General features: G+C 38.2%; 1 protein-coding gene across 5 annotated transcripts; it reads right to left on the bottom strand.

Annotated features, from left to right (window-relative positions):
- Positions 1–41,378: 41,378 nt before the first annotated feature.
- On the bottom strand, positions 41,379–134,113 carry LOC127675307 (putative P2Y purinoceptor 10). Of its 5 annotated transcripts, none has more exons than XM_052171381.1 (4): positions 133,997–134,102; positions 102,881–103,128; positions 60,108–60,202; positions 41,379–43,911 (listed from the first exon to the last, which is right to left on the bottom strand). In XM_052171381.1, the coding sequence occupies exons 2-4, from the start codon at positions 102,980–102,982 to the stop codon at positions 42,879–42,881; spliced, it is 1,230 nt and encodes a 409-aa protein (XP_052027341.1). In that variant the 5' UTR covers positions 102,983–103,128; positions 133,997–134,102; the 3' UTR covers positions 41,379–42,878. The 5 variants fall into 5 exon arrangements, with proteins under 5 accessions (XP_052027341.1, XP_052027344.1, XP_052027343.1 ...); XM_052171384.1 differs by lacking the exon at positions 102,881–103,128 and adding an exon at positions 83,805–83,912 and having other exon boundaries at positions 133,997–134,097; XM_052171383.1 differs by lacking the exon at positions 102,881–103,128 and having other exon boundaries at positions 133,997–134,105.
- Positions 134,114–144,179: the final 10,066 nt, after the last annotated feature.

Below are 144,179 nucleotides of genomic sequence, written 5' to 3'. Positions count from 1 at the left end.
TTTTCAATAGCAACAAAAACAACAGAAAGCCAACATACACATGGAGGCTGAATAATACTCTACTCAATGACACCTTGGCCAAAGAAGAAATAAAGAAAGAAATCAGAGACTTTTTAGAATTTAATGAAAATGAAGGCACAACATTCCCAATTCTTTGGGACACAATGAAAGCAGTGCTAAGAGGAAAACTCATAGCCCTGAGTGCCTCCAAAAAGAAAATAGGGAGAGCATACACTAGCAGCTTAACGACACACGAAACGAAAGTCCTGGAACAAAAAGAAGCCAATTCCCCCAGGAGGAGTAGAAGACAGGAAATCATCAAACTCAGGGCAGAAATCAATCAATTGGAAAGAAGGAGAACCTTACAAAGAATCAACGAATCCAGGAGGTGGTTCTTTGAGAAAATCAACAAGATAGATAAAGCCTTAGCCAGGCTGACCAAAGGGCACAGAGACAGTATCCAAATTAACAAACTTAGAAATGAAAAGGGGAATATAACAACAGAAACTGGGGAAATCCAAAAAAATCATCAGATCCTACGACAAGAGCCTATACTCAACACAACTGGAGAATCTGGAGGAAAGGGACAATTTCCTTGACAGATAGCAAATTCCAAAATTAAATCAGGACCAAATAGATCATCTAAACAGTCCCATAACCACTAAAGAAATAGAAGGGATCATAGAAAGTCTCCCAACCAAAAAAAGCACGTGACCAGATGGCTTCAGTGCAGAATTCTATCAGACCTTCATAGAAGACCTAACACCAATACTCTTCAAACAATTCCACAAAATAGAAACAGAAGGAACTCTACCCAACTCGTTCTGTGAAGCCACAATTACGCTGATACCAAAACCACACAAAGATCCAACAAAGAAAGAGAACTTCAGGCCAATTTCTCTTATGAATATTGATGCAAAAATACTTAATAAAATTCTTGCCAACCAAATCCAAGAACACATGAAAATGATCATCCACCATGATCAAGTAGGCTTTATCCCAGGGATGCAGGGTTGGTTCAATATACGGAAATCCATCAATGTAATCCACTACATAAGCAAACTCAAAGAAAAAAGCCACATAGTCATTTCATTGGATGCTGAAAAAGCATTTGACAAAATGCAGCATCCTTTCATGCTTAAAGTCTTGGAAAGAACAGGAATTCAAGCCCATACCTAAACATAGTAAAAGCAATATACAGCAAACCGGTAGCCAGCATCAAACTAAATGGAGAGAAACTTGAAGCAATCCCACTAAAATCAGGGACTAGACAGGGATGCCCCCTTTCTCCTTATTTTTTCAATATTGTACTTGACGTACTAGCTCGGGCAATTCGACAAAATAAGGAGGTCAAAGGGATACAAATTGGAAAGGAAGAAGTTAAATTATCATTATTTACAGATGACATGATAGTCTACCTAAGTGACCCAAAAAACTCCACTAGAGAACTCCTACAGCTGATAAACAACTTCAGCAAAGTGGCAGATTATAAAATCAACTCAAGCAAATCAGTGGCCTTCCTATACTCAAAGTATAAGCAGGCTGAGAAAGAAATTAGGGAAATGACCCCCTTCACAATAGCCACAAACACTATAAAGTACCTTGGGGTGACTCTTACCAAACATGTGAAAGATCTGTATGACAAGAACTTCAAGACTCTGAAGAAGGAAATGGAAGAAGACCTTAAAAAATGGGAAAACCTTCCATGCTCATGGATCTGCAGGATCAATATAGTTAAAATGGCCATTTTGCCAAAAGCAATATACAGATTCAATGCAATACCCATCAAAATCCCAACTCAATTCTTCATAGAGTTAGAAAGAGCAATTCTCAAATTCATCTGGAATAACAAAATCCAGGATAGCTAAAACTATTCTCAGCAACAAAAGATATTCTGGGGGAATCAGTATCCCTGACCTCAAGCAATTCTACAGACCAATAGTGTTAAAAACTGCATGGTATGCTTAAAGTCTTGGAGAGAACAGGAATTCAAGGCCCATACCTAAACATAGTAAAAGCAATATACAGCAAACCGGTAGCCAGCATCAAACTAAATGGAGAGAAACTTGAAGCAATCCCACTGAAATCAAGGACCAGACAAGGCTGCCCCCTTTCTCCTTATCTTTTCAATATTGTACTTGAGGTACTAGCTGGGGCAATTCGACAACATAAGAAGGTCAAAGGGATACAAATTGGAAAGGAAGAAGTCAAACTATCATTATTTGCAGACGACATGATCCTCTACCTAAGTGACCCAAAGAACTCCACTAGAGAGCTCCTACAGCTGATAAACAACTTCAGCAAAGTGGCAGGTTATAAAATCAACTCAAGCAAATCAGTGGCCTTCCTATACTCAAAGGATAAGCAGGCTGAGAAAGAAATTAGGGAAATGACCCCTTTCACAATAGCCACAAACAGTATAAAGTATCTTGGGATGACTCTTACCAAACATGTGAAAGATCTGTATGACAAGAACTTCAAGACTCTGAAGAAGGAAATGGAAGAAGACCTCAAAAAATGGGAAAACCTCCCATGCTCATGGATCGGTAGAATCAATATAGTTAAAATGGCCATTTTGCCTAAAGCAATATACAGATTCAATGCAATACCCATCAAAATCCCAACTCAATTCTTCACAGAGTTAGAAAGAGCAATTATCAAATTCATCTGGAACAACAAAAAACCCAGGATAGCTAAAACTATTCTCAGCAACAAAAGAATATCTGGGGGAATCAGTATCCCTGACCTCAAGCAATACTACAGAGCAATAGTGTTAAAAACTGCATGGTATTGGTACAGTGACAGGCAGGAGGATCAATGGAACAGGATTGAAGATCCAGAAATGAACCCACACACCTATGGCCACTTGATCCTCGACAAAGAGGCTGAAAACATCCAATGGAAAAAAGATAGCCTTTTCAACAAATGGTGCTGGTTCAGCTGGAGGTCAGCATGCAGAAGAATGCGAATTGATCCATCCTTGTCTCCTTGTACTAAGCTCAAATCCAAATGGATCAAGGACCTCCACATAAAGCCAGACACTCTGAAGCTAATAGAAAAGAAACTGGGGAAGACCCTTGAGGACATCGGTACAGGGAGAAAGTTTCTGAACAGAACACCAATAGCGTATGCTCTAAGAGCAAGAATTGACAAATGGGACCTCATAAAATTACAAAGTTTCTGTAAGGCAAAGGACACCATCAAGAGGACAAATCGGCAACCAACAAATTGGGAAAAGATCTTCACCAATCCTACATCAGATAGAGGGCTAAAATCCAATATATATAAAGAACTCAAGAAGTTAGACTCCAGAAAACCAAACAGCCCTATTAAAAAATGGGGTACAGAGTTAAACAAAGAATTCTCACCTGAAGAACTTCGGATGGCGGAGAAGCATCTTAAAAAATGTTCAACTTCATTAGTCATTAGGGAAATGCAAATCAAAACAACCCTAAGATTTCATCTTACACCAGTCAGAATGGCTAAGATTAAAAATTCAGGAGACAGCAGGTGTTGGAGAGGGTGTGGAGAAAGAGGAACACTCCTCCACTGCTGGTGGGGTTGCAAATTGGTACAACCACTCTGGAAATCAGTCTGGCGGTTCCTCAGAAAACTGGGCACCTCACTACCAGAAGATCCTGCTATACCACTCCTGGGCATATACCCAGAAGACTCCCCACCATGTAATAAGGATACATGTTCTACTATGTTCATAGCAGCCCTATTTATAATTGCCAGATGCTGGAAAGAACCCAGGTATCCCTCAACAGAAGAGTGGATGCAAAAAATGTGGTATTTCTACACAATGGAGTACTATTCAGCCATTAGAAACAATGAATTCATGAAATTCTTAGGCAAATGGATGGAGCTAGAGAACATCATACTAAGTGAGGTAACCCAGACTCAAAAGGTGAATCATGGTATGCACTCACTAATAAGTGGTTATTAACCTAGAAAACTGGAATACACAAAACATAATCCACACATCAAATGAGGTACAAGAAGAAAAGAGGAGTGGCCCCTGGTTCTGGATAGACTCAGTGAAACAGTATTTGGCAAAACCAGAACGGGGAATTGGGAAGGGGTGGGTGGGAGGACAGGGGAAGAGAAGGGGGCTTACGGGACTTTTGGGGAGTGGGGGGGGGCTAGAAAAGGGAAATCATTTGAAATGTAAATAAATTATATCAAATAATAAAAAAAAACTGCATGGTATTGGTACATTGACAGGCAGGAGGATCAATGGAACAGGATTGAAGTTCCAGAAATGAGCCCACACACCTATGGACACTTGTTCCTCGACAAAGAGGCTGAAAACATCCAATGGAAAAAAGATAGCCTTTTCAACAAATGGTGCTGGTTCAACTGGAGGTCAGCATGCAGAAGAATGCGAATTGATCCATCCTTGTCTCCTTGTACTAAGCTCAAATCCAAATGGATCAAGGACCTCCACATAAAGCCAGACACTCTGAAGCTAATAGAAAAGAAACTGGGGAAGACCCTTGAGGACATCGGTACAGGGAGAAAGTTTCTGCACATAACACCAATAGCATATGCTCTAAGATCAAGAATTGACAAATGAGACCTCATAAAATTACAACGTTTCTGTAAGGCAAAGGACACGATCAAAAGGCCAAATCAGCAACCAAAAAATTGGGAAAAGATCTTCACCAATCCTACATCAGATAGAGGGCTAATATCCAATATATATAAAGAACTCAAGAAGTTAGACTCCAGAAAACCAAACAACCCTATTAAAAAATGGGGTACAGAGTTAAACAAAGAATTCTCACCTGAAGAACTTCGGATGGCGGAGAAGCATCTTAAAAAAGCTCAACTTCATTAGTCATTAGGGAAATGCATATCAAAACAACCCTGAGATTTCACCTTACACCAGTCAGAATGGCTAAGATTAAAAATTCAGGAGACAGCAGGTGTTGGGGAGGATGTGGAGAAACAGGAACACTCCTCTACTGCTGGTGGGGTTGCAAATTGGTACAACCACTCTGGAAATCAGTTTGGCGGTTCCTCTGAAAACTGGGCACCTCACTTCCAGAAGATCCTGGTATACCACTCCTGGGCATGTACCCAGAGGATTCCCCACCATGTAATAAGGATACATGCTCTACTATATTCATAGCAGCCCTATTTATAATAGCCAGAAGCTGGAAAGAACCCAGGTATCCCTCAACAGAAGAGTGGATGCAAAAAATGTGGTATATATACACAATGGAGTACTATTCAGCCATTAGAAACATTGAATTCATGAAATTCTTAGGCAAATGGATGGAGCTGGAGAACATCATACTAAGTGAGGTAACCCAGACTCAAAAGATGAATCATGGTATGCACTCACTAATAAGTGGATATTAACCTAGAAAACTGGAATACCCAAAACATAATCCACACATCAAATGAGGTACAAGAACGGAGGAGTGGCCCCTTGTTCTGGAAAGAGTCAGTGAAGCAGTATAGAGCAAAACCAGAATGGGGAAGTGGGAAGGGGTGGGTGGGAAGACAGGGGGAGAGAAGGGGGCTTATGGGACTTTCGGGGAGTGAGGAGCTAGAAAACGGGAATTCTTTTGAAATGTAAATAAAAAATATATCGAAGAAAAAAAAAGAAAAAAAAAAAGAAGCCAGAACCATAAAACGGAAAAATGAAAGCATCTTTAACAAATGGTGCTGGTCTACCTTCTGTCTACCTGTAGAAGAATGAAAATAGATCCATACATATAACCCTGCACAAAACACAAGTCCAAGTGGATCAAAGACCTCAATGCAAATCATGCACTGTAGCAAATAGAAGACATAATGGGAAATACATTTGAACACAGGAGACAATTTCATTAACAGAATACCAATGGTCCAGGCTTTAAAATCAACAGGTGATAAATGAGGCCTCAAAAAACTGAAAAGCCTCCAGAGGCAAAGAAATCTGTCAATGGAACAAAACAGCAGCCTACAGATTGGGAAAAGATCTTCACTATCCCTACATCAGAGGGGCAATATCCAAATATCCAAAATATATAAAGAACTCAAGAAGATAGACTCCAAAAAAACCCAAACAACCCAATATAAAAATTGGGTACAGAACTAAACAGAATTCTCAACAGAGAAATCTCAAATGGCTGAGAAACACTTAAAGAAATGTTCAACATCCTTAGTCATCAGAGAAATGCAAATCAAAACAACTCGGAGGTTCTCATCTTACACCCATCAGAATGGCTGAGATCAAGAAGTCAAAGATGTTGGAAAGGATGTGGAGCAAGGGGAACATTTTTTCACTGCTGGTGGGAGTACAAACTTGTATAACCACTTTGGAAGTCAATTTGGTGGTTTCTCAGAAAACTGGAAATAGTCCTACCTCAAGATGAAACTATACCACTTTGGCATAAAGATATTCCAACATCCTCAAATATACATGTTCAAGTATGTTGATAGCAGCTTTATTTTTAATATCCAGAAAATGGGAAAAAACCTAGATGACTCTCATCTGAAGAATGGATAAAAAAAATGGCAGAGTTCAGGACCAAAAGAAAACATGGCTAGATAGCCATGAAAATCTACAACTGACAGAGGTGAAGGGGGCATCTTCAAGATTAGACAGAGACCTGGGATAAAGTAGATACACAAGAATCAATAGAAGTGTCCTTAGCTGTGACTCACTACAGTGGGGATATGAAACCTGAAGAAGTCACCTCCTGTTGCCAGGCAGGAACCCCAGTGGAGCGATAGAGACACCATCCCACCCACAAAATTTTTGATCCAAAATGTATCCAGTCTACAAGAAATGCAGGCAAGAGGAATGGAGGAGAGAATGAGGAAATGGTCAACCAATAACCTGCCCAACTTGAGGCTCATCCCATGAGCAACACCAGTCCCTGACACTATTAATTATATTCTGTCAAGCTTGCATACAGGAGCATGCTGTCCTCTGAGAGGCTCCACCTAGCAGCTGACTCAGATGCAAATACCCACAGCCCAACAGTGGATGGAGCTTAAGGACTCTTGTGGAAAAATAGGAGGAAGGATTAAAGGCCCCAATGATTATAGGGACTCCATAAGAACAACAGAGTCAACTAACATGGACTCTAAGGGCTCTCAGAGTCTGAACCACCAACCAAATAGCCAATATGGGCTGGACCTAGGCTTCCCTGTCTATATGTAGCAGATGTGAAGCTTGGTCTACATGTGGGTCCCAAACAACTGGAACGGGGCTATTCCAAAAGCTGTTGCCTGTCTGAGGGATATGTTCTTTTAGCTGGGCATTCTTATAGGGACTCAGAAGGAGAGGAAGTGCCTTCACAGAGACCTGAAGTACCAGGGAGGCAGGATACCAAGTGGGGAAGACCACCTACTCAGCAGAGAAGGGCAGGGGCAGGGGGGAAATTGTGGAAGGGGGTGATGAGGATGGGGCAGTGAGCAGGATGTACAGTGAATAATTAAAAAATTAAAATTAAATTAAATTTGTGTCTTTAGTTCATTTGAATTAATTGTATGTGTGACCAAAGAGAAGAATATAGTGGGGTCCTTTTATATGTTATCCTTCTTTTTTCAATCTTTGTGAGAGGCTATGTTTTCTTCATTTTATATTCTTGGAACCTTTCTTGTTATAGATGCAGACACTCCCAGAGAACTTGCTGAAATTTTTCCAGGTTCTTATGTCTAAAGACAAAAATTTGGATGACAGAAACATATTTAGTATTAGTAAGAGCCAACTTATAAAAAGGAGAGCTCTCCTGAGAATATGAATGTGGCTTTTGTGCAGGAAGATAGATGTGTGTATAATCTCATTCTATTTTTTTCAATGACTTGAGAAGTACTGGTTGTAATTCTTCTTTGAAAGCCCATTAGAATTCTACTGTCTATCTACACTTGGGCTGCTTTTAGTTGGAAAGATTTTTCTGACTATTTCATCCTTCTCATTTGTCCTGGGTCTGTTTGAGTTGTTGAACTCTTAGTTTACTTTTGGTGGTTTATGTGCATCAAGAAACTCATCTATTTCTTTTAATACAATATGGAATTTTTCAGTATTCCATTAATTTTTTCAGCTTTTCTTGGATGTCTGTTTGCAATGTTTCTTTGTTCACCCCTAATTTTATTAATTAATGTATCCCCTTTCACATGGTTAACTCAGGTAAATCACTGTTGTTTTGTGTATTTTTCTTTTCAGAGAACCTGCTCTCAGACTCTTGATAATCTAGGGCATTTATTTGGGTTTTCATTTGTTTTCCTATGACATTAATTTATGCCCTGGTTCTTATTTCTTTCTGTGGTTGGATTTAGATTTGGTGTGTTTGTGTTTTTACAAACCCTTGAGGTGCTTTTTCTGACTTCTGAATGGAGGCACCTAGAACTGTTAGTAGTTCACAACAGTACTTCCCACAGACTTTCCTTCGGACTCCTTTTGGGAGTATGTGTATTTCTTCTTTCTGTTTTCTTTGACCTATTCATAGTTCTGTAGTGTGTTGTTTACTTTCCATGAGTTGATGGAACTTTTAAAGATTCACTTATTCTTGATTTCGACCTTTCTTGCACTGGGGTCAGATAGGACACACGGAGTCATTTCAGTTTATCTGTTTATTGAGATTTGTTTTATGTCCCAATATGTGGACTATCTTAGAGAAACATCCATTATTTGTTGAGTAAAATGTATATATTCTTTAGTGTTTAGTATAATATTACACCTAACATCTGTAAATATCATTTGATAGATAAGATCTGTTAAACCAATATTTCATTTTATTTTTTATTCAAATGACCTGTCCATTATAGAAAGAATGGTGTTAACATCACCTACCATTACTGAATTGGAGTTAATCTGTTTCATAATGTCCAATATAATGCTTGCTTGGTCTACAGAAGTTTAAGATTATTTCTTTTCTTTTTTTAGATATTGTAATTTTTTATTTATTTTATTTACATTTCAAGTGTTAACCCTTACCCAGTTTCCCCCTCTCCCAGAAATAACCTCTACTATCTCCCTCCCCTTGCTTCTATGAGAGTGTTCCCCTACCTACCCATCCATTCCCACTTCCTCACCCTCAATTCCGCTACACTGCAACATCTATAAAACCTTCATAGGACCATGGACCTCTCTTCTCATTGATGTCTGACAAGGCTGTCCTCTGCTACATATACATCTGGAGCCATGTGTACTCCTTGGTTGGTAGCTATGTCCCTGGGAGCTCTGGGGGTTCTGGTTGGTTGATATTGTAGTTCTTCCTAAAGGGTTGCAAACCCGTTCAGGTTCTTCAGTCCTTTCTCTGGCTACCCCGCACTCAGGGCAATGATTGGCTGCTAGCATCTGACTCTGTATTTGTAAGGCTATGGCAGGGCCTCCCAGGAGACAGCCATATCAGGCTTCTGTCCACAAGCACTTGTTGGTCTTGCTGTCTCTGTCTGTGGCTTGTCCCTCCTGCAAGCCACTGTCTCAGTACTCCTGGGAGACCAGTTCACTCCGGGCAGAATTTGGGTATGAAGAGTATGGTACAGGGTCATCTCTGGGGTGCAGACAGAAACCTGAAGGATCCTGTCCCTATCTGTTTCTTGGTTTCTGTGACCTGATAGCTCTGGGGTGGGGGTGGGGCCCTATTGGGCCAGTAATTTGAACGGAAATGGTGGTCTTACCTGTGCTCACAGCTGTGTCAGCTCTCGTAGGACACCAGCTCTATCCCTGGGCTATTTGGGTATGGAGCCCTGTGGCAAAGCATCAGCTCCTGGCAGCAGGTTACTGCCTTAGCCACTCAGCAGTGATTACTGATAGGAGAGGATGGACTAGATAGAACTCTGTGGTAACTGGTGGGACAGAGAATAGTGTAATACTACTTGGACAAAATCCAAGAATGTCCCTTAGACAAGTAATACAGGACAAGGGACCAGGAAAACTCTGAAAGAGGATGACAATGCAGCTACTGGTTGGGTCTGGGCCTGAGCCTAAAGGGAAGCACAGGTCCAGTGACTAGGGTCAGAATGAGCAAATGAATGCACAGATGCTGATCCTGACTGAGAACGTGAAAAAAAATGGCTCCTACCTGAGCCTAGAAGAGCAGCATGGAGGATCGTGCCAAGTGAGAGCCCTCCATCAGACATAGAGGTGGATCGCACCTGGTCCTGCACCAAGAGAAGTGGTGTAGAGCAAGAGTGATGGTGCAAAGTGAGGGTCGACGGTCAGATTCAACAAGAAGGCACATAGATGAGGTTCCTGCCCATGATTCAGCTTGGAAGGAAGGCGCCAGGAGAGGGAAATGAAGGGGCAGCATAGACTGAAGGTAGACTTAACAAGCAAACACTTAGCGAGTGAGCTTTCTGTGGTTCCCACCTGTCATGAGCCTGTCTCTGGGCCTGAAGTGTAAGCATGATGTACACAGGATAAGGGTCCTGGGTGAAAGTGACTCTTTCTTGAAATAAGACATCCTTCTTCCTCTCTCAGCAGATCTTCTGCCTCTTGAACTTTGAGTACCAGGGCTCCTCCTGTGGCCAATTCTCTGCCAAATCTCAAACCTCAGAAATTTTGAATTATATCATTGTTGTTTCTGCTTTATAGATTGCTGATAGCATCCTTTCAAATTTCTTTACTTCCATAATTTTATGATCTAATACTTAGAAGTCTCCTATTTTAAATTTCCTTTCTTTCTTCCTACCTTCTCCTTCCTTCCTTCCTGTCTTAAAAAAAATAAAAACAAAAAACATGCTTTATCCCAGGCCGCCATGTCCTCAGGAGTGTGTTAGGTGAGCTGGGTGGTCCCTGCAGACACTGGAAGCCCAAGCCCAAGCCTCACCAAGCCATGCTGCTATTTTTCAGATCTCGGAGTTTAAGACAAGCCTAGGACAAAGCAGATTCTAGGTGAAGAAAAGCTTAAATCCAGATTAAATCTTTAATCCCAGCATTGCAGGAGACAGAGCCATGCATATCTCTGAGTTCAAGGCAAATATACAGAGCAATTCCCAGAAAGCAAAGCCCAGGTAGATAGGGAGTTAGAAAACAGAAGCTGGTAATAGAATAAGGGAGGGAGCATGTTCCAACCCCAGCAAGCAGCAGAACATGGCAGCTTCAGCCATGGGGATGAACATGGCTTTAGAGTGGAAAATAGAAGGAGCTACTGTGACAATTGATGCTGTTTAGATGGAGCTAAGAAATTAGCAGTGATTGAGACCAGCCCCATACATTTGTCTGTAGATTTCATGAAGTCATTGTTTTTAATGTCTGATTAGTACTTCATTGTGTAAATGTACCACATTTTCTGTATCCGGAGAAGAAGAAGAAGAAGAAGAAGAAGAAGAAGAAGAAGAAGAAGAAGAAGAAGAAGAAGAAGAAGAAGAAGAAGAAGAAGAAGAAGAAGAAGAAGAAGAAGAAGAAGAAGAAGAAGAAGAAGAAGAAGAAGAAGAAGAAGAAGAAGAAGAAGAAGAAGGAAAAGAAGGAAAAGAAGGAGAAGAAGGAGAAGAAGGAAAAGAAGGAGAAGGATGAGAAGGGGAAGGGGCAGGGGGAGAGGGAGAGGGAGAAGGAGAAGGAGAAGAAAAAGAAGGAGAAGGAGGAAAAGGGGAAAGTAAGGGAGGGAAGGAGAATGGAGGAGGGAGGGGAGAATAAAGGATAGAGGAAGTGGAGGGTAGAAGGAGGGGAGGGGAGGAGAAGCAGAAGGAGAAGAAGAAGAAGAAGAAGAAGAAGAAGAAGAAGAAGAAGAAGAAGAAGAAGAAGAAGAAGAAGAAGAAGAAGAGGAGGAGGAGGAGGAGGAGGAGGAGGAGGAGGAGGAGGAGGAGGAGGAGGAGGAGGAGGAGGAGGAGGAGGAGGAGGAGGAGGAGGAGGAGGAGGAGGAGGAGGAGAAGAGAAGGAGAAGGAGAAGGAGAAGAGAAGGAGAAGGAGAAGGAGAAGGAGAAGGAGAAGGAGAAGGAGAAGGAGAAGGAGAAGGAGAAGGAGAAGGAGAAGGAGAAGGAGAAGGAGAAGGAGAAGGAGAAGGAGAAGGAGAAGGAGAAGGAGAAGGAGAAGGAGAAGGAGAAGGAGAAGGAGAAGGAGAAGGAGAAGGAGAAGGAGAAGGAGAAGGAGAAGGAGAAGGAGAAGGAGAAGGAGAAGGAGAAGGAGAAGGAGAAGGAGAAGGAGAAGGAGAAGGAGAAGGAGAAGGAGAAGGAGAAGGAGAAGGAGAAGGAGAAGGAGAAGGAGAAGGAGAAGAAGAAGAAGAAGAAGAAGAAGAAGAAGAAGAAGAAGAAGAAGAAGAAGAAGAAGAAGAAGAAGAAGAAGAAGAAGAAGAAGAAGAAGAAGAAGAAGAAATATATTCTGGGAAGTGTTTTAAGTGTTTTCTGAAAGCACAAAATGTTGTGTTCTAGAGACTGCTGCTAATGTTGTACCTCATGCTAAAACTGTACTTGGTACTGTGTAAGAGTCACCCAGGTGGTACTGATTTTGAAGGCATGAAAGGGTAATGAAGAGCAGCTGAGGCTTGGCACTGTGAGAGGCCATGGAAGGCCATTGGTGGGAGTACAGCCTCAGTTGCAGTGGACTTAAGGGGTCATGCAAAGGAGTTGAGGCTTGGCACCGTGAAGAAAGCCTATGAGAGGCTATTGATGAAGCCTAGTTGCAGTGGAAGACACCAATGTATTGGAGATGCAAGTACCATGGAATGAATGATCACCAAGAACAGCAGCAGCAGTTGGGTGGATCAACCTGAGCTGAGTACTACAGAGGGCAGAGATAGAGATGTGATATCAGCCCTTTGGAGGAGCCCAGTAGATCATGTGTGTGTTCCAGACATTGAAACAAGAAGGTGTAACATTGAAGTTGCCTTGGAGATCGCAAGATATTTGAGATGCCAGAGCTGTGGTCTATGTGCTGAGGAAAGCTGCTTACAGAGAGTGGAAACAGTCATGGAGAAAGAAGTTTGTTGCACTTCAGACAACAAAAGACAAAAAAGGAGTTGGAAATCTGAAGACAGCTTTGACATCAGATATGGAGACACTTTGGGGATCATGGTTAAGTGATTGTAAGAATGTTAGAAGAGACTTTGAACTTTGGATTTTTAACATTGTTGAGATTGCTATAGACTGTGGGGGGTTGGAAGTTGGACTAAATGCATTTTTTTATTATGCTATGGTTAAATATGGCCCCCATAGACTCATTTGTTTGAACAATCCTATGGGGGTCAGGGAGTGGAATGTGATGGTTTGTATATGCTTGGCCCAGGGAATGGCACTATTAGGAGGTGTGGCCTTGTTGGAGTAGGTGTGTAACAGTGGACATAGACTTAAGACCATCACCCTAGCTGCCTGAAGGTCAGTATTCTCCTAGCAGCCTTCAGATGAAAATGTAGAACTCTCAGCTCCTCCTGCACCATACCTGCCTGGATGTTGCCATGTTCCCACCTTGATGATGCTGTACTGATTCTCTGAACCTGTAAGTCAGCCACAATTAAATGTTGTCCTTATAAGAGTTGTCTTGGTCATATTGTCTTGTTCACAGCACTAAAACCCTAACTAAGATAGAATAGGAACCTGTTCAGATATTTCTAGGCGTTACAACATGCCTACATTTGTCTACTGATTTGAAGGCAGAGAGAGAGAAGGGAGAAGAAAGTGAGTCCAAGCCCAAATGGATGTATTTAGAAGATATCTCTGATAATATCCATTATTTAGCATATAGTTTTATTTACCAGTATCATGTGAATAGAATACAAGTCCTTACATGAGACATCTAGTCTTTCTAGATACTTGAGAGTGCTTGATACTTATAAACATACAAGTAGTAGAATAATGTTTTATGTAAATAGTTTTTAAATAACTGTGGAAATACTATGTACAGAAATAGAATTGTTGGGCTGGAGAGATGGCTCAGCGGTTAAGAGCACCGACTGCTCTTCTGAAGGTCCTGAGTTCAAATCCCAGCAACCACATGGTGGCTCACAACCATCTGTAATGATATCTGACACCCTCTTCTGGAGTGTCTGAAGACAGCTACAGTGTACTTACATATATATAATAAGTAAATAAATTAAAAAATAAAATAAAAAACATGACTTATTTTAAAAAAATTAGAATTGTTAACCCACCTCTTTTAAGAGTTACCAGCTGTACTTGCTCACTGGATTAAGGAGGTGGGAAGATTCCATTAGTGTGCTAGACATGACTTGCTAACCCATCACTCTGTAAGTTATGTGCATCTCATTTAATTTTCATATACTGTATATACTGGACAAATGAGTCCTATGATATTTAGTGTCTAGGAATTAAAGATGTTGCCAATTCATGACACAATAGAATTAGTAAATTCACACATTCTGCACACTACATGTTAGATCAAAACACAGTTGTCTCCTGAAGAGTTATGAAAGTGTGTCAGCCAAGTGAGAAGTACAGGATACAGGAAAGGAGATGAAGGGTAAAAAAGGTTTGAGACCAAAATGTTCTCGCCAGAATACACTTGGAGATATAACTATTGTTACATGTGTGTGGTTTCAGCACTACTGTGTATATAGGGGGTAAATTTATATACTCATCTAAAGCATCTAGTCCTTCGAGATGTTTAGAAGTATATTAAAAGTCGACATAGTAAATAATACATGTTGATCTCCTGTTTAAAGTCATGAAATGCTGCCTTTTGGAACTAGAAAGAGAAAACTGCTTCTAAGCAACACAGGCTTGCTTGCTCAGATTTGGGAGGAAGGAAGAAAGAAAATGAATAAAGAGCCTAATACTAATGTAAGTTTAGTGATAGAAATTCAGCCATTGTTCCTTATATCTATGCATCTTATTTTGAAATGTATAAAAGACATGTATCCAAATTTGCAGCACCTAATCTAGTACAATTTATTTAACCACCCTTCCTCCGTCATTGGTCATTCATCTTTCTTGCAGTTATTTTCTACCAAAGTGAACTCTCATTCTTACCTTTTATTTATATGTTATGTATGATTGTATATGTACACCACCACGGTGCATGAATGCAGATCAGAGGACAACTTTCAGGAGCCAGTTATCTCTATCATGTGGATGATAGGATTTGAATTCAAATGATCAGGCTTAATGGCAAATGTATTGACACACTGAGCCATTTCAATAGCTTCAAAATGAACTTTTGTCAGAAGCACTTTTTCAACTTTAATTCACCAAGGAGTCCTCAAAGTATCATTGCCAATTCAAAATGTATGAATATTTTCAAGTCTTGATAACATTTTGCCAAATTTCGTTTAATAAAACAAGTCATATTTTTATATTTCAATAAAGTATTAGCAAGACTGCTCTCCCACACATTGTCAGTACACAAAACCACTTCCACATGTGATCTACAGAAAGCTGAACTTCAGGAGGGTGGGGCACTTCAAATTCCTTCTATTAGTCATCCCCCAGTTTGCCATACAATCTTCTAGAGTTCTGTTGTAAATGTTCATATGATCTTATGGGTAATCCATAGTGCTCCCATGAGGCAAAAACACATCATCATACATTAGTTTATTAATTTTAAAAACTTGAAAGAGAACTCTGGGGTAATATGACATAAATCAGTTTAGATTGTGAAATAATGCGTGTATTTGAAAAGATGTAAAGTAGATGTGCCCAGATTGTAGTGAAATCCTTCAAAGAAAGAGATTGTATTTCTCTGAACGCACTGAAAATTTGGAACAGTATCTTCCACTATAAAACGAGCATTAGTGGAAACGATTACTATAGAAGTCTATGGAGCCTGTTAATTGACATTATCTAATCTTCACAATACTAATTAGCATACAATTGTTGGTAGTCTACTTTTATATGTTAGAAAACTTAGGCTTGAAATTTTGTTTTTTTTTAAAGATTTATTTATTTATTAAATGTGAGTATAGTGTAGCTATCTTCAGACACAAAAGGGCATCAGATCTCATTACAGATGGTTGTAAGCCACCATGTGGTTGCTGGGATTTGAACTCAGGATCTTCGGAAGAGCTTTCAGTGTTCTGACCTGCTGAGCCATGACTTACCTGTGGCCAGCCAACCAGTCAGTAGAACCAGCAGGACATAAAAACCAATTTATTTTACCCCCAAGCCACATTTCTCTAATTCACTCTTGATTATTTGAAAGAGCAGATGGAAGAATGAGAGGACACAGAACATTGCCAAAGGAGAAATCAGTATGGCAGTTTCTGTGCAACCAAATTAGGAAATTGAAACAAAGTGTAAAGATATAGAAGGTCAGAGGAAACAAACAGCATAGTAAAAGCTAAAGCTGGAAAAAAGAAAGCTAAAGCTGACTTCTTCCAGTACTTTGCAGTTGCATCTTCTCCATAGCATCACTTTTTAAACTATCGGTATTCTCTTGTGCTTCTGCTATGGTTTGTGTATGTGTTATTCATCACAAAGAGTACATTGGCATCCTGCTTCAGTCTGTGGTTGGAAGGAATCTGTGTCTATGGCATCTTTCGATATATATCAAAAATCCAAGTTTAGCCACACTGTGTATCAGAAACTGGTGATTCACTGCTGTGGCTTTCAGACTACATAGAATGAAGCTCAGTAATTCTTTGTTAAAGTCAGTTTGATTTTCCAAAGAAAACCAGACAAAATTCCTTTCCTTCAAGCAATTCATGTTTCTTGAATAGTTAGAAAACAACATTTTTTTATAATGCAGTGAAATGAAATTGTCTTTCTTGATGACCTAGTAATTGTATTATGAAAAATCTTCATAGTTATTACCTCCAAAAAATTAGTTCTACATTTAAAAAGTTTCCTATGTGCCTAAAATGAAATTTGACCCATTTGAATATGCCCTATCTGACCTTTGCACAATTTCTTGCCCATGAGCTTGAACAGAAACTGTAAAGATGAATATTTCTTCTTTTACTATTTCTTCTTCCTCAAGCATAAGTAAGACTGACCTTACACTTTCTAAACTGTGCTCTACTGTTCATGACTCAAGCATTTATGTGTTGCAAGTGCCTGGAAATATTCTATACTTCAGTTACTCGGAAACTTAAATAGTCAACTTAATAATTGATTTTCTGTTTTGAACAAACATTACTAACCCAATGACTTTTGACCTACTTAACTATTTAATGGACATCAATTGAGACACCTTTACTGGTCCATTACTCAAAGAATGAAAACATAGAAACTCAATTTCATTTTCTTTTTTTTTTCTTTATTGATATATTTTTTATTTACATTTCAAATGATTTCCCCTTTTAGGGTCCCCACTCCCCGCAAGTCCCATAAGCCCTCTTCCCTCCCCCTGTTCCTCCCTCTCCCCCATCCCACTTCCCTGTTCTGGTATTCCCCTATACTGTTGCATTGAGTCTTTCCAGAATCAGGGGCCACTCCTCCATTCTTTTTGGACATCATTTAATATGTGGATTATGTCTTGGGTATTAAAAGTTTCTAGGCTAATATCCACTTATCAGTGAGTGCATACCATGATTGATCTTTTGAGACTGTATTACCTCACTTAGTATGATGTTCTCCAGCTCCATCAATTTGTCTAAGAATTTCATGAATTCATTGTTTCTAATGGTTGAATAGTACTCCATCGTGTAAATATACCACATTTTTTTTTATCTATTCCTCCGTTGAAGGACACCTGGGTTCTTTCCAGCTTCTGGCTACTACAAATAGGGCTGCTATGAACATAGTGGAGCATATATCCTTATTGCATGCTCCAGAGATATTGAATCCTCTGGGTATATGCCCAGGAGTGGTATAGCAGAGTCCTCAGGAAGTGTCATGCCCAGTTTTCTGAGGAACTGCCAGACTGATTTCCAAAGAGGTTGTACCATCTTGCAATCCCACCAGCAGTGGAGGAGTGTTCCTCTTTCTCCACATCCTTGCCAACACCTGCTGTCTCCTGAGTTTTTGACCTTAGCCATTCTGACTGGTGTGAGGTGAAATCTCAGGGTTGTTTTGATTTGCATTTCCCTAATGATTAATGATGTTGAACATTTCTTAAGGTGTTTCTCAGCCCTCTGAAGTTCTTCATGTGAAAATTCTTTGTTTAGCTCCATACCCCACAATTTAATGGGGTTATTTGGTTCTCTGGGTTCTACCTTTTTGAGTTCTTTGTATATATTAGATATTAGCCCTCTGTCGGATTTAGGGTTGGTGAAGATCCTTTCCCAATCTGTTGGTTGACATTTTGTCCTTTTAACAGTGTCCTTTGCCTTACAGAAACTTTGCAGTTTTATGAGGTCCCATTCGTCAATTCTTGATCTTAGAGCATAAGCTATTGGTGTTCTATTCAGAAACTTTCTCCCTGTACCGATGTCCTCAAGGGTCTTCCCCAGTTCCTTTTCTATTAGTTTCAGTGTCAGGTTTTATGTGGAGGACCTTGATCCATTTGGAGTTGAGCTTGGTAAAGGGATAAGAATGGATCGATTCACATCCTTCTGCATGCTGACCTCCAATTGAATCAGCACCATTTGTTGAAACGACTATCTTTTTTCCACTGGATGCTTTCAGCTCCTTTGTTGAAGATCAAGTGACCATACGTGTGTTGGTTCATTTCTGGGTCTTCAATCCTATTCCATTGATCAGCTTGCCTGAGACTGTACCAATACAATGCAGTTTTTATCACTATTGCTCTGTAGTAAAGTTTGAGGTCTGGGATACTGAATCCCCCTGAAGTTCTTATAGTGTTGATAATAGTTTTAGCTATCCTGTTTTAATTTTTTTGTTATTCCAAATGAATTTGAGAATTGCTCTTTCTAGCTCTATGAAGAACTGGGTTGGGATTATTATGGGGATAGCATTGAATCTGTAGATTGCCTTTGGCAAGATGGCCATTTTAACTATATTAATCCTGCCAATCCACGAGCATGGAAGATTTTTCCATTTTCTGAGAACTTCTTTGATTTCTTTCTTCAAAAATCTGAAGTTCTTGTCATATAGAACTTTTACTTTTTAGTTAGAGTCACCCCAAGATACTTTATGCTGTTTGTGGCTATTGTGAAGGGTGTCATTTCCCTAATTTCTTTCTCAGTCTGCTTATCCTTTGAGTATATAAAGGCTACTGATTTGCTTACATTGATTTTGTAGCCAGCCACTTTGCGGAAGTTGTTTATCAGCTGTAGGAGTTCTCTAGTAGGGTTTTTGGGGTCACTTAAGTATACTATCATATCATCTGCAAATAGTGATAGTTTGACTTCTTCCTTTCCAATTTGTATCCCTTTGACCTCCTTATGTTGTCTAATTGTTCTAGCTAGGACTTCAAGTACTATATTGAAAAGATATGGAGAGAGGGGGCAGCCTTGTCTAGTCCCTGATTTTAGTGGGATTGCTTCAAGTTTCTCTCCATTTAGTTTGATGTTGGATACCGGTTTGCTGTATATTGCTTTTACTATGTTTAGATATGGGCCTTGAATTCCTGTCCTTTCCAAGACTTTTAGCATGAAAGGATGCTGAATTTTGTCAAATGCTTTTTCAGCATCTAATGAAATGATCATGTGGTTTTTTTCTTTGAGTTTGTTTATGTAGTGGATATCATTTATGGATTTCCTTATATTGAACCATCCCTGCATCCCTGGGGTGAAGCGTACTTGATCATGGTGAATGATCGTTTTGATGTGTTCTTGGATTCGGTGGACAAGAATTTTATTGATTATTTTTACATCGATATTCATAAGGGAAATTGGCCTGAAATTCTCTTTCTTAGTTGGATCTTTGTGCGGTTTTGCTATCAGTGTAATAGTGGCTTCATAGAAGGAGTTGGGTAGTGTTCCTTCAGTTTCTATTTGGTGGAATAGTTTGAAGAGTATTGGTGTTAAGTCTTCTTTGAAGGGCTGATAGAATTCTGCACTGAAACCATCTGGTCCTGTGCTTTTCTTTGTTGGAAGCCTATCTATGACCCCTTCTATTTCTTTAGGGATTATGGGTCTGTTTAGATGGTCTATTTGATCCTGATTTAATTTTGGTAATTGGTATCAGTCTAAGAAGATGTCCATTTCCTCCAGATTCTCTAGTTGTGTTGAGTACAGGCTTTTGTAGTAGGATCTGATGTTTTTTTGAATTTCCTTGGTTTCTGTTGTAATATCTCCCTTTTCATTTCTAATTTTGTTAATTTGGATACTTTCTCTGTGCCCTTTGGTTAGTCTGGCTAATGGTTTATCTATCTTGCTGATTTTTTTCAAAGAACCAGCTTTTGGTTTTGTTGATTCTTTGTATGGTTCTCTTGGTTTCTACTTGATTGATTTCAGCCCTGAGTTTGATGATTTCCTGTCTTCTCCTCCTGGGTGAATTAGCTTCTTTTTTTTTCCAGGGCTTTCAGTTGTTCCATTAATCTTCTAGTGTATGCTCTCTCGAATTTCTTTTTGGAGGCACTCAAAGCTATGAGTTTTCCTCTTAGCACTGCTTTCATTATGTCCCATAGATTTGTGTATGTTGTGCCTTCAGTTTCGTTAAATTCTAAGAAATCTTTGATTTCTTTATTTATTTCTTCCTTGACCAAGGTATCATTGAATATTGTTCAGTTTCCATGTGTATGTGGGCTTTCTGTTGTTTTTATTGTTATTAAAGACCAATTTTACTCCATAGTGATCTGATAGGAGGCATGGGATTATTTCAATCTTCTTATATTTGTTGAGGTCTGTCTTGTGACCTACTGTATGATCGATTTTGGAGAAGGTACCATGAGGTGTTGAGAAAAAGGTATATTTTTTTGCTTTGGGATGAAAAGTTCTATATATATTTGTTAAATCCAATTGGTCCAAAGCTTCAATTAGTTTCACTGTGTCACTGCTTAGTTTCAGTTTTCCTGATTGGTCCATTGGTGAGAGTGGAGTATTGAAGTCACCCACAATTATTGTGTTATATACAATGTGTGCTTTCAGCTTTAGTAAAGTTTCTTTTATTAATGAGGGTGCCCTTGTATTTGGAGCATAGATGTTCAGGATTGAGAGTCCTTCTTGTTGGATTTTTCCTTTGACCATCAAGAAGTGACCTTCCATGTCTCTTTTGATGACATTAGGTTGAAAGTCAATTTTATCTGATATTAGAATGGCAACTCCGGCTTGTTTTCTGGGATCATTTGCTTGTAGAATTGTCTTCCAGCCTTTTACTCTAAGGTAGTTTTTGTCTTTGACACTGAGGTGTGTTTCTTGTATACAGCAAAATGTAGGGTCCTGTTTACCTAACCAGTCTGTTAGTCTATGTCTTTTTATTGGGGAATTGACTCCATTGATATTAAGAGATATTAAGGAGTAGTGGTGTTGCTTCCTATCATTTTTGATTTTAATTTTATACATGTGTGGTTATCTTCTTTTGGGTTTGATGAAAGAAGCTTAATATCCTGCTTTTTCCAGGGTATAATTTCCCTCATTGTAATGGTGTTTTTCCCCTATTATCCTTTGTAGGGCTGGGTTTGTGGAAAGATATTGTGTGAATTTGGTTTTGTCATGGAATATCTTGGTTTCTCCATCTATAGTAATTGAGAGTTTCGCTGGGCATAGTAGTCTTGACTGCCATTTGTGTTCTCTTAGAGTCTGCATGAGCTCTGCCCAGGATCTTCTAGCTTTCATGGTCTCTGGTGAGAAGTCTGGTGTAATTCTGATAGGTCTTCCTTTATATGTTACTTGCCCTTTTTCTCTTACTGCCCTAAGTATTCTTTCTTTGTTTAGTACATTTGGTGTTTTGATTATTATGTGACGGGAAGTATTTCTGTTCTGGTCCAGTCTGTTTGGAGTTCTGTAGGCTTCTTGTATATTCATGGGCATCTCTCTCTTTAGGTTGGGGAAGTTTTCTTCCATAATTTTGTTGAAGATATTTGCTGGCCCTTTAAGTTATAAATCTTCACTTTCATCATTGCCTATAATCCTTAGATTTGTCTTTCTCATTGTGTCCTGGATTTCCTGGATGTTTTGGGTTACAAGCTTTTTGCATTTTGCATTTTCTTTAACTGTTGAGTCCATGGTTTCTATGGTATCTTCGCCATCTGAGATTCTTTCTTCTATCTCTTGTATTCTGTTGTTGATACTTGCGTCTATAGTCCCTGATTTCTTCCCAAGGTTTTCTATCTCCAAAGCTGTCTCTTTGTGCTTTCTTAGTTGTTTCTACTTCTATTTTTAGATCTAGATTATTTACTACATTTTTGGGAGGATTCAGATTTGTTTTTAATGCATGTCAAAGTAACGATACAACTTCATTACAGAATGATTTAATACAACTCTGTTTCTGCATTTTAGGAACAATGCAAAACTTAACAGTAAAATTAATAGGAGTTCAGGGAATACAATAGACATGGGGGAGAACTGAATTTAGGAGTCAGAGGGGTCAGGGACACTAGGACAACATGGTCCACAGAAGCAACTATGAAAGCTCAAAGTGTTCAGAGACTGAAGCAGCAAACACAGAGACTATAAGTTATACTTGTGTGGCTTGGTATTCTTGTGGTGTTTCTACCAGTAGGAGTGGGGGTGTCTCTGACTCTTTTGCCTGTTTTTGGAATACTTTCCTTCTACTAAGTTGCCTTATCCAGCCTTGATATGAGCGTTTTCACCTAATCTTATCATAACATTTTATGCTGTGTTTGGTCGATATTCTTGGGATGCCTGCTCTTTTCTGAAACACAGTGGAGGAGGAGTGTATCTGGGGTTGGGGGAGGCATTGGGAGGAGTGAAGGGAGAGGAGGCTGGATTGTATGGATGTATTGTATGAGAGAAGAATAAATAAAAAGCAAATGCAAAGTTCAAGTGCAGCAAAACATGAGAAAAAGCTTTCTAATATATTTAGCTTTGTAAATTATAAACAAACTAACAGTAATGTGCTCATTGGATATTTTTAAAATATACATGAAATATACCTAGTTGTCCTTAATGGAAATGCACTAAGTATTTATATTTTTATGTGACTGACTTTTAAATTTATATTCTTGATCCATTTTGGTAATTCTTGAATATAACCATCTATACTAAAAGATTTTCAGCAGTAAATGAATACAAGGAAATAATGTTTTTTAGATAGGGCAGGCCAGTTGCACATATGAAATGACAGCTATTGTGACAGAATACACAAGACCTCTGAAAGCTCAAGGCTGAAAAAATTTCAGTATAAAGACTGGAATATGTTATAAAATTCCAGCTCTAGCCATGGAGCTATTAACAATTCTCAGCCTATAGGAGAGGGAATCTTTCTTATTTGGGGTATCATTGTTGTGCAAAGACACCATGACCAAGGCAACTCCTATAAAGGCAAACATTTAACTGGGGGTGACTTACAGTTTCAGAGGTTCCATCTGTTGTCATCCTGGCAGGAAGCATGGCAGCTTGTGGGCAGATATGAAACTGGAATAGCCAAGAGTTATAAAATTGACTTGATCTGAAGGCAGCCGAAATGAGACTGTCTTCTGCAGATAGTCAGGAGATGGCTCTGATTCCACACTAGGTGGAGCTTGGTCATAGGATGTTGTGAATGGGCCTGATGCTGTTCTTGTGAACCAATCCCCTAATGAATAAAGGATCCAATCAGTGAATGAGTAGACAGGACAGAAGAAAAGAGGAAGCTGGAGAGAGTTAGTCCTCTTTGGAACTGGGACATCAGAGGGGTAAAATTTAGCTGCTAATGTTTCCTAGTATCATGGCAGATCCACAAGGATCCACCACCAGAGCAATCAAATTTTAATAAGTCTTACAAGATTACATTTTAGTTGTTGTGTCCATAGATTGAGTTACCATTGTTTCTGAACTAAGTTTGTATTATGTTTTCCTTCATTTGGTACTGTGGCCAAGTGTGGTTTTGCCTGAGGTGTTACACAAAGGCTGTAGGGGATTTGAAGGATGGATTGTTGTGGTAACTGCTCACCAGTGGGAACCTAGCAAGTTGGGTGAAGAGATTGTTGAGTTCAGAGTCAGAATCTCCATGAGATACAAACAAGTCAGCCATTACTTGCCAGTGCATGGCCCACCAGGCCACTGGGGCAGAGGCACAAGTGCCGGAAACAGGGTTCACTTTTTTTATATGTCCAGCAACAGGAGACCTCTAAACCTGCCTACACAGTGATGTACTTCCTCCAGAAAGACCGCATCTACTCCAATAAGGTCATGTCTCCTAATAGTGCTGTTCCCTATTGCTGAATATTGAAACATGGTAATCTGTGGGGGCCAAACCTATTCAAACCACCACCGAGTCAGTTTTCTTTAAGGGTGTAGTCCACACTGCAGTGAAAGTCACAAACCCAAGATGATATTATCAACACAAACTGTATTTGATGGATTAAAATTAATAGAAGACACAAAGTTGAGTGGATAAGGGATAGAAGATGCATTCATCTGGAAGACGTGAAGGGAATATGATCAAAATACATTGTACAAAATTCTCAAAAAACTAATAAAATTGCTTTAAGAAGATTTTTCGTATTTATTTGCATTAGATATATTATCATGAGTCTTGTTTCTTTTGTTTTTCAGAAGTAGGGATTAAATTGTGCCCAGGGTCATGTACATATTCCAATCCACTAAGCTATTATACAGCATTGTTTTCTACTTTTATTTTTGAGGTAGGGACTCAATTTTTCTTACCTAGAATTGTGTCAGAATCAATGTGTAGGCCATACTGGCCTTGAATTTGTGATTTCTTACCTAAACTTCCTGAATAGTCAGGATTCCAGAAGTATGCTGCCACAAATGGCTTACCATAGTATTGGTTTTTATGTTAACTTATGCTCATTATTCTATATCATTTTAGGCTTTGTTTATATTCTTAATAATTCTAATTTTAGTCATACAATATCACATATATATATATATATATATATATATATATATATATATATATATATATAAAATTACTGCATTTTTGGTATAATATTTTCTTTATAATCTAGTGCAGAGTGAATTATTAGTAACAGTCCACAGATGCTTCAAAACTCACAATTGCATATTATATAGTTTAATGCCCACTAATTCTACTTTGAATTTATTGCTCTTCAGCCCACTCCAAAACATTGTGATTTTTCCTTATATAATCTCCAATAATAATTATCATTTTTGACAAGCATGACACAACCACATGAGTGCAACAGTGACACATATGCCTTGATCATAATTACTGGGTCTCTAATTGAACTTAAGACCCATTCAACAAGAAAGAAACCATGCCTGGTACTAGAAACCTAGTCGACTACACAGACTTAGTGGTTATGTCAGAGGAAATTGTACAACCACACTTTTACTCTACCAGAACAATTCCTAACTACATTCTAAATATTATATTTATATCCACAGACAAGTGTAGTTTAACCCCTCATTCAGAAAACTTTTTGCAGTCACTAGAGAAAATCACAACTATTCAAAATGCAGAAGTATAAGCCTGGGCAGAATGTATACATCTATAATATTTCTCCAACAGCACTGGGATCATTGAAAAAGAATGAGCAGAAAGATTTTAAGGGCCAGAAGAACAGGGAGTTTTCTGTGAGATTAAGGTTCCTAGGAATTTGAGAAACTACATCGATATAGTCTCACCAAACTGATTTCCACTTGTAAGCTGAACAAGAACAATAACAGACATACTAATATGGTCATGGGAAGGCAATCAACTAAAGTTTGCTAAGAGATGAAGAAATATTCTTTCTAAAAGAAGAAAAACCCAAGTGGTTATCCAATACCAAATTATCACCACTTAAAACACATATAAATAGGACAGCGACGGCGGCGGCGGGGGCGGCAGCGGCAGCAGTGGCTGCTCCAGCTGAAGGGCCATCAGCAGTGGAACCAAGGCGTCACAGGGACCAGTTAGGCCCTGCGCCCACGACCACTGACCTTCGCTGACCAGCCGGGCAGCAAGCAGCTGCAGTTGTGCGGCGCCTTTCCTGCACGGAGGCCACTTCAGAACTCGGCCTCCCACCAGTCAGGAGAGGTGCATCCATCTTGGTCCCGTACTCCCAGGGATCGGACAGACTGAGGTACACAAACATAATCCGAGGCCAACACCGCGGTGGTCTGAGCCCGACGGGCGTTGGCCTGCACCCAGGCCCTGGGCGGGTCGGGGGGCCATCGGGGTGCCAACCCAGCCGGGAGGTTTTTTGCCCAGGCCTGCAAGCGCGCCGCCGCCATTTTGCCTGCAGGACAACAGAGAGCTCAGGCGGGCAGACCTGTAACAGGCATAGCCTAAGGCTAACAAAGCGGGGGTCCAGGCCCCAAAAGGCACAGGACTGACCCCAAGAACTGGGCGGTTTGGTGGGCCATCTGTGAGTCAACCCGCCCAGGGGATTGTTAGCAAAGCAGACTCTCCCGGCGCTTTCAGGGAGCAGGGGCGCGCACGCCCACCATCCTAGTCACCTGGCAGACCCAATTAACAGTCATAGCCCTAGGGGAACTTTGCTCGGACCTTGGCCTCCCAGGCTTTTGCCTGGACTCAGGAACTGGGCGGCCAGGCTAACCTTGTGTGCGACAGCCCGGTTGGCGGATCAGCTGCCCAGCGGAGTGAGCGGAACACAGGGGAGGTCACAGTAGCATACACCTTCGGCACTCCCTGGGAGTGCACACTGGCTCCATCTGCTCCACAGACACAATCTGGGGCAAGGCCTCAGGCAGAAGCCCTTAGCTCTACTCTTTCCTCTTCCTGATCCAGATCAGTCTGGGCGGCAGCATTACATCTCCAAGTCCTGCAAGTGGCTAGCTGGGCTTCCGGGCGGCCAGCTGGGAGAAGTCAGTGTGCTCCAGTGAATCCAGCGGGCCCCAGCGGGAGCCTTCGGGTGCCTGCTTTGGGATCAGAACAGCCTGGGCAGCAGCACACTGTCTACAAGCAGTGCAGGAGGTAAGCTGTGCACCAGAGGCCAACTGGGAAGGGGCAGCTTGCACTGGTGAGTCCAGCACTGACAAGATAAACTAACACCAGTGAGAACTAGATGGCAAAAGGCAAACGCAGGAACGTCACTAACAGAAATCAAGGCAATATGGCAACATCTGAACCCAATTCTCCTCTACCAACATGTCCTGGATACCCCATCACACCAGTAAAACAAGATTTGGATTTAAAATCACTGGTCATGATGCTGGTACAGGAACACATGAAGGTCATACATAAAGAAATTCAGGAGAATTGGATCAAAAGTTAGAAGCCCTTGCAAGGGAAACACAAAAATCATTGAAAGAAATCCAGGAGAATACAAAAGCCGACAAGGAGGAAATGCAAAAAACACTTAAAGAAATACAGGAGAACTTTGGTCAACAGGCTGAGGTCATGAAAGACGAAACACAAAAATCTCTTAAAGAAATACAGGAGAACTTTGGTCAACAGGCTGAGGTCATGAAAGACAAAACACAAAAATCTCTTAAAGAATTACAGGAAAACACAAACATGCAAGTGAAGGAACTAAGCAAAACCATCCAGGATCTAAAATCAGAAGTAGAAACAACTAAGAAAACTCAAAGGGAGACAACTTTGGAGATAGAAAGCCTTGGGAAGAAATCAGGGGACAGAGATGCAAATATCAACAACAGAATACAAGAGATAGAAGAAAGAATCTCAGATGCTGAAGACTCCATAGAAACCATGGACTCAACAGTTAAAGAAAATGCAAAATGCAAAAAGCTTGTAACCCAAAATATCCAGGAAATCCAGGACACAATGAGAAGACCAAACCTAAGGATTATAGGCATAGATGAGAGTGAAGATTTACAACTTAAAGGGCCAGCAAACATCTTCAATAAAATTATGGAAGAAAACTTCCCTAACCTAAAGAGAGAGATGCCCATGAATATACAAGAAGCCTACAGAACTCCAAACAGACTGGACCAGAACAGAAATACTTCCCGTCACATAATAATCAAAACACCAAATGTTCTAAACAAAGAAAGAATACTAAAGGCAGTAAGAGAAAAAGGCCAAGTAACATATAAAGGAAGACCTATCAGAATCACAGCAGACTTTTCACCTGAGACTATGAAGGCTAGAAGGTCCTGGGCAGATCTCATGCAGACTCTAAGAGAACACAAATGCCAACCAAAACTACTATATCCAGCAAAACTCTCAATCACCATAGATGGAGAAACTAAGATATTTCATGACAAAACCAAGTTTACCCAATATCTATCCACAAACCCGGCCCTAAAAAGGATAATAGGAGGACAACACCAATACAAGGAGGGAAACTTCACCCTGGAAAAAGCAAGATAGTAACCTTTCATCAAACCCAAAAGAAGTTAAGCATTCAAATTTAAAAAATAACGTCAAAAATGATAGGAAGTAACAATCACTATTCCTTAATATCTCTTAACATCAATGGACTTAATGCCCCAATAAAAAGACACAGACTAACTGAATGGATACGTAAACAGCACCCTACATTTTGCTGCTTACAGGAAACACACCTCAGGGTCAAAGACAAACACTACCTTAGAGTAAAAGGCTGGAAGACAATTTTACAAGCAAATGGTCTCAGGAAACAAGCTGGAGTAGCCATTTTAATATCAGATAAAATTGACTTTCAACCCAAAGTCATCAAAAGAGACCCTGAGGGACACTTCATGCTGGTCAAAGGAAAAATACAAAAAGAAGAACTGTCAATCCTGAACATCTATGCACCAAATGCAAGGGCACCCTCTTTCATAAAAGAAACTTTATTAAAACTAAAAGCACACATTGCACCTAACACAATAATTGTGGGTGACTTCAACACTGCACTTTCCTCAATGGACCGATCAGGAAAACAGAAACTAAACAGGGACACAATGAAACTAATTGAAGCTTTGGACCAATTAGATTTAACAGATATATATAGAACATTCTATCCTAAAACAAAAGAATATACCTTTTTCTCAGCACCTCATGGTACCTTCTCCAAAATCGACCATATAATTGGTCACAAGACAGACCTCAACAAATATAAGAAGATCGAACTAATCCCATGCCTCCTATCTGATCACTATGGAGTAAAAGTGGTCTTCAATAGCAACAGAAACAACAGAAAGCCCACATACACGTGGAAACTGAACAATACTCTACTCAATGATACCTTGGTCAAGGAAGAAATAAAGAAAGAAATTAAAGACTTTTTAGAACAAAATGAAAATGAAGACACAACATACCCAAATCTATGGGACACAATGAAAGCAGTGCTAAGAGGAAAACTCATAGCCCTGAGTGCCTCCAAAAAGAAAATGGAGAGAGCATACATTACCAGCTTAATGACACACCTGAAAGCCTTAGAACAAAAAGAAGCTATTTCGCCCAGGAGGAGTAGAAGGCAGGAAATCATCAAACTCAGGGCCGAAATCAATCAAGTAGAAATAAAGAGAACCATACAAAAAATCAACAATACCAGGAGCTGGTTCTTTGAGAAAATCAACAAGATAGATAAACTCTTAGCCAGACTGACCAAAGGGCACAGAGAAAGTATCCAAATTAACAAACTTAGAAATGAAAAGGGAGATATAACAACGGAAACTGAGGAAATCCAAAAAATCATCAGATCCTACTACAAGAGCCTATACTCAACACAACTGGAGAATCTGGAGGAAATGGACAATTTCCTTGACAGATACCAAATACCAAAATTAAATCAGGACCAACTAGACCATCTAAACAGTCCCATAATGCCTAAAGAAATAGAAGGAGTCATAGAAAATCTTCCAACCAAAAAAAGCACAGGACCAGATGGCTTCAGTGCAGAATTCTACCAGACCTTCAAAGAAGAGTTAACACCAATACTCTTCAAACTATTCCACAAAATAGAAACAGAAGGAACACTACCCAATTCCTTCTACGAAGCCACAATTACGCTGATACCAAAGCCACACAAAGATCCAACAAAGAAAGAGAACTTCAGAACAATTTCCCTTATGAACATCGATGCAAAAATACTCAATAAAATTCTTGCCAACAGAATCCAAGAACACATCAAAACGATCATCCACCATGATCAAGTAGGCTTTATCCCGGGAATGCAGGCTTGGTTCAATATACGGAAATCCATCAATACAATCCACTACATAAACAAACTCAAAGAACAAAACCACATGGTCATTTCATTGGATGCTGAAAAAGCATTTGACAAAATTCAGCATCCCTTCATGCTTAAAGTCTTGGAGAGAACAGGAATTCAAGGCCCATACCTAAACATAGTAAAAGCAATATACAGCAAACCGGTAGCCAGCATCAAACTAAATGGAGAGAAACTTGAAGCAATCCCACTGAAATCAGGGACCAGACAAGGCTGCCCCCTTTCTCCTTATCTTTTCAATATTGTACTTGAGGTACTAGCTCGGGCAATTAGACAACATAAGGAGGTCAAAGGGATACAAATTGGAAAGGAAGAAGTCAAACTATCATTATTTGCAGACGACATGATCGTCTACCTAAGTGACCCAAAGAACTCCACTAGAGAGCTCCTACAGCTGATAAACAACTTCAGCAAAGTGGCAGGTTATAAAATCAACTCAAGCAAATCAGTGGCCTTCCTATACTCAAAGGATAAGCAGGCTGAGAAAGAAATTATGGAAATGACCCCCTTCACAATAGCCACAAACAGTATAAAGTATCTTGGGGTGACTCTTACCAAACATGTGAAAGATCTGTATGACAAGAACTTCAAGACTCTGAAGAAGGAAATGGAAGAAGACCTCAAAAAATGGGAAAACCTCCCATGCACATGGATCGGTAGAATCAATATAGTTAAAATGGCCATCTTGCCTACAGCACTATACAGATTCAATGCAATACCCATCAAAATCCCAACTCAATTCTTCACAGAGTTAGAAAGAGCAATTATCAAATTCATCTGGAACAACAAAAAACCCAGGATAGCTAAAACTATTCTCAGCAACAAAAGAAAATCTGGGGGAATCAGTATCCCTGACCTCAAGCAATACTACAGAGCAATAGTGTTAAAAACTGCATGGTATTGGTACAGTGACAGGCAGGAGGATCAATGGAACAGGATTGAAGATCCAGAAATGAACCCACACACCTATGGCCACTTGATCCTCGACAAAGAGGCTGAAAACATCCAATGGAAAAAAGATAGCCTTTTCAACAAATGGTGCTGGTTCAACTGGAGGTCAGCATGCAGAAGAATGGGAATTGATCCATCCTTGTCTCCTTGTACTAAGCTCAAATCCAAATGGATCAAGGACCTCCACATAAAGCCAGACACTCTGAAGCTAATAGAAAAGAAACTGGGGAAGACCCTTGAGGACATCGGTACAGGGAGAAAGTTTCTGAACAGAACACCAATAGCGTATGCTCTAAGAGCAAGAATTGACAAATGGGACCTCATAAAATTACAAAGTTTCTGTAAGGCAAAGGACACCATCAAGAGGACAGATCGGCAACCAACAAATTGGGAAAAGATCTTCACCAATCCTACATCAGATAGAGGGCTAATATCCAATATATATAAAGAACTCAAGAAGTTAGACTCCAGAAAACCGAACAACCCTATTAAAAAATCGGGTACAGAGTTAAACAAAGAATTCTCACCTGAAGAACTTCGGATGGCGGAGAAGCATCTTAAAAAATGCTCAACTTCATTAGTCATTAGGGAAATGCAAATCAAAACAACCCTAAGATTTCATCTTACACCAGTCAGAATGGCTAAGATTAAAAATTCAGGAGACAGCAGGTGTTGGAGAGGGTGCGGAGAAAGAGGAACACTCCTCCACTGCTGGTGGGGTTGCAAATTGGTACAACCACTCTGGAAAGCAGTCTGGCGGTTCCTCCGAAAACTGGGCACCTCACTTCCAGAAGATCCTGCTATACCACTCCTGGGCATATACCCAGAAGACTCCCCACCATGTAATAAGGATACATGTTCTGCTATGTTCATAGCAGCCCTATTTGTATTTGCCAGATGCTGGAAAGAACCCAGGTATCCCTCAACAGAAGAGTGGATGCAAAAAATGTGGTATATCTACACAATGGAGTACTATTCAGCCATTAGAAACAATGAATTCATGAAATTCTTAGGCAAATGGATGGAGCTAGAGAATATCATACTAAGTGAGGTAACCCAGACTCAAAAGGTGAATCATGGTATGCACTCACTAATAAGTGGATATTAACCTAGAAAACTGGAATACCCAAAACATAATCCACACATCAAATGAGGTACAAGAAGAAAGGAGGAGTGGCCCCTGGTTCTGGAAAGACTCAGTGAAACAGTATTCAGCAAAACCAGAATGGGGAAGTGGGAAGGGGTGGGTGGGAGGACAGGGGAAGAGAAGGGGGTTTGCGGGACTTTCGGGGAGTGGGGGGGCTAGAAAAGGGGAAATCATTTGAAATGTAAATAAATTATATCGAATAAAAAAAATTAAAAAAAAACACATATAAATAACATTATACAGACTGAACAGGTCAAATTTGTATACTAAAAAAATAATAGTTAAGTATTTTGAGAGATAGCTAAGGGATACGTACATACATGCATACACATATACATACATACATACATACATACAAAGATCATAGATAGATAGATAGATAGATAGATAGATAGATAGATAGATAGATAGGTAGGTAGATAGATAGGTAGATAGCAATTAATAACTACAGAGACCATGCATTTGGAATAGAACAGGGAGGAGTTTAGGGAAAGGTTTATAGAAAAGAAAGGTAAGGGGGAATAGTTTAATTATAATCTCAAAAATAAAATAAATAATTAAAATACACATGGGTAATGATAACAGGCATCTAAAAATAAAGAGAAAATTAACATATGAAACTCAGAAAAAAAATTAAAAGATAAATTCAAGGCAATTGAAGGGTTATACAATTGAAGTCTTATGCAGTAGAAATTTCCTAGAATTTATAAACGTCTTCTAAATGAAATTGCCAAATAACAGGGGAGACAGAGCCCCATTTGACCATGTCTTCTCACCGGACAAAGCTTCTAGTACCAGGATTGGGTGACATCTAACTGAATTGTAAGCCAAAGGGTTCACATGGGAAACCCCAAACAACCCAAGCTGTTGCTCTTCACAATGTGATGGAGCCCAGTTGATGAAGACAACATGCATACAACTCTTGAGCATGGTGAATTCGAGCTACTGCCTACATAGAGCCTTCACCCCTATATGGAAATGTATTTGATACAGAAAGATACTCTGCATGCTACCAGTGAGAAATATAAACTTCAAAACAGACACAAAAAATTTAGTATACAAAGGTGTCCTACCTGCAAGATATGCCAGTACAATGGTGGCATAAATCTTATGGGTGTGACCAACCAATATCTGATTTTTTTTTATTCGATATAATTTATTTACATTTCAAATGATTTCCCCTTTTCTAGCCCCCCGCCCACTCCCTGAAAGTCCCGTAAGCCCCCTTCTCTTCCCCTGTCCTCCCTCCCACCCCTTCCCAGTTCCCCGTTCTGGTTTTGCCAAATACTGTTTCACTGAGTCTTTCCAGAACCAGGGACCACTCCTGCTTTCTTCTTGTATCTCATTTGATGTGTGGATTATGTTTTGGGTATTCCAGTTTTCTAGGTTAATAACCACTTATTAGTGAGTGCATACCATGATTCACCTTTTGAGTCTGGGTTACCTCACTTAGTATGATGTTCTCTAGCTCCATCCATTTGCCTAAGAATTTCATGAATTCATTGTTTCTAATGGCTGAATAGTACTCCATTGTGTAGATATACCACATTTTTTGTATCCACTCTTCTGTTGAGGGATACCTGGGTTCGTTCCAGCATCTGGCAATTATAAATAGGGCTGCTATGAACATAGTAGAGCATGTATCCTTATTACATGGTGGGGAATCCTCTGGGTATATGCCCAGGAGTGGTATAGCAGGATCTTCTGGAAGTGAGGTGCCCAGTTTTCGGAGGAACCGCCAGACTGCTTTCCAGAGTGGTTGTACCAATTTGCAACCCCACCAGCAGAGGAGGAGTGTTCCTCTTTCTCCGCACCCTCTCCAACACCTGCTGTCTCCTGAATTTTTAATCTTAGCCATTCTGACTGGTGTAAGATGAAATCTTAGGGTTGTTTTGATTTGCATTTCCCTAATGACTAATGAAGTTGAGCATTTTTTAAGATGCTTCTCCGCCATCCGAAGTTCTTCAGGTGAGAATTCTTTGTTTAACTCTGTACCCGATTTTTTAATAGGGTTGTTCGGTTTTCTGGAGTCTAACTTCTTGAGTTCTTTATATATATTGGATATTAGCCCTCTATCTGATGTAGGATTGGTGAAGATCTTTTCCCAATTTGTTGGTTGCCGATCTGTCCTCTTGATGGTGTCCTTTGCCTTACAGAAACTTTGTAATTTTATGAGGTCCCATTTGTCAATTCTTGCTCTTAGAGCATACGCTATTGGTGTTCTGTTCAGAAACTTTCTCCCTGTACCGATGTCCTCAAGGGTCTTCCCCAGTTTCTTTTCTATTAGCTTCAGAGTGTCTGGCTTTATGTGGAGGTCCTTGATCCATTTGGATTTGAGCTTAGTACAAGGAGACAAGGATGGATCAATTCCCATTCTTCTGCATGCTGACCTCCAGTTGAACCAGCACCATTTGTTGAAAAGGCTATCTTTTTTCCATTGGATGTTTTCAGCCTCTTTGTCGAGGATCAAGTGGCCATAGGTGTGTGGGTTCATTTCTGGATCTTCAATCCTGTTCCATTGATCCTCCTGCCTGTCACTGTACCAATACCATGCAGTTTTTAACACTATTGCTCTGTAGTATTGCTTGAGGTCAGGGATACTGATTCCCCCAGATTTTCTTTTGTTGCTGAGAATAGTTTTAGCTATCCTGGGTTTTTTGTTGTTCCAGATGAATTTGATAATTGCTCTTTCTAACTCTGTGAAGAATTGAGTTGGGATTTTGATGGGTATTGCATTGAATCTGTATAGTGCTTTAGGCAAGATGGCCATTTTAACTATATTGATTCTACCGATCCATGAGCATGGGAGGTTTTCCCATTTTTTGAGGTCTTCTTCCATTTCCTTCTTCAGAGTCTTGAAGTTCTTGTCATACAGATCTTTCGCATGTTTGGTAAGAGTCACCCCAAGATGCTTTATACTGTTTGTGGCTATTGTGAAGGGGGTCATTTCCCTAATTTCTTTCTCAGCCTGCTTATCCTTTGAGTATAGGAAGGCCACTGATTTGCTTGAGTTGATTTTGTAACCTGCCACTTTGCTGAAGTTGTTTATCAGCTGTAGGAGCTCTCTAGTGGAGTTCTTTGAAGTTGTTTATCAGCTGTAGGAGCTCTCTAGTGGAGTTCTTTGGGTCACTTAGGTAGACGATCATGTCGTCTGCAAATAATGATAGTTTGACTTCCTCCTTTCCAATTTGTATCCCTTTGACCTCCTTATGTTGTCGAATTGCCCGAGCTAGTACCTCAAGTACAATATTGAAAAGATAAGGAGAAAGGGGGCAGCCTTGTCTGGTCCCTGATTTCAGTGGGATTGCTTCAAGTTTCTCTCCGTTTCGTTTGATGCTGGCTACCGGTTTGCTGTATATTGCTTTTACTATGTTTAGGTATGGGCCTTGAATTCCTGTTCTCTCCAAGACTTTAAGCATGAAAGGATGCTGAATTTTGTCAAATGCTTTTTCAGCATCCAATGAAATGACCATGTGGTTTTGTTCTTTGAGTTTGTTTATGTAGTGGATTGTATTGATGGATTTCCGTATATTGAACCAAGCCTGCATTCCCGGGATAAAGCCTACTTGATCATGGTGGATGATCGTTTTGATGTGTTCTTGGATTCGGTTGGCAAGAATTTTCCAATATCTGATTTGACTGATTTGACCATAGATCAAAATCACACTGCTTGGGTGCTAGATAGCCTGTGGATAGACCTAAAATAAAACCAAAAAATATGGTTCTAAAAGTAACAATAGTTACATCACAATGAACTAACTCCCAATGACATTTTCTTATAGATCAGTGCCTTTCTCAGCCATCATCAGAGAAGCTTCCTCCTATAACAAAGGGAACAAATACAGAGACCCACAGCTAGAAAGAGGAAAACCTTGTAGGACTCAGCACTAAATGGAATGTCTCCACCAAATCCCCACCACTCAGATATCAAGGGACCCTATGGAGGATGAGGCATAAAGAGTATAAAACCCAGAAGCAAGGGAGAAAACAAAAATTAAAAAAGGCCCTCTAAATAAACATGAATTGTAAACATATAAAATCACAGAGACCAAGGTACCATGCATCAGGCCTACATGGATCATCACCGGAAGGGAGAAGTAGACACATGACCCCAAGCCTAACCCCAAAGCAATCTCCAATCGATAACTACTGTCAAATGAAAATTTAATAACCTACAAGGTTAGGCTGAAAGGCCAATTTTAAATGGGCAACAGAAAATGAACTCAGCAGCATCTTTGGAAGTTCATGTCGCATGTCAAGTCAAAGTTTTGTTTTGTCCTATTAAAAAAAACAGTGTATATTATTATTGGCCACAAAACCTTCAACTTACAATTTGTTTTGCTTACAAGAGGGGCAGAAGTAAAAATGGAGCAGAAATTGAGGGAAAGGCTAACTAATGACTGGCCCATCTTGAATACTATGCCATGAGGGAGGGTTCATACCTAAAACTATTAATGATATTTTCATATACTTGTAGACGGGAACCTAGCATATCTGTCATCTGAGAGGCTTCATCCAGCAACTGAAGAAAACTGATATAGAAACCCACAGACAAGCATTAGGCACAGCCTAGGAAATCCTATGGAAGAGGGGGAAGGAGGATTGAAGGATCCAAAGAGGCCAAGGACACCATGGAAAACCTACAAATTCAACTAACCTTGGCCCATAGGGGCACACAGAGACTGAACTGCCAACCAGAGAGCATACATGGGATGGACCTAGGCCCTGTGCGCCTATCTAACAGCTGTGCAGCTTGGACATCATTTGGGACTACTAACAGCAGAAGCAGGGGCTCTGGTGCCTGCCTTTGGATCCCTTTGCCTTAATTGGGCTGCTTTGCCTAGCCACAATAGGAGAAGATGTACCTAGTCTTACTGCAACTCTATATACCAAGGGAAGATTGTTATGCATGGGAGGCCTCCCCTTTCCTGAGGAAAAGGGGAGGGGACAAGAGGATGGGGGTAGGAAAGGGGAGAAGAAGGTACTGGGAGGAGAGGAGGGAGGGGAAGCTGCAATCCAAATGTAATGTAAATAAATTAATTACTTTTTTAAAGTTTAAACTATTTTTCATTTTTACATTTCTTTAATCTTATTTATAGATTTAACTCTTTTGACCCTGCAGGTCCTTTTCATGTAGGCTTTAAGTTCATGAGATTCCCTAGTGTGCTAACTAATGGGTCTCTGTGTCTATACCTGTTTCTTGGGCTATTTCTTGGGCTTTTTCTCTTCTATTCATTTGTTTTATCCTATTCCAATATGTCAGTCTTTGTTTTACTTTATTTTATTATTGCTTAGAAGCCCATGTTTCCTAATGAAAAACAGAAAGGAAGTGAATCCAGATGAGAAGGGAGGGCAGAAGGAACTAGAGTAGAGGGAGTGGAGGCTGTAATAAGAATATATAATGTAAAAAAAAGAGCAATTTTCAATAAAAATGCAAATATCAATCTATCCCTATGCAACCAGTGTGAAAAAATCTATTCAAATAAATTGGGTATTAAAATATGAATAAAAAATATTTTTCGTATATAGATGTATGCTTCTTAAAACTGAGACCACAAATGCTACCATAGGCCTAGAACTTGTTGCTATATAAAGTTCAGTGCAATGACATTTATATCTTTTAACTTAATAATTTTTAAATTTTAAAGTGACAAATTATTTTATATATTCCATTTTTAAACTTTTTACAGATTGCTTGTGAGTTTACATCATTACCCCAGTAGTGCTCATCTCCCATATGCCCTCATATCTACCCTTCAACTTTGCTACTTCCCCTCCCCAAATATAAAACGCACACACAAACAAAAAAACAAAGCATAGAAAAGTTCTCATCATGGCATGTCACACTGTGCCCCACAGTTTACCCCTCTGTCCACCCATCTTCACATGCAAATGTTCATTGCAATGAGTCACTGGTTTAGTTTGAGTTCTCTGACTTCTGTAACATCATCAATGCTGGATCCTCACCAGGACTAGTCCCAGCTATCCTGTTGTTGTCCTGTGTTGTGGAGATTCCAAAGCTTTGGTTCAGAAGAACTGGCTCTTTTGCATGTCCCTGCATTAGACGATTATATAGATTTTGGGGTGGGGCAGCTCAGAGCCCTGGATCTGGGCCTGAGTGGGAGCCCATTTGATCAGTATCTGCTCTTCCTTAACTGCACCACCAGGGTGAGTTCTACAGCACTCCTCTTGCTAGATGACCCAGTACTGCCATTATAATGGGGCAGGGTCACCTCTCCTGCTCTCATGCCCTTGAGGCAGCTCACATGCACCCAGGCCTTCAGAGCCACCTTCACTGCGCTGCCCACTCTCCCAAGTACTGCAACTTATGAGAGACTGGGATAGCTCTCCAGCTCTCATACCCACTGGCTCACCCAGGCCATCATCATTAGGGAAGGCTCCACTGTGCTGTCCAGATGATGCTCAAGGCCAGATTTCCAGAGTCCTACAGCAAGTGACAAGTCAGGGACAGATCTCCTGCTTTCATGACTTTAGGGCCAGGTCTCCCAATTACCACATGTGGGAAAGGAGGAAGGGCATCACCCCCACAACTATGCCACTTCTTGGCAGATGAGTAATGGAGCTAGTTCTCCAGTGTTCTTGCTCTCAGGGCTGGCTTACTCCAATGAGTGTACTCTGAACCAGGACCAGCCCTACTATGCTACCCAGGCAAGGTGCAGGACCCACACTCCTGAGTTCTACAGCCAGCAATGTACATGGCCAACTCACCCACTCTCATGACCCCGGGACCAGCTCTCCTAGCTTCTGAAGGTGGCAAGGGGTGAGGGAGGGAGAACATAACTCCTGCACTCATTCTACCTAATGGCAGAGTCAGCTTTCCTACTTTCTCACACTCCTGGTCAGCTCACTTGCATGCCCACCACCAGGGCAAGCTCTGCTGTGCTGCCCAGATGAGGTATAGTGATTGCTCTCCAGAGTGCTGCAGCTGGTGGAGGACAGAGCTGTGTGGCATGGCAGCAAGCTGGTATCTACAGCCCACTTGGGCAGTGGACTAGAAGGCTGGACTGTTGGTGACTCGCTGATGTGCAGGTCTCTGTCTTCTTTCTCTTTGTGGCTCTCTCTGTATGTCTATGGCTCACCATTGCCATGGGGTAGAGAGCAAGTCTCTGAGAGTCTTTCCCTGCCTGCACTGCGTGGTATAGTGGAAAGCAGGTTTCACTCTCTCTTTTCTTCCTCCTGAGCTCAGCTGCCCAGATTTGGGTTGGTTTGATTTGTATGTGTCCTAGACATAAAACAGCAATGGGCCACCTAATCAGGCTTCAAGCTAGGAATGAACAAAGGACTACCAACTGCTCTGTCCTTGACAGACATAAGAATACCGCCAAGGAAAACAAGGTGTCTTTTTTGCCCAACATTTATCCCAGTGGTCATAATGCAGAAGCAGGTGGATCTCTGTGAGTTAAAGGTCAACCTAATGTATACAGTGAAAGCCTGCAAATTCCAGAGCAGCTGGAGCTATAAAGTGAAATTCTGCCTTCAAAAGCAAATGAACATTTCCTATAAAATTTATTCAGTTATAATAAGGTGTGTCCTAGAAGTACATTGCTTAAGGAAGTCACCTCTAAACTCAAATTCAATAACTAAAAATCATAGCCCTATCGTTTATTAAGTATATATTCTTCCTGTGAGATGCCATTGATTTTTTTCCAGGTAGAGCACAAAAAGATGGGTTTCATTGTGACTAGCAGCATATACTATAACTTAAGTATAAGGTGGTCTTTTGGGCTTCTTCCAGTCTAGAAAATGGGAGTAACTATGGTACATACATAATGGCATTATCAAAAGTAATAATATTAAGTGTTTTATATGGTTAATAATATGTTTTATTCTGGGTAAATTATCATTATTTCTTTTGTATCTCTCTGATTATTCAAATATGCATTGCCTTCAGAAACTATGCCTCAGAATGAATGAGTAAACAATGATATATATTTACCCCACAGTTTGTCTTCCAATTGTTGTTTATACTTCCTTGATTTTCATTCTCAGCCTTGTGTCAGTCTACCAACTAATACTGCATATGCAATGCCTGGCATTCAAGGCCCTCTCATTCTAAACCCTTTAACTTTATCACCTTATTAATTACTCCTTTCCAAATTCCTAAAGAACTGTAATGTTGATTGCTATTTACTTTTTCCATCATTGGGACAGGAGGACATTGACAAAAATGTTGCACTCAAATAGTGGACTGAAAAATACATTGGATGTATTTCTAACATTTACTACTTTATAAAAAAGTAGTAAAAACACTTCAAACAAATAAAATACCTTTCTCCTAAAGAAAATTAAACAGCATATTTAATCATGAAGATTCTGCATTTAAATATATATGTAATTTGTTGTGAGTTATAACTCATAACTCTTTGGTATTTATTTGAGATATATGATATATATTTGATATATAACTCATATACTCTTTGCATTTTTTAAGATTTATTTATTTATTATATGTATATGAGTACACTGTAGCTGTCTTCAGACACACCAGAAGAGGGCCTCAGGTCTCATTACGGATGGTTGTGAGCCACCATGTGGTTGCTGGGAATTGAACTCAGGACCTTCAGAAGAGCAGTCAGTGCTCTTAACCACTGAGCCAGTTTTTGCAGTTTTTTAAACTACCAGAAGTAGTCAGTGTTATAGTGTTCTATGTTATTTGTAAGTAGATTTTAACAGTTGTTTTACAGAGAATTTGGGGTATTGTAGGACAGTTACATTTAGAATTGATTTACAAGACTGTATGGTTAGATGTCCCCTTCTTCTGACCTCATATCTCTGTGATAAACATAATCATAGCTGTCATAGTACTATCCACTGTAATGCCTTAAAATATGTTTGCTAGTTGCTCTTTACTTAAACATGGAAAGTTAAACAGAAGAATTACTAACTGTAACCATTTCTTTTGCATTTCAAGATCCTCACATAAAATAATCTCATCATTTCCATAATCAAATTCCTCCCTGGACTATATAAGGTTTCCCAGACTTTGAAATCTAAAACCAATCATTGCTTGCTTAAACATTGTCATTTTTTTTCTGTGACCACATTAGAAATCCACAACTAAGAAAAGTCCAAATATTCTTTTTAAATGAGGGCCAAAATGGTAGCTATGTACTTTAATTTACATGGTATTCAACAAACTGCAGAAAGCAATACTTTTCTTCTAAACACTTGCAAGAAGACATATAAAGGGCCAACTGTGAGAGCTGATTTTTCTTTTCTCCACAAAAAATATAGTAGAATCTATATGATTTCTTTTAAAAAGGCCTTCTCTTTAGAATGATTTGCTCTGTACAATAATTGTGATAATATTACCATTAATTCCAAACACATTGAGAACTCTCTTAAAGCAGTACTTACAGGTTCAAGTTAATAAATCACGCATAGTTCCAATTTTTAAAAAACACTTTATTACTTTATAATTACAGAATTCTCTCATGCCCCCAAAACCAAGAAATATTCTTTAATTCCTCCTTTTGGTGGTCCCTTCCTCTTCCTTAGTCTACACAAATGCATGTTCTAAGGGCTTCCTACCACTTCCTTTTCTTGCCTGTACACCAAATGTCAATGTTCTGTTAATTTCAGACCTAAAATATCAGTGAATTGTCAACCTGAGAAGCTGAGAGTTGTATTTGTATCATCTGTATGAATACTTAAGAGTATCCATAACTTTCAGAAAAATAAGTTCACATATTTCTCTCATTTATTTACAACATGATAATAATTCTCTGTTTCTAGTGCACTTCTGTGAGTTATGATATCTGAAAACCCTTGAGATTTTGTTTAGTGACATATAGAAATGTGTAAGAAATTTTTAAAAGGAGAATTTCTAACCTGTGGCTCAGTTTCATAGCTTTCTATTCATGAGATTTGCTTATATTAAGGCATAAAATTGACTTTGAAATAATGAACTATTGGGCTTCTCATCAAGACTGTACAGGTGATTACACTAATAGGACAATATATTTATCACAGAAGACTCTACCCAGAATCATGCTAATCCCCAACTGATGAATTTTTCAATGAGAACAAGAAAATTGTGTTAAAATGATTTATATTTCCTATGCTTATCTTCAGATTGTATCTTCAGCATTCACCTCAAACTTAGTATTGACCTAATACATATAAAAATATAAGCAGAAGGAATAGTATAAGCATGTACCATGTACACTTAACTGTTAATCCTGAGGCATGTTGCTTAACCGCTCAGCTCTAACATTCATTCATTTGTATTTGTAATTTCCACATTTATTGTTGCTTGTATCGGAAAAGTAAGATGAGATGTTCTTGTTAAAAATACATATCAAACTGCCAGTCTAGAAAATGATAGACATCTATAAACATCCAAGAGGTGGATTTTCATGGCTTCCATTCAGTAGCAAGAGTACAGTGCTAAAATTCTTTCACACGTTGTTGTAACTTTTGATGCATTTTGTCTGTATTTTATGTTTTAGAAAGACTTGAAATCTTTACTCCATTCAGAAATAAAATTACTTCATGAAACACATTTACTTTTCTGTAAATATTAATATATATCTTGCATCTCAGTACTAATCTATCACAGAAGACAAATTTAAATAAATGCATTCAATTTATCTTTGGATGGAAACATCTGTTAAAAACTTGAACTTGATCTGGGACTTGTTACTAATAGAAGGCCATAAATTTTAAATTGGAAGCACATGGATTCCATTTTTCTTTCTACTCCCACATTTTTTCACATCATGCCTCCATCATCTGTGGAGACAATAACTATCATACAATAAAACTTATTTCTGCTATTTCCAAGGTTCAATTAAAAGAAATTGTTTGCCTGGCAATTCCTACCTTTGGACCAAGCCACAGAACTTTAGGTAAAGAGAATCCTACCTGAAGAACTATCTCATTTTAGCTAACCATTGATGAACCACTCTCCCTGCTCATGAGACGGGAACGGGTAACAGAGCTTCCATGGCGAGATAGTTGGTCACGAAACTCTGAAGCCATGAAATAATACAGAATCGGGTCCAAAAGACAACAAAGACTTGCAAGGCACAGGGAAAAGGGATGGAAATACTGGGTACTTTCCACAATGGGACAACTGGTAATGATGTTTTCCTTTACCATGGTATAAAAAATGAAGTTAATGTGATAAGGAGTGAAGCAGATAACAAAGACTGCAGCGCACATGAAAACCATCCTCAATGCTTTTTTCCTTTCGCTAATCCCTTGAAAAGCCATCGGTGGGTGTTTCAAGGATATAGTTGTTTTCCAGGTACAGCATGCGATGGTGATCACTGGAATCACAAATCCAGAAAGCTCAGCAATTGTAACCATGGTGACCAAAACCACTGGATCCATTGGTTTGTACCCGAGATCAGCAAAGCACGATTCACTGTTACTAGCTAAGCCAAAACTTCTCAGGATGGGAAATGGCAAACAGGCAGTCCCCACAACAATCCAGACAGCAGCACTGATGGCCACGTCATACCTACGCTTCCAGTTTCTGGCTCTGAATGGCTTGAGGAGAAAGAGGCACCTTTGAAGGCTAATGCACGTCAAGAAAAAAATGCTGGCATACATGTTGAGATATTTCAGATAGAAGCACAGCAGGCAAAGGGCCTTTTGGAACGGCCAGTGACTATTGATATAATAGTAAATCCGAAGAGGTAAGGACAGGACATGAGCAAGGTCCGCCACTGAGAGGTTGATCATGAAGATGATGGCCTTGTTCTTCTTGCTGATGAAGCGGCACAGGACCCACAGGGCTGCACTGTTAGCCAGGAGACCCGGGATGAATATGAAGATATAGGTGGTTGCATACAGAGAGTTCTGAAATGTCAAAGTGACACTGCAATTACTCTCAGCAGTGCTGGTACTGTTGCTGCCCATCTTGAATATCTCAGAATGTTCATCAAGGAAAACTATGGAATTGTGGCTCCTGCCACAAAAAAAAAAAAAATAGGTTAAAAGGCACAATGGTTAACTAATACTTTAGTGAATATCTAGGGCTCTCTTTTTCACTGAGATATAGAATATTCCAATTCTAGATAATACACAGATCAATAAGTAGAAGCTCTAAGAAGATACATTTCTGACTCAACATCACCCAGCAAATCAGTTTAGAAATTATGGAAATGTGCCCTGGCATATCATACCAAAAACATTGTGGCATTTAAATATCTTCCTCAAACTTGCTTCTCCACCATTAAAAAATGTCTTGATTTTGCATCTGGCTGACTTGGGGAGTGTGGGAAGATGACCTTTTAATTACTTTATCATAACTCACTACTTGTGTCCTCTTGAAGTTGTTGCATCTCCCTGGGCTTGTGTCCCATTCTCAACTTACATGAAACACTTCAATAATGTATAATTTCATACCCTGAACTATGAATACTTCCTTGTAATTTTGGAAGTATAGTGCTCAGGTCTCCCTCTCTGAAGAAGCCTACACCATTATACATGTTATTCTGTATACCTATAAATATAAATTTTAAATGAAATGTCCTTATCTAGGCTGACAATTCTCCCCCAAGGAGACATACACTATCTAGCAAAACACCAATGCCAAGTATGAGAAGTCTCTTTTGAGTTTTTGCTTAGGGACATTCAAGAGATTTCCAGAACATTATAGGCTATTGCTATTTCCCTTACCTAACAGAGGTGGAAGGTAAATCCATATTGCTGAACATACCATGCACTTTGGACATAGGACACAGAGAACATGAGCTGTATCTGAAAGACTCCTCATTCAAAACTAACCTTCATGGTACCAGAAAGCACCATACAAGCTTCCAAATGAAGAAAGCAACTGACAGATATGATACCTATGAATCACATAAACAACCAGCATAACACAAGAATCACAAGAGTACAATCAACACTAGCATGCACACCTTGGTATTAATTTAGACACAAGACCCGCCCAATCAATAAAAGGGAAATTTTGCCTGGTACTGGAAACCAGTCAACTACCCCAGAATAGTGAAGCCATGAATTTTGGAGGAGAAACTACAGCTGACATTTCACTAAACCACTATCATCCCTAATAATATTTTAAATACTTGTCCTACCTACAGATAAGTGTATCCCTCACCCCTCATCAAGGAAAACTCTCTTTGCAATAAAGAGACCATTAGAGAAAACCACAACCAGCAAAATTGCAGAGTTGGGAACCCCAACTTCAGTTCAACTCCTTCATCAAATGTTCAGGGATCATTGAGAAAGTGGGAGCAGGAAGACTATAAGAGCCATAGAACAGCAAGTTTGCTGTGAAACTCTTCTTAGAAACAATAAAGAAAGCCGGGCAGTGGTGGCGCACACCTTTAATCCCAGCACTTGGGAGGCACAGGCAGGCAAATTTCTGAGTTCGAGGCCAGTCTGGTCTACAGACTGAGTTCCAGGACAGTCAGGGCTACACAGAGAAACCCTGTCTCCAGGAAAAAGGAAAAAAAAACAGAAAAAAAAGAAACAATAAAGATTTTATAGGTGGCTTGCTCCTGCAGCCCAGAGCTTGGGTCCCAGTTCTGAGGCATCTGGCAGGAGCCCTCAGCTCAACTCTCTCCACGTCCGGATCCAGATCAGCCTGGGCAGCAAAACCACATCTCCAGGTCCTGCAAGAGGCAAGAGGGGCTTCTGGGCGGCCAGCGGGGAGAAGTCAGTGTGCTCCGATGAATCCAGCAGGCCCCAGCGGGAGCCTTCGGGTGCCTGCTTTGAGATCTGAACGACCAGGGCCACAGTGTTCCTTCTCCAGGAAGTGCAGGAGACCCGGTGTGCACACAGAGGCAGTCTGGGAGCTCGCAGCACAGCTTGCTCCTGCAGCCCAGGGCTTGGGTCCCAGTCCTGAGGCCTCTGGCTGGATCCCTCAGCTCAACTCTCTCTGCTTCTGGATCCAGATCAGCCTGGCGGCAACACCCAGGTCCTCTCCAGGTCCTGCAAGAGGCAGGAGGGGCTTCTGGGCAGCCAGCTGGGAGAAGTCGGTGTGCTCCAGTGAATCCAGCGGGCACCAGCGGGAGCCTTCAGGTGTCTACTTTGGGATCTGAACAGCCTGGGCAACAGCACCCTGTCTCCAGGCAGTGCAGGAGGTAAGCTATGCACCAGAGGCCACCTGGGAAGGGGCAGGTTGCACTGGTGAGTCCAGCACTGACAAGACCAACTAACACCAGTGAGAACTAGATGGCAAAAGGCAAACGCAGGAACATCACTAACAGATATCAAGGCAATATGACAACATCTAAACCCAATTCTCCTCTACCAGCATGTCCTGGATACCCCATCACACCAGTAAAATAAGATTTGGATTTACAATCACTGGTCATGATGTTGGTACAGGAACACATGAAGGACATACTTAAATAAATTCAGGAGAAAATGGATCAAAAGTTAGAAGCCCTTGCATGGGAAACACAAAAATCATTGAAAGAAATCCAGGAGAATACAAAAGCCAATAATGAGGAAATGAAAAAAACACTTAAAGAAATACAGGAGAACTTTGGTCAACAGGCTGAGGTCATGAAAGAAGAAACACAAAACTCTCTTAAAGAATTACAGGAAAGCAAAAACAAGCAAGTGAAAGAGCTAAGCAAAACCATCCAGGGTCTAAAATCAGAAGTAGAAACAACTAAGAAAACTCAAAGGGAGACAACTTTGGAGATAGAAAGCCTTGGGAAGAAATCAGGAGACATAGATGCAAATATCAACAACAGAATACAAGAGATAGAAGAAAGAATCTCAGATCCTGAAGATTCCATAGATGGACTCAAAAGTTAAAGAAAATGCAAAATGCAAAAAGCGTGTAACCCAAAATATCCAGGAATTCCAGGACACAATGAGAAGACCAAACCTAAGGATTATAGGCATAGATGAGAGTGAAGATTTACAACTTAAAGGGCCAGCAAACATCTTCAATAAAATTATGGAAGAAAACTTCCCTAACCTAAAGAGAGAGATGCCCATGAATATACAAGAAGCCTACAGAACTCCAAACAGACTGGACCAGAACAGAAATACTTCCAGTCACATAATAATCAAAACACCAAATGTTCTAAACAAAGAAAGAATATTAAAGGCAGTAAGAGAAAAAGGGCAAGTAACATATAAAGGAAGACCTATCAGAATCACAGCAGACTTTTCACCTGAGACTATGAAGGCTAGAAGGTCCTGGGCAGATCTCATGCAGACTCTAAGAGAACACAAATGCCAGCCAAAACTACTATATCCAGCAAAACTCTCAATCACCGTAGATGGAGAAACGAAGATATTTCATGACAAAACCAAGTTTACCCAATATCTATCCACAAACCCAGCCCTACAAAGGATAACAGGAGGAAAACACCAATACAAGGAGGGAAACTTCACCCTGGAAAAAGCAAGATAGTAACCTTTGATCAAACCCAAAAGAAGTTAAGCAATCAAATTTTAAAAAATAACGTCAAAAATGATAGGTAGTAACAATCACTATTCCTTAATATCTCTTAACATCAATGGACTTAATGTCCCAATAAAAATACACAGACTAACTGACTGGATACGTAAACAGGACCCTACATTTTGCTGCTTACAGGAAACACACTTCAGGGTCAAAGACAAACACTACCTTAGAGTAAAAGGCTGGAAGACTATTTTACAAGCAAATGGTCTCAGGAAACAAGCTGGAGTAGCCATTTTAATATCAGATAAAATTGACTTTCAACCCAAAGTCATCAAAAGAGACTCTGAGGGACACTTCTTGCTGGTCAAAGGAAAAATACAACAAGAAGAACTCTCAATCCTGAACATCTATGCTCCAAATGCTAGGGCACCCTCTTTCGTAAAAGAAACTTTATTGAAACTCAAAGCACACATTGCACCTAACACAATAATCATGGGTGACTTCAACACTGCACTTTCCTCAATGGACCAATCAGGAAAACAGAATCTAAACAGGGAAACAATGAAACTAATTGACGCTTTGGACCAATTAGATTTAACAGATATATATAGAACATTCTATCCTAAAGCAAAAGAATATACCTTTTTCTCAGCACCTCATGGTACCTTCTCCAAAATCGACCATATAATTGGTCACAAGACAGACCTCAACAAATATAAGAAGATAGAACTAATCCCATGCCTCCTATCAGATCAATATGAAGTAAAAGTGGTCTTCAATAGCAACAAAACCAACAGAAAACCCACATACACATGGAAACTGAACAATACTCTACTCAATGATACCTTGGTCAAGGAAGAAATAAGGAAAGAAATTAAAGACTTTTTAGAACACAATGAAAATGAAGACACAACATACCCAAATCTATGGGACACAATGAAAGCAGTGCTAAGAGGAAAACTCATAGCCCTGAGTGCCTCCAAAAAGAAAATGGAGAGAGCATACATTACCAGCTTAATGACACACCTGAAAGCCCTGGAACAAAAAGAAGCTATTTCACCCAGGAGGAGTAGAAGGCAGGAAATCATCAAACTCAGGGCCGAAATCAATCAAGTAGAAACAAGGAGAACCATATAAAGAATCAACAAAACCAGGAGCTGGTTCTTTGAGAAAATCAACAAGATAGATAAACCCTTAGCCAGACTGACCAAAGGGCACAGAGAAAGTATCCAAATTAACAAACTTAGAAATGAAAAGGGAGATATAACAACGGAAACTGAGGAAATCCAAAAAATCATCAGATCCTACTACAAGAGCCTGTACTCAACACAACTGGAGAATCTGGAGGAAATGGACAATTTCCTTGACAGATACCAAATACCAAAATTAAATCAGGACCAACTAGACCATCTAAACAGTCCCATAATGCCTAAAGAAATAGAAGGAGTCATAGAAAGTCTTCCAACCAAAAAAAGCACAGGACAGTGCAGAATTCTATCAGACCTTCAAAGAAGAGTTAACACCAATACTCTATTAAAAACAAAAGAAAATCTGGGGGAATCAGTATCCCTGACCTCAAGCAATACTACAGAGCAATAGTGTTAAAAACTGCATGATATTGGTACAGTGACAGGCAGGAGGAACAGGATTGAAGATCCAGAAATGAACCCACACACCTATGGCCACTTGATCCTCGACAAAGAGGCTGAAAACATCCAATGGAAAAAAGATAGCCTTTTCAACAAATGGTGCTGGTTCAACTGGAGGTCAGCATGCAGAAGAATGCTAATTGATCCATCCTTGTCTCCTTGTACTAAGCTCAAATCCAAATGGATCAAGGACCTCCACATAAAGCCAGACACTCTGAAGCTAATAGAAAAGAAACTGGGGAAGACCCTTGAGGACATCGGTACAGGGAGAAAGTTTCTGAACAGAACACCAATAGCGTATGCTCTAAGATCAAGAATTGACAAATGGGACCTCATAAATTTACAAAGTTTCTGTAAGGCAAAGGACAACATCAAGAGGACAAATCGGAAACCAACAAATTGGGAAAAGATCTTCACCAATCCTACATCAAATAGAGGGCTAATATCCAATATATATAAAGAACTCAAGAAGTTAGACTCCAGAAAACCAATCAACCCTATTAAAAAATGGGGTACAGAGTTAAATAAAGAATTCTCACCTGAAGAACTTCAGATGGCAGAGAAGCATATTAAAAAATGCTCAACTTCATTAGTCATTAGGGAAATGCAAATCAAAACAACCCTGAGATTTCACCTTACACCAGTCAGAATGGCTAAGATTAAAAATTCAGGAGATAGCAGGTGTTGGAGACGGTGTGGAGAAAGAGGAACACTCGTCCACTGCTGGTGGGGTTGCAAATTGGTACAACCACTCTGGAAATCAGTCTGGCGGTTCCTCAGAAAACTGGGCACCTCACTTCCAGAAGATCCTGCTATACCACTCCTGGGCATATACCCAGAAGATTCCCCACCATGTAATAAGGATACATGCTCTACTATGTTCATAGCAGCCCTATTTATAATTGCCAGATGCTGGAAAGAACCCAGGTATCCCTCAACAGAAGAGTGGATGCAAAAAAAATGTGGTATATCTACACAATGGAGTACTATTCAGCCATTAGAAATAATGAATTCATGAAATTCTTAGGCAAATGGATGGAGCTAGAGAACATCATACTAAGTGAGGTAACCCAGACTCAAAAGGTGAATCATGGTATGCACTCACTAATAAGTGGTTATTAACCTAGAAAACTAGAATACCCAAAACATAATCCACACATCAAATGAGGTACAAGAAGAAAGGAGGAGTGGTCCCTGGTTCTGGAAAGACTCAGTGAAACAGTATTCAGCAAAACCAGAATGGGGAAGTGGGAAGGGGTGGGTGGGAGGACAGGGGAAGAGAAAGGGGCTTATGGGACTTTCGGGGAGTGGGGGGCTAGAGAAGGGGAAATCATTTGAAATGTAAATAAAAAATTATATCGAATAAAAAAAAGATTTTATACCCATGATATCTTATCAACATGACTGCCTAAACATGAGCTGAACAGGGATGATAGCTATAGACATGCTAATGTAAAAGGGGAAAATTCAAGAGGTCATATCCCTACATAACCCTAGATGCCCCGCTCCCCCCCCCCCCAAAAAAACCCTGCAGGCAGTAATGAGTGGAGAAACAAGTTTTTTCTAGAGAAGAACAGACTAATTGGTTATCCAATACCAAATGGTTAGTCTTGAAAACATATAAATACAATTGCCATTATATGGACTGAGCAGGTTATATTTCTGTATTTAGAATCACACAACAACAACATCAAGAAGACCGTGAATTTTTAGAGAAAATAAAGTGGATACATTGAAGGGATTGGAGGAAGGAAAGGTGAAGGGGAAAATTATATTATATTATTATATTATTATATTATTATATTATTATATTATATTATATTATATTATATTATATTATATTATATTATCAAAAATATTTAACATTTCTAAAAAAAGTCCTATACTGTTGCAGTGTCTACAGAGGACACATTATCTAACAGTAACAGTGAATATTGCCCTAATACCAGTAAAACAGGCCATCCAAACTACTTTTTGAGAACAACTTAAAATTTAATTTTGAGTAAATATTAAAGTAATCATTACAGAGAAGTGGGAGGGGGTTGATCAGGGAATGGGTGGAGGGAAGAGGGCTTATGGGATTTATGGGGAGGGGGAAATCATTTGGAATGTAAATAAACAATGTAGAAAATAAAAAATTAGAAGATTAAAAAATAATCATTATAAGAACAAAACTTTTAGGCATTTTATATCATATATTCATTGCTGTTTTAGTTATGTATTATGTTGAGGTATCGAAAATGTAAACTAATCTGTTCTCAAGTTCTGCAAAGTTGTAGAGGTTATCTGCAGAAGAAGGTGGGAAGTAACAGCAGATTTATCATCTTATTTTGACTACCTTATAAAATCTCAGATTAGAAAGCCCCTTTGAAAAATCACCTATTGAGCCTATACATAATACAGGAAGAAGCTAGGACTAAAGACAGATTGATAAATTAAGGATTTAAGAATTCAAGTGGGAGATGTTTTAATCTCTATAGATATTCTTCTCAATCTTCATTTTCTTCCCTAAAGCAATTTACACAAGCAACCCTTTTATGAGATTACAAGAATAATTATTTTATTCAAAGCTTAGAGGAGAAGAAAAAATAAGGAAGGAAAAAGGAAAGAAAGAAAGTATAGCCTGAAGTTGTTTCTGATATGAAGCAGCTTATTTGTTTGTTTGTTTGTTTGTTTGTTTGTTTGTTTTTCAAGACAGGGTTTCTCTGTATAGCCCTGGTTGACCTGGAACTCACTCTGTAGACCAGGCTGGACTTGAACTGAGAAATCTGCCTACTTCTGCCTCACAAGTGCTGGGATTAAAACTATGCACCACCACTGCCCGGCTTGAAGTGGTTTATTACATTTTACTGTTATTATTGTTGCTTGTTGAGTATATTTACTACAATGGAGTATTGTAGTTTTAAGTTCTCTTTCTCTGTGGATGAATGGCATCTGATACCATTTCCAGTCCCTTTGCAATAAACAGAGATGGACTAGTATAACAGAACCCCAAGTAACATTTTCACAGAAAGAAAAGAACCCAAGTACTTTCATTTTGCCTACTCTTATATTTCATATGTAAATCTACTTTAGCTATCATTGGTGATATGTAATAAAGAGTAATGAATGTAGTCATCCTGTGTGTTTTTGGAGAGCTTCTAATAGAGAGGTATTCAAAAGTAAAAGGGAGGAAATCATATTTTAACCAAGAAGATTGTAGACCAGGATCAGCAAAAGAAGGATCCACATGTTTTATATAATTTACTAGTATAAATACTTATTATTATTACTAATTATTATAATTGATATATATTATTATCATCATATAACATAGATGTAAAGACTAATGTTTAGAGAGATTTAATGAATTTGGAGGTTGTTGTCAGTGTTCTACTGTGAAGAGACACTATTACCAAGGCCACACTTGCTAAAAATTTATTTAATAGGAAGTTTGATTACAACTTTTGAGGATTGGTACATATTAATCATAGTGGAAAATAAACAAACATGGAGCAGAAGCAGTAGCTGGGAGCCTTATATCCTGATCTATAGTCAGAAGAGAGCAAGACAGACAGAGACAGAGAAAGATAATAGGCGTGGCATGCACTTTTGAAATCCCAGTCACATACCACCTCCAATAAGATCACACCTACTTCAACAAGGCCATACCCGCATAATGTTTTGTAGGGATGTTCCAAGTCTTAAAGTATTTTGTTACTTGCCTCCCTGCAACTAGATGTGACTTTAAAATGTAGCTAGCTAGCTTATTCACCATTTTCACAGATTCAAAAGGAGATGCCCCTGGTTGGCTCATATATCAAATTCTATGTCCTCAGCTTGTGGTTCTCTGGAAATGTTAGGGGGTAAAGCCTAACTTAATGATGTGGGTCACTGGTGATGAACTCTTTCTCTGTTTTCCATCTACCATAGAGAAAGCTCTATGCCATGGTGAACTAAATAAAAATGAATCCTTCCAACAACCGTGCTGATTTTAATGCTGGCATTACTTGTGTTGTCATTTCTTATTACCAATGCAGAGTCTGCCAAGGAGCAAAGGGAGCTACCAGCTTACTACAGCTTCAAGAACTAAGAACACCTCGAGCCCAATCGAATCCCACTTCCACTTTTTCACTTAACAAGCATGGGTATTTGTTGTTGTTGTTGTTGTTGTTGTTGTTGTTGTTGTTTGCTTGCTTTACCAGTGCAGTTTCACTTGCTAACAGAGCCTCACCACCACCACCACCACCCCTCACCCCGAGTTAAATATCAGAGCCCAGTTTGGCTAAAACCGAAAGCAGTTTGCACCTTTTTTTTTTTTTATTATGGGTGTGTGTGTCTCTGAATCTGTCACAAATACAACTCAAAAATCCACAATTAGTCACAAATTTACATTCTCATGACCTGGTTACCAAAACTCTTCTCTTCTCCAAACACAAGAGGAAATAGTAAGAGGTTTCCTTCATCTCCTCCGTAAAAATTAAGGGTAAAATCCCCATGCTGGTGAGAGATGGGGAACTTATTTTTGGTTCAACAGAAATATAACACTTTGGAACACGTATACCTCACTTGCTCTGAAGAACTTGTGTCATTCTGAAATTTAAGAAATAAAAACAATCTAAAAATCTACTAAGACAAAAAATATCCAGCTTGTCCCCTCATTTTCTGGTTTTGGTAATGTTCTCTATCACTGTTCTTTCTCTAGCTTTGTCTGTGCTGCTCTAGCCTCCTGTCCTTTTCCCTAGCTCTCTCAATTTCTGGGTAGCTTCCTTTATTTGCATTAACAACATTGCTCTCCTTTAACCTAGACACATTTTTGGTTCCTGTCTCATGAAGAGATGTGAAATTCATGATTCATTCCTGAGTGTGTACTTCCCTTTTCTGTGTCTGTTGATCCCTCTATTCAGAATGGCCTCAGTCCCTGTCTTTATACATCGAGCTACTCTTAGTCTTGGTTTGAAGGTCAGAGAAGCTTTATCATTTGAGCTTTCAAGTGATTTCTACTTATCATTGCATGTGCTTTTTTCTTAATCTTTGTAGCATCAGCATTTGAAATGTCCAGGCCCACTTAATCCTTTGTTCACCACACTGTTCATCCTTTTATTGACTTAATCAGTGCCATAAAAGAATGTTTTATCCATCACCATGTGGCTATTACACATTCAAAGAAATTTTGTATGTAAGTGGTTCAAAAATCTAAACTCAACATTTTGAAAAAATAAAAATCTTGAGGTTATGACGCCATCAACTAGTACACTTTAGTTAGTTATCTGCTGCTTCCTTTGGATTATAAGACTCCCCAGAATGTACCTACCCTTTATTGCTTAGGAAAGTCAGGTCTGTAGAGGCTTAAAAATACAGTCCTTGAAATAAGATTATCATGGCTTTTTATTATTTAAAAAAATGCTCATTGCACATTATAAAACTATTACAGATATGTATACTTACTTCACTTTATTAGCAAATGTTTTCTTATATGCTTTTGAGACTCAGAATTGCAATTTAAAGACTGAATCTGCCTCACTGATTGAAACACCAACTAAAGAACATACATGGGCTGGAACTAGGCCTCCCTATGCATATGTAGCAGATGTGCAGCTTGGTCTTCATGTGGGTCCTGAACAACTAGAACACGGGTTAACCCAAAGGCTGTTGCCTGTAAACAAGATATGTTTTTCTAGCTGAGCTTCCTTGTCTGGTATCAGTGCGAGAGGAAGCATTTGGCTTGATCTGCCAGGGTAGGAGGATACCCCTGACAGGTACTGACCACTCAGAGGAGAAAGGGAGCAGGAAATGAATGAAGGACTGGGGGGGGGGTAACTAGAAGGGAGGCAGTGAGCAGAATGTAAAATGAATGTTAAGTAGATAGATAGATAGATAGATAGATAGATAGATAGATAGATAGATAGATAGATAGATAGACAGATAGATAAAATAAACTGAATCTGTATATCTCAAAGCTCTTTACACTTAGAAAGCAAGTTTTAAAGTGAAATGACTCTTTGTATTTACACCACCACCCCTGTGAACTTTTGAGGCAGAATCCAGTTCTATGGGTCCTGGGGTGGATTTTGTGGAAAACATGAAATCTTCACAAATATTATCCCTCTGAAGATCTCAAGAGGAATCTTTTAGAGAAATCACTGAAAAAAATCTCTAAAATATCTATAAAAATCAATATATCAAAAGAATTGAGGAACAGGAATCTTTATACAAGTGAGGTAAGTAGAACAGATACCATAGGTTTTGTTAAGATGATTTATTCACAAAATATTTAGAGCCTTGTTCAAGGCCACAGAATTGTTTTATGTTAGTATTCAAATCAATAGTTTGGTAATAGTCCTCTTACTGGCCTTTGTGCCTCTGTGCCTTTGGCCTTTGTTCTCTTGTTTCTATGAAATTCTAGGATATACAGTATCTCAACTGAGTAAAGATGGCAGTTGGACTGAGATGTTTCTACTCTCAATTTGGTCTCTATAGGGACAGGATTGGGGAGAAAAATTAAGGTTGTGTCTGGGGAAAAAATAAAGTCAAGCCTAGCTTGCCTGAATTGTTGACTATTCTATTTGTACTGTAGAAATCTTTCAAAACTGAAGTCACACCTTTTCAATAAAGGCTTCCATGGCATGCTAGTATGAACTGTTACTAATTTTTATTAATGACATTCATCTGGGACTTAATTTGTAATTTAATCTAGCAAGCAGATTTTTTATGTGTATATGATACATGCTAATGACTGAGGATAGGTGAGCTGAATAACAAATTCTGGAAAAGAATTTACTTGGCTGATATTCTCAAGAAGTTTACATCAGTAGACTAAAGAGATGGACGAACAGTTAAGAGCACTCGTTCTTGCAGACATCCTGAGTTTGATTCTCAGAACCCACATGTAGGCTAATAATCATACATTACTTCACTTCCAGGAGATCTAATGCCTTCTTTTGACCTACACATGCACATGTGCATTGGTGTACAGATAAACAGGCACAAAAAATTAAAATAACAATCAGTCTTTTAAAAAGAATTTTGTAATCATATGTGAGAGAGCGTAAGAGTAATTCATGATAATACAATTTAAAAACATGCCATGAAAGATGTACTAAAGATATTTCTGTAGAAATAAAAGTCTTGCATAGAAAAGGTTAGAAATTAAAACTTGAAGGATAAGGGAAATTCAACAATCAGTTTTGAGGATAAGCAGAATATAACAGAAGAAACATTGAAAATTCCCACGGTATTAGAATGGGATAGTGATTCTGTGAAGGCTGGTGAATAGGAGTCTCTCAGAAGTCAATAATTTCCTCCAGTCTCAAGGGCCCAGTTCAGCTCTTATTTTTCTCCAGCATTGGGGAACTGTACTTTGGCTTCCCTCTTCTTCCAAGTCTTACTGTATTTGCAGATTTCACTAAGAAAATGTACTCTTTATAGTAAGATTGTATATCTTAGAACGGTATATATAATTTATCCATATTGAACAAAAATCTAAAGATCTAGATAGGACGTAGAAACTTTTACAAGCAAGAGTATATAGTATAGTCCTATGCTAGCAAACAAGAAAATCTGTCGTCACATGAGCTACTTTACCAGTCAAAAGCCATAATCTTTACACACCTTCTCTTGAGATAAATCAGGTTAAACTCCAAGACATCAGAACATGTAAGAAATTAAAAGTGAATAATTCCAGTTTTTTATTTCCAGCAGGAATCTTATATACTTATGTAGAATTTCATCATTTAGCAGTATATTTTTGTAGAAATAAGTTTTACTTCAAAAATATGTTTATATCAGGCTTTTGAGTCTTATTCACTAATGTTGAGTCCAAGGTTTTAATAGGTACCAAAAAGCAGCTCCCCTCCCTAAATAATTATATTAATTTTCACAAAGAGACAATTCAAGCATAGCTATATAATTATGGTATGAGATTTGTCCTTAACTCATACCAAAATACTAATCCAAGTCCTTGTGCATATAAGTTAACCAATGCTGTTCTTATGTATATCAATAATTTTTGTAGGAATTAGGAGCTTTATTATTATATCTTTAATAGATCAGGAAATTAGCTCTCAGCAGGATTAATTTCATTTCCCCGAGTCTAAGAAGTATTGTAATTTGATTTGTAATAAGATTTCTTCATAAAACTAGGAAAAGGTTAAATTCTCCATTTCTAAACAAGTTTTTGCATGGAAGAAAAATATTTTAAGATGTGATTTATATGGAATATTCTCTTCTTAAGGACACTGCACTTCTTGGATATAGTTCTAGCTCTTTTGTCTATATTTTCTGTGCATATATGACAAATGATTGCCCACCAGATCTGATAGTAGCCCCACCAGGTGTCAGGGTAGTGCCATATCAAAATCAGGGATTTTATGAAGTTTAGCCTATGGGCTCAAATTGCAGTAGATTGCAGACAGAATATTTTGTACATTTTAATTTTAGCTTTGATAGAAGTAGTTTTGACCCAGGACTCCCAGGGACTAAACCATCAACCAAGGGGTACACATGGTTCCCATCAAAAATGTGGCAGAGGAATGCCTTGTAGGGCATCAGTGGGAGGAGTGGTCCATGGCCAGGTGAAGGCTCAATAGATGCCCCAACAAAGGGAAATAGAGGGGTGGGGTGGGAGTGGGTTGGGTGGAGGGGCATATACGTGGAGGCTGGGGGTAGGAGGAGAGGTTGGGGGTGTTTGAGGAGGGGGGAAAATTGGGAAAGGCTTTACCATTGGAAATGTAAATGAAGATTATATTCAATAAATAAAATTTTAAAAAAGTATTGTTGACTTGACCGAGACTTGTAGGATAGAGAAGACTGAAAACAGGAGAATATTTTTTAAATATTACACTTGGATCAAAGAGACTTTGATTCTACTAGTCAAATACCAATTCTCTACATTGCTGTAATAAGTTCATTTTTTCATTTCTTTATTATTAAAATAAGAAAATTGAACTCAATAGTCTTTAACTATGTTCTAGCTCCTACTTATCTTGTCTGTTATGGGCAATACCCCTATCACTACTGCCACTGCCAGATCCTCATGCAGCCACTATCCTGATGAGCAAATATATAGATCTGTGTATGTAATTATCAAAAATCATTGTTGAATGATAATTACAAATGATAGTGAATCATTTAATTGAAACTGGAGGATATTAGCACTCAAATAAGTAATCTCATTTGCCCAAAACTATTATGCAATTGACTCAGTGTGGAAAGACAGTTCTGGGATTAAGCTCTATTCATCCCCTTAGTATGAGCTCTATTGCTCTTTGCCCTCTCAGCTCTCCTTCTCTTTTTAACCTCGTCATTAAGAAACCAGCACAACTTAGCAAACATATATATCAAAATTACTTCTATTTTCCTTGATAGTAGGGGTAGCCTGTGGGCTTGTTGTCTTAGAAAAATTGAAAGAGAGAAAAATAATGGAGACCTGTGAAATAAAGCAAAACCACTGTACTAAGGAAACAGCTGAAAGTACACATGTCCACATTCTTCTTGGTGGCAACATACAGTATAGTTACAAAGTACCAATGCAATGAGTAGATTGTTCTGAGTCTAGGACTGGTTCCTTACAACAGAAACATTACATTATTTTTTGTTTGTTTGTGTCTTGAGGGAACTAATGGCTTTAAAATCCTGATCTGAACCTCAAGTAAACTTTTGGGATAATTTAATTAAAATACACTGTAGAACTCCCCACCCAAACATTGTCCTGGTTGTGGAAAGTTGTCCATAAAGTAGTTTTACAGCAAACATCTCTCTGTTCTTTTTAGAACCATGGCACATGCTTTATACGATGCCAAATCACTTATCTCAAACACAGCCACCAAGTACCATCCTCAAACTGCCCCCAAAATTTTGCTTATTCACATGGATATCTTTGCTCCTCCATTAATTGAATTTAGTAGTCCATACAGTTAGAACTGGACAACTTTCTCAATTAGGCCCTACAAAGAACTGTGTTTGACCAAAGAAGGGAATGGACTCAGCAAGAAACATTATAAAAAGCAACTGTCCTAAATTTATGGCCTGATAATCAGTATAGTTAAGACAATTAGAAACTCTCAGTATATCTGCATATCACCTACCCATTTACTGTGTATTTTAGTTTTGCATAAATCCTCTAATTAGTAAATATAACAATGACTCTCTGCATCTATTTAAATAAGCAAAACAAAAATATCCCCACTTGAAGAATTCTAAGACTCCCTTCTCCTGAAAGGCCAGGCAAAATCAGCATCATTGTATGTAGCTTGTCTGCCATGAAGAATTCCTCAGGGAAGCTGGCTCTAGCTCCACTCTAAAGCACATTCACTGAAAAGATAAGTGTCTCACATTTGGACTCTTCTATCTAGAAGTATTGAAGTTAGAACAACCATGAACGTTAAAGAATCAAGGAATACCTTTGAACAAACTCTAATAATCAAAAGGGTCATAGGTAGTTTTATACTACTTCTAAAAGACACAGTCTTCTGTAAGGAAAAACAAACATGTGTTTTAAGACTCAGTTTCTAGCTGTTATTCTGCCACCAATTACCTGAATTTTCTTAAGTGATTTTATCTCACTGTCTCAAATAATTTCACTACATCATGAGGTATTTTATCTGTATATAGCCCTTTCAGCTCCAAAATAAATCATCAGACATTCTTACTTCATGCCAGAGGAAAATACTATTTGTCTCTGCATCTCTGTATGCTAAGCTTACCACTAAGTGTTCAAACCTAATTTTTTGTATGTAACTAGAGAAATTATACACAGCAGAAATTCAAATCCTCTTTTATTTGGCTAAGTATCTCAAATTGTTCTAAAGGAGACTTAAATACAACTCTGTACTTACCTTTTGTGGCATCCACTATTCCTTGTCTACTCTACAGAAAGTCCCTTTAGCAAACAGTGAGTTATATCACATCCTCCATACTGCTATTAAAACAGTAGAGGCCGATCACATTGTACTTCACTCTGAACTCCGGCTAGACTCAAAGGCAATCACATTTGTTCCTCTGTAAGAATCCTGAGACAAAAAACCAGAGACCATTTGGTTCAAAACACTGCCTTCACATCTGCCCCTGTCCTGCTCTTCCTGTCTCCACCAATCCTCCCAAACAGAACCACAAAGTTACAGGTGATGGGCTAGAACTTACCCTGATGCTGAGCTGGGATAGAGTCTTGTATATTTGCAAAGAGATGGGAGTAAAAAAGTACAACTCTGGGCAGCAAGCACATATCCTGCTGATAACTGAAAAAAAAATAGTGTTGAAAGAGGAAGTAGAGCACATTAATGTCTCACCACAGAAACCTTGCTTGCACAGAACGAAGGTAAGTCCCTTGAGCAGATGACGTTAGTCAAGTGTGATTTCTTCTTTATTTCATTTGTGCTGTACAAACAGCTAATACATCCTTGCCTTCTTAACTGTTACCCACCTTATTTCCTTCCACCACAACCCAAATGTTTTTCTTACTAAATCCAGGAGGTTTGGGGTCAAGATAAGACTTCTAAGTCAAATATAAAGAAAATTTACCTAAGAACTGGAAAACTGCTGCTCTTTGAATTCTGGGAGGCAACGACTGAGGAAACTTCAAAATATACATCAAAACTAGCAACAGGACTATCTTGGTTTAAACATTCCACTCAATCTAGATCATCCTCATCTCCATCAGTCCATTTCTAGATTCATATTTTAATGTGTACTTAACTTGTTTTGTGTATTTATTGTGCCTTTGCTATACTGAAAACTGTGTCATACTGGGAACAAAGGCTATACCTAGATTACTTCTCTATTGCAAACAAAGAATTTTCACAAATGTTTAAATAAAAAGTGTGGAAGTGGGTGAATAAATAAATTCTCAAAGAATGTGCATGTAAATAAATGAAAAGCATGATTGATCACAGATCTGCTTCCAGTGTAATAGGAGTCTTTACAATGATTCTTCACAATGTCTATGGGATGATCAGAAATATGCAAGTAAATACCACACACATATAAACAACATTTTCAGCAAAGTTTCAGAAAAATTCTGAGAAACAAGGCTTATAAAGTAGTACAAACCTCTACAGGCATGTGAAAGAACCACACTTAGAATTTGCAGCCTGCAGCTGCAACGAACTTTCTGGGTAATAACCATAGTAAAGAAGAAAAACATAAATACTTGTGGGTTAGGTCAAAGAGTAGCATTTTGATTCACAGATAAGACTGATGAAAGAAGGAAATTGAAGACCAAGTTTTTGTAGGAGGGCAACTTGGAACTGCAACAGCTCATTTTGCAACGAATGCATCTTAGAAAACCAGAACCGTTAGAGACCAAGGTGGAGCTAGGCCCAGCACTCAGGGATGTCCAATAAAAAATCACAAGGGCATTGAGGGATGGAAAAGAAATGGTTTTAGCATTAGAAACTAAGAGCCTGGGCTGATTGATGATAGGTCCATGACATGTGAGGACTGGCAACGAAATAGGGTATTCTTTCTGGCTGAACTATGGAACGAAACAAGCTTGACCTTGCAGTCCTCCTCTTAATTCTGATTGCATAGATTTATCCAGCGCCAATCTGTTGTTAATTTAGTTTTTTGATTTGGCATCCTTACTAAAAAGAGACTAAGCTGACAGGCCAACACACATCTCAGTCCATTTGGCAGTTCTTTTCTGTACTATAAATTATTAAATTGGCATCCTGATGTAAATCTGTCCCTTGCGAGTATGAGTACTGTGAGCCAGTTTTCTAGGGTATTATCCTTCTCTGAAAAATACATATATACTTCTAGACCTGTTAAACTTTGAGGCCAAAGCCTGGGATAGAAGGAGAAAAAAATCCTTTCCTGACAAGGAACCAGTGTCACCCCATACCACATTCATTTCACAGATGTCTTAATGTTGCTAGAAGAAAGCTTGACTACTTACCTCACCTCTCTCTTGTATTCAAGTATCCTTACCTACCATCATCTCTAACAAGGGGAGTAACAGATAAGAAGTTAGTGAGCCAATTCAGGCAAAAAACATTTTAATTCTGGTAAATATGTAGGTCATCTAGAAGGAACAAATCCGTAGATAAACAAAAAGAGCTAATTTAATAAGCATCCCTAACTAACTAGTTGCTGAGTCCAGTTGGTGGTCTGTGTGTCAATATCCTAGCCATAATAATCTAAATTTAGGGCAGTCGTGCCATCTTACCCATTAATCTGGATGCTTCTTTCTTTTCTTCTTGCTTACTATATTATATATATATATATATTATATATATAATATATATATATTTCCCACATTGGTAAAGGTTTACAATTATACTTGAAATGTTTTTAAGTACTCTAAAAGTAACATTCAATAAGCAATAATACCTATTATTGAGAATATTATTCACTGATATCTATTTTATTTTTAAGGGAATCTATCTGAAATTAGGATCAGGAAAATCTCATTTTTCATAAGCAACCAGTATAATTTAATTATTATGGCTATAGATGTTCCTATTTTTCAGAGTCTACTAAAAACAGAGCCAGTTTGAACTCTACTGATAGCAAAAGGGATTTTTTTATAGTATGTCATCTTAGATTAATGATTTTGTGATTCAATTGTAATGTCTTTGCCTAACTTTCTATGTTTTACATTTATTTGTAGTGTCTTAATCAGGGTTTCTATTCCTGCACAAACATCATGACCAAGAAGTAAGTTGGGGAGGAAAGGGTTTATTCAGCATATACTTCCACACTGCTGTTCATCACTAAAAGGAAGTCAGGACTGGAACTCAAGCAGGTCAGGAAGCAGGAGCTGATACAGAGGCCATGGAGAGATGTTTCTTACTGTCTTGCTTCCCCTAGCTTGCTCAGCCTGCTCTCATATAGAACCCAAGACTACCAGCCCAGGGATGGTACCACCTACAAGGGGCCCTCCCCCACTTGATCACTAATTGAGAAAATGCCCCACAGTTGGATCTTATGGAGGCACTTCCCCAACTGAAGCTCCTTTCTCTGTGATAACTCCAGCCTGTGTCAAGTTAGCACACAAAACCAGCCAGTACATGTAGTTTGGAGTAATATGTTATAGTATGGACCCTTTTGAACTAACATCAATATTTCCTCGACTACTGAGTAAAAACTACAACACAAAAGTTAATTTTGACCTCAAATATTTTTGGATTACAACCAGTCAACACAAACTCTTCTTAAACACTCTGATTTCTGTCTGTATATCCATAGACTATCACTGTGAACTATCTTATTATTAGTTATCCAACAAATACTTAATGAACTAAAATAATAATCTGCTCTTTTTTAAAAGGGGGGATTTAGAACTATAACTTCTGATCTCATTAAGTAGAAGACATAGCATAGTATATAATCAGCAGTTAAACTGTATGAACATGGTATGAATCTGTTTGGGAAAGTAAGTAAGTCCATGAGGCCCAGTAGACATTAAGGGCTATTTTTCATGTTAAGTGTTGTTTCTGTTGTTATTGTTGTTGTTGTTGTTTACATTAAGTTGTGCTTCCAAAAGAGTAGAACACATCATTCTGGAAGACTGTCAGATTTTTGTAATTTCAGGAGGGCAAGGAACATTTCTTTCAGTTTTTAAAGTTATCAATTTGAAGACTTTAAATGTGACAAAATAAATCTGTGATTGTATAAGTAATATTTCTTTAGATGAGGCTATGGTAAGCTATGTTGTTTTATGTTTAACTTGAAATTTTATTATTATTTTTAAAACTGAAATGTAAACATAACATTTTCTTCTTTCCTTTTCTCCTTCTAGTCCCTTTCATTTGAAAATCCCTGCTCTCTCAAATTCATGACTTCCTAACTCCTATTTCTTCAATTGCTCTCATATATAAATATGTGTAATTATAATATCAAAAGTAAACTTTAAAAACTGTGATTAAAGAAACATACTGAAATACAAAAACAAGTGTATAGAATTTAACCAAATATAGCAAAACAACTGCAAAACTTCTGCACTGCTGAAGGATAGCAAATTTAATGAAAAGGAAGGAAGCAAGTAGTTCTAGGGAAGAAAAATTGTTATCAATACAAAGTGGAAAAATAGCCATGCCTGTATTTTCAAGATTTTGAGCAAAACACTTTTCCAAAGCACAGGGTATTTTGGGGAAAAAGGTAATGAGATTTTTTTTGGAGATACATACAAACAAATTCTTAGAGCATGGAAATAATCAGATCCAAGAAGTTGTGAGAACCAAGGCAGGGAATGAAAAATATTACAAATATTTTTGGTACACTGTCAACAATATAGCCCATTTATACATATCATCTCATTGAATCCTTCCTATGAAGGAGGAATTGATAATATGGCCTGTCTTGTCTGCTACTTAATTGAAACAAGAAGAATAATTAACTTCTTAAAGATGGGAAAGTAATTAAATAGGGTCAGGATTCTGATCCAACACTCTGCCTCTACAGTTCCCTAAAAGAACACTTAGAAGGCAGAACTGATGATGAGAGTTTTTTGGAGGATATGTTAGTAATAAGTATAAGGTAACAAGAATGTAGATCAGGGCAAGAAGTGTACAAATGAGGGTGGAGAGTAATTTCAAAAGAATTATTTCTCTCTAAAGGGTTCTTAAATCTGTAATCAGTAAAATGAAAGAGGAAATGAACCTTCATGAATAGGAATAAATCAGTCTTTGAAGGGAGCCAATTTTTGCATATTTTCCATTAAAAGTTTTTGAATTGTACCTTGAAGTGTCTTCTTCAGGAAGAAAAACAAAATTTATAGCTGGAAGAGAGGTTCATTTCCCTGAATCCCAGAGAGGCTTGTTGCACAGACATTTATTAGCACAGGGACACTTCTTGAGGCCACCTAAGAGGAACCTTCTGTCATAAGAAGTGAGGTAGTTTCAGTGGAAAAGAAATCTAAAGAAATCTATTTTAGAGGATTTTCAAGAGAAAAAAATTGCATTAAGACAAACTGACCAGTTTGTTGTATATGCTATAAATCACCCAAAATGATAAAATTTTACTTGATTCTAGGTGATCTCTCTTTTTTAATAACTTTTATTTTTTCTTAAAATCTAGTCTTTCCCCTCTACTTGTCCACCCTCCCACAGTTCCTCATTCCATTCTTCCTCCTCCTCCTCCCTATTTCCAAGAGTATGCCCCCCACCTCCCGATCCCCACCTGGGGCATCAAGTCTCTGGAGAGTTGGGCAAGTCTTCTCCTAGACGCAAATACTTACACCCAACCATTAGACTGATGTTGGGGACCCCGTGGTTGAATTAGGGAAAGGCTGTAAGAAGCTGAGGAGGAGGGCATCCCCATAGGAAGACCAGCAATCTGAACTAACCCAGACCCGTGAGATGTCTCCAAACACTAAACCACCAACTAGGCAGCATACATGAGCTGGTCTGAGATACCCAACATATACAACAGGTATATACTTATATATACTTCCTGATCTAGGCTCATATGCTTCCTGCTGTAGGCTGACAGAGTAGTCTCTTTAGTTTCCAATGATCCAAAGACATGAACAATGAAAAAATGACAATGGATGAAGAAAATAAAATTGTCCCACTTTCTTATCTTAAAGAAAAACAACTGTTAATGAAATTGAAAGTTTGAAAAATTACACAATGTGATGAATACTATATTTTTACACCACCTACCATTATGAACCATTTGGTTTAGCTTCCTTTTGAAGAATATAATGTTTTTCTTCCGTGTTCCTGTTGATTTTTTCATGAAAATAAAAGAAAAGGCAGCATATTTTACCTTATTTGTGACATCTAGATTTTTTTAAATGTTTGGCTATTGTCCAAGAATAAAGGACGTGAATAAAAATATGAAATCTATTATTTTGAACAATAGCTATTTGGTAATAAAATAATAAAAATAAGTAAATGGCCTGAGTGGATATTTCACGTTAAAAGGATTTTTAGAGAGCACACAGCTTGCTCTGGCAGCACGGAGCTTAGGTTCCAGTTCTGAGGCCTCTGGCGGGAGCCTTCAGATCTCCGCTTCGGGATCCAGAACAGCCTGGGCTGCAATGCCACATCTCCAGGTCCTACAAGAGGCAAGAGGGGCATCTGGGAGGCCGGCTGGGAGGAGTCAGTGTGCTCTGATGAGACCAGCAGGCCCCTGAAGGAGCCTTCGGGTGTCTGCTTCTGGATCTGAACAACCTGGGCCACAGCACTCGGTCTCCAGGAAGTGCAAGAGACCTGGTGTGCACCTGGAAGCAGACTGGGAGCGCAGAGCTTGCTCCAGCATGGAGCTTAAGTTCCAGTCCTGAGGCCTCTGGCAGGAAGGAGCCTTCAGATCTCCGCTTCGGGATCCAGAACAGCCTGGGCTGCAACGCCACATCTCCAGGTCCTGCAAGAGGCAAGAGGGGCATCCGGAAGTAGGCTGGGAGGAGTCAGTGTGCTCAGGTTAGTTCAGCAGGCCCCTACAGGAGCCTTCAGGTGTCTGCTTCGGGATCTGAACATCCTGGGCCACAGCACCCTGTCTCCAGGCAGTGAAGGAGGTCAGCTGTACACCAGAGGCCAACTGAGAATAGGCAGCTTGCACTGGTGAGTCCAGCTTTGACAAGACTAACTAACACCAGTGAGAACTAGATGGCAAAAGGCAAACACAGGAACATCACTAACAGAAATCAAGGCAATATGGCAGCATCTGAACCCAATTCTCTTTTAACAGCATGTCCTGGATAACCCATCACACCAGTAAAACAAGATTTGGATTTAAAATCACCGGTCGTGATGCTGGTAGAGGAACACATGAAGGATCCATCAGGGGAAAATGGATCAAAAATTAGAAGCCCTTACAAGGGAAACACAAAAATCATTGAAAGAAATTCAGGAGAATACAAAAGCCAATAAGGAGGAAACGCAAAAATCACTTAAAGAAATACAGGAGAACCTTGGTCAACAGGCTGAGGTCATGAAAGAGGAAACACAAAAATCTCTTAAAGAATTACAGGAAAGCACAAACAAGCAAGTGAAGGAGCTAAGCAAAACCATCTAGGATCTAAAATCAGAAGTAGAAAAAACTAAGAAAACTCAAAGGGAGACAATTTTGGAGATAGAAAACCTTGGGAAGAAATCAGGGGACACAGATGCAAATATCAACAACAGACTACAAGAGATAGAAGAAGGAATCTCAGACGCTGAAGATACCATAGAAACCATGGACTCAACAGTTAAAGAAAATGCAAAATGCAAAAAGCTTGTAACCCAAAATATCCAGGATCCAGGACACAATGAGAAGACCAAATCTAAGGATTATAGGCATAGATGAGAATGAATATTTAAAACTTAAAGGGCCAGCAAATATCTTCAATAAAATTATGGAAGAAAACTTCTCTAAACTAAAGAGAGAGATGCCCATGAATATACAAGAAGCCTACAGAACTCCAAACAGACTGGACCAGAACAGAAATACCTTCATCACATAATAATCAAAACACCAAATGCACTAAACCCTTGAGGACATCGGTACAGGGAGAAAGTTTCTGAACAGAACACCAATAGCGTATGTTCTAAGAGCAAGAATTGACAAATGGGACCTCATAAGGTTACAGAGTTTCTGTAAGGCAAAGGACACCATCAAGAGAACAGATCGGCAACCAACAAATTGGGAAAAGATCTTCACCAATCCTACATCAGATAGAGGGCTAATATCCGATATATATAAAGAACTCAAGAAGTTAGACCCCAGAAAACCAAACAACCCTATTAAAAAATGGGGTACAGAGTTAACAAAGAATTCTCACCTGAAGAACTTCGGATGGCGGAGAAGCATCTGAAAAAATGCTCAACTTCATTAGTCATTAGGGAAATGCAAATCAAAACAACCCTAAGATTTCATCTTACACCAGTCAGAATGGCTAAGATTAAAAATTCAGGAGACAGCAGGTGTTGGAGAGGGTGTGGAGAAAGAGGAACACTCCTCCACTGCTGGTGGGGTTGCAAATTGGTACAACCACTCTGGAAATCAGTCTGGCGGTTCCTCCGAAAACTGGGCACCTCACTTCCAGAAGATCCTGCTATACCACTCCTGGGCATATACCCAGAAGACTCCCCACCATGTAATAAGGATACATGTTCTACTATGTTCATAGCAGCCCTATTTATAATTGCCAGATGCTGGAAAGAACCCAGGTATCCCTCAACAGAAGAGTGGATGCAAAAAATGTGGTATATCTACACAATGGAGTACTATTCAGCCATTAGAAACAATGAATTCATGAAATTCTTAGGCAAATGGATGGAGCTAGAGAATATCATACTAAGTGAGGTAACCCAGACTCAAAAGGTGAATCGTGGTATGCACTCACTAATAAGTGGATATTAACCTAGAAAACTGGAATACCCAAAACATAATCCACACATCAAATGAGGTACAAGAAGAAAGGAGGAGTGGCCCCTGGTTCTGGAAAGACTCAGTGAAACAGTATTCGGCAAAACCAGAAAGGGGAAGTGGGAAGGGGTGGGTGGGAGGACAGGGGAAGAGAAGGGGGCTTACTACGGGACTCTCGGGGAGTGGGGGGGGCTAGAAAAGGGAAATCATTTGAAATGTAAATAAATTATATCGAATTTAAAAAAAAGAAATAGCAGAAAGCTCACAAACTTGGTTACAGAATGACTTACTACTTAATGTATACTAAGTTGAGATGGAAATCGAGAAGGAAATTAAAAATAGTTTATATTTTGGTGGAAAAAAACACAGCAATATTAAAAACTGAGACATAATGCTAGCAATTCTAAAGGACATGATCATAGCAATGGAAGCCTCCACAAGACTTGGAGAAATCTCACATTAGTAACTCAGTGATATAAGTGAAATTTCTAGGGGAAAAAAAACAAGAAGAAATAATATCTCAAATAATAGCAAGAAAAAATCAGACTCAGGGCTGAAATCAATGAAACAAAAGTGTAAGTAATGACAAGACACTAAGGCAGGTGACAAGAATCTGAGTCCTAGAATAAAATATAGTTCAATAAGAAAGAAATATGATGAATATGAAGAAGAAAGAAATATGTTGCAGGGGAAAATAGAGAAAATCAAGGAATGCTAGAGAGTGACTTTGCTAAGCAGAAAACTTGAATTGGCTACTCAGAATATATTCAAAGGTCCAAGGTAAAATCATTTCCTAAAATGCCAAAATGTATGGAAATAATATTATCCTAAAGACACAAATCTTCTTGGTATATGTCCAAGAGTGGTTTACCTGGGTCTTCAGATATATCTATATCCAATACTCTGAGGAACCTTCAGACTGATTTCCAGCATGGTTTTACCAGTTCGCAATTCCATCAGCAATGGAGGACTGTTCCTCTTTCTCAACATTCTTGCCAATATGTGCAGTCACCTGATGTTTTGATCTTAGCCATTCTGATTGGTCTAAGGTGGAATCTTGGGTCATTTTTATTCTCATTTCCCTGATTACTAAGGGCTTTGAACATTTCTTTATGTGCTTCTCAGCCATTTGAGATTTCTCTGTTGTGAGTTCTCTGTTTAGTCCTATACCCCATTTTTTGATTGGGTTATTTGGTTTCTTGGTGGTTACCTTCTTGAGTTCCTTATATACTTTGGATTTCAGCCATCTGTTGGATGTGGGATTAGTGAAGACATTTTCCCAATCTGTAAGTAGCTGATTAGTCTTATTGGCTATATCTTTTGCCTTACAGAAGCTTTCCAATTTCCTGAGGTCACATTTATCAATTTTTTGTATTTTAGAGCCTGCCATTGGAGTTCTATTTAGGAAATTTGCCCCTGTGTCAATAAAGATGCTCCACCATGTCACCAGGGCATGTGTTCTACTATATTCATAGCAGCCTTATTTGTGATAGCCAGAAGCTGGAAACAACGAGATGTTCCACAACAGAAGAATGGATATGGAAAATGTGGTTCATTTACCCAATAGAATACTACCTAGTCATTAAGAACAAAAACATGATGAGTTGTGCAGGCAAATGGATGGAACTAGAAAATATACTGAGTGAGGTAATTCAGACCCAAAAGGACATGCATGGTATTTACTCATTGATAAGTGAATATTAGCCAAAAAAGTACAGAATTCTCAGGATACAATCCCCAGAACTCAAAAATGTCAACAAGTTGAAGGGCCCAAGTGAGGATGCCTCAGTCCCACTTGGGAGGGAAAAGAAAGCAATCGCAGGAGCGGGGATGGAGGGACTTGGGTGGGAAAGGCAACATGGAGGGGAAGAGGGGAACATGATCAGATATTATGGGGGGGGACATGACGAAAGCCTTTAGGGCCACCTAAGGAATGGAAACAGGTAACATCAGAAGGTAGAAGTAGAGGGATTCTCTAGAATGTACCAGAGACCCAGGAGGTGAGAGACTCTCAGGACACACAGAGAGGAACATTAGATGAAATGCCTTATAGTGGGGAGAGGAAACTTGTGGAATCCACCTCCAGTAGAAAGACAGGGTATCAAGAGGAGGAATGGGGTTGCCATTCCTCAATCAAAAATTCTAACCCAGAATTGTTCCTATCTGAAAGAACTGCAGGGACAGAAATGGAGAAGAGCCTGAGGAAAAGGAGGTCCAGTGACAGGCCCAAATTGGGATCCAGCTCAGGGGGAGGCCCCAAGGCCTGACTCTGTTACTGAGGCTATGGAGTGCTCACAGACAAAGGCCTAGCATAGCTGACCTCTGAAAGGTCCATCAAGCACCTGAAAGAGTCAGAAGCAGATATTTACAACCAACCAATGGATAGAAGTTGCTGACCTCTGTAGTTGAATTAGGGAGAAACTGGAAGAAGTTGAGGAGGGTGACCCCATAGGAGGACCAGCAGTCTCAACTAACCTGAACCCCTGACATCTCTCAGACACTGAGCCACTAACCATGCAGCACACACCAGCTGATATGAGGCCCCCAACACATATACAACAGAGGACTGCTGGGTCTGGTGTCAGTCAGATAAGATGCACCTAATCCTAGAGAGACTTGGGGCCCCAGGGAGTGGGAAGGTCTGGTGGGTTGGGAGTAGGGGTGGGAACATCCTCTTGGAGAGGGGGAGGAGGGCAGGAGAGGGTGTGAGATGTAGAACAGTTGGAGGGTGGACCAGGAAAGGTATAAATTCTGGACTGTGAAAAATATAAATATTAAAGAATATTTTTTAAAAAGTCACAAATCAGTAAAGGAAAAACTTCAAAACAATCAAATGGAAATGTTAAAATTGAATGCATAAACTGAAATGAACCTTGCTATAAACACAAATAAGATTCAAAACATCAAGGAAACGTGGGAGCACAACCTAACTTAAGGATGTCCTTGATGATTTGGAAGTTTGATATTCAGAAGCATGAATTATTTAATGCCACATATGTTAACACTCCACATAGATGAATGTTCATTGGTAACAAGGCTATGAATAAATACTTTGATACTCTGAAAAAAATCAAGGAAATATTATGATTTACAATACAATGTTTGAGATTACGAGTCTAAATACTCTTACCAGAGATGAACATCTAATTGGTCAACTGTGAAATCATATGTAACACTAACTGGAATGAGCAGATTATATTTGCATATTTGTGTGCTTACACATGAGTATGTGTGTATATGTTAGGTGGTTGTATAAAACAATAACATTTTTAAAAGAAAGAACTGGGAGGTATGCAGAAGAGATTGGAGAGATGAACAAAAAGGGGTGAAATGATTGATTATATTTCAATTTTTAAAATGAATCAATCCTAAAATTAATAAAATAAACAATACAAAGAAAAAATAAAATGAATAAAATACATAGAACTATTATGCAAATCAATGTGTACATTAGGAATTTCAGAAAGGAAAAAGAGCCTGGCAGTGGTGGCTTACGCCTGTAATCCCAGCACTCTGGGAGGCAGAGGCAGGCAGATTTCTGAGTTCGAGGCCAGCCTATTCTACAAAGTGAGTTCCAGGACAGCCAGGGCTATACAGAGAAACCATGTCTCGAAAAAACCAAATCAAAAAAAAAAATCAGAAAGGAAAAAGAGCAAAATTTTTCAAGTATATTTGAAGATATAATGGCAGAAGGCATTAGTCCAGTGAAAAAAATTAAATGGCAGAAAGCATACATGCAAGAAACTATATAAACTCTGTATAGCATACACAACTGAATCAGCATGATTAAGCAAAACAACAAAAACAATCTTGAAAGTAACCACTTCTCATCAGAAACTACAGATGTGTACAGATAGAGGCATATACTAAGACACGCGAACAGGATGGAACAGGCTGTAAATAATGATTAAAAAATTATTTGGACACTCTAAAGCACAAGGAGGTATTACAAGTTAATCAGCAACTTAAAAGAGAACCTGACCACATCATATATTGGGCCATACAAATATTATCTACACCATCTTTAATATGAAATAATTTGACCAAATAATAACTTTCCAAGCAATGTCTGTTCCATCTGAGGTAAGGTAAAGGACAACAGTGAAATCAAAAAAAAAAGATGTTAGCACTTGAATCTTAGCAGTATTGCTTGGTTATTCTGCCTTTGTTGAAGGAGTGTCTATTGTGGTTGTTTGAGACAAATTCTGGATAGAGGTTATTTAATAGTTTTATAAATCTATGATTCAAATCATTATTCAACAAAATCAAAAAGGGACAGGGAGACCGAGACTTGTTAGAGGAACTTAAGTACTGTACTAAGCAGTCTCAACACTGTGGATGTGGGTAGCGCTGGAGAATTAATGAAGGTTCATTGCTACAGTAATGTGGTCACAGTGGTTTTAAAAAATATTTTTGAGAAAACTAGACGCAGATGCAGTTGTGAGAGATAATATCTCATGCCATCTATAATTGCTATGATCAAAACAAATATAATAAGTGCTGTTGAAGATATAAATTAAAAACAACTTTTACATATTGTTGGGGAAATGTAAATAAGTCAATTTATGAGAGTTCATAAAAGCTGGAAATGAATTACCGTATGGTCTAATTATCCTACTTCTGTGCATAAATTAAAAGTAACTGAAATAGGCACACAAAAGATATACTTGTATACCCATGTTTATTGCAAAGACTGGTTGTAAAAATGTAGAATGAGTTTAGCAAATTATAAACAGATGAATAAGGAAAATTTGTGGGTTTGATAGATGTGTCAGTAGCTATGATACAAGGGCAAGAGCCTGAGTATGAATCTCCAGCACTCATGGAAAAGTAAAAATGACAAAACAGTCCTTGAGTTTTGTGGGTCATACCTGCAACCCTATCACCAGGGACCTAGAGACAAAATTATATTGGAGTTAGACTTGGTAAATTGTGAGTTCCAAGTTAGTGAGAATGAGGTATCTACTCTCAAAACATAAGATGGAGAGCAATAGAGAAGACATCTATCTTATGCTTACCTTTGGCCTCCACATGTATGCATACTGCGTGACTTTCAGGACGGTGTTGGGAAGAGTGGATAAAGGAATGCTGGATTTAACTAGTTCATGCTGCATGCATGTGTTAAAATATTACGTTGAGTCCTGGCCCCCATACCTGATCACATTCCTCATTCCCCTCCCTGCCCCTTCTCCCACCCAGGACCCTCTTTCTCTCTGCCCCTTGTGATTGCTTTCTTCTCCTTCCCAAGAGAGATTGAGGCATCCTCACTTGTACTCTTCTGCTTGCTAACCTTCTTGAGTTCTGTGGACTGTGTCCCAGGTATTCTGCAATATTTGGCTAATATTCACTTATTAGTGAGTACATACCATGTATGTCCTTTTGGGTCTGAGTTACCTCGCTCAGGATGATATTTTCTAGTTCCATTAATTTGCCTGTAAAACTCACGATGTCCTTGTTCTTAATAGCTGAGTAGTATTCCACCAACCAAGCAGCATACACCAGCTGATACAAGGGCTCCAACATATATACAGCAGAGGACTGCCTGCTCTGGCCTCAATGAGAGAAGATATACCTAATCTTCAAGAGACTTGAGACCCTGTGTAATGGGGAAATCTGGTGAGGTGGGAAGGAGGTAAGGACATCCTCTTGGAGATGGGGGGAGGTATGGGATGGGGAGCACTTGAGGAAAAGACCTGGGGAATGAAGTCTGGACAGTAAAAAAGGTTTAAAGAGTTAAAAATATATATTATTTTGAATTCTATTAATATACATAAGTAATAAATGTTGATATAAAATTTTAAATTATAATTTTTAAGGAAATATTAAATACACAGTTCAATGAGCTGATGCAGTGACCCATATTCCAAGGAGCCAGAACCTCAGTTAATAAAAACAGTTCTTGAGCTGATACAGTATCCTGCCTGCCAGGAAACTGGTGTTTTAGCCAAACTGAACAATTGTACCTCCCCAGGAAACTTGTGCATTGTCTCAACTCTCAGGTAATTGAAGATTTATTTATTTATTCATTCATTCATTTATTTATTTATTTATTTTTATTGAATATTTTATTTATTTACATTTCAAATGTTATCCACTATCCCAATTTCTGCCCCCTGAGAAACTTCTTTTTTTTGTATTCTTTATTTACATTTCAAATGATTTCCCATTTTCTAGGTTCCCACTCCCCGCAAGTCCCCTAAGCCCTCTTCCCTCCCCCTGTTCCTCCATCAACTCCTTCCCACTTCCCTGTTCTGGTATTCCCCTATACTGTTGCATTGAGTCTGGAATACCGAAGAAATAATCCACATATTAAATGATGTCCAAAAAGAACAGAGGAGTGGCCCCTGAGAAACCTCTTACCCAATCCTACCTCCTCCTATGAGGATGTGACCCCACCCATCCACCCATCCACCCACTCCCACCTCCCTGCCCTCGAATTCTCCTACACTGGGGCATCAAGCCTTCACAGGACCAAGAACCTCTTCTCCCATCAATGCCCGACAAGGCATCCTCTCCTACACATACAGCCAGAGCCATGGGTCCCTCAAGTGTACTCCTTGTTTTGGTGATTTAGACCCTGGGAGCCCTGGTTGGTTGATATTGTTGTTCTTCCTATAGGGTTGCAAACCCCTTAAACTCCTTCAGTCCTTCCTTTAACTCCTCCATTAGGGACCCTGTGATAAAATGGTTGGATGGGAGCATCCACCTCTGTATATGCCATGCTCTGGCAGAGCCTCTCAGGAGACAGCTATATTAGGCTCCTGTTAACATGCACTTGCTGGCATCCACAATAGTGTCTGCATTTGGTGATTGATAGCCAGAAGCTAAAAAGAATCCAAATACCCTTTAACAGAGGAATGGATATAGAAAATGTGGTATATTTCCACAATGAGTATTACTCTGCCACTAAAAACAATGAACTCATGAAATTCTTAGGCAAATGGATAGAAGTAGAAAATATCATCCTGAGTGAGGTAACCCAATCACAAAAGTACACACATGGTATGTACTCACTGATAAGTGGATATTAGCCCAAAAGCTCAGGATACTCAAGATACAATTCACAGACTACACGAAGCTCAAGAAGAAGGAAGACCAAAGTGTGAGTGTTTCAGTCCTTCTCAGAAGGGGTAACAAAACACTCACAGGAGCAAATACGGAGACAAAGTGTGGATCAGAGACTGAAGGAAAGGCCTTATATTAAAATGGTTTCCTTAGATAGAGTAGGCTCCAAAGACTGAGTGGGTGTGGTGTTCTGCTTCACCATAGAATAAAGTCATCACGTATTGCCTGCCTCCCAGCATCCAATCCACAGGTGCATTCTGTCATTCTTAAGTCCCACTTGTCATTCTACTTAACTTTGTGTAGCCATACATTATCACTGTCACCACATCCCAGTGTCTTAAGGTACCATTATGTGGTGGCTTATACCCAAGAGCTTGAGTTGCCATTGTGTACTATTGTTCTAGGAACCAAATTTACAGGTCTAGTGTATTCCATCTTCCCCAGTGGTGTTTCAGTGCTGCATTCAAAACTCAGCTATGGCTACATCTTTACCTCCTATATTCAAGCCACTAGTTTATGTCTCAGAATCAAAGACCTTGGTTTTGTGGGTTATATACATTCAGATTAGTTTCAGAGAATAAACATACAGCTTAAGATTCAGGTGTTACAGTTGTTCCCAAACCCTCTAAACTCAGGATATGAGGCAATAACCACTATGAGCACTGCACACTACAATACAGTGCACCTGTGTCTTCCTTCCTGTTATCACAGACCCAAAGACAAAAATGAAACCCTTAACTAAAACTCCCCATTATGCATAAGTATTCAAAAAGCTACTGATATTGAACAATCATAGCCTATTTTGCCAAGGCTCTGCAACATAGGCACTTTAAGTACACAATTAAATACACTAAACATAATTGAATAAATTTCACAAAGACACTACACCACTATACCCACTCACAATAAGAACAACTGAGCCATGTCCAGTGGGTTCACTGGTTTTCATCTACATATAAAAATAATTCCATAAGAAAGCCACTCAGAAATGTTTAGAAGTAACTGACCTGAAAAAATTTATCAACACCAATGCAAAGATAAAAGGAGCACAGCAAAGAACCTTGAAAAACTAATAACTCTCCAGGTGAACTCAAACCAATGAAAATTTATAAACTACCTAAAGTAGAATTAAAAATAGTGATCTTAAAAAAGCTTGGTTAGAGGGCAGGAGACGGGAGAGATGGCTTAGTGGTTAAGAGCACTGACTGCTCTTCCAAAGGTCCTGAGTTCAAATCCCAGCAACCACATGGTGGCTCATAACCATCCATAATGAGATCTAATGCCCTCTTCTGGGCTATTTGAAGATGGCTACAGTGTACTTACATTAAATAAATAAATAAATAAATAAATAAATAAATAAATAAATAAATAAATAAATAAATCTTTAAAGAAAAAGAAACTTGGTTAGATACAATAAAATACAGATAAAAAATCATTATATGATATATTAAGATACATATTAATATGTACTAACTTGCATTGAGAATGAAGGAACAATAATAATTTCCCCATGAAAAAGAAAAACAAAACATATGGATGGAACTCAGTAATAAATCTGGCTTTCAAAGATGCCTAAATAAGTTCTTCAAAAGAAAGCAAAAATATACTAATTATTGACATGACAGTATATGGAATTATAAAACACAGAAGTAAATATAAACATACTCAAATTCAGAGCACTCCAATATTATACAAGTGGATAGTCATTAATATTTGTAGTATGAAGTTTAATAATAGATGCAGTTACAAATAGCTATATTAACAATAAATCGTTGAGGAATATATAACTTAACTTATATAGTATAAAAAATGTGACACCAAAATTATAAATTGTAGAATGGAGGATAAAAGCTACAGCTTTTTATATGATATATCACATTGTCAGATGAAAATAGCATCATTGTAAGGTATTTTATGTCTCACCATAATCACGGAAAAGCATAATAGATCCGAACATGATACAATGAATCAAAACATAGTACTAGCAGAATTCTGCAAAGTGTAAGATACACAGGAAGACAAAAACAAAGAACCTATTAAACAGCCAGAAAACAAGTAACAAGATGACAATAGTGAGCTCCATTATGGATTCCCTGTTTATTGATTTTATTTTGTTGAGATATATCCCCTATGTCCCTAGATTTTTAAGTCCAGCACTTTTTTGACGGAGGGATGTTAGATTTTTTCCAAAGGCCACTTCTTCATCTAATGAGGTGGTTGTGTAATTTCTATTCTTGAGTCATTATGTGGTAGACCACATTTATTGATTTTTGTATGTTGAACTATCCCTGTATCTCTGGGATAAAGCATACTTGATCCAGACCAAATGCCAACAAGGAGAGGGAAGTTGAGTATGAAGTCTCATTCCTATCTTAAAAGACATAGGCAATTGATTGCTGCTTGAAAAAAGGAGAATCTGTTTTCTTTTGTGATATATCCCCTGTTAAATTGACCATGATAATTGACCAATAGTATATAGACAGGACAAATTGTTCTTAGTAGAAATTTTTTTAAAAGAAGATTCAACTGAAAAATTTGGCTTAGACTCATAATAGTCATAGCAATACTATTATTCATAATTTTAAAAACTTGATTTCTATAAATATATCTATTTTGATAAGAAAGTATTTTAAAGCCTGGCATATGTATATGTATGCATATATATATATGCATATATATATATACATATATATATATGATAAAAATATAAATATGCACTTCTAAAATTTTGGAGCTTATAAATATTTAGAATGCATGAGAAAAGAGAAAGAGACAGAAGTACAATAATAAAAAGCATCTTCAATACTATAATTCCAATAATAATTGTACAAAATGTACTAGACTTGAATTGTATTTCAGATACTATGAATATAACAACATAAAAAATTCACTTAATACCAGTAAAATATACATTGATCTTTACTAGATGTGAAATATGTTCCAGAATGTTCTGCCACAAAATAAATCATAACAAATCTAAGGGGACTGAAATCATGTCTTCTGTTATACCTAATACCAATAATAGGAAAATAGGCATAAATAACAAGAGAAATGTACTCAACGTGCTATTGAACAACCACAGGATCAAAGGAGAAATTCAGAATTTTTATGGACAATGTTTACCCATATCTTTGAGCTGCTCTTGAGTTTGCTCAGGGGTGCTACATTTTACAGTGGCTGATGGTTAACATAGAGATCCATAATGGGTCAAAGAACTAAACATAACTGAGTACTCAGCTACAGATGGGTCATCTATAGCAACCTCATACTCTCCACAGCTCAAGAAATTTCACAGGAGAAAAAGAAAGAATGTAAGTGCCTGTAGATGAAGAAACGATCTGTAAAGTGCAGACTTCTGGGTACAACATGCCTGTTGCATGATTAAATAATAGGAAATATGGTTATTTGCATATTTCTCATAATCAAGCCAATCAAATTACCAGCCTAGATGGGAGTAATCCCTTTGGCCCCACCCATACCCAAGAGGAACTACTGGACATTGATGACTGTCAAAGGAGGGAGAATGTTAGGAAATGTAATAACTAGAACTTTGCTTGTGCCCTAGTAAATGGCCGACACCTATGTGCATATGGGACTAACTGGACCCAGAGGGTTATTAATAAAATTATTTTTTAAAAGAGGACAGCAAGTTGGGAGAAAGTTGGGATGGGTCAAGAAGGAGATGTAGAGTAGGTAATGGTGAATTGTATGATCAATTTCCATTGTAATTATTATATGAAACTTTTGAAATAATAATAAATTGAATGAAAAATTAAAATATCTTTGGGCAAACCAGGGGAGGGAAATATTCAGTCAAACATGTAGGATGCAGGAAAAAAACACTCTAATTGAAAATTCTAAACTACCTACATTAATACAAAGAATGATTCCAAAAATAACAACTTATTATGCCTTGAGTCACTAAAATAGAAAAATGTGTGCCAAGTTCATAAACTGGAACTAGCAATAAAAATGAAAACAGAAAGAAGTATAACAAAGAACAAAAAAGAAAATATGAGAATTTTAAAATCCCTAAGAGCTGGTTTATTTTAATAAAACTAGCCATCAGGGTCTTACCTAGCATTGCTAACTTTAAAAAATAGAATACACGTGCCCATGTCCTCAAGGCTCTTCCCCCATTTCTTTTCTATTAGTTTCAGTGTGTTTGGTTTTATGTGGAGGTTCTTGATCCACTTGGACTTGAGCTTAGTACAAGGAGATAAGAATGGATCAACTTGCATTCTTTTGCATGCTGACCTCCAGTTGAACCAGCACCATTTGTTGAAAAGGGTATCTTTTTTCTACTAGATAGTTGTACTTCCTTTATCAAAGCTCAAGTGAACGTAATTCTGTGGGTTCATTTCCAGGTCTTCGATTCTATTCCATTGATCTACTTGCCTGTCACTGTACCAATGCCATGCAGTTTTTAACACAATTGCTCTGTAATACTGCTTGAGGTCAGGGATACTGATTCCCCCAGAAATTCTTTTACTGTTGAGAATAGTTTTAGTTATCCTGGTTTTTTATTATTCCAGATGAATTTGAGAATTGCTCTTTCTATGTCTATGAAGAATTGAGTTGGGATTTTGATGGGGATTACATTGAATCTGTATATTGCTTTTCGCAAGATGGCCATCTTTACTATATTAATCCTGCCAATCCAAGAACATGGAAGATTTTTCCATCTTCTGAGGTCTTCTTCGAGTTCTTTCTTCAAACACTTGAAGTTCCTATCATACAGACCTTTCACTTGCTTGGTTAGAGTCACACCAAGATACTTTATATTGTTGGTGGCTATTGTGAAGGGTGTCATTTCCCTAATTTCCTTCTCTGCCTGTTTATCATTTGAGTATAGGAAGGCTACTGATTTGGTAGAGTTAATTTTATATCCAGCCACTTTGCTGAAGTTGTTTATCAGCTGTAGGAGTTCTCTGGTAGAGTTTTTTGTATCGCTTAAGTAAACTATCATATCATCTGCAAATAGTTATAGTTTTACTTCTTCCTTTCCAATTTGTATCCCCTTGGCCTCCTTTTGTTTTTTAATTGCTCTGGCTAGAACTTCAAGTACTATATTGAATAAATATGGAGAGAGAGGGCAGCCTTGTCTAGTCCCTGATTTTAGTGGGATTGTTTCAAGTTTCTCTCCATTTAGTTTGATGTTGGCTACTGGTTTGCTGTATATTGCTTTTATTAAGTTTAGGTATGGGCCTTGAATTCCTGTTCTTTCCAATACTTTTAGCATGAAAGGATGCTGAATTTTATTCAGCAAGTGCTTTTTCAGTATCTAATGAAATGGCCATGTGTTTTTTTCTTTGAATTTGTTTATATAGTGGATTACATTGATGGATTCCCATATATTGAACCATCCCTGCATCCCTGGGATGAAGTCTACTTGATCATGGTGGGTGATTGTTTTGATGTGTTCTTGGATTCAGTTGGGAAGAATTTTATTGATTATTTTTGCATCGATATTCATAAGGGAAATTGGTCTAAGGTTCTCTTTTTTGTTGGATCTTTGGGTGGTTTTGGTATCAGCGAAATTGTGGCTTCATAGAACGAGTTGGGTAATGTTCTTTCTGTTTCTATTTTGTGGAATAGTTTGAAGAGTATTAGCATTAGGTCTCCTTTGAATGTCTGATAGAATTCTGCACTAAAGCCATCTGGTCCTGTGCTTTTTTTGGTTGGGATACTGTCAATAACCACTTCTATTTCTTTACCAACAAATTGGGAAAAGATCTTTACCAACACTACATCTGACAGAGGGTTTATATCCAAGATATACAAAGAACTCAAGAAGTCAGACCCCCTGGTCTGGAGAGGTGGCTCAGTGGTTAAGAGCACCGACTGCTCTTCCAGAGGTCCTGAGTTCAATTCCCAGCAACCACATGGTGGCTCCCAACCATCCGTAATGGGGTCTGGTGCCCTCTTCTGGTGTGTGTGTCTGAAGACAGCAACGGTAGTGTACTCATCCATAAAATAAACAACAACAAAAAATTACTTACTTTGCCGGGCAGTGGTGGCGCACGCCTGTAATCCCAGCACTCTGGGAGGCAGAGGCAGGCAGATTTCTGAGTTCGAGGCCAGCCTGGTTTACAGAGTGAGTTCCAGGACAGCCAGGGCTATACAGAGAAACCCTGTCTCAAAAAAAAAAAAAAAAAAAAAAAAAAAAAAAAAAAAAAAAAAAAAGAAGTCAGACCCCAGAGAACCAAATATCCCCCTTAAAAATGGGGTACAGAGCTAAACAAAGAATTTTCACCTGAGAAACTTTGAATGGCTGAGAAGCACCTAAAGAAATGTTCAGCATCCTTAGTCATCAGGGAAATGCAAATCAAAACGACCCTGAGATTTCACCTCACACCAGTCAGAATAGCTAAGATCAAAAACTCAGGAGAAAACAGGTGCTGGTGAGGATGTGGAGAAAGAGGAACACTCCTCCACTGCTGGTGGGGTTGAAAGCTGGTACTCCTACTCTGGAAATCAGTCTGGCATTTCCTCAGAAAACTGGAATTGATACTTGCAGAAGACCCCGCTATACCACTCCTGGGCATATACCAAGAGTAGTCCCCAGCAGGTAATAAGGATACATGCTCCTCCATGTTCATAGCAGCCCTATTTATAATAGCCAGAAGCTGGAAAGAACCCAGATGTCTCTCAACGGAAGAATGGATGCAAAAAAATGTGGTATATATACACAATGGAGTACTATTCAGCCATTAGAAACAATGAATTCATGAAATTCTTAGACAAATGGATGGAACTGGAGAACATCATCCTAAGTGAGGTAACCCAATGTCAAAAGAACACTCATGGTATGCTCTCACTGATATTAGCCTACAAGCTTGGAATACCCAAGATACAATTCACATATCAAATGATGCCCAAGAAGAAGGAAGGAGTGGCCCAGGTCCTGGAAAGACTCAGTGCAGCAGTGTAGAGGAATACCAGGACAGGGAAGTGGGAAGGGGTGGATGGGGGAACAGGGGGAGGGAAGAGGAGGGACTTTCAGGGAGGGGGGAATCCAGGAAACAGAAAATCACTTGAAATGTAAATAAAGAATATATGGAATAAAAAATAGGATTCTTAATATTAATATATGAATGCGAAAATATTGATTTCAAAAACTTGAAAGTAGTATACTTACATAGTAGAAAGTTCTGGCATGCTCTTGCATAGTCATGTGACTATTGATAATCATACTGCTTATTTTAAAAGACTGAATGAAAAATTTTCAAAATAGTGTAGGCCCCAGGGAGTTTAGAGGTGGCAGGGTAGTGGGTGAAGACATCCTTGTGGAAACAGGGGGCAGGAAGTAGTTGTGGGATGTGGAACAGTCAGAGGGTGGACCAGGAGGGGAATAAAATCTGGAGTATAAATAAATAAATAAATAAATAAATAAATAAATAAATAAATAGTTAAATTATTTTTTTCAAAATAGGAAATGATAAATATTTGAGGTAACAGATACATTTGACCTAATTTAAACATTCTATACTATGTATCTGTACTGAAACATCATCTGATAACCCATAATTGTATGCATATATAGATTTCATGTTTCATCTATCCATTAAAAATAAACCTAGGAAGGAACCACAATGTTGGATTTTAAGAAACAATTAGATGATATGCCGTATTTGATTGATATGATTGGGAGGCCTGCCTTTTCCTGAAGGGAAAATGTAGAGGAGTGGATGAGTAGGAAGGGGCTTGAGGGATGGGAGAGGCAGAGGGAGGGAGGGAAAACTCCAGTCTAGTTGTCATATATGAGAGGATAAATTAATTTTAACCTAAATGAACAAGTAGAATCTTGAAACTTCTCAGTGAGTAGGAATTCAAACAAGCAGAAACTCACTTCTGTGTGAGATACATGACTGAGTGAAAGCAGTGAAGTTTAATATTGACAGAGACTTGAAGATACCCAGAGCTTCTTCCTTTTAAATTTGGAAAGTTGATGAGAAACAACACCTCAACCCTAAGCCCAGTGTGGCCCAAGTGCATGAGAGAGGAAGAGAGTAATACGGAGAGAAAGGGGAACAGATGTAGTGAGAAAAAAGGTCACAGAAACATTGCAAACAGAAATGTTTCTTTGAGCCCAGAGCTGCATGGCACACTCTCATATGAAAGGTTATTACCTGATATCTCAATATAAAAGCCTGGTGTTGTAACCTATAACCATTTTCAGAAGGTACTATTCAAACTTCTTAATCAGGGGTACATTTCCAAGCTACTTGCCAATATCTACTCTATACCTCAGGGTAGTCCCAGAAGAAAACAACTGAAGCAAGGTCATTGAAAAATATATTTAAATAGGGGTTGAAGGTGTGAAACAAAGACTAGCTCCCTTTCCTTTCAATACCAGTAGCTCAAGCAGTCAGCTAAAGGAGGTGGGACAACTGAGCAGGTATATGTGATCATACAAAGAATCGCGGTCTCAGAAAACTCTGGTCTCATCAAACAAATATAATCAGTTTCTTTTCCTACCTGATAGGCTTTACAGGAGTTGTGATATCCAGAAATGAAAAGAGATCATCGTCAGCCTGGTTCTGGAAATACTGAAGCTAGTTGTCTGGAATAAACTAAATGAGGGACCTTTGGATGGAAACAGAGGGGAAATGTTATTGAGTGAAGTAGCCCAGACCCAGGAAAATAAATGTCACATGTTCTTTGTCATATTTGGAGTCTTTAGGTTTGTGTGTTTAATTTAGGTTTGAAGTGCTGGTAGTATTCAGGAAACTAGAAAATAACCTTTGAGTGATGAGAAAGAAACATCATAAGAAAGGGAGGATAGTAGAAAAAAGATGACATGAAAGGGAAAGAGGAACTAACAAAGGGAGCACGTCTATGTAACTAATACTAAAGATGTCTGAAAATGTTATGTGGACTATTCTATAAATTTAAAAAAAATAACATTTTAAAAAGTAGTCTGAACAAAAGTACCTGTCTTAGTTAGGGTTTCTATTGCTGTGAAGCCATTCTCATAAAAGAAAACATTTCATTGGACCTGCCTTACAGTTCAGAAATTTAGTTAATTATTTTCATAGCAGAAAGAATGGTTGCATGCAGGCAGACATGATGCTGGAGAGGTAGCTGTGAGTTCTACATCTGCATCCATAGGCAGCAGTAAGAGAAATGCCACACTGAGCTTGGCTTGAGTATCTGAGACATCAAGTAATGTACTTTTTCCAACAAGGCTACACCTACTCCAACAAAGTCACACCTCCTAATAGTGCCACTCTCTATGGGCCTATGGGAATCATTTTTATTGAAACCACCACATCCCACTCCCTGGACCCAACAGGCTTGTAGCCATATCATAATGTAAACTACATTTAGCCCAACTTTAAATAGGACCATTCATAGTCTATAAAAGTCTAAGCCCTGTTTAAAACCCAAATTCTGCGACTCATGCAATCTCTTAACTCTAATAAGCTATGAAATGAAAATCAAAAAGTAGATAACATACTTCTATGTAATGGCACAGAATAAGCATTACTGCTCTAAAAAGGAGGAAGGGGAGCATAATGAGGAAATACTGGACCAAAGCAAGACCAAAACCCATCTGTACAAACTCCAAACTATGCATCTCCTGATTTAATCTTCAGATCTCCAACTCCTTTCAGCTATGTTGACAGCAAGACCCTTTTCTTGAGATGGTTCCACTTCCTGTTAACAGCTTTCCTCAGCAAGTATCCCAGGACTCAGGCATCTCCAACATTTTGGGGTCTCCATGGCAACTTGAGCTTTATCTTAACAGCTTTACACAATGGACTCTCTAGGCCTCTGTTCAGGAACACCCCTGATACATGCCTGGTCTCAGCAGGTTTCCTTAGTCACAGAGTAAGATTCTGTGATCTATTTCTTATATCCTTGACTCTAAAGCCAGAACCATGTGGTTGAAGCTGTCAAGTTCCACTGCCTGTTGTGGCTGGAACATAGTCCCCTCGTTCAATTACATCTAAACCAAATTTCTGTTTTTTAATTGTACTCAGAGCCTATGAAAATTACTATTAATACAGTCACTATGTTTTACATTACATTCCAAGAATATATTAATCTTGTAACTGAACTAATACTCTTGGATGACTGTCTTTTTACTTTTTTCAGCTGCTAATCACAATTCTGTATCTTGGATTCTGAGTCGGATTTTTAAATACTGTAGGTAAGCAAGACAATAGAAGACTTGTCTTTGGCATATTTCACCTAGCATAATACCCTCCATATAAACTTGTTTTGTTGAAAACATGACATCCCCAGCCCTATTGAGGGAATTCTGAACTATTTTCTACCTTAGCTAGGAGAAGTGTGATGCAAAGTTGTATGCCTATGGTGCAAGGTCCTTTAAATGCTAAATAATATTCCATTATATATACAAACATATACCAATCATATTTTTTCCACCCATCCTTCCATCAAAAGATACTTAAGCTGTTTCAACACTTTGACTGAGTTGATGAATTTGGCATACTCTTCAGAAAGTACTTTATTCATATTTTCATGCTTCAAATTGAACCCAGGACTGCCTGAATGGAAGGCAAAGTACCCTTTCCATTACCCACTGAAAATGAGAATAAGATTATAACAGTATCTGTAGTCCCTAGATTCACGCAATTCAGAAACCCCAAAATGGTTTATTGACAATGTATTGGGATGTCAAAATTAATGCTCTAATGCAAAACTATGTTTTGTTTTGTTTGGTTTGGTTTGGTTTGGTTGCTTTGGTTTTACTTTGTGAGTTATAGTCTGTCACAACGGATCAGCTGTTCAATTATACAAGCAAAATAGCAATAGGCATTACCAAAAAGTATGAATTAATTTCGTATTTTGTGCCTTTTTCTATCACAGTTCAAGTATTACAATGGTGTCACCATTTTTCACATGGCTACATGTCCTACACAGAGCTATCAGCTTCGTCTCCTTAATTGTTTAATCATGTCTACTATCTTGCTTGAAACCTTTGGTGACCCATAACAATGCATCAGTTCTGTGGTACACTCTTACTCAGATCTCAAAGTATTACTTCTCTGCCCCCAATTGGTACTGTACTTTAAGTAAACTAATCATCTCAGTCTCTAAACACATTAGAATGTTTTATCTCTAAGTCTTTGTATAAATCAATTCATCTCCATAAACTCCACTTCCACTTCTGTCAGTTGAATTTTTACCCAATTTTCTGTCAATGTATTGTTCAAAGTTCACATCTTTCTTACTTTGTTGGAGAAGATCATTATGCTTTTTGAACATTCAGAATATGTAGTGATTTACATTATATTGGGATTTTATTTCTGTCTACTTGTCTCATCTAATGTGCCCCTTCAACCTCTGGATAGCAAGTATAAGTCATGTGTGTGCGTGTGAGTGTGCGTGCATGTGCGTGTGTGTGTGTGTGTGTGTATGTGTGTGTGTGCGTGTGTGACATATATATGTATATATATACACATATATATATGACATAAATGCATATGATATCTATGTATATGTAATTGTTATTGAATTGAATGGAATGGAATGGAATGGAATTGAACTGAAGTGAATTGAATCTTATGGGCATCAAGTTTTAAGATACACACAAACAAATATGATTTGAACAAGACATCTTAGCAATTTATGTATATCATTGCCTCAAAGAATATGATATTCTTTGCTTTTTTAAATTAAATGTCCACCTATGTTGTTAAAATAAATCCATTTTAGTGGTAATTTTTAGTGTGGATCAAACATTAATGATGGTATTAAATTTTTGAGTTCTCAAAATCATCTTTAAAAATTCTATGATTCTTTTCTGTATTTTAGTCAAATTATTTTAAGCTTGTTTTTACATTCATAAAGCAACTGTCATACCTCTATTCATGAGAGATTTCCTCTATCTGTCAAGAGGAAAGAGCAAGAGATAAATAAGCTGGGCTTCAGTTCCGGCTCTGCTGTAAAATGTAGATAAAAATCCTTGCCTCAGAGGATTTTTGCAAGAGCCAAGGGCAAGAATACACGTGAAGTGAATGCTTTTGAAATAGAGAAAAACAAGACACTGAAGTCAGGTATTGTTACATGCTTCACTGATCTTTAATGAAAATATTAGATCAGCACAATGCATTAAAAACATAATTAGATTAAGTCATATGAAAGTCTTCCTTTTCTTCCTTGGTTGAAAAATGTATAGATCCCAGAACAGTTGATCTGATCAAGTCATCTTAGCAACCAAAAAAATAAACAAGAATAAACAATTCAATTGCTAAGTGAATAACCTTCCAAAAATCAGCCTGACTTGTCAAATCTGGATTCAGATTTATTCCAAGTGTTTTCCCTTGCTCTTTGCATTTCAGTCTAATGATATTTTAGAATATACAGAAACAGGAAGCCAGTAATGCTTTTGCTGAAGTCATCCTTGGTCCCTTTCCTTCATCAGATCTCTTGCAGCTGTGTGGTAACTTATACCAGATTCTCATGGGGGAAAATGTGCGTATTGATTCAAGAAGTTACCATAGAATCTGGCAACATCATATTGTTTTTCTCTAATTCAATCATTTATCTCATCACTCTTATGTAAAAGAAGTTTGGTGAACAAAATATGGAACATTTTACATTTATCCAGAATCCTTGAAAGTCACAGAAAGGGTAAGGTTCTGAGGGTATGAAAATGTCATTCAACAGAGAAGCAAGTTTTCTAACCCAGAAAGATTTTATATGTTCCAAAGCTATCACCTCAAAAATATGACCATGTAGGTTTCACAATAGAAGTGTTATTTAGTCACATTGTTAACAAAAAGCCATCCCTATCTCTGTCTTCCAGTCATCAACACATCTTCCTAGAAAAGTTGGTATATTTCATGAAGGAAAAAAAAAAACAACATAAAAACCAGCAAAGATCTATTGATAATATTTAATAGTTATGAGGAAGTACGGAATCATCTGTGCTCAATGTTTTGGAGGATGATTAGGCAATGTCTAGAAGCACTTTAAAACTATACAGCCACTGACCGCAATTCAACTTTTGTAAAATCCTCACTCAAATGTTTATAAACACAGCAATAAGCAGATATTCAATGAAATGGTGCCTTGCTATTTTGAACTTATTCTGAGACAATTGCAGCAGCATTAAATCATCATAGTATATAAGTAGTATAAACCTAATACATTGAAACCACTAATGAAAGACCTTAACTTGCTTTTTGCCTGTTGACCAGATAACATTAGAACTATCTGCATTACCTATGCAGCATAGGTTTTTAAATTATTTTTACCTAAACATGTCTCTTTTTGGTAATGGCAAGCGTGTTTTTTTTTTTAAGAAAAAAAAAGTGGCCTGTTTTTTCTCAACACACCTTTAATGGTTTTTTAATTGTTTCATATCTGGTCAAGTTGAGATTTTTAAGAACTTCATTTTTAATTTGTAATAAAGTTTACAACTTGACTTCTTCAAAAAAGTCAACAAACCACAAACACCTGTTAATAAAGGTCTTAAATAATAATAAAAATGAAACCACTAATGAAATCCAGCACAGCAAGGATTTTACATACTTTACACCTATTAATATATTCAAATATAGCCACTACCCAATTATATAGAAATTGGAATTATGAAGGAAAATAATTACTGGGATTGGAGAGATGTCTTAGCAGTTAAGAACACTAGCTGCTCTTCTAGAGGACCCAGGTTTGATTCCAGGATCCACATGGCAGCTAAAAACCATCTACAACTCTGGTTCCAGGGAATACTACACCCTATTCTGGCCTCCAAGTCACTGAACAAAAATAGTACCCAGATATGCATGCAGGCAGGCAAAACACTCACGCACATAAAATTTTAAAATGATAATAAATCTCAGAAATAAAAAATACTTGCTTTTTTGTTGGAGTAATACTGAAAACAAATAACCAGAGTTCTAATGTATCCAATAAAACACTGAATGTTTCATGAAAGACCTAGTACTCTTCTTATTCCATCCTATCTATCACTTCTCTTACTGTGTGATATGGTCCTATTTGAGTACCTCAAATATGATCAAAGATGCTTAGGAGACTGGACATTCCAAAAACCCTAAAATAGAGATTCATTACAAACTAAGCACTCTTACATTTATATCTTCAAAAAAGTATAGTTTTCTAATCTCAAATTGGTATTCCACAAAAGCTCACTGAATGCATCTTCTTCATTGTTTCAGACACACTCAAATATACACTTCAATATATCTGAAAAAGAACTTAACAGTTTTCCTTCAAACATTTTTCTTTTGTACTCAAAGAACGTTGACTATATTCCTTCACTTTGTTCTCTCTTGCTTTCTCTCTCTGCCTGTCCTCTGTCTCTCTGTCTCTGTCTCTGTCTCTGTCTCTCTGTCTCTGACTCTGTCTCTCTCTCTCTCTCTCTCTCTCTCTCTCTGTCTGTCTCTCTGTCTGTCTGTCTTCTCCCTCTCTCTACTATTGCTTTGAAACAGGATCTCTCACTGAAGCAATTCATTGTTTAGCTAGGTTGTCCTATCAAAGAACTATTGGGTTTAGATCAGCCTCCCTCTTCCCCTAGTGTTGGGGTTACAGGGACAAACTGCTATGTGTGGCTTTTACATAGTTGCTAGGGTTTCAGCTACAGGTTCTCCTGGTTTTAGAGCAAGCACTCTCATTCAGTGAGCCATCTCCTAGGCCATTCATTATTTGATCTCTGAACATTCTTTTTACTGTATTGAGTATTCCTTGTGCCCATTAATATTTATCTACTTTGGGTCATCATCATTCAGCCTGTATGATAACATTTTGTCTACCATCAAAGGTAATGTAAGTAATCCAAATAATTCAAGTAATAACGGAGCAATTACTTGTGTTTCTCACATTCCAGTGGTTACCATTTGTGTATAAAATAAGTCTCTATATATTAGAATTGCTTTAAATGTTGTATGGAACCTATACCCAAGTTACCTGTTCAGTTTTAACTTTTATATTAGAGTTTCTTCTCCAGGTACAATGAAGATTTATATTCTAGTACTTACTGTTGTATTGAACAGACTGTCTCTTCTCAGAAAAATATCATCCTTATATTATTTTCTTATTGGTTCTGTTGTTTTCAGATCAGCCAACATAATCTTTGATTGAGATAAGGCTTTATAGAACGCTGAAGACATTTTTTTGGCCAAGAACTGAGATGTTTTATATAAGCATTTATGGCAACGTATTTTCATTACTCATGATGGATAAGGTCCAACCAGTCATAAAAGTCATTTGTTTGCTGAAATTCATTTTGTTTTCTCTTGGATTTTATTATCAGCAACTTTATATGTACTGTCATTTCACATAGAGAGAAGAAAACTATATTAACCACAGGCAACCCCCATTATTGGTCACATAACTTCACTCCAATGAGTCCTTTCTTTATAGATGAAATAGATATTAAGAATAAATACTTAATTTAAAAGGATTTGTAAATTGAGCGAATGCACTAGGCTAGGAGTCAGAGCAGTGTATCACTCAACCCTAAGCAGAGAAGCTTCTTGTAGAAAATGGTAATGAATGCAGAGACCCAACATTGTACAGAAAGAGTGAAAGACTTTAAGAGCACTCAACTCTAAATAGGATGTCTTTTTCATCCCTCTCCATGCAAGGCTCATAGATCTATGCAGAAGGGAAAGCAGAAAGATTATAAGAACCAGAGGTGGTAGACAACTCTTAGAGAACAGCATCTTCCATACACAACAGGGCTATTACATATGTGAACTCAACAGACACTATGACAGTATGCACAAAACCTGCAGGTTCAAACCAGACAAAACCCTAGCCCTGAGAAGGGGAAGTAGACATGGGGTTCCACCACTAAGCAAGAAGATATCTACAGTTAATACTGACTGGAAAAGGGAAATTCAGTTTTCTACAATAAAAGTCACTTGATATATAAACCATACTCGAGAGTACACCCCCATTCTCAGGAGTTGTTGACATATACAAAACCGACTCCATGTTAGTTTGCTTACTTTCTTTTTGTTTTGTCTCTTGATATTGTTTGTTTTATTGAATTTTTGTTTGTTGATTTTTCTTTTTTTTCCTGGGGGACATGATATTGGATGAGAATAGAGGAAGGGAGAGAGTATGATCAAAATACATTGCATGCAAAATATTTTAAAACAATGAAAAGTTTGTGAAAATTAAATAAAGCAAAGTAGTAAAATAAAATGCAATGTGACCAATAAAGAATCTCTGTGTCTCTCTTTGTGTCTCGATCTATCATCTATCTATCTATATATTTTATCACTTTGTTTGTATGTGTAAAATCAGAACTATTAGAACTGTATTTAGTGGTATTTTCCCCCACTCAACCATAACAAAGTAAGTCCTTAAATTTTGGTGACTTTTTAAATTTACATTTCAGCTGCAGTTTCCTCTCTCTCATCTCTTCCCAGATCCTCCTCCCATTTCCCACCCACCCCCCAATACACACACACACACACACACACACACATTTGGTTCTATCCTAGATCTCTAGGCTATCCAGTCACTAGTTCCTGACCCTCCAGGTAGAATTATGAGTCTGAGGCTGGACCAATCATGGATTGGTTACTCCAAGTTCTATACCACCTTTACCCTAGCACATCTTATAGGCAGGACAAAGTGCAGGTCAAAATTTGTACTGGGCTGGTGTCCCAGTTACTCCACTGGAAGTCTTGCCTGCTTACAGAAGATGATCATTTCAGGCTCTGTATCATCCATTGCTAAGAGTCTTACCTAAAGTCACCCTCACAGATTCCTGGGAGTTCCCATTGCCCTAAGGTTTCTAGCCTACAGATGCCTTCTGATTCCAGTTATCTCTCTCAGTACTCTCCCTTGGTTCTCCATGCTCCTACTGTTTCTTCCTGTTCCCATTTCTACCTCCACCTCCACCCCATTCAGTCCCCTCCCCCATCCACCACTGATGTCTATTCTATTTCCCCTTTACAGTGACATTCATATGTCCCCCTTGAGGCCTCCTTGTTACTTAGTTTCTCTGAGTTTGCAGATTACAGAATGGTTATCTTTTACCTTATAGCTAATATACACTTGTCTTTTCTAGGTTTGGGTTACCTTATTTAGGATGATCTTTTCTAGTTTCCCTTTGCCTACAAATTTCATAATGACATTGTTTTTATCAGCTGAGTGACACTTTATTGTATAAATATACAACAGCTTTTTATCCATTCTTCAGTTTAAGGACATCTAGGTTGTTTCCAGATTCTAGATACTATGAATAAAGCTGTTACAAACATAGTTGAACAATCATCCTTGTGGTATGGTGGGGCATCCTTTGGGTATTTGCCTGGAGGTGGTATAGCTGGGTCTTGAGGTAGATCAATTCCCAGTTTTCAGAAAAAAAATGCCATATTGATTTCCAAGTACAAGTTTGCACTCCCAACAGCAATGGGTGAGTGTTCCCCTTGCTCCACATTCTCACCAGCCTGACCTGTCGCTTGTGATTTTGATCTTAGCCATTCAGACAGGTGGGAATCTCAAAGTTGTTTTGATCTTTTAGTATTTCTTGGCCAGTTGAGATTCCTCTGCTGAGAATTCTGTTTAGATCTGTACCTCCATTTTTAATTGGATTATTTGGCTTGTTGATGTCTAGTTTCTTGAGTTATGTATATGTTTTGGATAGCAGTCCTTTGTCAGATGAGGGATTGGTGAAGGTGTCTTTCCAATCTGTATGCTGACATTTTGTCCTATTGATGGTATCCTTTGCCTTAAAGAAGATTTTCCGTTTCATGAGGTTGGCACTTTAATATTAAAATATCTCCCACAATCATTTTTTCCTGTACTCTCATTGTTATATTTTCACTTTTTCTTTGTTTCCATAGCTTTCTTAATATTTATGTCCCCTGTAATGATAGCAAATACAAATCTAATAAAGTTACTCCTTCAAACAAGGATACTTCAGTAGTTTGCCATTTGTTTCTTACCCAGATGTAAATTCTCCAAACTTTGAGTTTCATTACTATTCTGACTTTGTCTTTACTTTCCAGCTTCATCCTACCCTTTCCCCAAGAAACTCAGTTTCAAGCATCCCTTTGGATAGGTTTTTAAAGGGCTTACAGTAAGCCCTCAACTATTAAGATAAAGAGATGATAGGGCTGGAGAGATGGCTTGGGTGTTAAGAGCACCGACTGCTCTTCCAGAGGTGCCAGCAACCTCATGGTGGCTCACAACCATCTGTAATGGGATCCAATGACCTCTTTTCCACTGTGTCTGAAAACAGTGACAGTGTGCTCACGTACATTAAATAAATAAATAAGCCTTTCAAAATAACATAAAAGAGATGATATTCTGAAGGCTATGAATTTTATGTCAATAATTAAGGCTATTTTTATTTTCTTTACTTTGAGCTTTTGAAATCCCATACTTAAAAAGAAAATGGAAAATCCTAAGTTTTTTTTTCAGACAAATTAATTAATAAATCTAAGGAACTTAGGACACCATGGGTTTGAGCAAACACATTTTGCATTAAAGCTTTATGTACATTGAATCTTTGATCATGTGGAATACACACAAAAACTTGATTTGATGTACTTGCATTAGTAGTAGAAGTAACCTTTTTACCCACAGGAATGCATGAATAACAAGTATATGAATGAATTCATGAATACAGTAACTCTTAATGCTTCAAAATCCAGGAATGAAAAAGAGTTTGTGGGGGCTGGAGAGATGGCTTAGCAGTTAAGAGCACTGACTGCTCTTCCAGAGGTCCTGAGTTCAATTCCCAGCAACCACTTGACAGCTCACAACCATCTGTAATGGGATCTGATGTCCCCCTTCTGGTGTGTCAGAAGAGAGCCACAGTGTACTCACATACATAAAGTAAATAAATCTTTTTTAAAAAAGTATTTATGCAGGGCATTTTTAGGGAAATCCAGCAGAGGACTCTAGAGGTGTGGCAGCTTTGGGAAATACAAAATAAACATTAACATATGAGCACAAAAGTATACCCCAGGGTTGCCTGATAACCCCACCAAATGCCTACTCTTGCATAATCACTAGCAGGATTCATGGTAATTCTTGGTTTCACAAGTATGTGATATCCTTAAGAAAAAAGTTCATGGTTTTTAAGTCTATATTAAGCTATCTATTTTGATGGGTCTATCCATTACAGATCAAACTTTTACTGAATCCAAGCAGGCTATCAAGAGTCAAAGTAAGAAAAGGGCTATAAAGAAAGATTTATATAATCACGAGAGAGTAAGTGTCCATCATGGAAATCATAACACAGGTGCAACACTAAACTGACTCAGCAGGTTGTATTTAAATATTTATGCATTTACATATAAATATGTGTGTTAGTATGTGTATATTTATGTATCTATAAAAATATTCAAAGAAAAAAGAGGCTATCAATTTGAAAGGAAATGGAGGTCATGGGAGGGTTTGGAAGCAGGAATTGTAGGGATGTGAAGTAATGTAATTATATTTTAATTATAATTTTAGAGCAGAAAAAAGTTCTTAAGCCTTTGTTCCTTTCCATATTGGTCTAGAGTCACTAAGTCTCCTTTCTTTGTGTAGCTAGTTGCAAGTTGTACTAGCTGCCAGGCTGACAGAATTTACAAGTTGAAAGGCAAGCAATTTTGTACTGCTATGAAGCAGTGGCTGGGAATCAGAGAAGTGGTTCACTGGAAAAATGAAGAAGCAGTTCATGAATTTTCCCTATAATACTGAGCTCTAAGAAGATCATCTCCCCGAGTTAAGTCTTTGGGTGCTTTCCAAAGTATAAACAAAGTTCATGCCAGTGTGGGGGAGTTCCACAGCATGGTCTCCAGACATAAATGGCTGCCTAATGAGGGTCAGGTGCTGGGATAGGCAGTTAGTAGAGTCAGTGCTCCAAGAGAATCAAAGCCAAGTGGCCAGTCCAATGTTAACATGAACAGTTTGGGTGAGAGTCAGAAGAAGGTCATCAGTCTCCTATCAAAAGCCACAGTAGGCCAGGCAAAGAGATGTTGGGACAGAGTGTTGCTTGGTCAACACTTACCAAAATAAGCTTATAAAGTGTACTTTGGTTTCATGCTGGGGTCTTTTGTTTTAAATATCTTCAGAACAGAAAAAGCAAAGAGGTCTGTCCTTCCAGGATGACCTCTTTAATCATAAAATATTGTCCCTTAATCTTAGCAACCACAATGAACAGAATTTTGATAGACCATAAATTCAAAGAGGTTTTAGATACTTTAAAATCAGCCTTGCTGTCTCAGACACCAATTTCTCATTTCCTTTATTAGAAATATTAGAATTTTGTTCACTGTAGTGACTGAAAAATCCCATGCTTTGAAATTCAGTTTTATACATAATTCTCTTCTTTTAAAAGAACAAAAACAAAAACAAAAACAAAACAAAACAAAACAAAACAAAAAAACGAACTAAAAGTTACTTCTGAAGCTCCAATCCACCCAATCATTGACTACACTTGTTTTTTATATTCTCCAGTACTGGACTAATAGTTGTATTCAGCATGATGCTAAGAGCCTATAAAATTCTCTTCTGAAACTGATTTGTATATGGGACAAAGAAGGTGAGTAATGCCTTAATGAAAATAAATAACACCTTTAGTCCCAGCACTTGGGAGACGGAGGCAGGTGGATTTCTGAGTTTGAGGCCAGCCTGGTCTAAAAAGTGAATTCCAGGACAGCCAAGGCTACGCAGAGAAACCCTTTCTTGAAAAAAACAAAAAAATAAAATAAAATAAAATAAAATAAAATAAAATAAAATAAAATAAAAATATCCATTGCTTACATGAGATTTGGTCTATAAAATTCTAGCACAGAATGATAATTAACCTTTAGGATTATGGCTGCCTGCCATTATGTTAACAAGGGCATACATTATCCATTACACTTTGTTGAAAAATACAGTGGAGAATCCCTTACTAATTGACATAGAGGAAAGGTAGAGTTGGAGAGAGAGAAACTATTTTACAATTAATAATAATAAGAAGGAGATAGTAAAGAAGTAAAAGGTAAAAGGATAGACTCAGTAAATCTGCCTACCTGTGTCTTGCTTAACTGATTTAGATCAGATAGATGGCTGAGAATTAATACACACTATAACAAGGATACCTAAGCATATACCGCTGGGCCATAAAGCTTCCATACTTGTGGGCAACTGTTCAGGATTGCCACTGGAATAATGGAAATTTCTATAGTGCCCCCTCAAATTGAGCTTTTTAAGAGCTAACAGCTGAGTACTATTCCATCTCAGGACTATAGAAAATTTCTCAAGGATTACTATTACATGGTATCATCTAAGAGACCAAAGCCTCATAAACTGTCAAAGTGGTTTCTGACATTGCCTTAACTATGAAAGAAGAATCTGAGGACCTAAAGATAATTTTCTAGGGCTCAGTTAACATGAATATGTTGTGAGGATTAATCCTTTTAATTACCTTTATTTACTTATTCACTTGCTGCCCCTTCCCAGTCACACACACACACACACACACACACACAATTCATCCCCCATTGTCCCTCCTGGCAATTCAAGTCTCTGCAAGGCTAAGCACTTCCTCTACCACTGAGGCCAGACAAGGGAGTCCAGCTAGAAGAACATATCCCACAGACAGGACACAGCTTTTGGGATATGCCCCCACTCCATTTGTTCAGGACCTACATGAAGAACAAGCTACACATCTGCTTCTTGTAATCAAAGAGGCCTAGGTCTAACCTGGGTATTTTCTGTGACTGAGAGCCCCAAGAGTCCGGGTTGGTTGACTCTGTTAGTTTTATGCGGAGTTCCTATCCACTTCAGGGCCTGCAATCCTTCCTCCTGTTCTCCCATTAGAGTCCTCAAGCTCCACTCATTGTTTGGCTATGGGTGTCTGTATCTGTCTAAGTCAGATGCTGGGTGGAGCCTCTCAGAGGACAACATGATCCTGTCTGTAGCATAACAGAGTATCATAAATGTCAGGGATTGGTGCTTGCCTATGGGATGGGTCTCAAGTTGCATTAGTTTTGGTTCGCCATCCCTCGGTCTCTGCTCCATGCCCTCCCTGATCCTGCATTTCTTGTAGACAGGATAAATTTGGGGTTCAAAATTTTGTGGGTGGGTTTGTTTCTCTGTCACTCCACTGGGGCTCTTGCCTGGAAACAGGAAGTGGCCTCTTCTTATCCCAAAGTAGTGAGTCACAGCTAACATCACCCCCATTTATTCTTCCTTATCCCAAGTCTGTCATGTCCTGGAGATGACCCCCCCACCTTCCCACCCCATCAGTTGCACATTTCCATTCATTCTCATGGCCATCTAGCTATCTCTCTGTCTTTCCCCACACATGATCCAGAATCGCCCATTCCCTTCTACATCCTCCCTCTCTCCCAGTTACCTCCCTGCATCTGCCTCATATGACAATTTTATTCCCCCTCCTAAGTGAGATTCAAGCATCCTCACTTGTGCCTTCCTTCTTGTTTAGCTTCTTTGTGTCTGTGGAGTGTTAACATGGTACTTGTATTTTATGACTAATATCCACTGATAAGTGAGTACAAACCATGCATGTCCTTTAGGTGATAATTAATCTTAACTATCAACCTCATTGGATTTGGAGATGATTAGGTGATTAGAAAAATAATTTTATGTGTGTGTTGTGAGGGTGATTTCTGAAGGTATTAGCATATAAAAAATGTTCCCTAAAGGTATCTGGCAACATTTGATACACTAGGCATATGCCGAAAAAAGATCTACCATTTTCCCATTTTCCCACCTGTTTCTGTCACTTCTCGCTGCTTCCTGACAACCATGAAGTGAGCAGCTTTGTACAGAGAGCAGCAAAGGAACAAGGCCGTCATGTACGAAAATGTCTGCAATTGTGAGTCAATTTTTTTTTCCTTTAAAGATATTAGTCACAGCATTGAAAATTTAACTAACCAATATGTGTACTGTGAGACAGAAAAAACCTTGGACAAATATTAACTGTTAAAATTACTACAAAGAAAGTAGAATCCCCACTTTTTTAAATAAATTGAGTGTGTAAAAGATTCAGTTATTAACAACAAAATTAAACTATATTGTTAAGGAATTCATCTTTAACTTTTAGTATGGTTGACAAAAATCACTATATTTACACTAAAAGGAGTTTTTAGTTCAAGTTTTTATAGTACTTCCTTGTAAAGGAGAGAAGTAAGACTATAGGAGAAATTAGAAGAGTTCGTGGCATGCACCGTCCAAAAAAAGTATTTCTCTAAGAAATGAAGTAACACTGAGATCTGTTACTATGTGTCTTAGTACACATGGTCTTTTCAAAGGTATAGCTCATGCTTCCAAGAACTACAATAATATAGCCAGTAAATAGTAATTGGAAAACTTGGGTCCCTAACAAAGTCATTTCTCCAGAGTAAAGGATGTAAATCATCTCATGAATTTCTGAAGAGCAATAATAAGCCAAACACAGACTAGAAATAACTTCCATCTGCCTGCTATGAGGTAAGTTGTATTCTTCAACTCACTAGACCTCCCTCCCATTTTAAATATCTAAGTCTCTCCTATTCTTTGTTACATAAGGTTTTACTGAAGATCTATCATGTTCCCCACTCTGTATATCATGGGGAAAGAGCATAAACTTTGGAATTTGTAGCCTTGCTTTATCTCTGGATTACTCTATTAAACAAAGAATTCTAGATAATTGGCTGAGTCTGCATGCCAATCATCTATCTCAGAGGCCTGCAGGAACCTTATATTCAGAAAGCAAAGTTGAACGTTAATAATAGCAAGGGATTTTTTCTTTTTAATATTTTTATTTTCTATATTATTTGTTTACATTCCAAATGATTTCCCCTTTCCCGGATCCCCTCTCCCCATATGTCCCATAAACCTTCTTCTCTCCATCCCTTCTCAAATCACCTCCCTCCTTTTTCTCTGTCCTTATATTCCCTTCCAATGCTAGATCGATCCTTTCCAGGATCAGGACCCTCTCCATACTTCTTCATGGGAGTCATTTGTTATGCAATTTGTGCCTTGGGTATTCAGGGCTTCTTGGCTAATTAATATCCTCTTATCAGAGATTGCATTCCATGTGTATTCTTTTGTGATTGGGTTACCTCACTTACGTTGATATTTTCCAGATCAAACCATTTGCCTAAAAATTTTTATCTCAGGTGTAATGACAGAAATCATCTAACCACATGCAATATGTATAAGCAATGGATCATCTACATTAATTGGAATAATGATTCCATGACCAGCAACTTAGAAAAATGAAACCAACATAGATTAATTCCTCTTTTTTAATAAAACCAAAAATGTACAAAGAGAGTACAACAAAGAGAAGTCTGATTTGTAAAAATATGTTTCATTTTGGATCATGCTCTCTCTTTTCCCATCAATATGAATTGAACAAGGTCAGCCAAAATTTTTTATATACTCTCCTGTCTTTGAGGCAAGATTTCTTCTGAGATCCTTTATGTAAAGTACTTTTAGATAGTAGCAAAAGTAACCTAATTCTTCTTGTATCTATGTGCTGTCTATAAAGATCCAGGAATCACTGAGATGGTTCAGGTTCAAACCGGGTAACCTAAGTACAATCCTTGGATTCCACAGAGTAGAAGAAAAGAACTGACTCTATTAGGTTGTCTCCTTATAGCCACACACCTGCTGTGGTATGTAAACTCTCTGTTCCTGTCTCTGACTCTGTCTATCTCTGTCTCTTTCCGTCTCTGTCTATCTGTCTCTCTCTCACTCTCACTCTCTCTCACACACATACATACACATGGAGATTTTTTTAAACAATTTAAATAACTTGAAATCGATTATATATGCATAATATACATATATAACATTGAATTTTTTATATAGAGAATGTGTTAAAGAGTGTTCAGTATCCATAACTATTAGACATATTCAAATAAAAATTGTATGGTGATGGAGTGAGGCACACAAACACACAACTTTGTCCCACAGACACACAAAGTTGAACATCTAATTACACCTAAAAGTACTAACACAAGATGTAAAGAAAACAAATTAGGGACCATGGTGCCTGCTTTTAGTATAGCAAAATGAACAAATTGAAGCAGAAAGGGTAAAAAGAGATCACATACTGCTTCCCCCCCCCCTGTAGTTTCAAGTATCCCAGCATGAAGAGAGGTGCCTCCCACTTGAGGGATTGTAAGAAAATTAAGTTCAGGCTTGATGCCTAATACCAAGATTGCAGTGAGAAACCCTGTCCTAAACAGAAGCCTAAAGTTCCAGCCACCAAGCCAATACCTGTGAACTGAGCAGAAACATAGCATTAGGCCAGATGGTTAACTACTTCTACCACCCATTCCCCAACTTCAAGCAGTGCAGAAGGAAACAGAAAGCAGGACACTGCATACTAGAAAGAAGGCCATGAAAACTAACACAGAGAAGTTAGATTCAGAGTCTAGTGTCAGGAATTCTATGATAAGTCCAAAAAACAAGAAAGAAAATTAAGGCCCTGAATGTAGACCAAAAGGAGGGATTTAACCTTTAGAGCAACCCAATTATCAGTTGAAAACTGTGTACCTATAAAATAGACCTTTAGGCCACATCTGTTCTAGCCTTAGATTGGGCCTAGAGAACACTTGAATTTCTCCAGAGATTGGGCTGCTCATACACTTCAAGGTATAGCATCATCCACCTAAGCATGGTTGACTAAGATAACCTTTTCAACAAATGGTGCTGGCTCAACTGGAGGTCAGCATACAGAAGAATGCAAATTGATCCATCCTTATCTCCTTGTACTAAGCTCAACTCCAAATGGATCAAGGACCTCCACATAAAGCCAGACACTCTGAAGCTAATAGAAAAGAAACTAGCCCTTGAAGACATTGGTACAGGGGGAAAGTTCCTGAACAGAACACCAATAGTTTATGCTCTAAGATCAAGAATTGACAAATGGGACCTCATAAAATTACAAAGTTTGTGTAAGGCAAAGGACACCATCAAAAGGACAAATCGGCAACCAACAAATTGGGAAAAGATCTTCACCAACCCTATATCTGACAGAGGGCTAATATCCAATATATACAAAGAACTCAAGAAGTTAGACCCCAGAAAACCAAATAACCCTATTAAAAAATGGGGTACAGATCTAAACAAAGAATTTTCACCCAAAGAACTTCAGATGGCTGAGAAGTATCTTTAAAAAATGCTCAACATCATTAGTCATTAGGGAAATGCAAATCAAAACAACCCTGAAATTTCACCTTACGCCAGTCAGAATGGCTAAGATCAAAAACTCAGGAGACAGCAGGTGTTGGCAAGGATGTGGAGAAAAAGGAACACTCCTCCACTGCTGGTGGGGTTGCAAATTGGTACAACCTCTCTGGAATTCAGTCTGGCGGTTCCTCAGAAAAGTGGGCATGTCATTCCAGAGGACACTGCTATACCACTCCTGGGCATATACCAAGAGGAGTCCCCAGCAGGTAATAAGGATACATGCTCCACTATGTTCATAGCAGCCCTATTTATAATAGCCAGAAGCTGGAAAGAACCCAGGTATCCCTCAACGGAGGAATGGATACAAAAAAATGTAGTATATATACACAATGGAGTACTATTCAGCCATTAGAAACAATGAATTCATGAAATTCTTAGACAAATGGATGGAGCTGGAGATCATACTAAGTAAGGTAACCCAGTCTCAAAAGATCAATCACGGTATGCACTCACTAATAAGTGGATATTAGCCTAGAAAATTGGAATACCCAAAACATAATCCACACATCAAATGATGTCCAAGAAGAATGGAGAAGTGGCCCCTGGTTATAGAAAGACTCAGTGTAGCAGTGTAGGGCAATACCAGAGCAGAGAAGTATGAAGGGGTGGATGGAGGAATAGGGGGAGGGAAGAGGGCTTATGAGACTTTCAGGGAGTGGGAAGCCAGAAAGGGGGAAATCATTCGAAATGTAAATAAAAAAATATATCGAATAAAAAATTTAAAAAATTAAAAAATTAAAAAAAATAAAATATAAATAAAAACAAAAAAAAAAAAAAACGTTGTCTCTACCTAGAAGGAACCAACTGTCAATAGTTCCATTTGAGAGGTGGGGGATCTTGAGTCCCTTTCTCTTCCATGTTAGAATGTTAACAAGTTACACTTGTACATCCACAGCTGCTATGAGTTCATGAGCTTAGATGTCATGTCCAGAAGACAGTATTTTGCTCCTGTTGTCCTGGAAATCGAGCTCATTACAATTTTTCCACCACTTCTTCCAAAATAGTCTCTGAGCCAGTGCTGCCTGGTTGAGACTCTCCAAAGTGGTGCTGCTAGCAAGGGATAGGGGCAACTCTCCAGAGCACCTTATCCAGTGAGGGGCCCAGCTAGTTATGCACATCCCCTGGATATACATGTGGTCCCCATCAGCTTCTCTGACCAGGGACAGGGACATCCCATGTTCTTTAGTGGTAATATGAGCCAGAGACATGCCCCATGTTCTTTAGTGGACATCCACATGGACACCTGCTGCTGTGTAGCCATGGTCTCAGACATGGTCCCCAGCAGAAGCTCAGGCAGAGACCTCACCATAGCCCTAGGTGGTAGGACTGGCCACTCACTACTGGCTACTCTCTTTATAATGCTCAAGCTGCTCTACTTTTCTTTCTCTCCCATCTGGCCACCTAATACTCACACATTGTAATGATATGGCTGGCAGGCCATAGGGGAACATCCTCCATTCTTGCTGTGTGGTGTGGCAATAAGTGACAACAAGTCTACAGTCCACCTGTTCCATGTGCTGAAGATCAGATCTATGGTAGCACGGCAGTTCACAGGTCTCTGCTTGTCTTCCTCCTCTCACACCATGCTGCTGGATTTTCCTTTTTTTATTTTATGAATCCGAAGAATAACACAGCTTTGGCCACAAAGCCAGGCGTCAAGCTAAGATGAAAAAAGGACCATCATGTACTCTGCCCTTGACCAATATAAGAACAACACCAATACGATGTCTTTTTCCCCATTCCCAGAACTGCTTCTTTGTTTATAAAACCTTCTTTTCATCTTTTTTTCCTCCATACATTTACCTACTTTTATTTTTAAACTTTTAATTATTAGCAAATACTTTTTCCTTTCTTTTTCCTTTTTTATCTTTTCTAAGCTCTTGATATTTTCTCATCCTCTCCATAACAAATGATTTCCACTTCTTCTTTTGCTTTTATCTTATTTAATCTTCCCTCTACTTTTCTTTCACCCCTTCTTCTATCCTTTGCCCCATTAATTTACTCTTTCTTCATTTATCCTACATAATTTTAATATATTAGTTTATAGTTTTTTAATATAATTTAATCTTCTTTTATTACATTCCAGATTTTATCTCCCTCCAAGTACACCTTTTGACTGTCCCCATCCCATTCCTCCTCCCCACCCCATCTCCTCGAGGATGTCCCCAACACTCCACACCCCACCCTACCAGACCAATAAACTCCCAGGGATCTCCAGTCTCATGAGGTGAATCTTCTATGACTGAACCCAGACTCCAGTGGCCTCTGTATTGGGGCCTTATATCAGCTAGTGTATGCTGCCTAGTTGATGTTCCAGTGTCCAAGAAATCTCGGAGGTCCATGTTAATTGAGACTGCTGATCCTGCTACAGGGTCACCCTCCTCCTCAGCTTCTTCCAGCTTTTCCCTAATTTAGCCACGGGGGTCAGCAGCTTCTGTCCATTGGTTGGTTGCAAATATCTGCATCTGACTCTTTCAGCTGCTTGTTGGTTCTTCTGGAGTGCAGTTATGATAGATCCCTTTTTGTGAGGGCTCCATAGCCTCAGTAATAGTGCCAGGCCTTGGGGCCTCCCCTTGCGCTAGATCCTACTTTGGGCCTGTCCCTAGACCTCCTTTTCCTCAAGATCCTCTCCATTTTCTTCCCTGCAGTTCTTTAATCATGGGTCAGAGTTTGGACTGTGGAATGGCAACCCTCTCCCTCACTTGATGCGATGGACTCTACAAGTTCACTCTCCTCACTGTAGGACATTTCATCTAAGATCCCTCCCTTTGAGCCCTGAATGTCTCTCACCTCCCTCACCTCCCAAGTGGAGGTGAGAGAAGTCTCTGGTACTTCCTAGAAGGTGTCCTGACCTCCTACCTCCTGAAATTGCCTGTTTCCATCCTTTGTGCTGGTGCTCAGGACTCCAGTCATTTTCCCCCACCCAGTACCAGATCATGTTCCCCTCTTTCCACCACCACTCCCGGTCTAGTTTCCCACCCAGGTTCCTCCATCTCTCCCTCTTGTGATTGCTTTCTTCTCCCTCACAAGTGGAATTAGGACATCCTCACTTGGGCACTCAGCTTGTTGATTTTTTTTGAGTTCTGTGGACTGTATCTTGGGTATTCTCAAATTTTTGACTAATATCCACTTATTAGTGAGTACATAACATGCATGTCCTTTGGGGGGTCTGAGTTACCTCACTCAGAATGATATTTTCTAGTTGCATCTGTTTGCCTGAAAAACTCAGTATGTCTTTGTTCTTAGTAGCTGAGTAGTATTCCATTGTGTAAATGAACCACATTTTCTGTATCCATTCTTCTGTCCTGGGATATCTGGGGTGTTTGCAGCTTCAGGCTATCACACACAAGGACTCTATGAACATAGTGGAACATGTGCCTCTGTGGCTTGGTGGAGCATCTTTTGGGAATATTCCCAAGAGTGGGATTCCTGGGTCTTCACGTAGATTTCCAATTTTCTGAGGAACCTCCAGATTGATTTCCTAAGTGATTTTATGTTGTCTTTATTGTTTCTACTTACACTTTTAGGTCTTGGGCTGCTTTATTCAATTCCTTCACCTGTTTGATCATGTTTTCCTGTATTTCTTTAAAATATTTGATTCCTCTTTAAAGGCTTCTACCTGTTTACCTGTGTTGTCCTGTATTTCTTTCAGTGAGTTATTTATTTCTTCCTTAAAGGACTCTATTATCTTCAAGAGATAGTATTTTAGGTCAGCTTCTTGATTTTCAGGTGTGTTGGTGTATTCAAGGCTTGCTGTAGTGAGAGAACTGGGTTCTAATGATGCCCACATACATTGGCTTCTGTTGCTTATGGTCTTGTGCTTGCCTCTAACCATCTGGTTATCTCTGGTGTTTACTGGTCTGGGTGACTCTGGAGTCTGCCTCTTTTGTCCCTGAATTGCTTCAGCTCTCCTAGTAGACTTGAGGCTCTGGCTGTAGCAGACCTCCTGTGAGGCCTACCAACTGTGGGGTCTTCAGAGGGGCAGAGAAGCTGCTGATCTGTTGCCTTGGTTGCAGCTGATCTCCTAGGAGGCCTTCAGACTGTTGGGTCTTCAAAGGAGCAGTCTTCAGAGGAGTAGTCAGGCTGTTGTCCTGTATGAAGCTGTTCTCCAGGGGTGAGCTATAGACTGTGGTTTCTGTTTCCCTGTGTGCAGAGGAACTCCTGGGATGACTTATGCTGTGCTGTCAGTTACCCTGATTATAGTGGATCTCCTAGGATGTGTCTTTGGGGGAGCAGACTAGCTAGCAGTCTGTCCCTAAAGAAAAGACTGGCAGGAAGGGCCTACATTAGTCTTTATATTTGCTAGCTTGTGACAAATTGATGATATGTTCATGACTTTATTTAAGTTTATTTCTGAGTTTTATACAGTTTGATGTTTGTGCTTTTACTGCAGTTTGTTTTTAATTCTCTAAGTGTTATTCGATATTGAGTCCTCTACAGAAAGCTACTTAATAAGAAGTTCTCCATATAAAACTGGAACTTAGTCAAACAAATATATTGCATGTTGTAATACAGAAATACAAGAAACCATGACTCTTAAAAATACTGTAAGTCTTCTATGACTGAGTTAAATGTTACTGAAATAGGATTTCAAAAATTACTAGTAAAAGACACTAATTACCTCAAAGAAGATATAAATGAGTGGATGAAATCAATGTAAGACATAGAGAGGAAAGTCAGTCACACAGTAGGAAAAATCAGGCAAATGGATAAGAAAAATTCACTGATATGAATAAAGAAAAGTTAGCAAATTGAAAGGAAAAACAAGCAAGGAAATTGAGATTTGAAACTAAATACATAGAAATATTGGAAATCAACAACTTAACAAACTCAGTAAAAACCACAGTGTAAGCTGGGCTGTGATGCTTCATTCTTTTAATACTAGCACTTAGGAGGCAGAGGCATTCAGATCTCTATGAGTACAAGGTTAGGCTGGTCTAGAGTGAGTTCCAGGACAACCAAGGATATACAAAAGTCCTGTCTCAAAACAAACAAAAAACAAAACAACAACAACCGTGGAAAGAATTACAAACAGACTTTCATCAAAAAACAGAATACAAGCAATGGAGGGAAAGGTGAAGAACAAACACCAAACACAAGTAAGGAAAACAACTGAGCATGACCATAATGAATTATAACAAACACACACAGAAAAACTCAAATCAATAAATGAATTTCTGATTTGAATAGCTAGTTCTCAAAGGAAGACATACAAATGGCCAATAAACATTTAAAAATGTTCAATATCTTAGCTAAATTTAGAGCATCATGAAGTAGAATCTGCTTTCCTCAAAATCTACTTTCACAGAACTATCCAAAATAAAGTTCGCCAAATATCTGATTGTTGAAGCCTTGTCAGACATAACACTGTGGCCATCAGTTACATCCCAGGCCCCTAGTGTTCTGGCTGGACTCCACCACCACAGTCACCTGGCTATAGCCAGGTTTGCCACACCCCACAGATACCTGGCCCCACTCCACAGTTACCTGGCAACTTCATGGTCCCTCTCCACTCTCTTGCCCATGCTCTCTACCTTATCTCTTGCCCCCACTCTCCCTTCCTACCCATTCTCTTTCCATGTAGCCATGGGCAGCTCTCACCTCTCTGTCTCTTCTTTCTCTCTTTTCTCTTTTCTTTCCCCCTACTTTTCTATAATAAAGCTTTAAAATCATGGTCTGTCTCCTCTTATCTAAACCTGCTGTGTTGGAGCAATGAAACAGGCCTCTTAGCGCTTCCAGCAACCAGACCTGACCAAGGACTGGCACCTCCACCCCCTACCTGACCGGGTCTTCCTCAACAGGTACATGGGCCTACATTAGAACAGGCCGACAAAGCCTCGCCAAATTGCTACACAAAAGGGAGCATCATAGGTGGATAAATGTTTAAGACATCAGATGAAGTTTTTAATAATGATAACGAAGAACTCAGCCATAGTCCAAGTAACAACCCAAACTGAATAGCAACATAATCTTAACTCAGATTACCTACCTATTCTCAGTTCACCTCTATATAAATGGAAGACCTCAGTGTCCCTACAGGCTTAAGTACATAATTTGTATGCATAAAAACTTACGCTAAACTGGAGTATTTTCAAGGTTTTTTTTAAGCCTAAAATGGAGAATTGTATTTCTGAATTGCTCTGAAAGGAGAATTGACTTTCAGCCTGCTTAGCAATCACAGTGTGTGTTAAACCTTCTGTCCAAAGGAGGATCTAGCCCTGTTAATAGGCTTCAATGACTCCACTCCTCTTGTGTGGTAGTGGGAGAGCTACAGATTTACAGAGAGGATAATTTAGATGTTAACATGGTATTAAAGGGGAGAAAGGCAAGCTTTGTGAGTTTTTTCCTAGAAAGCCTGTTGTTATAGATTGTGATGTTAGGGGAGATGGTTTTCAACCTTTCTAATGCTGCAACCCTTTAATACAGTTGCGGTGACCCCAATCATAAAATTACTTGGTTGCTACTACATAACTGTAATGTTGCTACTGCTATGAATAATAATATTAGTCTTTGATATGCAAGATGTCTCATAAGTGCCCCCCACACACAAAGGAACGGTGACCCACGGATTGAGAATCAGTGTTATGAGCTCACTGACTAAATGCAATACTTGTACAAGCAAGTGAACATTCAAAAATGAATCTTTGTCACTACAAATGTAATGCTATTAAAGACAAAAATATGCTTTGCTGCAATGGGGCAACTCTACCTAATCATGGCATTAGAAATGAATATAAAAACTCCAGGTTATGATCCTCAGTTTAGCCCATCTTCCAGAAAGTTAATAGTAAAGTAGATTGCCCATTTCAAATAGCTGTCATATTGTCAAACTGATAATTCTAGTTCCTGAATTATCACCAATTGGCTTCATTGTTTGGGATTAATGTGCTGTTTGGTTTTGCACGTTGGGTACCAAAATATCCCTACCATGATTTACCCTTCTTTCGCTGGTATGCTCCATCTTTCTTCCCACAGTTTCCTTCTCTATTAAACAGCTTTATGGATCCATCATCTAATATATAATTATCTAATAACAATTATCTGCTGGAATTTTTATCAGTTTCTCATCTTTTTTTCTCAGTCAAATTCATCCGATAGGATCTAAGATTCACAAATTTCATTCTCTAATCACGGCTTTCCTTTCTGGCATTTTCTCCACCATTTCATCCCAAATTTCTAACCTATTCTCTCCAAAGTTTCTAATATCACTTTACCAAAGTCTATCGAATCCTTCTTGGTTTTCTTTTTAGCATTAATCATTGGTAGAATTCATTGGGAATTCTGTTCCCTTCTGAAAGAGGAATATGAAATCATTCACTCTGATGGAAGCCGAGCTCTCCTTAACTAGGATTGGTGTCTGAGAAAAAAAGTGACACAGTATTCAAGAAAGGAAAACTAGTCCTTGGGAAGAAAGACAAAGTCTGGGTAATCTGAGCTGCAATCAAATCACCACTGCACTTACTTTTCCAAAGCCACATTTGTCTGCAGTTTTTAGCTTATAAACGGATTGTTCTATGTTGCTTATTAGTAGTAATATGTATCCTTTCCATGCACTAGGTGGCAGTGCAATGATAAAAGAAGAGAAAGTAAAATTCAGAATCGAAGGTCTGTCCAGAGAAAGCACATTCGAGACTCTTCATTAGGGAGGTGACTTTCCAAAGTCACAAGGAATTTAGTTCACTTGCCTACTCCAGTACCTGTCCACACACTTCAGTTTCCCATTCTCTCCAATCTCTCAATCATTCTACCTTTAGATACTTGACATTTTGTTTCTTTCCCAGTCACCCCAACCCTTCTTTTTTATCAAAATACACACACACATGCACACACACACACACACACACACACACACACACCATTGAAAACATAGTCTTCAAATTTACCTGGAACATTAGTGTCAAATGATTTTCCTCACTGTCTACACTCAGCTGCCTTTCTTCTTCCTTCAAATGGAAATCAGTAAGACACCATACATCCCAAGGCTTCTGCTTTCTACAGAAAGCTGACCTCATATTTCATGGAGAAAAGTTATTGTATCATGAAAGACTGCTTGACCCTACATACTTTATGTCATTGTTGTTGTTGTTATTGGTAGTGGTGGTGGTGGTGGTGGTGGTGGTGGTGGTGGTGGTGGTGGTAATGGTGGTGTTTACAGCTATTGCTAATTCATCTCTTTTCTTTTCCTCCTGGTATCAAATGTCTAGCTTTCAAGCTACTCCCATTTAAAGTTTGGGGTAATGTTCTCTACTCTCTACTAACCTAACCCCAAATCTAACACAAGATTACAAAGTACTAAATCTATTTTCTTCCTTTGGCCCTCTTTTCAATCATCTATTCTATCCTGCTTGCTATCCAAAGGAATGAAAACATAATTGACTTTAATTACCATCAGCTGTCTTGAATATTAAGCAACGTGCTCTCCTTGTACCTTCCCCTCTTTATGCACCACAAAGTTCTGAAGCAAATACCTGTACTCATTAAAGTTTTAAAGATGAGAAAAGGAAGACACAGAGCTAAGGCCATCCAGCTCATATCTAGATAGCAAAGTTGGTTTTGAGGTGCAGATTATCATGGTTGGAAGACTACATTAATAACCACTGTTGTGTATTATCAAAATTATACAAATGCCTACAATTCTTCCATTTATTATGAATATCAAAATAATGTACTTATTTTCATTTTCTTTCCTATTGCCTTTTTATTGGTAACCTTTTATGATTAGGGTTATTCCTCCATAAGGACATCAGAACTCTTCTGTACACTTTCCTATCATTCATCTCTTTTCCCCTGAATATTTTATCACTCATTTCCTTTCCAGAGCTCTGCTCTCCATGGCTACCAGATTCTTTTTTAGATGTTGTTCTTTCTTCCTCTGTTTTCTTTCATGTTTATTTAGCAAGTTAGGTATTTCTAAGACCATTTTGTGAGTTAAATATTGCTTTATTGGCCTCAATCACTCAATCAAATTGTATCCACAGCATCTATTGGAGGTTATGCTGGGAGAATGGAGCTATGTGTTCTATGTTTGACATTTTGCTAATATTTCCAGTGTGCTGGCAAGGGGATGTGACTTCACTGTGATGGTAAGTAAACAAATAAGATTCCAGAATTCTCTGGGTTTTTTGTTGGTGATGTTGCTTGGTATCCATTTGTTTCTTTTGTTTGTCACACACTGGATTAAGTCACTGAACATTTCTGGGTTCTACTTCTCAGTACCCCCAAACATAACCAGTACAAGGAAAGCAAAATTTAAAGCCCTTATTACCTCACAAGGTCCAGTAAATTCCTGTGTAAAGAGGACAGGATTGGAAGTTACCCAGCTCCAGGTTTGGATCTTCATTCTGACCTTCTCTAGTTGACCGGCCTTGGGAAAAATCACTAATCTTAGCCTCAGCTTTCTAGCGTATGATGTGCTTTGCAGTGCGGTCATGGTGTACCTTATTTAGTTAAGCTTAGGATTTTGAAACACTCAAGTACAAAAATCCTTTAATTATACTTAAATTATTTCTTCATAAGCTTGTGTGTCTTCCTTGAGTAAAACTAAGAAAGGAACAAGATCTGAAATCCATACCCTATTGAAAACAAGAGTTATTTCTTCTTCAATGTATATGCATAGTATGTCTCCAATGTGATTTCTATTATAAGCCTGGAAACAAAGTGAGTAGATTTGAAACAAAGAAAACTGCATGTAATCCTACACCTTTAGAGCTGAAACAAGATGAAGTTATCATTCATATGTGACTTCTTGTTAATAGCTCAACTTCTCAGATGAGAGAGCCAAGCCTCAGTATACTTAACTGACTCTCCTAAAGCTAAGTAGGTAGTAAATGCAGGTACACAATTCAAGTTCATGTATGCTTGAATTCTAATCTACACTGCTTGAGCTGGGGATTCATTTCTCAAAATTTTCCATATTTCATGGCACCCTCTCTATGGCATTTCTCCCCTTGGCCATACTATTTACTCTCTAGAGGTGTACACTATTGTTCTGATGAGCTTATTCTTCTCTGTTTGGTTTTTCTCTATTTGCCTTGCTTTGGAGAATTCTCTGCTAAGAAAACTTGCTTCCTGGGACATCTTTACTAATGAATCCACTTTAGCTATAAAGACAAGCCATTACTTATTTTTCAAGGGTAAAAAAATAAACCCTCTTCACAATGAGGATCTTTGATGACCTCAGCTAACCACACTGACCACACCTGAAGATCACTGGTTTGTATCACACTGTCACTGATGATGAAGTTGTACCCACAGTGTGCTAGACTTCCCTTGTTAGGCAACCAAATGTATTTTCACAATACAGAGGATGAAGGTTTCATTCCTCATTTCTGTTCAACTATTTTACATAAAAAATAAAAAAAGTAGTCTCAAGCATCTGGCAGACCCATCCAAAATGCCTGGGAATGTTATGTTTTGTGTTCAAAACTAGAAACAAAACCCAGATGGCTTTCACTACAAACAGTTCTCTCATCTCTACTTCTCCAGGCCATAATTAGGCTCATGGTTGTCAGAGGTACTACCTCCAACTGACAAAGCAGAGACGTTTGGATAATTTCTCTGGCTAGTCTTTTGCTGGCTGTCCTTGTAATGTGCTTGATGGTTGATGTTAGACAGAGAGTCACCTCTGCAAGTCATGGTGACCTCTACTGATTATGATTATGCTATGTTCATCTTCTCCAAAAATTCTGTTTCCTAAAAGTCAGTTAAGCTCTTTTCCTGCTTTTGAGAATGAGCAGTTAAGTGCACAGACAATCATGCTGAGGCTTGCCTTGAAACTTATATTGGTGGAATGACCAGAGGGCAGACAGGGGTGGCTGTTAATATATAGACTATAACCAGGAAACAAATTGACTCCTGTGGTAAATAGCCCTTTTGACATTGCACTCATTAACTCCATACTTTAAATTCTCACCCACAAGAGCCAGAACTCCTTCAAAAGTAAGGAAGAAACCTCTAATCTCTAAAAAATGCAGCAGATTATCCCTATAATTTGTGTACGTTTTGTCACCATGGATAACTCATACACAATTATGCCAAGCCAAGCCAGAATCTACTGCTGATACATCTCACTAGAATCCTGGAATGCTAAATTGGAAAGGAGTCGGAAGGATTATCTTGTTCAAACCCCTCATTTTATAGTTGAGGAATTAAGGCCATAAAAAGGAAGTAGTTTGTCCAAATTATACATCTAATTAGTGGCAGAATCAGGAAAAGGCTCATGTCTTTGAGTTTATACTTTAATACATCAACTATATTGCATTTCAGGACAATGTCCCTTTGTGTAAAGAGGACAGAAAGTAATTTAGAAGTACATATTATGTCTTACTGTGCCCTAGTGGAGAAAAAATATTACAGAGAACAGTGAGGATTTTGAAATGGGCAGAATGCCTCAAGCAAACTGAGGAATTTATATTTCATTGTTCTGTAATTCATGTATAGGGAATTTCATAACACTTAGAGGACAAAAGTTCTGAGCTAACTTCAAGTTTAGGATTGTTTTATAAGAAGACAAGGAGAAGAAAAGGCCATTAAAAATAGAATGTCACCAATGCCATAACTTTCTCTAGGAATTGCCAAAGCTTTAAGCATCATTGCATATGGCTTTCTCTCTGATGTCATCAAACAGTAATGGCAGCCCTTGTGAGAATTTTTAAAATCTCTATTTGCCCTGCTATTAGAGACTGATGAATATAAAGTATGTAGGACTATCTATTATACCTTTACTCCCAATAAACTAAGACAGGTTCAAATACTAAAAGAAAATTTATTTCATAGTTATTTCCTATCTGAAACCATCTGTATTCCCTCTTAGTGTAACACTAATTAGTCACCCAATGGTATCACTCTTCTCTATGGCTTGCTGTCATGTGTTATTATAATGAAAAACGTAGAAACTGAATGGCAGAAGAGGAGAAATGTGTATAACCCCAGCATAAGTACCCTGGAGGATAATGATTTTGTCAATTTTGTTCAGAGCTTTATCACCTAATTTACTGTGTGAAACACCAGCAAATGCTCAATTAATATTTATTAAATGACTAATCATGAAAAATAATGGTGGAGAGAAACTTGAAGCAATCCCACTAAAATCAGGGACTAGACAAGGTTGCCCCCTCTCTCTATATCTTTTCAATATAGTTCTTGAAGTCCTAGCTAGAGCAATTAGACAACATAAGGAAGTCAAAGGGATACAAATTGGAAAGGAAGAAGTCAAACTATCACTATTTGCAGATGATATGATCGTATACTTAAGTGACCCTAAAAACTCTACTAGAGAACTCCTACAGCTGATAAACAACTTCAGCAAAGTGGCTGGCTAAAAAATCAACACAAGCAAATCAGTAGCCTTTATATATTCAAAGGATAAGCAGACTGAGAAAGAAATTAGGGAAATGACGCCCTTCACAATAGCTACAAACAGCATAAAGTATCTTGGGGTAACTCTAACCAAACAAGTGAAAGACATATATGACAAGAACTTCAGATCTCTGAAGAAGGAAATCGAAGAAGATCTCAGAAAATGGAAAAATCTTCCATGCTCGTGGATGGGCAGGATTAATATAGTTAAAATGGCCATCTTGCCAAAGGCAATCTACAGATTCAATGCTATCCCCATAAAAATCCCAACCCAGTTCTTCATAGAGCTAGAAAGAGCAATTCTCAAATTCATCTGGAATAACAAAAAACCCAGGATAGCTAAAACTATTCTCAACAGTAAAAGAATTTCAGGGGGATTCAGTATCCCAGACTTTAAACCCTACTACAGAGCAATAGTGATTAAAAAAAAAAAAACTGCATAGTATTGGTACAATATCAGGCAAGCAGATCAGTGGAATAGGATTGAAGACCCAGAAATGAACCAACATACCTATGGTCACTTGGTCTTCGACAAAGGAGCTGAAAGCATACAGTGGAAAAAAGATAGTCTTTTCAACAAATGGTGCTGGTTCAACTGGAGGTCGGCATGCAGAAGAATGTGCATCGATCCATTCTTATCTCCTTGTACCAAGCTCAACTCCAAATGGATCAACGACCTCCACATAAAACCTGATACACTGAAACTAATCGAAAAGAAACTGGGAAAGACCCTGGAGAACCTGGGCACAGGGGAAAAGTTCCTGAATAGAACACCAATAGCTTATGCTCTAAGATCAAGAATTGACAAATGGTACCTCATAAAACTATAAAGTTTCTGTAAGGCAAAGGACACCGTCAAAAGGACAAAATGTCAACTAACAGACTGGGAAAGGATCTTCACCAACCCTAAATCCAACAGAGGGCTAATATCTAATATATACAAAGAACTCAAGAAAGTAGAACCCAGAGAAACAAATAACCCCATTAAAAAGTGGGGTACAGAGCTAAACAAAGAATTTTCACATGAAGAACTTGGGAGAGCTGAGAAACACCTTAAGAAATGTTCAACATCATTAATCATTTGGGAAATCCAAATCAAAACAACCCTGAGATTTCACCTCACACCAGTCAGAATGGCTAAGGTCAAAAACTCAGGAGACAGCAGGTGTTGGCAAGGATGTGGAGAAAGAGGAACACTCCTCCACTGTTGGTGGGATTGCAAGATGGTGCAACCACTTTGGAAATCAGTCTGGCAGTTCCTCAGAAAACTGGGCATGACACTTCCTGAGGACCCTGTTATACCACTCCTGGGCATATATCCAGAGGATTCTTCAGCATGCAATAAGGACACATACTCCACTATGTTCATAGCAGCCCTATTTGTAGTAGACAGAAGCTGGAAAGAACCTAGGTGTCCTTCAACAGAAGAATGGATGCAAAAAATGTGGTATATTTACACAATGGAGTACTATTCAGCCATTAGAAACAACGAATTCATGAAATTCTTAGGCAAATGGATGGAGCTGGATAGCATCATACTAAGTGAGGTAACCCAGTCTCAAAAGATCAATCATGGTATGCACTCACTGATAAGTGGATATTAACCTAGAAACTTTGAATACCCAGGACATAATCCACAAATTAAATGATGTCCAAAAAGAATGGAGGAGTGGCCCCTTGTTCTGGAAAGACTCAGTGCAAGAGTATAGGTGAATTCCAGTACAGGGAAGTGGGAAGTGTTGGATGGAAGAACAGGGGGGCGGAAGAGGGCTTATGGGACTTGCCGGGAGTGGGGACCCAGAAAAGGGGAAATCATTTGAAATGTAAATAAAAAATATATCAATAAAAAAATAAATAAAGAGGCAGATGTTTACTCTTTAAAAAAAGAAAAATAATGGTCTATGTAAGTCACAGTGTTAGTTAACATAATTTTTGACAGCATGCAATACAGTTTCTCTGGAAATCATTGTAACTTGAAAAGTAGTGTCAGCAAAGAGTCAACCAAGTGATGTTGAAAAAATTTTAAACTTTATGAATGTATAAAATCCAGGTAATGGTTGTAACCTCAATGTTTAGCACAGAACCTGGAACATAGTAGAGGTTCACTAAATATTTACCAAGTGTTTACTGCCTGATCAAATCTCTAAGGAGCTAAGGGGACAGTAAGTTAGAGAATAATTTCAGACTTTTGAGTTTTACTGAAAAGAAATGTCATTGCCAAAACCATAGAAGTCATTAGAAGAGAGTCAAAGAATGGAAACTGATTAGCCCCATTTTCAAAAAAAAACTGATCTACAAATGTAGCAGTGTCTCTGGACTTCACAGTTGTGGTAGCAATGTCATGTGATAGTGTTTTCAGTAGTGATTCTTGCTGACTTTATAAAGGGCAAGGCACAACCATTCGGGGATTCTTTACTTGGTACTGGAACTGTGAAAGTATATTTGCATGCAAATATAAGGAGAAAAAAATTTCAAACTAGACCAAAAGAAATAAAAAGATAAATCTACACAAAAGTTTAAGAAAGACTAATAACATAAAAGTAAAATAAAATAAATATTTCAGAAAAGGTCATGGAAACATAGTTAGAAATGGATTTCCAGGGTTTCACAAAGAAATGAAAAAAGCTAAATAATCCTTGATGAATCTCAGTGGAAGATAATTGATCTCAAAAGTGTTCTTGGGAGACAGTCTTAAGTGACCCCAACATTGGACACATTTGAATCCAGCCCCTAATGTTTACCACCTCTGTGATATTGGACAAGGTTCTGACCTTCATGGCTGTTTCTTCATTCTAAAGACAGGGTATCAATACACAGTACTTACTCTATGAGATTATTCTATGGATTCAAAGAGTTAAATTGTGTAAGGCATTCAGTAAACATTAGCTAAGATTACTGTATAGGCAGTGAGGAAATGGAAGCAATGTGTCTTCTGACAATGAAGAAAACAAACAGGCAAAGGGAAACAAAATCTTGCAGGTGATGAGTACCTTAGTAGAAAAGTTTTATGATTAATACCCAATTTTATCAGATCATATGCACTAACTATATGCAGATTATTTGCATATTAATAATAACTGAATCAAGCTTCAAAATATAATGTATCAGAGAAGTAAGAAAAGCATAGAAAGGGTAAAATGTAGTATAACTAAGCATATATGGTGACTAGAGTCCAAGAAAGCTGCACCTAGATAAGTAGTAGAATTAAATAACAGACAAGATTAAAAATGTACGGTATATTATCCCTGAAGAAGAGAAGCCATGGAGAAGGAAAAGAGAAAATTCTAGGGTTATTTTCCAAGCCAGTTTCCATCCAAAGGGCAGCCAATGAAGACACTTCTAGCAGATGGCTTCAGTTTTCCCAGAGAAAAACATAGTCAAATATCAAAGGAAAGCGACCAGCACTAGTTGCCCAGAGGCTCAGAATCAGTCTCCAGCCACAGAAAAGCAGGTGTACATAAGAGAAGTAAAGGACATTATTGGTGCCCCCATCTTAAAATAAGCAGATGCTCGCCCACTCATTTTTTGGCATAAATGGAGCACTGGGTTTGCATGCCCAGGAAAAAAAAACACTATCCAACTGCCGGGAATTCGTATGAAAGGACACTCTTTATAATGTTTCTCTGTATAGTAATTCATTGCATATGTCAAAGAGAATCACAAGTCAGTCCAAGAAGACTCAATTAGAACCATATGGCTCAGGCAGTAAGGAACACTTGGCACGTTTTCTAAGTGAAATGCAGGTGTGTTAATTACCCTCCTTGGATCTTTGCCATTGTGGGCAATCCCTGAAGGAATACTTCGTAGGACATTTCAAAAGCTCACTGTTTAAAAGGAGGTCTACTTGTTTTTTCTTAAGTCTCCTGATTGCTAGCTGATTGTTGCTATTCTCCCTTGTTTCCTAAATCAGATTTTTCCACCTGGGTCATCTCCTTCCACTCAACCCTTGACAAAAAAATAACACAACAAATATGCATTTCTACGGCAACGATTTTATGGAAATCAATATGATATGCTTGGGTGAGTGTGGGAATACATTGCAAATGTTTCTTCCAAGGAAAGATTTTCACTCAACCACACTAACATGCAATGGCAGAGTGAGATTAAGGTTTGGGTATACACCAAGGTCCACTTTATCCAGCACACAATCATTCCTTATACAGTTTAATCTCTTGTGATGAATGTTATCTCTCTGGACAATGTCATCCTTCTCCTCAAAACTATTCAGTGTCCCACTGGGGTCATTGTCTTAAGCCTTATAATTGGATGTCCTTACTATCTGCGCCCACATCTTGCGTCCTCCTGCATCCTCTCATCTTGTACACAAACAGAAATATTCACTATATTCTACACCTCCTCACCATATCTTTACTTAGGTCATTCCCTCTGCCAAAAAGCCCCACCTGCCCTTCACCCCTGTTTCTCAATGTGTATATTCTGTGATTATTAATGGCGGGGGTCTACGGTCATCACTATACCACACCTTCTGGAGATCTATTTTCACATATCCTGTACAAGCTAGATGTGAAGTGAGAGATTTTTCTCTGTTCTCCTTTTGTTGCTTTCTTCTTTCCCTCGGACTCCCAGAGCAAGGGAGCAGTATTTGCCTTGCATCAGTTATCCTTTCCCTTGTATCACAGGATTCTTCATGTGCACGCCTTATTTCACCTTCTCTATGTGAAACTGGGAAGAACTCTTCTCATACTCGGCCACATAGTAATCTGTCCTAATTGCTGACATAAGGCAACTTTAGAAACTACTGCTGAAATGAGTGATAACCAGGCCCCAGGACAAAGGGTTGTTGAATCCAGTCACTTTCAAACTTTGATGTTATCAGAAAACTGATTTTAAATATAAAACAACACATGCAAACCAAGAGTGTATAATCGATATATACCCTGGCTGAGGCTGACCAGTGAGTGCAGATTCTCATTCTTTTACTTCTCACTTACCTACATAGCAGCTCCTGAGGTATCTGGGTAAGGTCTGCAGTGCTTGACAAAACACAATCTGATAGACAATAACTTGAGTCAGAGGTTTCATTGCACAGTTCCAACCTTATAGGTCTCACTGCATATGATATGAATGATGCTTGAATCCTCTCTTTGAGCAAAATCAAGCACAAAATGAAAAAAAGAACTCTTTCCTTGGCCTTCTTTCCTACGTAAACTTTTCACCTTCAAGTGCCTTCAAAAAAATCCCATAAAAACACATATAGGCTAGTCTCTATAAGCTAGTTCATCTAACTGGCTCAGCTGCATCACAATTTACTCAATTGCTCCAGCCAGGAACTCTTCCAGGTCTTTCATATTCTATATGCAATCTATCAACATACCTTAAATATTACCTTCTTTTTTATTAGATATTTTCTTTATTTACATTTCAAATGTTATCCCTTTTCCTGGTTTCCCCTCTGAAAACACCCTATCCCATTCCGCCCCCCCTTGCCCCGCTCACCAACCCACCCACTCCTGCTTCCCTGCCCTGGCATTCCCCTACACTAGGGCATCGAGCCCTCTCAGGACCAAGGGCCTCTCCTCTCATTGATGTCTGACAAGGCCATCCTCTGCGGCATATGCATCTAGAGCCATGGGTCCCTCCATGTGTACTCTTTGGTTGGTGGTTTAGTCCCTGGGAGCTCTGGGGGTACTGGTTGGTTCATATTGTTGTTCCTCCTATGTGGGTGCAAGCTCTTTCAGCTCCTTCTGTCCTTTCTCTAATTCCTCCATTGGGGACCTTGTGCTCAGTCCATGGTTGGTTGAGAGCATTCACCTCTGTAGTTGTCAGGTACTGGCAGAGCCTCTCAGGAGACAACTATATCAGGCTCCTGTCAGCAAGTACTTCTTGACATCCACAATAATGTCTTGGTTTGGTGACTGTATATGGGATAGAACGCAGGGTAGGGCAGTCTCTGCATGGTCTTTCTTTCAGTCTCTGCTCCACACTTTGTCTCTGTATCTGTTCCCCCTTCTAAGAAAGACCAAAGCATTCACACTTTGGTCTTCCTTCTAATTGAGCTTCATTTGGTCTGTGAATTGTGTCTTGGGTATTCTGACATTCTGGGCTAATATCCACTTATTAGTGAGTGTATACCATGTGTGTCCACTCACTGATAAGTAGATATTACCTTCTTAATGCCTACCAAGTCCCCCTTTTTGCCCACAAGAGTCATTCTAGTTCAAATGACTTCAAGCTATTTTCCAGTTAATCTGACTCCATGGTAGACAGCAATATCCAATCCATTCTATATAATATTAAAAATGGATTTTCCATGAGCCTACTGTCATTTCTTTGATGCCTATTAGGAAACTATGGGTGAAACACAGATTATCTCACTGTTCTCATACTTCTTGATTCGGCTCATTCTCCCATATTTTCAGAGGCCCTTATTTGTCTTCAGGGTTCTCAAAAGCAACTTTCAATATCCATTAGTATGCAATATAAACACACTGCCACTTACAAATAAGACTTGGGGCAATAGCAATTAAAATATTGAAGCCTTCCAAAGAATAGCTGGATATAGCCCACCACCACTCTATAGGTAATTCCAGCTGGCACCAAGCCATAAAGAACTTCTTAGTTCAAAACAAAAACAAAAACAAAAAAGTCAAAAAAAAAAAAAACCCTATTTCTTACAAAGGGCAGTCAGTAGATAATCCTCAGGTGTTTCTATGCAACAGGAATCTACGACCAAGATGAGTAGCCTGACTTAGTATGACATGATAGGAAGTGAAGAACAGCATTTAAAAACAGAATATCATTCAACCTTCAATGTTGGATCATGTTTTGTTCTATATGAATGAAAACATGCAATGTTTAGAAAAAGATGTTAAGTAACATGTAACTCATAGTAACAGTAACTATAGTAAATGTGATTTGAGATAGCATCTTGGCTTGATTTTTCCTTTGTGAATGTTTACTGACATTCAGAGAAACTGTATAGAAGGTTGTCTATTACATTTAAGCAAAGCAAGTAGGCTAATTATCCATGGTTAGATTAGCAACTTCTCAACATAATTAACAAATAATCTATGTCTCAATAGTTAACAAAACCCTCAATTGGTTATTCTGATAGAAAGAAAACTAGGACTAAGTTCATAATGTATTGTGGTGGTACTTGTTACTTATTCATCTCTCCTTTTCTGTCCATAATAAGGTCACATCATAGCAGTTCAAATAAAGTAACAGAATGATTAAATGACAGGCTCTCACTCAGAGACAATCCTTACATAGAAACAAGAGATATCTATACATTTTGAACTGGGGAACTCTGTATAGGATGCCTACCCTAAGATATCCGCTGTCTTTATCCAAGCAATTAACATTGCTGTTATGTTTCTCTGCATAAACATTCTAGATAGTTTGTGCCTGGAAATAACTGAAATTTTTCATGTATCTTACAGTAAAATGCTTTTATAAACCATTTTAATAAATTCATGCCATAAGACAATAACTAAATTATATAAATATGCAGGTCCTGGGTCATATTCATGAGTTTTTATTTCTACCCATTGCCTGACATGACACTGTCACACTTCATTAACTGAATCTCAAATATTGCACAAAACTAACTTGAGAAGGCCTCTTAAAGTATATAAAATAATCTTCATTTAGAAAGAAAATTAAAACCTAAAGAAAGGAGGTATCTTACCCAAAGGCATGTGGATAAAACTGTACATTCTGCAATAGTATAAAATAATTTAATAATAACAATATTATTTCTAGTACCACCATTTTACTGCTGTAAATAAATCTAGAATTAAAAAGTAAAAAAAAAAAACAAAAACGAAAACTATTTCGTTTGAAAAAAATACAAAACTCCTGAAACTATAGGGATTAAAATGGTGCTAAACACACTGCCCTTATGATTCTTAAAATGAGTAATCTGTATTCCTAAACAATTAGGAAATTATTGAGGAATAGGCCATGGCATGATTTCTTCATTAGACTACATCCATCCCACCAGCCCCAAAACAGCAGGCCTTCTATTCTGTGCAGACTTTGGAGAGCTGTTCTGTTTTCACAGGTGAAGCATGATCAGAAACACTTCTGCCACTACAGCATGAGGATCTCTGACTGTACACTTCTGCCAGAAATGGAAGCAAAATGATGGCCTTAATGTGTTGCTATGAGGTGATTTCCCTACAAAAAGACATCATTTATACATCCCAACACACCCGACCACTACTTTTCCTCTGGGTAGTCAGAGTATGAAAATTTGTAGTCTGGTGATGAGGCCAGTACAAAGGGGAATCTGTCATAGCCCATGTGAAAGGTCTCATGGTTATTTTAGAGAAGTTAGCTGTCACTCTTGAAGAAAATAAGCTTAATAACAACTCCACATCTAGAATGACCTTCAACGACACTTAATGCGGTCTTAGCCACCTAATCCAGTTTCACAGAGACACACAGCTTCTAGACCTCTGTAGTTCATAATTTTCACACACAGCCTTCCCAAAGACCCTGCTTTAGACAAATATATACAAAACATTAAATCAGTTAACCTAGTTCCTCACCGTCCCACGGGAGGCCTCCTCCCTTCTATTGTATTTTTTAATCAGGCTGTTTTAAAAGAAAAAAAAATCTATAGGTTCTTAAGTTCAAGATGTAAGAGCAAAAAAGGAAGAAAATGTGAAAAGCAGGAACAGCTTAAGGGAGTTGACTTGGGGCCCACTCCCAGGCAGAACTGCATCGTAGAGTGAAACCCTGCACCGAAATACCTCCTCCCATGCTGCTCCATTGTTGTTCATGTTTTCACTTCACTTTGTCCCACAGTCAGAAAGTCCAGCAAATGGAAATTCGCATGATCTAACAGTCATTTCTGGGAAGGTTCAGGAACTAGCCTTCATTTGCTTGTAATTCTGAATGCATTAAAATCACACTGCCTTCCTCCCAAACTACTACTTCCTCACTGAGACCTACCACCCAGAGGGCAGAGAGTAAAAGAACAGCAGGAGAAACTCTGAATGTCAAAAGGGAGGGAGGACTTCCCAACTCCATAAACTTCAGGTGTGAAAGGACAGCCTGTGCTTCCTCCCTACCCTAATACAGCACTCTGTGGAGAGAGTTCTAAGTTGCTTAAAAATACTGGATAACTGTATGGTGTGGCTGGGAGAGACGCAAAAGGGTCAGAAAGCTAGAGAATAGCAAAGGCCAGCCTTCACGTAAAACACAATGAAGAACTATTCCCTCCCTTTCTTTTGTGTATCCTTGGATCAATTTAGAGTATTTTTACTCCAGAGAGAGCCACCGTTCTTATTGAGACAGGATCCCTCACTGGCCTGGAATATACTGACTAGCCTAGGGTTACTGGTCATTGAGCTGCAAAGATTGCTCTTTCTTCGCCTTCACCTAGGACTACAAGTACTTGCTACCATGGCAAGATCTTTTACATGACTCTAGGAGTCAAATTCAACTCCTCAGGTTTGTCTAGAAAGCACTTAGCTATCTCTCTTCAGACTCACTGTCTTCTTAAGAGAAATAAGAGAACTCTCCATCCACTCACAAGCAGACAAGCAACATTAACCCTGAGGTAGGATGGAGATCAGTCATATTTACAGCACACAACCTAGTAGCCTTAAAAAGGATATAAAATACTCTTCTTAAAGAACCCATAACTTTAAAATACTCCATCTTTAAAACACAGTTTTTCTGTTACTTGGGTCTCTACTTCCTTCCTGTTTCACTTTAGCTCAACTAATCTAATCTAATCGCAACAGTTATAATTCTACACATCCTCCAGTAGGGAAAGCTAAATATACTTGATAAATACTTTTATTCTTTAAAATTGTGGATTCAAGTCTTGCCCTGCAAGATGAAACTCTTATCTGGAACCAGTATTGGGCTAAGAAAACCAGACAGGTTCCTAGGCTTAAGGGAGAACCCACTACATGCTGCTAAAAGGACATAGTATTAAACTGACTCCTTTGGACTTATTGTTATATCCCTAAATCAGTACACCTCTCAATCCTTATCAGAGAAGCTTCTATTTGCAGTAAATGCTGGTTAACATTGTAACCCATCACTGGCTACTGTGCTAAGAATGATAACAGACTACAAAATAACACAGCACCCTCCCAAAGCTCAGGTACCATTGAGGAAGATAGGGAAGAAATAGTTAAAGAACTAGAGACAGTAGACAACCATGAGAAAACATTACTTTGAGGGCCACAACATATCAGCTGCACATTTGTGCTCACATCAGTTGGGAGAGCATGTACAGAACTTGTGCAAGTCCAAGCCACTCCAAATCCTAGCGTAGAGATGGAAGCAGAGCACACAATCCCACCTGAAGTCATGGAGTTATTGGCATTTGTTAGCTGCTGAAATGCAGACAGTTTTCTTAAAAGTGTAACTCAATGGTTCTCAACCTTCCTAATGCAATGACCCTTTAATACAGTTCCTCATGTTGTGAAGACCCCAATCACAACATTGTTTCCTTTTTATTTTCTTTTTATTTTCTAAATTCTTTGTTTACATTCCAAATGCTTTCCCCTTTCCAGGTTCCCTCCTCCCCATATGTCCTATAAGCCCTCTTCTCTCCACCCATTCTCCAATCACCTCCCTCCTTTCTCCCTGTCCTGGTACTCCCCTACAATGCTAGATCAAGCCTTTCCAGGATCAGGGCCCTCTCCTTCCTTCTTCATGGGAGTCATTTGATATGTTAATTATGTCTTGGGTATTCACAGCTTCTGGGCTAATTAATATCCACTTATCAGTGATTGCATTCCATGTGTATTCTTTTGTGATTGGATTACCTCACTTAGGATGATATTTTCCAGTTCCAACCATCTGCCTAAAAATTTCATGAATTCATTGTTTTTAATTGCAGCGTAGTATTCCATTATGTAAATATAGCACATTTACTATATCCATTCCTCCACTGAGGGACATCTGGGTTCTTTCCAGCTTCTGGCTATTATAAATAAAGCTGCTATGAACATATTGGAGCATGTGTCCTTATCGCATGCTGGGGAATCCTTTGGGTATATGCCCAGGAGTGGTATAGCAGGGTCCTCCGGAAGTGTCATGTCCAGTTTTCTGAGAAAATGCCAGACTGATTTCCATAGTGGTTGTACCATCTTGCAATCCCACCAGGAGTGGAGGAGAGTTCCTCTTTCTCCACATCCTCGCCAACACCTGTTGTCTCCTGAGTTTTTAACCTTAGCCATTCTGACTGGTGTGAGGTGAAATCACAGGATTGTTTTGATTTGCATTTCCCTAATGAGTAATGATGTTGAGCATTTCTTAAGGTGCTTCTTGGCCATCCGAATTTCTTCAGGTGAAAATTCTTTGTTTGGATCTGTACCCCATTTTTAATAGGGTTATTTGGCTCTCTGGAGTCTGACTTCTTGAGTTCTTTGTATATATTGGATATAAGCCCTCTGTCGGATGTAGGGTTGGCGAAGATCCTTCCCAATTTGTTGGTTGCCGTTTTGTCCTTTTGACAGTGTCCTTTGCCTTACAGAAACTTTCCAATTTTATGAGGTCCCATTTGTCAATTCTTGATCTTAGAACATAAGCTATTGGTGTTCTCTTCAGGGACTTTCTCCCTGTACTGATGTCCTCAAGGGTCTTCCCCAGTTTCTTTTCTATTAGCTTCAGAGTGTCTGGCTTTATGTAAAGGTCCTTGATCCATTTGGAGTTGAGCTTAGTACAAGGAGATAAGAATGGATCAATTTGCATTCTTCTGCATACTGACCTCCAGTTGAACCAGCACCATTTACAACATTGTTTTCATTACTCCTTCATCACTGTAGTTTTGCTACTGTTATAAATCGCAGTGTAAAAATCTTTGTTTTCTGATGGGCTCAGCATTAGGCAACCCCTGTGTAAAGGTCATTGAAGACTCTCAGGTTGACAACTGCTGGTGGTGGCATCTACTAAATTGACCACCCTCCTGTGGAAGGATATTTGGCAGCACGACTTGGTTTAAAAGGAAAAGTTTAAAAAAAAAAAAAAAGGAAGAAAAAGACAAATTTGGGAGACAAGGGGAGAGGAGGGGAGGGAGAGGGAAGGAAAGGGTGAATCAAGGAAAAGTTGGGGGTTCCAAACATGTACAACATTCTCAAATAATGAATTAGTGTTTGGGGAAGAGAAATGCTTATATATATTTAACACTGGTTTTTAGAATTAGAGATTAGATGTCAAATCTTCTCTTCCATTCTCTTGCATTTCTAAATCCACCACCCCACAGAAATACTATAGGATTTCACTATGCAGTGAACTGCTATTTGGATTTCCTCTTCTTCCTCACCACTATTGCCTAATAAGTCACCACAAAATTCTATAGCTTCTATCTCGATAACATTTGTCATTTTCATCTCCCAGTGCTTAAAGTTTCATTTCTTCTCCTTGAAATGATACTTCATGAATTTCACAAACTTACTCTTGTTCACCTCACAACCTCATGTAACCTTAATCTTCCAAATACATCACATGATTCAATATCCATTGCCTATATTTATGTTTCGTGTAAAATGATCAGTCTTGTAATGACTTTTTCTACTTACCTACCAAACAAATCCTATTCATCCTCCCTGACATAGTTTCAGAATGTCCTATTTTTTTATTGACCAAACTTACTTTAACATAACTTTAAAAATTTGTGAGTAAAAACATCATCTATTCTATAAAACTTTCATTTTAAAAACTATATTTTTTAATTCTTTGACAATTTTATACAATGAGCATATGCACTCTCTCTTCTCCCTCTACTTAACTCTTCCAATATCCACCCTCCATCTCCCTATCTTCTTCTACATTCATTTCCTCCATATATATGCATGCGTGTGTGTGTGTGTGTGTGTGTGTGTGTGTGTGTGTGTGTGTGTATGAGAGAGAGAGAGAGAGAGAGAGAGAGAGAGAGAGAGAGAGAGAGAGAGAGAATGGTATTAACCTACCTACATTGGAGATTATGCTCATCACAGAAGTCTTGGGCTGCCAAAAACAAACTCCAATGACAACTATTGGACACCTTCTCTCCAGTTGTTGGTCACGAGTGTCATGAGTAACCCATAAACAGCACAGGCTCTTGATGGTAGGACCTTATTGCTGAACATGCCTTATGTTCATAGGACATGCAAAAATCAAATTGGTATGAGAAGGAAATTATGAATAGGAGGGGAATAATAGAAACTAACAAGGTTGAGAAGTCTGAGAACAATCCCTTGTTTATAAATAAATTGTAGGGGCCTGGAGAGATGGCTCAGAGGTTCAGAGCACTCACAACCATCTATAATGAGATGTGGTGCCCTCTTCTGGCATGCAGGTATATATGCAGGCATATATACAGGCAGAACTATGTACATAAGTAATTTTTTTTTAATTTTTTTTATTCGATATAATTTATTTACATTTCAAATGATTTCCCCTTTTCTAGCCCCTCCACTCCCCGAAAGTCCCGTAAGCCCCCTTCTCTTCCCCTGTCCTCCCACCCACCCCTTCCCACTTCCCCGTTCTGGTTTTGCTGAATACTGTTTCACTGAGTCTTTCCAGAACCAGGGGCCACTCCTCCTTTCTTCTTGTACCTCATTTGATGTGTGGATTATGTTTTGGGTATTCCAGTTTTCTAGGTTAATATCCACTTATTAGTGAGTGCATACCATGATTCACCTTTTGAGTCTGGGTTACCTCACTGAGTATGATATTCTCTAGCTCCATCCATTTGCCTAAGAATTTCATGAATTCGTTGTTTCTAATGGCTGAATAGTACTCCATTGTGTAGATATACCACATTTTTTGCATCCACTCTTCTGTTGAGGGATACCTGGGTTCTTTCCAACATCTGGCAATTACAAATAGGGCTGCTATGAACATAGTAGAACATGTATCCTTATTACATGGTGGGGAGTCTTCTGGGTATATGCCCAGGAGTGGTATAGCAGGATCTTCTGGAAGTGAGGTGCCCAGTTTTCGGAGGAACCGCCAGACTGATTTCCAAAGTGGTTGTACCAATTTGCAACCCCATCAGCAGTGGAGGAGTGTTCCTCTTTCTCCACACCCTCTCCAACACCTGCTGTCTCCTGAATTTTTAATCTTAGCCATTCTGACTGGTGTAAGATGAAATCTTAGTGTTGTTTTGATTTGCATTTCCCTAATGACTAATGAAGTTGAGCATTTTTTAAGATGCTTCTCCGCCATCCGATGTTCTTCAGGTGAGAATTCTTTGTTTAACTCTGTACCCCATTTTTTAATAGGGTTGTTTGGTTTTCTGGAGTCTAACTTCTCATAAGTATTTTTTTTTTAACAACAAAAAAAGAAACTGTCAAAACTTTAAAGCTAATTAAAACAGTCCCAATGCAATTTATAGATTCAATGCTATGTCCATTAAAATGTCTTGACATTCTTCAAAGAAATAATAAAAACAATTTTAAAATTTATATGAGGGCTAGGGAGGTAGCTGAGTGGTGTTTTCTCCATAAACAAAACAGCATGAATTCAAAACATAAAATAATACCAAGTATGACTGAATATTATATAACCTCAGCACTGTGTTGATGTATTTGGTATGCAAAGATAGGAAGAATCCCAGATCAATGCATACACGAGTGCCAAAAATATTTTTCTTCTTTTTATTATTTTTATTAGATATTTTCTTTATTTACATTTTAAATGTTATCCCCTTTCCACGTTTCCCCTCTGAAAACCCCCTATCCCATCCCCCCTCCCCTGCTCTCTAACCCACCTGCTTCCCTGTCCTGGCATTTCCCTACACAGGGGCAATGAGCTTCACAGGTCCAAGGCCTCTCTTCTCATTGATGTCTGATGAGGCCATCCTCTGCTATCCATGCAGCTAGAGCAATATAATAAAGTGTACATGGAAGGACATAGGACCTTTTTTCTTTCTTTTTTTTTTTTTTTGTATTTTTTTATTGAATATTGTCTTCATTTACATTGCCAATGGTAAAACCTTTCCCAATATCTCCCCTCCCCTAAGACCCCCAACCCCTCCCCTTCCTTTCCCCCCCTGCCTCCACATATATGCCCCTTCACCCAACACACTCCCACCTCGCCCCCTTGGTTTCCCTTTGTTGGGGCCTCTGCTGAGCCTTTCCTCCCACTGATGCCCCACAAGGCCTTCCTCTGCCCAAGGGGCACACATATTTCCAGCCAAAGGATCTTTACTATTCAGAGTTATCCTGAACCTAAAGGAAAATTCTAGAGTCATCACACTGCTTCATTCCATAATATACCAAAGAGTTGTATTAATGAATACACTATGATATCATCATAAAAATAAGCAGAACAGAGTAGAGATCCCAGATATAAACCTATACCTGCAACCAACTGATTCTTGACAACAATAAATGTTACATAAAAGAGAACCTCTTTAATAAATGTTGTTAGAAAAACTGTGGGTTGGAGTTTAAAACACTCTCTCACTGTAAAAAAAAAAAAAAAAAAAGTTAATTTAAAACATACCAAGAATCAAAATGTAAGAGTCAAAACCATGAAGTTACTAGAAAAATTATGAGACTACTTCTATACACTGCATCAGTTACGTGTTACTATGACAAAACTTCTTGCAATGTAAAAAGAAAGGGATTATTTTGGCTTACAGTTAAAGGGAAAGTTTCTTAGAAGGGATATTGTCACAGCAAGACCTTGAGACAGTTAGCCACATTACAGACAGGCACAAGGAGACATAAATGCTGATGCCCAACATTTTCTCCTCTTTTGTAATTTATCTCTTTACTCTGATAATTGTTTTCTTTGCAATATAGATATTTTTATTTGAATATAGCTCAGTTTGCCTAATTTTTGTCTCTAGCCTTCTTCTTAGTCAGGCTAGAATCCAAGTTAAGGGAATGGTGCCACCCATTTTAAGGATGGGTCTTCTTACGTCATCTAACCTAATAAAGTTAATCCTTTTCACACAAGCCCTGAGATTTGCCTCTTAGGTAGACCTAAGTCACATGAAATTGACTGTCTACATCAATTTTAATATGAGCAAATTTTCTTTACATGACATGTCCTAAAACATGGGCCAAAAATAGTCAAATTGAGCTATCTCCAAATAAAAACTATATTGCAAAGAAAACAAATAGCAGAATGAAGATATTAAATATAATACAATTGTCTACAGAGTATTTATCCAGAAAAGAATATCTAGATTATCTTTGCATTATCCATTCATCAATTGATGGACATGAAAAAATGTTTACATAGTTATACAAAATGCAATTTTATCCACCAACCAAGAAAAAAATATACTTTCAGATAAATGGATGAAGGTGGGTGTAATCATTCTGAATGAAGGTAACCCAGACTCTGAAAGACAAATGATCCACCTCCTCTCTCATACATAGATGCTAGAGTTGAATCATTAGATATAACAACCTGCAGAGTCCACTTACTGATGTTTGTATGTATACAGCTTCAGAGCTGGCCACTTGGTGTTGAATAAATGATAGGAAGCTCATCCCTGAAGAATACTAATTTTCCATCTTAAATCCATGGTTTTTAATTGCCTATAATTCTTTATCTAGGGATGGGACCCTGTGAGATTTCTCTAATTCTGTTGACGATATACAAAGAAAAAAAATCTCCCTCCCACTGTGGGGATATAAATTAGTATAGACTGTGTAAACATCAGTATAATGATTCCTTAAAAATCAGAGGCACCTAGATCCATGTTCTTATGGCACCATAATATGCAATGGCCAAACTGCGGAGTTAACATGGGTGTTCATTAATGCATTAATGAACAAAGTGGGGACTATAAACATACAAGACTATTATCCTGTAACAAAGAAAATAATTCCTGTCATTTGAAGTAAAGCCAATAAACATTGCAGAGGTTTGGACAATTGAAGTAATCTAACAATATCCACAAATACACCCCCCCACACACACACATACATGCATACATGCACTAAGTAATATATTAATTTATCTATACACATACGTACAGATATACATGTAGTTAACCCATCTACATACTACTGCTACTGCTACTGCTACTGCTACTGCTACTGCTACTGCTACTGCTACTGCTACTGCTACTGCTACTGCTACTGCTACTGCTACTGCTACTACTGGATGTTTTGTTTCATGAGGAGAATCTCAGAAAACTCCTACTAAATTTAGAAAAAATAATTCTATACTTAGGGAAGAACAGGGATAGAGTAAATGAAAGAAGTTTAGTAATAGACTATAAACACTCTGCTTTAAAAGGAATAGCTTGTAGTGTTCTAATGCATAGTGTATTGCTTAAAGGATTTTTATCAAGAGATAGAAGAAAAGATTATGTTTAAGTGTATAAACATAAAAACAAATGATAAGATGTGATGCTAACTCCCCTAAATTATTCATCAAATGTGTATTAAAGTATGTATGTGTTGTATATGTGTTAAAGTATCAAACTGTGCCCAATACATTTGTTATCCTCCAATCATTTTTATTTAAATATTGTGCAGGGAATAAAATTCAATATTGGTGCTTATTAAGCATGGGTGTGGCTTTGGGATTGACCCAACACAATCCAAGTCTTTTCAAAAAAATGACCACAGTTAAAAGTATATGTTCTGATCTCTAATTCATATTTCTGAAAAAATGTTCATTTTGTTATTTTTATTCTGATGTAATTGTTTCTATTGAGAAAATGCTTTCTGACAATTCTTTACTTCACATTATCAGCTGATATATTTTAATTAGTGTTTATGGGGACCCTGTTGATTTTTATTTCTTTATTGATGAAGGGCTAGTTGTTGCATTTTTCTTTCTATTATAACTTTTGAATGCAGGACAAAAGATATTGAGAAATGGTAGAATTGAAGTGAATAGTATTTGCATACAAAAATACACCCACTTATTTTCTAGCAGACTAATCTGTCCTTAAGTTTTCTTACAGTTCTTGTTACTTTCAGTGGATTGTAGGTTTACAACACTAAGGAAGATTCTATCCATCAGTTGTCCCTCTATACAATGTAGTTTATTGCTTGGTATTTATTTTTGTGGTCTTAATAAGAGGTTTCATTTTCCTGGTCAAATCTAAGTTTGGGACAGGACTTTCATACCTGGTCCTCAGGGTAGAAATTTTTCAGAATCTATGCTTGTCCACACACTACTCTAGTAAATATTCTTTCCATGTTTGGAGTAGAGGAATATTTCCTGACCCTCCCCATAGCAGCAGATGTTTATTTTGTATTGGCGCAGTATCCTGGCGGTGAGATATTTTCCTGCCTTTTTCTCAGTGCAGAATGCCTTTCTTCTACCTTTCGTCTTTAAATGTTGGATCAATGCCCAGTTCCTAGGAATGAGGAACAGAACGTTTACCATCCTCTCTTTCCCATGAGATAAGGCTTCTGTTGAATATGGGAGAAGGATCCAAGGAAGCATTGCATTATTCCTAATACCCACTGGCTGCCAAACATCCTTTCTACTCCATTTTCCAATTTGTTATCCAAGTCTCTGAAAATATTCATGAATATTTCATACACATCAGTGGACAAGAGCTTGTGAGACTTTTTAAACTTTCCTTGCATCTAGAATCCCAATTATTTATTGTTCATTCTGAACTTAAATACTAACTCGCATCTTACCTCTAGGAATTAGCTAAACTTTATATGATTTATTCTTTTCCACCTGTGCAATGGTTAGTTAGTTCTCAGGTTCTGTCATCTTTCCTTAGAGAAACTCATCGACAATTGACTTTCAGAATCCTCAGCTTCCTTGCAATATATTTTTTAATAGAATTCATACAAACATGGGAAAGCCATGAATAAATAATAATTGTTGAAATAATTACTGTTTGATATTTCTGTCTTTTATGTGAATTGTCATTTTTCTTATGCAATGTTTATAACTATTTTTTTCCTTTATGCTTTGGCATCATGATTATAATATGGTATGGAGAGTTTCTTTTCTGGACATCTCTATTGGGAGTTCTACATGCCCCTTGTGCTTGAATTCCTCCTTCTTTCTACAAATTTGGGAAGTTTTCTATTATAATTTCACTAAATATAATTTCACTAAATTTCGTTCTAGTTCTAGGATTTTACCTATGATGCTGATTCTATACTATGAATTCTCAGGTCTGCCATATTCAGTGGTTCCATTTTTAGATATCTTCATACTTGTCAAAAAGTTTCCTTCTAAAGCCGGGCGGTGGTGGCTCACGCCTGTAATCCTAGCACTCTGGGAGGTAGAGGCAGGCGGATTTCTGAGTTCGAGGTCAGCCTGGTCTACAGAGTGAGTTCCAGGACAGCCAGGACTACACAGAGAAACCCTGTCTCAAAAAAAAAAGTTTCCTTCTATATGTCTGTTTGTATTATTTTTATTGAATTTATATTTCACTTTTGAAATTAGTTGTTCTGTATAGTTTTCTTTAATGAGGATAATGTTTGTTGTGTGTTTTTTAATTTGATTGTCAATCTTTATTTCAAATATTTCTGGTCATTTTCCATATTCTGATTCATTTTTTGCTAAATTTTTTATCAGTACTTTTAGGTTCTACCTCCAATTTATTAAATGTTACATTCATTTTGGAGACTATTTGCTAAGGTCTTGAATAATATTAATTCCCTTAATTAAAACATCTTTTTGTTTAATTCGTCCACATGATAACTAATGTTTTCTAATACAAAGAACCTAAGCTCTGTTTTCAGACATTTAGGCTATTTCTGTGATATTTTGCATTCCCTTATAGGTGGGTGGCTGATTAGTTGGTGCTGAGTTGTATGTGATAGTTGTGTTATATGTTTTGTGTTGCTTTGTCATATTTTGCACATTTGTTGAAGTAGGTGTGTTTTGACAACTTATTTTTCTTCTTTAGAGCCAATTGGAAGATTCTAGTTTCTATGACTCTTAGAGAAATATTGATGTGCCATTAAGCTCTGAGGACTGTTAAGATATACTGTTGAATTGCTGAAGTGATCCAGTCTAGGCAATGGGCCAACAGGACTAAGGATGGGTCTCTACACTAAGCTGCAAGATGGACTCAAAATCTTGAACATTCTAGAGGCAGAATAATACATTTCTGACCCAATTAAGCCTTTTTTAAATTATAATATTAGAACCACATTACCAAACTAACTTCCAGAACCACAGAAATATAGATTTTAGTACCTCGGACTTCAAAACCTCACACAGAGCTTGACCACAGATATCTCTAGAATAGAAAGGTCCAGTCTCTCAGAACACCCTGGGAACACTGGGGCTATACATACAAATTGCTGGTCCTCATCAAAGGAGGTCAGGACTGGAACTCAAGCAGGTCAGGAAGCAGGAGCTGATGCAGAGGCCATGGAGGGATGTTTCTTACTGGCTTGCTTCCCCTGGGTTGCTCAGCTTGCTTTCTTATAGAGCCCAAGAACACCAGCCAAGGGATGGCACCACCCACAAGGGGCCCTCCCCTCCTTGATCACTAATTTAGAAAATGCCTTACAGTTGGATCTCATGGAGGCATTTCCTCACCTAAAGCACTTATTTCTAAAATAACTACAGCTTGTGTCATGTTGACCTGCTTGAGTTTCAGTCCTGACTTCCTTTTATGATGAACAGCAATTTGTAAGTGTAACCCTGAATAAACCCTTTGCTCCATAACTTTCTTCTTGGTCATGATGTTTTGTGCAGGAATAGAAACCCTGACTAAGACAGAGGCCAAATTTCAGAACCTCTACTGACCTCTGAGACCACTGGGCTGGAGATCTGCATACAGTGATCTCTGTTCCTACAAAAGCCATAGGCATGGCAACCCAATGTACTCTTCCAAAAAGTTTTTAATGCATGCCTCTCTATTCACACTTTTTCTTTCACTGAAACACGTTTACCAGTCAGTCATAACATTTCAGTTTCTGTGAGGCAAACACAGAAATATAAACCAGGGAGAGGATGTTGTTTTTAAATGACTTGAGTCAACATCTCCTCCCTTTTGGGTACAGCAAGATCTACAGAAATCAGCACTCTTCTAAATTGTTATTGTGGTGAGATACTAGGGAACAAGATTAGACTACTATCACTGCTACATATCCCATTGAAAGAAGTATCATATTTATCTCAGACTTTTCGTCAACAGACATAAAAACCAAGAGTATGTAATGAAATGTTTCAAGGTCTAAAAGTAAACAACTCTGAACTGAGAAAGCTATATCCTGCAAATCTATCTTTCATAATTGATGGATAAATAAAACTGGATAATCCAGAAGAAATAGAACTTCTGAAAACATGCCACTACCAAAATTAAGCCTTGAAGATATAAAGTTAAACAGATACATTACAAGCAATGAAATTGAAGCTGTTATTAAAAGGCTTCCATAGAAGAGAAGCCCAGGACCAGATGAATTCTATCAAGCACTCAGAGAAGATCTCATACCAATTCTTCTCATCTTGTCTAATTAAATAGAAAGTAAAGGAGTACTACTAAATTTTATAAAGCCAATATCATCTTGTTACCAAAGCCATGTAAGGAAAGTACAGGGAGAAAAAGAAAAAGTAATATACACACCAATTTCTTTGCTGAACATAGATACAAACACTCTTAATAAAATTCTTATAGGGAAAACCCTTGAGGACATGGGCACAGGGGAAAAGTTCCTGAACAGAACACCAATAGCTTATGTTCTAAGATCAAGAATTGACAAATGGGACCTCATAAAATTACAAAGTTTCTGTAAGGCAAAGGACACTGTCAAAAGGACAAAATGGCAACCAACAAATTGGGAAAAGATCTTCACCAACCCTACATCCAATAGAGGGCTAATATCCAATATATGCAAAGAACTCAAGAAGTTAGACAACAGAGAACCAAATAACCCTATTAAAAAATGGGGTACAGATCCAAACAAAGAATTTTCACCTGAAGAAATTCGGATGGCCAAGAAGCACCTTAAAAAATGCTCAACATCAAAAAAGAAAGAAAGAAAGAAAGAAAGAAAGAAAGAAAGAAAGAAAGAAAGAAAGAAAGAAAGAAAGAAAGAAAGAAAAGAAAAGAAAAAAAAAGAAATGCTCAACATCATTACTCATTAGAGAAATGCAAATCAAAACAATCCTGAGATTTCACCTCACACCAGTCAGAATGGCTAAGGTTAAAAACTCAGGAGACAGCAGGTGTTGGTGAGGATGTGGAGAAAGAGGAACACTCCTCCACTGCTGGTTGGATTGCAAGATGCTACAACCACTATGGAAATCAGTCTGGCATTTCCTCAGAAAACTGGACATGACACTTCCGGAAGACCCTGCTATACCTCTCCTGGGCATATACCCAAAGGATTACCTGGCATGCAATAAGGACACATGCTCCACTATGTTCATAGCAGCCTTATTTATAATAGCCAGAAGTTGGAAAGAACCCAGGTGCCCCTCAGTGGAGGAATGGATACAGAAAATGTGGTATATTTACACAATGGAATATTATTCTGCAATTAAAAACAATGAATTCATGAAATTATTAGGCAAATGATTGGAACTGGAAAATATCATCCTAAGTGAGGTAACCCAAGAACAAAAGAATACACATGGAATGCAATCACTGATAAGTGTATATTAATTAGCCCAGAATCTCTGAATCCCCAAGACACAATTAGCATATCAAATGACTCCCATGAAGAAGTAAGGAGAGGGCCCTGATCCTGGAAAGGCTTGATCCAGCATTGTAGGTGAGTACCAGGACAGGGAAAAAGGAGGGAGGTGATTGGAAAATGGGTGGAGAGAAGAGGGCTTATAGGACATATGGGGAGGGGGGGAACCTGGAAAGGGGAAAGCATTTGGAATGTAAACAAAGAATTTAGAAAATAAAAATAAAAAAATAAAAATAAAAATAAAAATAAAACAATATTTTATGTGAAGGTTTAATAAAAAGTACAACAATGCCCCAATGCCCAACCTCAAATTATGCTATAGATAAAACAGCCTGTTACAAGCTAAAAGAGGCAGGTAATCCAATGAAATAGAATAAAGGATCTGGAAATAAAATGCCAAAACTACATCCATTTCATTTTTAACAAAGGAGGCAAAAATATACGTTGAAAAAACAGCTTATTCAATAAATAAATTATTAGTCAATAAATGTGATGTGAAAATCTGATTTCTACCTGCAGAAGAATGAACTTAGATTCAAACCTTTCACTTTGAATACAAATATACTCAAATGGATCAAATTCCTTAACTTAAAGCCTGAAATAATAAAGATTCTAGAGGAAAACACAGGAATACATATCTTCAAAATATTAGAGTAGGCAAGACATTTTGAGTAAAATTCCAACAGTATAGGACCTAAAAAGTATCAAGAGATAGAACCACATGAAAATAAAAAGTTTCTCTACAGTAACAAAAATAACTATCAGAGCAAACATACAACCCACAGAATTAGAGAAAATCTTCATTTTATGTTTCAGACAAGAGAATTTATGAAGAATTGTAAAAGTGGAATACCAAGGGAATAAAAACATCAGACAGCAAAGGGACAAACAAGCTATATAGACAATTTCCAAAAAAGAAAGATTAATGGACAATAACTATTATTAAAATAATTCAGTATTTCTAGGCATCAGAGAAACAAAAAATTGAAAATACTTTAAGATACCACCTCACCCCAGTTACAATAGTTATCATCAATAAATCTGACAAAAGTGGGAGGAGCTGTGAAGATAAGTTCTTAATCACTAACAATGGGGCTTCAATTTGATATAGCCATAGTGAAAAACAGAACTAGTATAGTAGCTGTACATTTTACTCCTGGGTATTTAAACAGGACTCCTTACTCTACCACAGAGTTTTTTGTACCCATTTTATTTCTGCCTTATTCACAACAGCAAGAAATTGAAATCAATCTAGTTATTCATCTACAAAAAGATGACTAGTAAAAACTTGTATGTATCATATATATAATACTATTTAGCTCTATTCTAAATAGTATTATATATATGATACATACAAGGTGAAATTTTCACCTTAACTACCAAGGCCGCCTCAGCGCAGCTCCACCCGGAGACCAGCAGAAAACTGCGTGACTGAAAGCAGACAACCCGCCGAGAAGAAGATCCAACGAACTCTCGGCCATTTGTGGGGCAGGGTGGTTTTTCCAAAGATTATAAATATTGGCTAATTGATAGTAAAGTCAGTCTCTATGGGCAACTGTCCTCTTGACTCATTTCTCTTTCGCCCCCTTCCCGTTAACCTCAGAATTCTCTTCCAGGTATTTCGGTTCGTATGTGGCCGCTGGCGGCAACAAAAATGTAATAAAAATTGATGGACTTATGACACATAATATTAAATAAGATCATATTCTCAGAGAAAGACAAATGTGTGTTTTCTCTCATATGTATAATCTAACCAATAATATATACATATATGTGCACAAAACTAAATGTTGGTACAATATAACAAATGAATAAAGAAGGCTAAATGTCAAAAAAAAAAGGAATGAAAGTAAAGCAATGAACATGTGTTCTGAAAGGTGAGATAATTGATTTTCTAGCTCTAATTCTGTAATGATTTTTTTAAATTTTTAGTGGTAAATAATATATGAAATATATAAAATACTAACACTGTAAACTTTAATTTGGAGCTCCATGGCTTCTGTTCTGAATATCTATTCTAACTGTATAGAAGCTCATTGAATTAAATAGAATTTAAGTCTGATTAATTTTGGTGTGTGATATTTTCATCTATTTGCAAGGTTTTAAAATAATGTTTACAAACTTTTTTAATGACTACTATTTTTATCATCACCATATGCATCATCATATGGTTTTATTCATTCCCTTGAAATGAAGTGTTACCATGAGTTTGGGATGTGTTTTTTCAGTATGGCAGAGATGAAAAGCATTTCTCACTGTTTTTTCATTCATTTACCACGTTGCCTCATCATAGTGAGCTTAACAGAAATGCCATCACATCTTTACTTTACCTTAAAAATACATTACTAAATAAAAAGGAAGGTCACTGTTTCAGTCATAAAGCAGACTGTGAGGGCCATATATCTCTATGAGGGAGCAGAAAACACTGGTTTCAGTGCCGAACAAGTCTCAAAATTGATTAGCCAGAAATGTTTTGTAAATGAAGCTATTAGTATTTCCTTGTCATTGACTACATTATTTACTCTATTTCTACATTAAATAAACAAAAACAAACAACCAAAAACACTAGCAGGAATCAACACTATTGAACAAACTTCAGCATTAAATGTAGTCCTATATATCAGACCCAAGCTCATTGGCCTCAGTGTTTGTCCCTTATGTGTTTAGATGAAAGGTTTTACTCTATCCATCATGTCCACATTAAATCTCACAGAAGTGCAGAAGCTGAACCTGCATAATACAATTAATGATTCAAAACTGGGGACCCTAGAGAAATATTCAAGGTCTGCATTGAATTTTGCATGGTGAAAGTTATTTGAATTTGTCCCTTGCATGCCCTCTGTACAAACTAGAGCAGCAGCTATTATTTGCCAATGAATGTGTCTTTAAACATCTTTCCACTTTTCACCGTTACATCTGTACTTTTAAGAAGCAATCATATACCAATTTGTAACCCCACCAGCAGTGGAGGAGTGTCCCTCTTTTTCCACATCCTCACCAACACCTGCTGTCTCCTGAATTTTTAATCTTAGCCATTCTGACTGGTGTGAGGTGAAATCTCAGGGTTGTTTTGATTTGCATTTCCCTAAAGACTAGTGAAGTTGAGCATTTTTTAAGATGCTTCTCTGCCATCCGAAGTTCTTCAGGTGAGAATTTTTTGTTTAGATCTGTACCCCATTTTTAATAGGGTTATTTGGCTTTCTGGGATCTAACTTCTTGAGTTCTTTGTATATATTGGATATTAGCCCTCTGTTGGATGTAGGGTTGGTGAAGGTCTTTTCCCAATTTGTTGGTTGCTGATTTGTCCTTTTGATGGTGTACTTTGCCTTACAGAATCTTTGTAACTTTATGAGGTCCCATTTGTCAATTCTTGATCTTAGAGCAAAAGCTATTGGTGTTCTCTTCAGGAACTTTCCCCCTGTACCAATGTCCTCAAGGGTCTTCCCCAGTTTCTTTTCCATTAGCTTCAGAGTGTCTGGCTTTATGTGGAGGTCCTTGATCCATTTGGAGTTGAGCTTAGTACAAGGAGACAAGGATGGATCAATTTGGATTCTTCTGCATGCTGACCTCCAGTTGAACCAGCACCATTTGTTGAAAGGCTATCTTTTTTCCATTGGATGTTTTCAGCCCCTTTGTCGAGGACTCCTGGGCATATACCCAGAGGATTCCCCAACAGGTAATAAGGATATGTGCTCCACTATGTTCATAGCAGCCCTATTTATAATAGCCAGAACCTGGAAAGAACCCAGGTATCTCTCAACAGAAGAATGGATGCAAAAAATGTGGTATATATACACAATGGAGTACTATTCAGCCATTAGAAACAATGAATTCATGAAATTCTTAGACAAATGGATGGAGCTAGAGAACATCATACTAAGTGAAGTAACCCAGTCTCAAAAGATCAATCATGGTATGCAATCACTAATAAGTGGATATTAGCCTGGAAAACTGGAATACCCAAAACATAATCCACACATCAAATGAAGTACAAGAAGAATGGAGGAGTGTTCCCTGGTTCTGGAAAGACTCAGTGTAGCAGTATAGGGCAAAACCAGAACAGGGAAGTGGGAAGGGGTGGATGGGAGAGCAGGGGGAGGGAAGAGGGCTTATGTGACTTTCGGGGAGTAGGGGGCCAGAAAAGGGGAAATCATTTGAAATGTAAATAAAAAATATATCGAATAAAAAAAAAGAAGCAATCATATATCCCACTACGTGGAGAGATCCTATGTATCTTTATTCATATCTGATTATCCTGTCATCCATCTGCTTGTAGTCTCTTAGCCTTAGGACAAATTCCTTTGGTAGACATGCAGGATTTTCTATGAATTGAGCCCTGTCTTCTGCTTCAGATACATCTCTCATCACTCCCCACCTGCCATTCTATGCTCTCATCATACACACAACTTCTTACAACTTCTTGTGGTTCCTAGAATGTAACATGTTCTCTCATGATTTCCTATCATTGCACCTTTGCCTGGAATGCTATTCTCTCTTAATCTTTTTACTGTTACCGACTGGCAAAGTGTGTTGCAATAAGGATTAAATGAGATAATTTATGTTAACCATAAGATTTAGAACTCGATCTTCATCCATTTGCTCATTGACTCATTCAACAAATATATTAAATTTATAGCATATGTATACATTATTTTATATGGGTACTCTACATAAATCAGTACTTTGGTTCCTGCCTTCAAGATGCTTAGAGTCCTAAGAAAGAATCTCATATACAGATAGGTGAAGCATAGCAAAATATACGGAAAGGAATTTGGGAGCAGAGAGAAGTCACTGCCTTCTTACAATAAGAAGAAAACTAAGTTAAAGAGGTTTTCAAGAAAGGCTTCTGGGGAAATTAAGATTGTTCTGAGTTGGCTCTTGCATGGTGATTGATAACCAAAGAGAGGTATTATAGGGCATGGGTTTGCAGCTAGTGTTAAGGAAGGTGCGCTAGGAAACCGATATATGAATGTATGGGTGAATACATATGAATGGGTGAATGTGAAGAACTGCTAAGAAGGGAGAGAGAATCAGGAACCCATTATAGCCAACATTATTCTTTCCTTCCTTCCATCCCTCTCTTCTTTCTTCCTTAGGTTTTTTTCTGCTTCCTGACAACTTGATTTCATTAAAACTCCAGGATAGTTCCGCAGCTTGCCTTTGTGTCCCCTTAACAAGATCCTAAGAAGATGCTTTGTGGTTTGAGCTTCCTCAGTTACTCCCCAATTCATTCTTTGGTCTCATTCCCTTTAATTGTTGTCTAGGCGCTTTCACACCTACATATTTTCTTTACACTATTTAGTATAACTTACTATTTTTGCCCGCCATCGAAGGCAAAAAACAAACATTAATGACCATGCTGGTAATGCAAATGAGTAAAACTGCTTTGTATGGGATGCATCAAGGCTAACAGTATATTTTCCCCTACTTAAATTATAATCATAAAGTCAACTTAATGGGGCTTTTTTGGAAGATTTATTTATTTATTTATTTATTTATTTATTATATCTAAGTATACTGTAGCTGTCTTCAGACACTCCAGAAGAGGGCGTCAGATTCCATTACAAATGGTTGTGAGCCACCATGAGGTTGCTGGGAATTGAACTCAGGACCTCTGGCAGAGCAGTCAGTGCTCTTAACCTCTGAGCCATCTCTCCAGCACCATAGGTGACTTTCTTGAAAAAAGATCAAATAAAACTATGAAAGTGTAGTAATTGATTCACTACAATAGTACACATATACTCAAGATGTGCTAACATTAATTTTTTGTTGAGATTTTCTATATTTTTCATTTGTTTGAAGATAAATTACAATTGTTGAAAGATTTTTATCACACTCACTTAGAAATAATTGTCAACTAAATTCTGCTTCTAGGTGGTGATGGAAGTATTTTTCTTTTCAAGTTAAAGTTATAATTTTCTTGGTTTTTAGTATGATATATAGTTTTTTATATTAGACATTAATCTACCCCTGTCTCTGGGTCTCCAATTTTCCAGACATCTTTGTTTTCCATTGCCATTCTCTTTTTATAGGTTAAGAAATTTATTTATAGGTTAAGAAATTTGCTGTGCTCCAGCACAGCAAAAATTGCATATCAAATAGTAGCCCAGTCAAAAGGTAAGGCCAGTAGAGACATTTCTTTTGAACATGCTAAAGATTGCCCAAATACCATACACATTCCAACTTGATAAAGGAAAGCACTGGGCCAACTGGGGCTTTTTCTTCTGTTTCTATGCTGTAAGATAACATTGGGTAAATTTGCTACTAAATAATAGTATTCTAAACTAGTTTTGGTCTTTCTAAACATCTTTTAGAGTCATCTTCTGGTTGTCTTTAGCAAAATTTCTAAGTTTTTAAATTTTATTTTTTGAAGATAAGAAGAAAATGGGGTTTAAATGATCTGGTCCTAACAGGAAGTATCCTCAATTATTTTCAAAAAAAATATGTTTAAAAAGAAAAGGTATTATGGGTAAGTTGATAGTATAAGTAATAATATTTTATTTAAGTACATTTGAATTAACAAAAATGATTCCTCCTAAAGTGATATGCTAAATGTAATAGTAAGACTTTAGAATACCAAATTTGGTTAGCAGGTTTATGGATTCTAAGTCTGGTACACTGGGAAAGTGACTTAACTTCTTTTAGCTTCATTTTCCTAGGTTTAAAATGAGCGCACTAACATCTTCATTTTATGGTCTTATAAGAATTAAATGGCAACATGTATGTGGCATATTTAAAACAATATCTAATCACTGTTCAATACATGGTAGTTAAGTTTTTACATATAATAAAATTCTTTAGAAACCTATTGTGTTCTATGTCAAAAAATCAATACCTTTACTACAAAGTAACTCTCCCAGCACTTTCTCCATTAGTGAGAGAAGATTTAAGTTGCTTCATCAGAGAGTGACTAACCTCAGTTGACTGGTTTGATCTGGCAAAGACCGTGCAAGCTGTACTGTACACATCTGTGCAAGTGCTTAAATTTTTTTTCCTCCTTTGTCTGTTAAAAGCAGGGTTCCCCGCTTCAGAGTGCCAGCAGATGTTTCTTTATTTAAACTATATTCACTGAGAGGAAGGAAAGAGAAGCAGACACACATAAGGAGGAAAGAGGTCTGGGTCATAGCACCACATTTATTCAGGGGCCACCATGCCAGGAAAATTGTGCACAGCAATTGTAATTTGTTTTTTCCGTTTCATTTGATTTTTTTTTTTCAAACAGGAATTTCTTGTTTCCTTAGATACTAATTAAATCTCAGTTACTGAGAACCATCCAGTGGAGTTTCAGTACTGTGAAATTCAGTCAAATGCTATATTTATTTAGCTCTTTAGCAGGAAATTTAGCTTTCAATGCAGTGGCTGGTTTTGTCTTTATATGTGTGCTTGTTTTGTTTGCTGTAGAGTCAGAAATGCATACCATAGGAAGAATTAGGTTTAGAACAGTCATATGCTTTTAAGTTGGAGAGTTTTTTTCAGAACCTTCACACATACCATGCTGATGCATGTATTTGGATTCAGGGGACTGGTACCATTTTGAACACATCCTTACTCCATGTAATCAAGTATCTGGCTGACTATCTTAACCTGAAGTCTTTAGGTCAAATTGTAACACGTTTTAACATCAAGTGTTTCAGCATAAAGTCAGAAGAAAATAGGTGAGACAACAACTGTGCTAAAGTGATTATTGGGATTAAAAAGAAAAAAATCCATTCTGAACTATCTGGATTGAGCATTGCTTTGAGTATAAAATCTAGATAGATGACTATGTTGAGGGAAAGTTTTAGAGAACTAGAAAAATAATTTTAGACTCATGCTGGATTCTCTATTCTTTGAC

The sequence above is a fragment of the Apodemus sylvaticus genome, chromosome X, assembly GCF_947179515.1.
Source record: "Apodemus sylvaticus chromosome X, mApoSyl1.1, whole genome shotgun sequence".
In the NCBI taxonomy this organism is placed as follows: domain Eukaryota; kingdom Metazoa; phylum Chordata; class Mammalia; order Rodentia; family Muridae; genus Apodemus; species Apodemus sylvaticus.
This window is presented reverse-complemented; position numbering and strand designations above follow the sequence as displayed.

Excerpts from the sequence above, each read along its gene's own strand:
- LOC127675307 (XM_052171381.1), bottom strand. The coding sequence starts at position 102,982 with ATGGAACAGGTGGACTGTAGACTTGTTGTCACTTATTGCCACACCACA. Across the intron at positions 60,203-102,880 it reads CAGCCATATCATTACAATGT|TTATCAGCAGGATATGTGCT; the intron begins GTGAGTATTAGG and ends TTTTTTTTTCAG. Across the intron at positions 43,912-60,107 it reads TATCCCAGCTCAGCATCAGG|GAGCCACAATTCCATAGTTT; the intron begins GTAAGTTCTAGC and ends TTTTTGTGGCAG.